Source organism: Artibeus jamaicensis, unplaced genomic scaffold (assembly GCF_021234435.1).
Source record: "Artibeus jamaicensis isolate MK-2021 breed Jamaican fruit bat unplaced genomic scaffold, CSHL_Jam_final contig_384, whole genome shotgun sequence".
Lineage (NCBI taxonomy): Eukaryota > Metazoa > Chordata > Mammalia > Chiroptera > Phyllostomidae > Artibeus > Artibeus jamaicensis.
This window is the reverse complement of record NW_026521810.1, coordinates 5,274,367-5,418,545: the sequence shown is the minus strand read 5'-3', so window position 1 is coordinate 5,418,545 and position 144,179 is coordinate 5,274,367. Positions and strand designations below refer to the sequence as shown.

At 39.3% G+C, this 144,179-nt stretch overlaps 1 protein-coding gene, 1 long non-coding RNA gene and 2 pseudogenes across 3 annotated transcripts; 1 reads left to right on the top strand and 3 right to left on the bottom strand.

Moving 5' to 3' along the window:
• Positions 1 to 27,651: 27,651 nt before the first annotated feature.
• On the bottom strand, positions 27,652 to 46,313 carry LOC128627322 (uncharacterized). The gene is made up of 4 exons (XR_008391485.1): positions 44,122 to 46,313; positions 39,497 to 39,591; positions 33,401 to 33,456; positions 27,652 to 27,905 (listed from the first exon to the last, which is right to left on the bottom strand). It is a non-coding gene; the product is annotated as an uncharacterized LOC128627322 (long non-coding RNA).
• A 6,085-nt stretch (positions 46,314 to 52,398) lies between these two features.
• Positions 52,399 to 114,724, bottom strand: MRPS9 (mitochondrial ribosomal protein S9). 2 transcript variants are annotated; one of them, XM_053664571.1, is made up of 12 exons: positions 114,545 to 114,724; positions 101,863 to 102,042; positions 79,728 to 79,790; positions 79,609 to 79,639; positions 75,668 to 75,747; positions 64,669 to 64,754; positions 62,976 to 63,051; positions 60,285 to 60,413; positions 60,043 to 60,211; positions 59,002 to 59,110; positions 54,621 to 54,790; positions 52,399 to 52,652 (listed from the first exon to the last, which is right to left on the bottom strand). In XM_053664571.1, exons 1-12 carry the CDS (start codon positions 114,677 to 114,679, stop codon positions 52,561 to 52,563), a joined length of 1,320 nt encoding a protein of 439 aa, XP_053520546.1. In that variant the 5' UTR covers positions 114,680 to 114,724; the 3' UTR covers positions 52,399 to 52,560. The 2 variants fall into 2 exon arrangements, with proteins under 2 accessions (XP_053520546.1, XP_037022300.2); XM_037166405.2 differs by lacking the exon at positions 60,285 to 60,413.
• A 2,974-nt stretch (positions 114,725 to 117,698) lies between these two features.
• On the bottom strand, positions 117,699 to 118,635 carry LOC119064620 (leucine carboxyl methyltransferase 1-like; annotated as a pseudogene).
• A 13,279-nt stretch (positions 118,636 to 131,914) lies between these two features.
• LOC119064622 (40S ribosomal protein S2-like) lies at positions 131,915 to 132,748 on the top strand (annotated as a pseudogene).
• Positions 132,749 to 144,179: the final 11,431 nt, after the last annotated feature.

Below are 144,179 nucleotides of genomic sequence, written 5' to 3'. Positions count from 1 at the left end.
GGGCTGTGAACCAAGGTTTCGCTGGTTTGATTCCCAGTCAGGGCACATGCCTGGGTTGCAGGCCAAGTCCCCACTTGAGGGCACCCAAGAGCAACCATACATTGATGTTTCTCTCCTTCCCTTCTTCTCTTTCTAAATAAAAAATAAAATTTAAATAGGTAAAATAAAAAGAAATATTCCAAGTAGAGAAACTCAAAGGCCTACAACCAAGACTTCTCTACCCTGCAAGGCTCTCAACTAAAATGGAAGGTGAAATAAAGAGTCAGACAAAACTAAGCTAGAAGCTTAGTTTTTCCAGACAAAACTAAGCTAGAAGAATATACCTCCGCTAAAACAAGCACTGCAAGATATGCTAAAGGGACTGCTTCCAGAAGAGGAAGAAAAAGAATGAAAGAGGATCACAGGTACAAAAGGGAAATGTGAATAAGTACCTATCAATAATAAACTTAAATGTAAATGGATTAAATGATCAACAGACATAGGGTAGCTGAATGGATAAGAACACATGATCTGTATAAATGTTACCTACAAAAGACCCCTCTCAGAAAAAAGTACCTCCACAGACTGAAAGTGAAGGGTTGAAAAAAAGATATTCCAGGCAAATGGAAAGGAAAAAACCCCAGGGTAGCGATACTTATATCAGACAAAATAGACTTTAAAACAAAGGCCATAAAAAGAAACAGAATTCACCAAGAAGACATAAACATTGTAAACATCTATGCATCCAACATAGGAGTACCCAAATATATGAGTAAAATCTTAGAGGTCTTCAAAAAAGATATAGACAGCAACACACTTATAGGAGAGGATTTTAACACCCCACAATAGACAGATCTTCCAAACAAAATATCAACAAGGATGTGGTGGCACTGAATGGTGCACTGGATCAAATAGACTTAATTGATATATATATAAAACCTTTCATTCCAAAGAAGCAAAATACACATTCTTTACAAATGTACATGAAATATTTTCAAAGATAGACCACATGATAAGACACAAAACAAGCTTCGACAAGTCAATAAAATTGAAATAATATCAAGCATTTTCTCAGACTACAAGGGTCTGAATCTAGAAACCAACCTCAAGGATAAAACTCAAAAACATTGAACTTCATGGAGATTGAATAGCATGCTATTAAACAATGAATGGGTCAAGAATGAGATCAAGGAAGAAAACAAAAAATTTCTGGAAACAATTGAAAATGAATGCACAATAGTACAAAACCTATGGGACACAGTGCAGGCATTCTTGAGAGAGAAGTTCATAGCAATACAGGCTTACCTAAAAAAGACAGAAATATTTCAAATTAACAACCTAACCAACATCTACACAAACTGGAGGAGCAACAAACAAAACCCAGAGCAAGAAGAGGGAAGAAAATAATCAAAATCAGTGCAGAATTAAATAACATAGAGATTAAAAGAACAATTCAAAGGATTAATAAATATAGGAGCTGGTTCTTTGAAAAGATAAATAAAATGGACAAGTCTTTAACCAGACTCATCAAAAAAAAAAAAAGAGAGAGAGAGAGAGAGAGACAAGACCCAAATAAAATAAGAAACGAAAGAGGAGAGATTACAACTGATATCACAGAAATACAAAGGATTATAAGAAATTACTATGAACAACTTTATGCCAAGAAATTTGAAAACCAAAGTGAAACAGACAAATTTCTAGAAACATGTAATCTTCCAAAACTGAATCAAGAAGAAGCAAAGAGCCTGAACATATTGATAACAGCTACTGAAGTTGAAATAGTAATAAAAAAACTCCCAGTACACAAAAGTCTGGACTGGACAGTTTCACAGGAAAATTTTAGAAAATATTTAAGGAATAGCTAACCCCTATTCTTCTCAGACTATTTCAAAAATCCAAGCATGGGGAAGGCTCCCAAACTCTTTTTATGAAGCCAGCATCATCCTAATCCCCAAACCAGATAAAGACATAACAAAGAAAGAAAACTTCAGGCTAATATCACTGATAAACACAGATGCCAAAATCCTCAATAAAATATTGGCAGACTGCATCCAGAAATACATTTAAAAAATCAAACACCATGATCAAATGGGATTCATCCCAGGCATGCAAGGATGGTATAATAGTTGCAAATTAGTAAATGTAATACATCATCTAAATAAAAGGAAAGACAAAAATCACATGATCATATCAATAGATGTGAAGAAAGCATTTGATAAGGTAAAGCACCCATTTATGATAAAAAAGTCAGTAAAGTGGGAGTAAAGGGAGCATTCCTCAACATAATAAAGGCCATATTTGAGAAACCTACAGCCCACATCATATTCAATGGGCAAAAACTAAAAGCTTTCCCTCCAAGATCAGGAACAAGACACAAGTATCCACTTTTACCACTTCTATTTAATGTAGCATTGGAAGTTAGTTCTAGCCACAGTAATCAGACAATAAAAAGAAATAAAGGGGATCCAAATTGGAAAGGAAGAAGTAAAACCGTCATTGTTTGCAGATGATATGATAGTCTACACAGAAAACACTATAGAGTGCACCAAAAAACTACTCGACCTAATCAGTGAATTTGCAAAATAGCAGGATACAAAATGCCTTTGGAAATTGAAGGCTTTTTTGTACACTAATGTTGTAGACTGCTCTGTCTGGTTCTAGGAATTGTATCTCGATCCCTTGTGGCTAAGGGCGAGGGAAGACCTTTGGAGTGCCAGCCGCAGGAGACAAAGCTTGCCTCTGGTAGCAAACACTGCCTCAGTTTCCTCTTCCTGCCCCCAAAGCTTAGTTGGAAGTCGATGATGGGTAAGACCCCTCACAGTGGGGGGCAACCCAAGCCAGACTTGATCACTTGGGAGGCCTTCATGGAAGGACTCCAGGGGCTGCAATAAACAGCAATGGACTCTCACCCCTCGGCTTTGCCAAAGCCCGAGTCCCATGTTCTCTGGGAGAAGCCCTTCTTGGCTTTAATCCCCTTAAGCCTGAATACCTGATGGGGAGAGGTGCAGCTCCTTGCCTTGCTAGAGCATGTCCTGGGGAAAAAATCTGGCATCACAAAGACTTCCTGATAAACCTGTGAAATCTGCTCTGCTAAGAGTGCTTTCATTCATATGTTAAGGGTTCCAGCAAGAAACCCTAAAACTCTGTTCCTGACAAGACTGACTCATAGTAAGCCCTCAGATTTCTTTTAAGTAAGCCCTCAGAAATGTTATCTACTGTGTGATCCTTGCTGCCCTGTATTCTTGTGTATTGGAACCCAATAAAAAGCCCTGGAAGAGGGCGCTCAAGGCCTTTTTCCCCTGAGAAACTGGCCACTGCCCACTTCTCCTCCCCAAACAGATGACATCATGTCTCCTAGGAAAATAATCCCATTTGTTACAGCAACTAGAAAAATAAAGTACCTGGGAATAAACTTAACCAAGGAGGCAAAAGACCTGAACTCAGAAAACTATACAAAACTGAAGAAAGAAATTAAGGAAGACACAAACAAATGGAAGCATGTACTGTGTTTTTTCTGAGACCTCTTGTTTTGGTTCATATATGGCCATCTTTCCGTGTCTTCATATTGTCTTCCCTGTGTATGTGTCTCTGTCCCAATTGCCTTTTCTTGTAAGAATGCCAGTCATTTTGGATTCAGGTTCAGCCTAATGACCTCATTTTAACTTAGTCATCTTTTTAAAGCCCCCATCTCCAAGTGTAGTCACATTCAGAGGTACTAGGGATCAGAGCTTCAACCTATGAATTGTTTGGGAGGGGGACACATTTCAGGCCATAAAAATCTCTGATGAGCACCTTGTGCCCCATCTCAGCATCTGTTTCTGGAAAATCCAGTCTGGTACACTGAGCCAACACATTAAGCCCTGATTCCCAATGTTAATAGGCTTTGCCTAATGGAGCTAGTATTTCTTCCCTTCAATCTACTGCTTCTGCCCCTGCCCCTCACTCTTTCAGTACAAAAACTGCCTCCTCCTAAAACAAACAACCATGGGTGAAGCCTACTGACTCAATATTAATATTAATATTTTAAACTTCTTTAATTTATCTCTTTTCTATTCTAGCACCACTGCCTTAGTTAAATCCATTTTCACCCTTTGCCTGGTGTTTTGCCACAGCATCCTAAATAGCCTCACTGTCTCCTGTCTTATCCTTGTTTAATTAATTTCCTGTGCTGCACTCTGGGGGGTCTTTCTGAAAAATTCTGCAGGCATAATATTTATATGATATTAACTGGTGTGTTTTTCCTCCCATTGAATTTGTGGCATTTAGAGCTTGAGAAGGAGGCTGAAAAATACCTAGGAAAAGGGATATCTACTTAGGTCTGCATGACAAATGAGAGATATCTTAAATCTGTGGCAGAAATGTACTATTATAAACCTGGCTGGAGTGAGAAGGAAAAGCATTTTTTATTATTTCCTTCTATGTTTCATAATTATTCCATGGTACATTATGAACCAAGTTGAGAGTTCTGAGCACACTTGTTGAGAACAGAGAGTAGTAACAATGCAGACACTGACATGGGAGATTCCCTGACGGGGGGCCCAGGGAAGCCTTTCTGGAATTGGGAGAGAGCAGAGCCGTTCAGATATGGGGATTCTCCTAAGCCTGGAGTTAGTCCCACCTGCCCCAACCCCACCGTCACTGGAAATGTCTAGACTGTTTTGGAGAAGACCAATGGACAGGCTGTGCAGGTGGGAGGTTGCTGCTGGCTTGGTATCAAGAGTGCAGACCGGGTGCTGGTGTCCAGCATCCTGTGCCACTGGAGTAAGAGACTCAGGAGACTTGCAGGGCTCACAGGGAAACATCTGAACCTAAGGATTCTCTTCTAGTCTGTGGGGGAAAGAGTTGAGCTTCTCTCTGAACCCAAACCCCATGTGAGGAGAAGAAGGGGTAAGGGAGCTGCTCTAAGAGGAGAAGCTGCTAGAAGGGCACTTTTCAACTTGGGCAAGTGTTTCCAACCTCCACCCCTGCCCCCCAGTAAGTCCATCAGGGGAAGCCAGAAGACAATGAATGGTCAGTTACAGAAAAGGCCTTTTCCAGTCCCTTCCTCTTTCTGATCTCTCCCTCCCACCCTTCACCCTCTGCCCACCCTCCCTCTTTCTCCTACCACCCTCCTCCCCTTTCCTCTTTCATCCTTTCTTTCCTTTTTGACCTTCAAATTATAATTTTGTGTGTTAAATTTGACCCCCTCTGATGCATGACTGATCATGTTCCTTTCCTGCCAACATCCTCTTGTGCTCTACTAGTGGTGAAACCCCAACATGTATCTTTGCTACAAAGAAAGCTAGGAAAGTGAGTATGGGCTCTGAAGCTTCTAGAATGGAAAGTGCAAGGGAGAAGGAAGCTGGGAAGGACTGTGGTGAGTGTCTGCCACAGAGATACTGGTTTATCAGGCAGGACCAGGGGCATAACATGGTTATGAAATAGAAATGGGCAGGTTCAGCTGCCTGCCACAACAAAAGCCAAACTCATGAGACAGGTGCTCATAGAAAAGAAAGGTTTATTCAGGTGCTGCCACCTGGGAGAATGGCGGACTCCCCATCTCAAAGACCATCTCTCCTTCTGCTCAAGGGCTTTTTGTTTTCCTACCCAGTCACCTTGCTAGGTTTTGGCATGCTCAGGGCCTATCCATTCATCTTTCTAGCCTTTGGCAGGCTGGGGTCCTGTTCATTTATCTTTGTAGCTTAAAAACCTCCCCCTGCACCATCTTGGTCAATGGGGGAGGCCACCCCCATGCTCCCTGTCTACACTATCAGGGTCAGTGGAGGGGGTGCTGCAGAGCCCAACATCAGGAAATGCCATGGCCCTTCCGATACTAGACACGGTGCTGGTGGTGCTGGGGCGGGGGCTGGTGCCAGCACATCTGATGGAGCTGGTTGCCCCCCACCTCTACATGTGCCCTCAGCCTGCCTCTCTGACTGACTGTCTATGGTACCAGACTCCCAGAGGGAAGATCCAGAGGTGCTGACTCAGAGCGGGCTGCCTCAAGCAGTTTTGACCACTTCTAGGTTTGTTTTATTGGATTTGCCCACCATGGAGAGGCTGGTTATAAATACAATCATTGTGGTGAACAGACTCTAGGGTGTTATTCCATGATCCCTACCTCCTGGTGTAATCTTCTCCCCTTAAGTGTAGGTGGGACTCATGTCAACAAGTGAAACTCAGGGTTGGCTAGGAAGGAAAGACTTGAAAAGGAATTACTGGTAGTTTTTTGGACCAGGGTAAAGCGATCTTCTCAGTGGCGAAGACCTCTTCCCAGTTATTATCAGCAAGTGTGACACTTCCTCTCAGATGACGAGCAGCACTTGGGGTGCACAGAGCTCTGATGCTGCCCTCAATGTGGGGAAGACAACAAGAAGTCCATGGGCTGGAGGGGTTCTATATCTGTCTTTCCGTCCGTCCGTAGTCATACTCCCTCTCCCCTGGGGTTAGATGTTGGGTAAGGAGGGGTCTCTGGACTGAGGGGAGCAGCTCACACTTTTTCCATTAGATTCTTATGCTGTGACTTGTTTGTTTTGCCTAAATTGAATCCCCACATTATTAAACGTAAGCATAATCAAATGTAAGTACAAGCCCACATTTGAAAGGCAAATATAAAAGGTTTCTGGATTTATATCATTTTGCATTATTCAGGCTTCTTTCTTCCACCAGAATGAATAAATAAGACTTGTCTGAGACCAAACTAATTTTCTGGACAAAGTGGAATAAATTTTCAAATGGAGGAAAAAATATTCTCTGAAGACAGGTTTTTACCCAAGATTGCGCTGGGAGAGATGGAATTTGCCTGTTATTTTCAATTGTTATCACCTGGCCTTTTGTTATCCAGGTAATGATAGGGGTGTACAAAACATGACAGGGGGGAGAAAAAGAAAGCAGAAGTGAACAATGGCGTTCATCACTTAGCCCCAGGCAGACGCTGCTGCAGTGCTACGTGAACCTCAGAATGAGTTAGACACTAATCAGTCCTCCTCAAGATCCTCGTCAAATTCCTTTTTTTGTGAAAATCAAATTTATTTTGATAACTTAGTTAACTTTTTTTTTCCAGAGGGAGCTTGAGAAAGCAACCCATTTCATACCCTAAGTTAGCCGGATATTAAATCAGACAAAGATGATTCTTTATTCCATTTTCCCTTCCCATTTCCAAAAAAGACAAGAAATTTTATAGCTTGAGGAATTTTTGATGCCTTCTAAAGAGAGGAGAGAGAAACTATTAAGCTATTTCTCTTCTGACAACTTGATTATTTGTCATCTTAGATGATCTGAGAAGCCCCATCTGCAGTTTAAAAAATGGTTTGATCAGTAACATTTATGTAAGAATTAGTTCTATTTTAAATTACATATATGTCTCTTCTTGTCAAATTTAATAGGCACGTTAATTAGAGAAATGGAATCCATGGACTGAAATAGTATCTTTAAATAGGCTACTTAGTTTTTTGCTGCTTCTCAGAACAGAGAAGGTATACTTTTCATTGTAAAATATAATATTCATTCAGACATATGCTGTTTAACAGGCAATTTGAAAGTGAATAGTAGATATAACCACTGCCTGAATCAAGAAACAGGACTTTATCTCCTCTTAAAAGGTCACTCCGGGCTTGCTCCCGCCCATGACCTTTGACTTCACCAGCAGTGATTTTCTGTTGAAAGGGTCAGAACAGACCTCTCCAAGATCTGTCAATTTGGCATGCGGATTATTTTGAGCTGAAGGCTATGGAGACTCTGCAGGCTCAGGAAAAGCTTCTTTTCTCTCTCTCTTAAATAATTTAAATCAGAGGCCTTGCCCATAATAAGTCATCACCAGAAATAACTTTTTACGATCTATCTATAGGTCAGGGCAAACATTTAATTACTGACATCTGTTCTTCTTATCATCCAGTGATGGCCTTCCTCCCCTCTGAAGCTCCCCTTCCCCATGCTGTACCTAAAGCTGAGCTCGGAATGTCATATAGACCTCATTTTCCCTTTCTGTCTCTAAACCTTTAATGTATGTGGGGTTCCCATGCATAGTTATAAAATTAAATGTGGTTATTTTCTCTCGTTAATCTGTCTCATATAGATTTCATTATTAAACCAGCCTACAGAACTTTGAAAGTAGAAGAAAGGTTCTCCCCACACACACATTTCCCTACTACACATGGATTTCTGAATAAAGACAATGCCCCCTCTATTTTTCTCTCTCCTTTAAATGTCAGTGGACCTTGGTTCTACACCTTTTCTTTTTCGATCAACATACTCTTATCTCTTAGTAGATATCATTCCCCCTCATGGCTTCAAAGATCACCTGTATGCCCCCAGACACATGTATCTGGCTCTAACCTTTCCCCTGGCCTACAGACCCTTCCTCTGCCTGTGTGTGAACAGCTCAGTGAGTGACCTCCACAAAAATACCGACACCCATCTTTGACTTCTCTTTCATTCCAATCTCCAATAAAATTACCATAATCATTGGATTCTCTCTCCCAAACCATCTCCCCAACCCATCCACTTCTTCTCAGAGTAGGTACTCTAATCTATGCCATTTCCTCCAGGATACACGTGACATAGTGATTTATAGTAAAAAAGGTATATTTGTGCCCTGGCTTGTGTAGCTCAGTGGATTGAGCGCGGGCCTGCAAATCAAAGGATCAAGGTTCGATTCCCAGTCAGGGCACATGCCTGGGTTGCAGGCCAGTTCCCATCAGGGGACACATGAGAGGCAACCATACATTGATATTTCTCTCCTTCTCTCCTTCCCTTCCCCTATAAAGATAAATAAATAAAATCTTTTGAAAAAAAAGGTATATTTGCTCTTCATTCCAATCTCTGGCACAGAGGTCCTAAAACCGTGGTATTTTCTAAGTGATGAGAGCCATGAAGGTGTCTTTTGTTATTCGTAAGGAGTCCCTTGTTGAGCACACCTGAGCTGTACTAATGAGGTTGTAACAGTGGGAAATTGTAACCCACCAAACTATTCTGACATTGTTTCTGTAAGTGCTGACCCTGAGTAATATGTAGCTTGCAGATGAACAACATCTTTATATAAGAATCCTAGGAACTAGCTTCAAATGATACAGACTTCAACCTTTAGGATCTGGGAGATTTGCTGACCTTCATCGCTGGAGCCAGGATGACTAAACCAGGATGATGCACACTGGACCATCACTTGCCTTATGAACTGTGCTAGTCTGTGTGCAGAGAATTTTCCAACCCCTGCTCTGGTTCTCTTTGTTTGTTCCTCTCTCCCTCCTTATAAAAACCTCTGTCTGCACTGAGAGGTGGAGATGGGCTTTAAGACATGAGTCCCCCATCTTCAACGTGGCCGGCATCTGCAAATAAACCACTTTCCTTTACATCAATACCTGTCTCTCAAGTATTGGCTTTTGTAGTGGCAGGCAGCCAGACCTACATTCAGTTACAAGGTTAATTAGGTTGGGGCTGGTCACCAGAAGGACCAAGTAATTTGAGGATTGGAACTTCCAGCCCCACCAACCAGTCCCTGGAAAAGGGCAGAAGGTAGAGGGACTGCAGATTAAGCTTTATAAAGACTCTCGAACAGTAAGATGTGATGAGCTTCTGGGTCAGTGTATCAACATACCTGGAAGGTGGTGGACCCCAGTTCCATGAGGAGAGAAACTCCTGTGCTTAGGACCCTTCCAAACCTCACTCTGTATATCCCTCCATCTGGCTGTTCATCTGTATTCTTGATAATAAACTGGTAAATGTAAGTTAATGTTTTCCTAGGCTTTGTTAGGCATCCTAGCAAATTATCAAACCCAAGAAAAAGGTTGTGGGAATTCCGATTTTAATCAGTCATTTGGAAGTACAGGTGACAACTTGGACTTTTGGCTGGCGTCTGAGGCAGAGGCACTCTGTGGAACTGAGTCCTTTACCTTTGGGATTTGATGCAATCTCCAGGTGGACACTGTCAGAATTGAGTTAAATTTGTGGGACACCCACTCTGTCTATTGAGAACAGGAGAATTTGGCGGTGTTGGATACACTTGAGAATATGCTAAATCTTCATAAAAGCTACTAATTATAGTAGTTATTATTTGCAATTACTGTATTTATTCACAAGTTCTTTTAATAAGTATTGATTGTTCATCTCCATTATTAAAATATAAGGTCTGTGGGATAGAGATCCTTCCTGGTTTATTGACATAGTCTTAGAGCCAAGCACACTGCCTGCCAAGGAAGGGAGGGAGGGAAGAAAGGACAAAAGGAGGAGGAAGCACAGAATGAAGAGTGATTGAATCTCTTAGGAAGAAGAAGAAAAACCAAAAGTTTCCTCCAGTACGATACAGAAGAATCTGGACAAGATCGAGGAAGTTAAGTGTAGAAACTGAGTGAAGGGCTTTGAGCAGCCAGGCCCTGGACACTAGATTTAAGCTACATTTACCTAAATCTTTGAATAACAGAGTAGGGAAATTATGTGCCCTCCATTACAGTGAGTATGTTCCCTGCCCCCACTCCACTAATTACACCCAAGTCAGTACCTACTCACCCCTCTGGTTTTAGTTTTCTCCACTTCCTCCAGGTGAGTTATTCCACGGCACTTAACTCTGTAGTAACTGTCTGCACACCATTAGCCTGTAAGCTTTCTTGTGAACAACAGATCACACTCCCTTGTGCTTCACAGTATCTGACTGCAGTTCCTGAACTTGGCACTGAGTAAATGCTAAATAAAGTTAGAGAAACTGGAGGTCCGAGATTAAAGTACTTTCCCAAGTCATAACAGCTGTAGGGATTTGGACTTTTATTTTACAAACTACACTCTTCTCTACGTGGCTACCAGCTTTGTGCATTAAATTTTAAATATTCACCCATTCACATTTTCATCAGCCCTATCTCCAATGGGCTCATTACTACCACCTGTTTTTAGTCCTGTCTTATGAATGAATGCTACTAGGGAAATCATGTAAAAACAGAATTTGCATTATTTGGAATTCTGTAACTCTTTTTCATACTTTGGTTCAAGATGTGAGATATCAGGGCAAAACTGAAGTTGTTACCCAGATTTCTCTGACAGACTGTTTATGGCTTTGTTGCTTTACTCTTTATGTTAGATTGTATTGTTTTTCAAAATGTTGGCCACCCCTTCCTGTGGGAGAGTTATACTTTCCCACCCTACTGAGGTCAGATTTGGCCAGGACCCTGTTTCAGCCCGTGAAACCTGAACAGAGTCGTGTGTCATATTTCTGAGCAGAAGCACAGCTATAGTGTGGTTCTGCCATTTTCTTTCCCTCTTCCACAAAACCAGCAAAAGCCTAGACAGGAGCTGCTCTGTCAACTGGGGTCTGAAGTAAAGAAGTCTTAGAGCAGAGCCATGGATGACACATTAATAATTCACAATGTGAGTTGCTATAAACCACTGTGATACATGTCTATAGGACACCTTTCCTCGTGGTATGGGAATGTAGCCCAGTCCCCACTTGGAAAGGTCAGTGGGGACTGAGGTCTGGCACACAGGACCCATGCCCACAAATAGGTTCTCCCATGGAGAATCAGGCCTGCATTGTACCTAGGCTGCTATGAGACTTGCTTTTGCTAAAACTCCCTCACCCTTACTTGAAGCAGAAAATGTTTACTCCATATCTTTAAAGTAACTTTCTAAAATCTATGCTAAACCTTCCAAGGACAAGTGTAACCAGTTAAACCACTTTTCCCTTTGCATTTGCAAATATCCTTCTTCTGTAATGTAATTAGCAACATCCTCTCCTTTGTCTTCTGTAAAAAGTAACCACCTAAAGCGAACCTATACATAGTAAATGAGGACCATCCTCAATGTCATGTGCCCAGAAAAGCAATAAAAACTTGTCTAGGCAAGGGATGGGGCTGGCCCTCTCTCACTCAGAGAGTGGCCATGCCATCCCTTTTTCTCCACAGGACTTCTGCAGTCTGTGTGAATTTGTCTTGTTTCATCCTAATGCCGTGGACACTGCAGCCAGTGTCTGCAACATATCTGTTACTGTAGCATAATTTAGTCTATTCTTACTGATAATCCTTTTACAATTCATCTTATTTGTAGTCAGCAAACACAAATTTTGTCAAATGTCCCTTGTCTCCTGTCTCAAAGCTTTTTACTGTTAGACAATGAGGTAGAAAGCCAAGTTGGCACCCATGACTTTCAACAGCATCAGTTAATTGGGTATTTTCCCTTTGTTGATGGCAATGGGTGCTGTGGTACAGAGGAAGGATTTGAGGTTCAGATTCAAAATGTTGCATTTAAAATATGGTGTGACTTTGAGCTTTCATGTCCGCATTTCCAGGGAAGGTGAGTGTAAAGGCTTCCAGCACACTATAATATACAGTAAGTCCTTAATAGATACTGGATATTCTTGAAGGTTGAGGTATCTTTAACTCTAGAAACTCCAACTGTTCACTTGGCTCATTCTATTATTAAATTAAAATTTCTTCAATTCAAAACTTTACCTCTTCCAAGCGAACTTCCTTGGTTCACATGAACTACATTTGAAACTTACCTTGTCCTCCACTATCTGTTAAGCCCTCTTATGATGTTTGTATAGCACTGACATAATTATTCTTATGAACTAGTAGGAGTTTGATAGAAATTTGTTGAATTAAATTAAGTTATATTTTATATATCCATGTGAATATTATGCATTTACGCATCATGTAAGACTGTGAATCAATGAGACTAATTGTCATGGAAATGAATTATTGTGTAGCATTTGCTTTATTAAAAAGAATTTGTGTAATGTTTATTTAAAAATGCCTGTGAACTTAGCACCCAGCTTCACCAGCACATTCCCAATGTCATCAAGCTTTGTATCTGCTCCTGGTCCACCCCATCCTTCTGGCCCTTCCCCAGAGATAACCACTATCTTGAGTTTTATATTAATTATTGAAATACTCTGTCAATGCCAGACATTGCATAAGCAATGAGGGTTCACCACTTCAAAGTAATCATCTTAGCTCCAGTTGGTGTTGCTAGTGGATTGAGTGCTGGCCTGCAAACCAAGGGGTTGCTGGTTCGATTCCCAGTCAGGGCACATACCTCAGTTGTGGGCCGGGTGTGTGAGAAGCAACCACACATTGATGTTTTTCTCCATCTCCCACTCTCTTCCTCTCTCTCTAAAAATGAACAAATAAAATATTTTTTTTAAAAGTAATCATCTTATACTGCTTAAAACATTTTGGTTGCCTTTTATAGATTACCTTAGGATTCTTAGACATGTTCTTTGAATGTTCTCACAAAGATTTACTTTTTCAAAACAATCTAAGACACTAACGATACTGGTTACCATTTATTAAATATTTATGTGTCAGGCACTGTACTATGCCCCCTGAGTTCATAGTTTCCTTAGTCCTCACTTTCTGAGTCCATTTTACAGCTAAGACAATGAGACTCAGCAAGGTAAACAGCTCATCCCAAAGCACCTGGTCAGTACGAAGCACAGCTGGGTAAGTCCTTCACTGTGAAGCACCCAAACCCTATCCTAATTACTGCACATGACCCTAGTGACTTGTGAAAGCCAGCTTGTGAATTAGGTGAAAGGTAGGGGATAATCAGGATAGGAAATACCATCTATGATTAAAAACAAAAGCAAGACTGCACTATGAATAGCAAAACTGATTTTCCTCAGTTGCCCTGGCTCTGAAAAAGTCCACAAGCAAGGTTTAGGGTTTGAGGAATGGTCCTAAGTGACTGCCTAGAAGGGTTCAGCAGGATTTGAAATGTTAGCATCAGCTTAGTTAAAACTATAATACCATCTATACAGACCTGTCCTGTCACATTGATAGGGGACTCCAGAGTTGGAAAATTTTAGTTTAAGATAAATAGTTAATAAGCCTAGTAGGTAATTCATGTTAAAGCTATGGTTTCAGGAACTGTGGGCAGGGCCTACCATGACCCCCTGGAGAGACAGCTGACCTCCCGGGGCACAGCTAAAGCCCACTGCCTGGGGCACAGCTGGAGACATCTGAGCCAGTATGTCCCAGGGAGAAACAGACAACCACCTGCCTGGGGAACAGCTAACACACAGGGTGAGAATGCTGCAGTTTTTAAATTTAATTTTCCCTGAATTTCAAAACCCGTCACCCATTTGTTCTGTTATAAAAAGGCTAGCTTGAAAGAAAATGTAAGATGGTCTGCAAGGGTACTATACCTACCATCTTCTCAGATCGCCAACCTTCTGAATAAAGTGCCCATAACAATTCAATCCCTGTCCCTATTTATTGGGTCTGGTAGGTGACAGACGGCATGAACACTGGGTTTTCCGGTTTCAACTTTTTGTGAATGTATACAGTGATTCAAGGGACGAAGATCATTTTTTAAACCAATGGTGCTGGAGAAATTTGATACCCGCAAGCCACAAAAATGAACATTCACTTAACATCACACCTTGAAAATTAATTCAAAATGGATCACAGACCTTAAAAATGTAAGTGTAAAGTTATAAAACTTTTAGGGGAAGGAAAGAATATGTTTGGGACCTAGGGCTAGGAGAAGTGTTCTTAGACTTGACACTGAAAACAGGATTCATATAAGGAAAACTTGACCTGATTGAAATGAGAAGCTTTTTTATCTATGAAAGATCTTTTAAAGAGAATAAAAAGACAAGCTACAGAGTAGGAGAAAATATGAACAAGCCACATATCTGATAAAGGACTTGTAACTGGAATATATCTTTATTCCAGTTAGTGTTGAATTGAACTTTCAACACTTTGTCACAGGTGGGCACAGGTAACCAGGTTCTTGGTGATCAGGACAAAGATGTGAATCAAACACCCAGAATTTATAGCAGAGAACATGGGAGCAGGCCAGCTCCAAGCAGAGATTGACCTCATGGGCTGGAGGGACTCTATTATAAGAGAGATCCTTCTTGACTAGTTTTGGCAGGTTATACTGTGACAAGTAATTGTAAAGCTACTGCACATGGGGTCTCCCATGGTTTTCCCAGATTGGCCACCAGGGAAGGGGTTCCACAATGTTACCTAGTTGACCCCCCTTTTACTGGGGTCCCCCTGTACTAGGTTTGCCTTTCCCTTCACCAGAGAATTATAGCTCTCCATGTCAGAGATTGGTGAAAAGGAAAGGAATTATTTATTCAAGTTATACAGACTTAAGAGTAATGACTTAATGTCTTCATCAAAATCCAAAAGTTCCTTAAAACACCGACAAACACATAGTCCTTCTTTCCCCCTTTGCCCAGTCCAAGGTACCATCTCAGGAATAGAAATAGAAATGTTCCCATTAGGGAAACACAAACTAAAGCCACAATAAGCTATCTCTATACACTTATCAGAATGACTAAAATAAAAAGTAGTGACAGCACCGAATGCTAGTGAGAACATGGTGGTTCTCTCCTAAAGCCAAGTGATGGTTCTCTGCTAAAGTTGCATGATGATTCTTCTCATGGCTGTGGGGGGGGGGGGCGGTCCCCCTACTCTGTCCAAAGCCATGTGGTTCTCTCTGCTGAAGCTACATGGTGATTCTCTCTCACATGGCCGTGGGAGTCCCTATTCTGGCCAAAAACACGTGGTTCTCCCCTCAATGGCTGCCACATCTGTGTTTAAATCCCCATGCCAATCTTCCTCTGTACCTCCATTTCCGACTCCTCCCACAATTGGCTATACCCACCAGGACTCCCATATCCTCCCAGCTTTACTGGGCTGCCATAGTGAGTCTGGGCAGGTATGGCCCCATAGCGTGGAGCCAATCATCCTCAAACTCTCACACAGGTGCTGTAACAGGGGCTGGGGAGTTACCTCCCAGTTACATCTTGAGTGGAAGTCACTTTCATCCCCTTGGCTCAAAGCATGGCCACAGCTATTTAACATATCTGTGAAACCAGTTAAAGGTTATAGATACATTAAATGACCATTCTAGAGGTTGTCTGCGAAATTGTTGCTATGCAAAACAACTCAATGGCCCTGCTCCTTGTATCCCATCCCCCCAGCTCAGACTTGTGGGGCTGAGGACACCCCATATTTTTAATATTTCCTGGACACCCTGAATTCTGGACCCTATTGCAAATTCTTCTTTTGGGGGCCCCCTGGCTGCACCCTCCTACAAATCAACCTTGAGAAGCACTCAATCCAGTTTAAAAATGGTCAAAAGACAAGAATAGAGACATGATGTGACTTCATAGAAGAGGGTACAGAGATGGCAAATAAACACAGGAAAAGATGTTCAATGCCATTTGCCATTAGGGAAATACAAACTAAAGCCACAATAAGCTATCTCTATACACTTATCAGAATGACTAAAATACAAAATAGTGACAGTGTTGCAGGAAAATGAAGCAACCAGACACAAGATTTATTAACGTGCTCGGGCTTAGAGGAGTCAGTCTCCAAATTCTGATCCCTGAACAAAGGATTCTTGAGTTTATATAGCTTTCAGGGTAGTAAAGCAAAATACAGAAGCAGAAATGCGGAAGTTAGTCCTAGCTACGAGGCGAAAGTAAAGTACAAAGGCTAAATTCGAAGGTTAGTTTTTAACAGCAGGAGTACTAATCTCAGCCCTAACTAATACACTGTTGTTTACTTATCCCAGACAGCCCCATCATTCTCCCCAGGGCGCCTGGGGCCTGAGCAAATAAAGGTTAAACAAAGGTTCTTCAAAGCTTCCCATATCAATAGCACCAAATGCTAGTGAGAATGTGGAAAAACTGGATCCCTCACACTTTGCTGGAAGGAATGTAAGCTGATCATCCTCTCTGGAAAACAGTTTTGACAATTTCTTACAAAATCAAACATATACCTGTTACTGACTGAGACCTGGTTCTTGCTGATGCTGTAAGAAATTACACATCAGCAAATATATTAATGTGCAAGCAGGGTTTATTGGCGATATGTTCTCATGGAAGAGAACAGGCCTTTTTGAGGTGAGGAAGGGGAAGGGCATAGGTTCAGGGCAACACAGGGTAAGGGTGGTGAAAAGAAGGGTGGTCAAAGGCTGAGAAGGCAAGTGATCACCCAGTCCTTTGTTCTGAGGACTTACATAGTTGGCGGATGGGGGTGAAGAAGTTACATACTGATTGACTGGTAAAGGTGGTGCCAGATTTTGGAGGGTGGTGAATACCCAAAGGTATTTATGGGCTTCTTTCTTTGGGCTCTGTGAGGGGAGGGTGTGAATACCCAGAGGTGTTAATCGGCTATTTCCCTTGTGTTTAGGCTCCTGTATTAAGTTCTTTGTTAGATTGCAATGGTGAGGGCCCAGCCTTTATTTCTAACACAACCACCAATACCACCCAACAAATGAACTCTGGGCATCTGTCCCAGACAAATGAAGACATGTTCACACAGAATATGCACTCGGTACTCACAGCAGCTTTACCTGACCTCAAATTGGAGTAAAAGACATTTTAAACTAGAGAAAAAATATTTTTAATTAGCCATATTCATCAGTGCTTTCAAAAATAACCCCCTACACACATAACAAATTAAAATCGGTAGCTAAAAATGCCTTTTATGAAATTCCTGCTTTGTAGATGATGCAAATTAGTGAATGATCAGAAAAAGGTTTTGTATTATAATAAAGAAAGATTTTTATTTAACTTACTAATATTCAGAGAAGATTTACTAACACTTAAAATGACATTTGAGAGATAGAAAATTCTCTGGTTGAAATGCAGAGGCTCTGTTGACCTTGACCAAAAGGAGCACACTTTCTCCCTGACGGCATACTTTTATCACTAGATGGATCATCAGAAATTACCACGTGGCTTTATTTCTTGCCTTTCTTGTTAGAAAAATTCATAAACTTCAAATTTTACTTATGTTCATATTTTTTAACTATCATATTTGCACAATGTCAAAATATTGTTTGAAATCTTACATTGCATTTATCTTAGTTCATTTCAAGCTCAGAGACACATGGGTACTAAGATGAACTGAAACCCTCTGTGACTCCAAAGCCCTCCCAGCTGAAACCTGGGCCTCTCTGCCTGTCATACAGACACGTTCATTATGGTTACCATTCATGATGCCAACAATGGTGGGAGATGAGCTCAAACTGACCAGCATGCACATTATTTGGAGGTATTTCTCTCTCAATTTATTGCTGAATCAAAGACTTGAACAACCTACTATATGCCAGGCACTGTTCTAAGCATTTTACATGTGTTAATTTATTTCTCATAATCATCCTATGAAGTAATATTGTTACCCTATTTTACAGATAAGGAAAGTGAGGCGTCGGGTGGCAAATAACCTGCTCATGATCACACATATAGGTGGCAGAGGCAAGATTCAGACCAAGCAATTGAGATGTAGACTCAGCTACACCACCTCCCCCTTAATGAAAGAGTGGATAAATACCATATGATCTCACCTTTAACAGGAAGCTAAACAACAAAACAAACAAGCAAGCAGAATAAAAACAAAGACACTGAAATAGAGAACAAGGGGCCAGTGACCAGAGGGGAGAGGAAAGGGAATTTAAGGGGGAAAAGGGGAGGGATTTGGAGGAACAAATATGAAGGACACAGGGACGAGAACTAAGGGCGGTGGAAATGGGAGGGAGGTGGGGAGCACGGGGCGGGGGGGGGCTGGGATGGGAGAAATAGACAAAAAACTGTACTTGAAAAATGACTAAATAAAATTATTTAAAAAAAAGAAAGAGTGGATGAGTAGATGGGTGGATGAATGGATGGATAGATATACGAAGGATTAAATGAACAAGTTTGTCTAATGTGGCCATATGTTGCAAATAAGATCTCTGTTGGCATGGGAGCTATGGTTCCCAGGGCCCGTCTGGCCTCTGTATGTCACTCTCTGGCCTTGTTCCCAGCCCAAGACTTGCTTTTTTGTAAATGCCGGGTTTGTTGAAGGACTTCAGTGTTAAGAGTCAGGAAATCTGAGTTCTTATTTTGGTTGCATCCCCAGCTTGTTGCATATTCTCAAGTAAATTGATGACCTATTTCCCCATTTGTAAATGAAAGCTCAACTAGAATAATTTCTTTAAAAATTATTTATTTTTTATTGAATTTATTGGGGTGACATTATTAATAAAATTAGGTGGGTTTCAGATGTACATTTCTACAATACATTATCTGTATGCTCTATTGTTTGTTTACCACCCATAGTCAAGTCTCCTTCCATCTCCATTTATTTCCCCTTTAGCTTCTTCTACCTCCCCCCACCTCACATTTCCCTCTGGTAATCACCAAACTTGTCTGTGCTTATGAGTTTTGTTTTTTCTTTTTTTTCTCTTCTTTTTTGTCCACCCTTCAATCTTTTCTACCCCTTTCCTCCCCCTTCCCTCTGGCAGTCACCATATCATTGTGTGTCCATGAGTCTTTCTTTTTGTTCTTTGCTTAATCCCATTACACTTCTCACTTAGCACCCAACCACCTTCCCTTGACAGCTGTCAGTCTGTTCTCTGGATCCATGAGTCTGTCTCCACTTTGTTAGTTTATTTTGCCCACTAGATTCCACACGTAAGTAAAATCACATGATATTTGTCTTTCTCTGGACTGACTTATTTCACTTAGCATAATACTCTTCAGGTACATCCATGCTGTCACAAAGGTAAGATTTCCTTCTTTTATATGGCTGAGTAGTATTCCATCACATTAATGTGCCACAGCTTCTTTATCTACTCATGTACTGATAAGCAGTTGGGCTGTTTCCAAATCATGGCTATTGTAAGTAATGCTGCAATGAACATAGGGGTGCATATAGTCTTTTGCATTGGGTTTCAGATTTTTTTAGATATATTACCAGGAGTGGAATCACTGGGTCCTAATGAAGTTCCATTTTTAATATTTTAAAAAACGATTTTATTTATTTATTTTTAGAGAGAGGGGAAGGGAACGGGAAAGAGGAGAGAAATATCAATGTGTGGTTGCCTCTCATGTGCCCCCTACTGGGAAGCTATCTGAAACGCAGGCATGTGCATTGACTGGGAATTGAACTGACAACACTTTGGTTGGCAGGCCCATGCAATTTAAATTTTGGGTGGTATGTTCATACTGTTCATACTGTTCTTCACAGTGGTTGCACTAGTCTGCATTCCCACCAACAGTGAATGAAGGTTCCCTTTTCTCCACATCCTCACCAACACTTTTCATTTGTGGATTTATTAATGATAGTCATTCTGACAAGTGTGAGGTGATATATAATTGTGGTTAATTTGCATTTCTCTGATGGTTAGTGATGTTGAGCACCTTTTCATATGTCTGTCTGCCATCTGTATGTTCTCTTTGGAGAAATGTCTATTCATATCCTTTGCCCATTTATTAATGGATTGTTTGGGCATTTTTGGTGTTGTGTTTTATAGGTTATTTATTAATTTTGGATATGAAACCCCTATCAGATGTATTGGTAAATGTGTTCTGCCATTCAGTGGATTGCCTTTCATTTAATTGATGGTTTCCTTTGCTGTGCAGAGACTTTTTAGTTTGATGTGGTCCCATTTTTAAAATTTTTTCTTTTGTTTCCCATGCCTGAGGAGATATATCAGAAAAAAATTGGTAAGAGAAATGTCTGAGATTTTAAGCCTATGTTTCCTGCTAAGATTTTTATGGTTTTGAGTCTACCATTAAAGTATTTAATCCATTTTGAATTTATTCTTGTGTATGGAATAAATAGGTGGTCTAGTTTCATTCTTTGGCTGTATCTGTCCAATTTTCCCAACACTACCTATTGAATAGGTTATCTTTACCCAATCGTATATGCTTTTCTCCTTTGTCAAATAGTAACTGTCAAACAGACCATAAAGGTGTGGGTTTATTTCTGGGCTCTCTATTCTGTTTTATTGCTGTAAATGTCTTTTTATGCAAGTACCATAAAAACAGAGTACCATACTGTCTTGATTATTATGGTGTTGTAGTACAATTTGGTATCAGGTAGTGTGATTCTGATACAGGGTGCAGCCAGGGGGGCCCCCAAAAAAGATTTGGAATGGTGTCCAGAATTCAAAGTGTATAGAAATATTGGAGAGACATATAAGATGTCCTCACCCCCCCCCCCAGGGGGAAGGGAAGAATGGAGCCAGGCCATTGAGAGCTGTTTTGCATAGCAACAGTTTTGCAACTAACCTCTGGAATGGTTATTTAACATATCTATAACCTTTAACTGGTTGCATAGATATGTTAAATAGCTGTGGCCAAGTTTGGGGCCAGAGAGAAGGAAGTAGCAGGGGACTGAGGATGGAACTAGGAGGACTCAGGATGGGAACTAAGGTCTGCTCTCCGGAGTGAGAAGGGCTTGGACTCAGAATGTAACAAGGGGCTGCGCTCCTGAGTGAGAGCGCCTAGATAAGAGCTTGGAAAAGACTGGCTCCAGGACATGAAGGGTCCCCGCTTGGCCAGATGGGGAGAGAGCCACGCGGTTTCAGCAGAGTGAGGACCCCCTGTTGGTGAGGTGATAGAGAGAGCCACGTGGTTTTGGCAGGGTGTGGACCCCCTGTTTCCCAGGTGAAAGGGAAAAACCACGCAGCTTTGCCTGAATGGAGATCCCTGCAGCCAGGTGAAGAAGAAAGACACATGGTTTTGGTGGAGTGCGGACTCCTGCAGCTTTGGTAGAAGAGGCCCACGCAGCTTTGGGGTGCCCCCTTTGGCTGCGGGGCCTGAAAAGCAACAGAGACTTTGACTGGAACTGGGTACAAAGGACTCTTGCCAGTGGACCATGAGAGGGTACCACAGTACTTTGGATTAACTGGAGATCCTGCCTGCACAGTGACACAGCTGACGGTGCCAGTGGCCTGCAACACAGATGTGTGCTCTTTTCCTGATTTACGGTACCCGGAGTTGGGACAGTGGGAGAAGGGAGCGCTGTGTGGGTGTAGGTGTATACCCTAAAGGACTTTGATATTTTAGTGGTGGCATTAGGCCTGAGTAGCATTAAATAAACATTTTGTTTCCTTTTCACAAATCTCTGGCATTAAGAGATGTCTTTCCAATTGGCGGCGGACAGAAGGGCCCAGTAGATTTTAGTATTTTGTTTTCGGGAGGGGCCCCTGTTGTATAGCAGTTTTGGGCATCCCTAGGTGGGCCAAATATTGTATTGCCCCTCCCTCAAACCACCTCCTCTTGTTCGGTAACAGTTTCTCCAACTCTGTTCTTCTTTCTCAAGATTGCTCTGGCTCTTTGAGAGTCTTTGTGGTTCCATATAAATTTTTGAAATATTTGCTCTAGTTCTGTGAAATATGCCATTAGTATCTGGATAGAAATTACATAGAATCTATAGATTGCTTTGGGTAGTATGGACATTTTAATGATATAAATTCTTCCTGTCCATGAACATGGTATGTGCATCTACTCATTTGTATTTTCTTCAACTTCTTTTTTCAGTGTCTTATAATTTTTGTAGCACTGGTCTTTACATCCTTGGTTAAATGTTTTCCTAGGTATTTTAAAAATAATTATAAATGGGATTGTTTTCTTTGTTTTCCTCTCTCATAGTTTATTACTGGTATATAAAAATGCAACTAATTTCTGGATATTTAATTTGTATCCTACTTTACTGAATTCAGTGATTAGTTCTAGTAGTTTTTTGGTGTAATCTTTAGGGTTCTCTATATACAGACCATGTCATCTGAAAATAATGACAGTTTTACTTCTTCCTTTACCAATGTGGATTGGTATCCACATTGTTTCCTCTTCTTGTCTGATTGCTGTGCCTAGGACTTTCAAGTACTCCTGAATAAGAGTGGTGAAAATGGACATCCCTGTCTTGTTCCCTGTCTTAAAGAAAATACTTCTAGTTTTTGTCTATTGAGTAGGATGTTGGCTGTGGGCTTGTCATATGTGGTCTTTATTATGTAGAGATATGTTCCCTCTATTTCCACTTTGCTCAGAGTTTTACACATAAATGGTGCTGGGTTTTATTAAATGTTTTTCTGCACTTATTGATATGATTACATGGTTTTTGTTTATGTGATGTATTACATTTATTGGTTTCTGGATATTGTATCAACCCTGCATCCCTGGAATAAATCCCCCTTGATCATGGTGTATGATCTTTTTAATATATTGCTAGATCAAGTTTGCTAATATTTTGTTGAGGATTTTAGCATCTATATTCATAAAAGATATTTACGTATTATTTTCTTTCTTTTTTTTTCCAGTGTCTTTATCTGGTTTTGGAATTAGGATAATACTGGCCTCATAAAATGAGCTTGGAAGTTGCTCCTCCTTTTGAATTATTTGGAATAGTTCAAAAGGAGAGAACTATTGAGAAGGAGAGCTATTAGTTTTTCTCTAAATATTTGTTAAAATTCACCAGTGAAGCCATTTGGTCCAGGATTTTTGTTTGTTGAGAGTTTTTAAATTATTGCTTCAATTTCACTAGTTGTAATCTGTCTATGCAGATCTATGATTCTTCCTGATTTAGTTTTGGAAGATGGTATGCTTCTAGGAATTTATCCATTTCATTCAGATTGTTCAATTTGTTGGCATATAGTTACCCATTATATTTTCTTACAATTCTTTATATTTCTTTGTTGTCAATTATTATTTCTACTCTTCCATTTCTGATTTTATTTATTTGGATTCTCTTTGTCTTTTCTTTTTTAAAATATTTACTTTATTTCTTAGAGAGAAGAAAAAAGAAGGAAAAATAAACAAAGGGAAACATTGATGTGTGAGACAAACATCTACTGGTTTCCTCTCACACACCCCCAACTGGGGACCTGGACCACAATCTAGGTATGTGCCCTGACTGTGGGTCGAACCAGCAACCTTTTGGTTCACAGGCTGGCATTCAACCTAGTGAGCCATGAGTCATAGCTTTTCTTTTTCTTTGATGAGTCTGATTACAGATTTATCAATCTTGTTTATCTTTTCAAAGAAACAGCTTTTAGATTTACTTTGTATTATTTTTATTTCTTTATTTTATTTATTTCAGCTCTGATCTTTATTATTTCCTTTCTTCTACTCACTTTGGACTTATTTGTTGTTCTTTTTCTAGTTCCTTTATGTATAAAATGAAATTTTTTATTTGAGATTTTTTTTTGTTTGTTTCTTGAGATAGGTTTGAAATGCTATGAATTTTCCTCTTAGGACTGCTTTCACTGTGTCCCATAGATTTTGGGGTTTTTTGGTTCTCATTTTCACTTGTTTTAAGGTATCTTTTGATTTCTTCCTTGACTTAATTGTTAATTCATTTATTGTTTAGTAACATGTTACTTAGCCTTCATGTCTTTGGGTGTTTTAATTTTTTTTCTTGTGATTCATTTCTAGCATTAAAGTCAGAGAATATGGTTGATTTGATTAAATCTATTTAAATTTATTGAGACTTGTTTTGTGTTTTAACATGTGGTCTACCCTAGAAAATGTTTCATGTGCACTTGAAAAAAATATATATTGTGCTGCTTTGGGATGAAATGCCTAAAGATATTAATTAAATCCTTTTAATCTACTGTGTTATGTAAGGCCACCATATCTTTGTTGATTTTCTGTCTGAAAAATCTATCCATGATGTCAGTAGAGTATTAAAATCCCCTGCTATGACTGTATAACTGTTCATTTCTTTTTATATCCATAAAGATTTTCTCTGCATATTTCAATGCTCCTACATTGAGTACATAAATGTTTACTAGGTTTATATCCTCTTGTTGATTGTCCCTTTTTTATTATGTAGTGTCCTTCTTAGTCACTTAGTATAAAACCTTTGTTTTAAAGTCTGTTTTGTGAGATATAAGTATTGTCACTCCAACCTTTTTCCTTTCCTTTTGCACAACATAATTTTTTCATTCTTTTTATTTTATTTATTTTTTAAAATTTTTATTATTTATTTTTCAGAGAGAGGGAGGGAGAAAGAGAGAGAGAGAGAGAGAGAGAGAGAGAAATATACACATGAGAGAAACATTGATCAGTTGCCTCTCATATATGCCTCATCTGGGGACTTAACCCTCAACCCAGGCATGTGTCCTGACTGGGAATAAAACCAGTAACCTTTTGCTTTGTGGAACGATGCCCAACCAACTGAGTCACATCAGTCAGGGCCATCCTTTACTTATATCTTTTTGTTCTGAGATGGGTCTCTTGTAGAAGCATATGTATGGGTTTTTCTTTCTTATCTATTCACTACCCTGTGTCTTTTGATGGGAACATTTAAGCTATTTACACTTAAAGTGATTATTGATAGGTACATACTTATTGCCATTTATTCTTTTAACTATGTTCCTGTGCTTCTTTTCCCTTCGTTTTCTCATTCTTAATGCAGGCCCTTTAACATTTTTTATAACACTGGTTTTGTGGTAAGAATCTCCTTTAGGTTTCTCTTGTTCAGGAAGCTCTTTGTTTTTCCTTGTTTTAAGTGATAGCTTTGCTGGGTAAAGCAGTTCTGGTTGTAGGTTCTTGCTTTTTATCACTTTGAATATTTCATGATGCTCTCTTCTGGACTGAAGTGTTTCTGTTGAGAAATCAGCAGACAGTCCAATTGGAGCTCCCTTGTAGATAACTGTCTTTCTCTTGTGGCTTTTAAGATTCTCTCTTTGCCTTTAACTCTTGCATTTTAGTTATGATGTGTCTTGGTGTGGGACTCTTTAGATTTATCTTGTTTGGGACTCTTTGTGCTTCTTGAACTTGTGAGTCTTTTACTGACACCAGGTTAGGAAATTTTTTGGTCATTATTTCATCAAATAGGTTCTTGCTCCCTTGCTCTCTGTTCTCCTTCTGTTATTCCTATGATGTGGATGTTGATATATTTCCTATTGTCCCCAAGGTCCTTTAACTATCTTCATTCTTTTTAATTTTTTTTTTGCTGCTCTAATTTTTCTACCTTGTTTTCCAAATCACTGATTTGATTTTCTGCCTCATCCAACCTACTGTTTATTTATTCCAGTGTATTATTGATGTCAGTTACTATATTCTTCATTTGTGACTGATTCTTTTTCATGGTTTCTGTTCTTTTTCATGCTATTGTAGTTCTCACTAAGTCTTTTTAGCATCCTTATAACCATTACTTCGAACTCAATATTTGATAAATTGCTTCTCTCCACTGTATTTAGCTGTTTTTCTGGAGAGTCTTCCTGTTCTTTCATGTAGGACTTTTTTTTTTGTCTCCCTATTTTGGCTTCCTTTTTGTGTTTGTTCCTATGTATTAGGTAGGTCTATTATGACTCCCGGTCTTTGTGGGGTGGCCTCATGTAGTAAATGTCCTGTGGGATCTAGTGGCACATTCTCTTTGATCACTTGAGCTAGGATGTTCCTTGTGTGAGTGATGTGGGCTGTTCTGTTGTGACTGAGTCTTGATTGCTATTTACCTATTTGTGCATGAGACCAACCCTCAAGCTGGCTGAATGTGAGGCTCAACACTGAGTGTAATGTGCAAGCTGCTGTGTAAATACTTACCACATAAAGTAGAATTCACCTCAGAGGGCTTTGTGCCTCCCAAGATCTCCATTTGGATATGTTGCTTGTGAAGCTTATTGGATCCTGCTCTGATGTTTTCTGAAGCTGGCCTCATGGTGTGTTAGTTTTGGGCCTCTTGGAAGGGACCCTGGAGCAGACCAATGTCAGACACTATCTGTGCCTAGCCCTTGGCAATCTGTCTGGAGTTACAAGTGGTGCACAGTTTGTGGCTGCCTCTGCTGGGTTTGGGTGCTTGTGGGAAGACCATGCTGTGCACCAAGGCTGGCTTTTTCCAGCTCCAAACACAGGAGCATGTCAAAGAAAGTCCCAAGTCACCCTAAGATCTACATCCACCTGCTGGCTGCCTGTTAGGTTCAGTCACTAACAGAACCTCTGTAGTTGGGTGGATAGGGCTAGTGGATCTCCCATGGGGGGGTGCTGGTCAAGCTTCAGGGAAGGTGGTAGGTGTGCTTCCCATCCCAGAGCCATAGGACTCTGTCCTGAATTTTGTCCTGACTTTGTCAGGGTGGAGCCAGTAGGGGTCAGGCAGGTAGGGCATCTGAGGCCCAGATGTTGGTGCTGCCAGAACCCAAGAAGATGGTTCTGTCAGATCTCTCACGAAGGGGAAGCACCAGTCAGGATCACAGGAAAGTGGAGGGAATGGCCCCACCTCAAAACCAGACAACTCAGTCACTGACAGCCCCTGAGTCTGCCCAGACCTCTACACCCAAGCCAAGGCAGCTGACTCCTCATCAGGGCTTAAGCTTTGCAAGGTGAGGTGAGAGGCATCCAGAGGGTGGGAAAATTGCTTTCCCCCAGATTACTGCTGCTTGGAGGGTCATTCTCCACCCAAGAAACATGGCACCTACAGTATGGAAGAGGGCCTCAGCAGAGGGATCCTAGCAGCTGTCCCCTCATCTCCCTTCCTAGAACCACAAACCCCAGACTCTCCTCATACAAATCTAGTCTTCTCCACCAGAGCCCAGGGTGAGTGACTACAAACAAAATGTTGTGCATTGGCCCTTTAAGAGGGTGTCTGTATCTGTAGAAAACTCCATCTCTCCCTAAGGGACAGAATCTCTCCTGATTTTCACAACCAGATATTATGTGGGCCCCTCCTCCTGGCTATGGCCCCATAGTTCTCAGGGGAAACCCCCACTGCTGAAATATCTCTCCCCAACATCAGCTGCTGCTGTGGGAGTGGGGCCAGCCCTTTTCACAGCTTTTTCCTTTCTACTAGTCTCAATGTGACTTCTTTTGTAAATCCTTGACTATAAAATTGCACTTCAGTTAGACTTCAGTTGGTTGGATATTCAGGGTGATTGTTCCTTAATTTAGGAACAATCCGGTCTAGTCCTGGGAGGGGGTAAATATAGCTTCCACCTACTTGCTGCCATGTTGAAAAACCTGTAGCATAATTTCTAATATTCCAGAATTATATATTTTTATTTATCCAAGTGAAAGTCCAGAAGTACAGGAAGTGGGTGTGAACCAACTCTCATAGATACAGAGGGCAAGGAGTTTGAGCCCCTTGCAGAGACTGAGTGTTGTCCAAGTTCATATCCCAGGAGAACACAGTGGTACTGTGTGGCTGCAGCTCAGGGAGAGGTAGAAGAAGAGGCCGGAACAGATGAACTGAGATAGATCCTCAGAGCCTGGACCACAGTCTTTGGTGTTGCAACTGTGTAGACGATGGGGACACACTGAAAGTTTTTTATTATTCTGGTAAAAATTACATAAAATTTACCCTTTTATTATTTTTACTTGTATAGTTTAATGACATTGAGCACATTCACACTGAATGCAACCCACACCACCATCCATCTCTGGAACTTATTCATCTTCCCAAAGTGAAACTCTGTCTCTATTAAGCACTAACTCCCTATTCTCTTCTCCCCAACCCCTGGCAACTTCCATTCTGCTTTCTGACTCATGAATTTGACTACCCTAGTTGCCTCATATAAGTGACATCAAACAGTATTTGTCTTTTGTGACTGGCTTACTTTACTTCATATAATGTCCTCAAGTCTCATCCATGCTGTAGCAATGTCAGAATTTCCTGAATAATATTTCATTGTAGGTATAGACCACATTTTGTTTATCCACTCTTTTGTCAATGGACACTTGTGTTGTTTTTACATTTTGGCTGTCAAGAATAACACTGCTATGGACATGGGCATACAAAGTATCTGTTTGAATGGAATGGTTTTGAGTAAACTCCTGGTTAGACCAGCTTTTTCCTTTAGAAAGATCCTCTAGTAGTGCAGAAAATGATGATGATGATGACGACAATAAGTAACATTTAATAGGTACTTAATAAGTGCCAGTACTGTCCCAAGAACTTGACCTATATTGATTCCTATAATCCTCACCCCACCCTCACACTTAATTTTCTGAGGTAGATGCTCTTATGGTCTCCATTTTATGTATGAACAAATGGAGAGCAGTTAAAGAACCTCCCCAAAGTTGCACAGACAGCTGAAGACATAGTGTAATTGGACCCAGAAAGTATGCCTGCAGTGCCTACCCACTCATACTGCACCCCTTTACCTCTGACTATAGAGTGGGAAAGACAAGCTATGCAATGGAGACCATTTGCAGGGCAGCTGGAAAATCCGGGCAGGGGCTGATGAGAGCTGTGAGGTGAACTCAGGAAGCAGTAAAGGATGAACATGAGGGAAGAAATTGGAGGGGGTGGGTAAATAAGCTCCACAGAGTGAGTGACCATAGAGGTGAAGACGGTGAAGGAGTGTGAAGTGATGAACAGCTTTTGAACTTGATATTGAAGAGTGGTGCCATTCACTAGGAGAACATGGGTAAATCAGAAGGTTAAAGGGAAAATAATGCTTTTATTTGGTATCTGCTGAATCTGAGTCACCTGTAGGACATTCATATAGAGGTATCCAATAGGCAGTCCAATTCCATTCAATTTGAGGCACATATTGGGAAGTCATTAGCTTGTCCATGGATCATGTGTATCAAATGAAAGGAAGGTGGAAACTGAAACCAAGGGACTGGGGAGCCACAAAGCCAGGGCAGAGGGCACCCCTTTGACATGACAGCATGGAGAGGGGGGATGAGTCTCATTGTGTTGCCCCATGTGCCATTTAACACCATGTTCCTGTTTGGGGCAACAGCAATGATTGGGGGCTGGGTTAAAAAGAGGAGTCAGCAGACACTTGGAGAGGAGTGCCAGAAGGTTAGGACATGGAAGAAGAAGCAAGGCAGGAGACAGTTTCTGGAAGGATGGTGTCGAATGCCTCACAGAGATTGGAAAAGCTGGGGGGGGGGGTGTGGCACCTGAAGGATATCCACTGACTTTTGCATCTTGTAAAGAGCCATTCCATAGAAGCAGGAGTCAGGTTGCCTCACACTGAGGCATGACAGAGAGGTGCAGAGTGAACATGGGACAGAGTATGGAGAAGCACACTGGGAGGAGATGGAACAGAAAGTATCCTGTGGGGCCCAGGGCCTTTGGTAGGCCAGTGGAAAATGCAGAATACATTCACCACCAAGCACAAGGAACTGGTGCTGAGGGCAACCAGGCCAGCCATCAGCACCAGGCCTGGGAGGTCTGGGAATGTGACAGTGAGATGTAGGGAAGAAGCATGAGCCTTCAGTGGTAAGACACACTGAGACAGAAGAGCCAAGAAGCATGGCCTTGCATCCACTGGGCAGAGACAGTGGGGAAGCTGGAGCTTTGTGAAGTGAAAATGCTCTGTGCTAATGTAGACACAGTGAAGCTGGTACACTCACACCTTGGAAATAATAGCAAATTGCTTTTGGAAGTCATTTGACAATAGGTATAAAGTCATAGTTCATGCCCATTGATTTAGTGGAGTTAGTTCTGGGGATTTACCTTCAGGATAAATGAATGAAAAAGCATGCATACATACCATGTGCTTGTGGCACATTATTTACAATATTATTTTTAAATGCACATGTGGCTAATGGTATGGAAACTAGTTAAGTAAATTATGGAACGTTTGTTCAGTGGATGGGATAATATGAGGCCATTAAAATTATAATTATGAACCTTATAGCTACACAGAAAACTGATTATGATAGTGCATAAATATTTTCAAATTGTACACACACTCTAATTACAATGATGTGAAACATGCTTTTCCATAAAAATATACTACAATAGAATTCCTAAAAATGACACTAGCTATTGGTTGGGGTAAATGGTAAGATTATGAGTAACTTTTTTCTTTCTCCATTTGTAAAACTCCTTTTGATTCCTGACAGTGCCATTCTGATTAGAACAACAAACAAGCAGACGTATATATTACTAATTATTGTCCTACTGTAAAAAGAACATAATGAATTTTTCCCTTGGTGCTGAAGTCCATTAAGATGGATTTTATGTGATGCAGTGATTCCACCGGAAGTCCCTCCCATATGATGTGGACATTGAGTGTTGACAGTACTGGGTGCCTCCTCCTGGCCAGTGTCTCCCACACTGCAGCTCTCCTTCCCTGGGCACATCCCCAGCAGAGCCCAGCAGCACACCCTCATTCGACCTCACAGCCTTCTCATCCAAGCCTCAGCATGGAACACGGTCCTGAACGTACTGTATGTGAGTCTATCTCTTAATATTTGTCATCTTCTATTTTGAGTTAAATTCTCTTTTTTCAGATAATAACATTTAGGGAGTTTATTATTGGTTGTCAAACAAAATACTCTCATGGCTGAAAGCTTTTCTGTAAAAAAGAAAGAAAAGGGTTTTTTGAGCCGTATGCTAGCCAGAGAAGGGGCAGGTTCTGGGGCGTGCAGCCTAAAACCCTGGCAGCAGGGCTAATGGAGAAGACATGTCTTCTGTTCTGGGGCTGATGGGCTCTTTTAAGGATACCGTTTGGGGACAAAAGAAGTAAGCCATTTTGAAAGAAATTACACGGGTTTAGATACAGGAGTGGAAGGAGAAGGGGTGCTAGTTCTGGGATAGGTGCAGGGTCTGTGAGGAAGAAGGGTCTGCTCCTTTGGAGTGGTTGTGAGCAACAGTCCAGAAAGTTCATTTGTAACCAGGAAGTGGAGGCACCTGGTGGTTGGTGGCACCTGGGTATTCTCTTTAGTTAATTGCAAAAATAACCTCCATAAAGCTGATTCAAAGTTCTGGACTACACTCAGAAATGTGAGTGGTCTTGATCGTTCTGCCCTGCAGTTGTTAACTGATTAACCCCTCTTGTCTCTTCCTTTCACCCTCTGGCCTGCCATAATTTTATTTAGAGCGTTTTGGAATTTTTTCATGGTTAGGGTTCACAACAATGATATAAGTGCCCATTCTGAAATGGTAACAAGAAGTCAGATGATATCCAATCTATATTGGGGGCAGAGCAGCTTGAGATATAAGCCGTAGATACTGTACTTTTGTTTGCAAGAATTTCCCTTCATTACAGGAAGCTGTTGCTAAGTAAGGGTGTATTACAACTTTGGTTTCTAGTCTCAGAAAATTTACCTTTGATTAAAAAGAACCAATTTAACATGGAAGATAATGGATAATAAGTTGAAATGTACATTAAAAAAATAAATTGGAATTCAGAGATTTGCTCCAATAGATTAATTTAAAGGTATAGTCAACACACCAGGTGTTTTCAAGATGTATCATAATGTACAGAAATCACCTAGACTGAATCCAGGAAAGGGGCAGGGATCTTACCCCCTTCAGCCTTTTTGGTATTTAGTTGCTGATTCGGTTGTAAACTGCTCCATCTTGTGGTTAAACAGAAAATTAGTAACTAGAAATCTGGATGCTCTTATTTTCACAGCAAAAACATTGTATTCTCTCCTCTGTTATAAAAAATTATGAATGAGTTTTAAGCAATTCAAGCCACAAATCAAAGAAGAAAGTAAAAAATTATCAATAATTTCATTGTCTAGAGAGATCTATGTATACATAAATTTTAAAAGGCAAACATAGGCACATCTTACATGCATTTCTTTTATATAAAAGAAATAGTTACCATTTGCCTTTTTTCACTTCAAATGAATCACTGTCTCAACACATTGCAGGAGTGAGGGCCACTCAGCTTCACGTTATGTTAGCAGCTTAGAATAGAAGCTCAAAATGTTTTCATAGAAATTAGGGTAACCACAACCTCCTTGGGCATCGACTTCCTAATCTGTTCAAGGGGGCGGGTGTCAGAGGTGGATGCACACCAGTGGGACCCTGAACTCCGCTACCAGACCTTCCTGCATCCGTGGTCTTATGCTGTTGCACATTTTATGTGGCCTCCCTGGGGAAGCATTTGGTTTGCAGTTTGATTAGATGTTCCCTAAGTTCTCCACTTGAGACAGTCTGATTCGGTTCTGGTCCTGAGAACTCTTCAAAAACCCTGTCAGTGTTTTTCTAAGTGTGGTTCTGGACCAGCCAACACTGACTGTGGGCTGCTAGGCTATGAGCATCCTCAAGCCTCCTCCCAGACCTCCGGAGACAGAAACTCAGCGGGTGGGCCCCTGGCTGTCACACTGGCTGTCACCTTGAACAAGCTTTCCAGGTGACTAAGTTTGAGAATCACTGAGCTAGAACATGAATAAAAACATTCCATTCTTTCTTACCCACTTATCTTTTGCCTTCACATGATTAATTTCCAAGATTTTACCTCCACTCAGGATTAGACAGTTATAGTTCAACTGATCACAAAGATAGGTTTTAATATCAGTGGATCAGGCAGTTATGGGCAATCTTGTTAAATTAACAGGATGGGGTCACATGAACTTAAGATAAATCAAGAATGGCCTGATTTGGAGCTTGGCTTTCAGAACCTGGTGTCAGACCCCTTTCTCTGCTTCCACTGCCAGCACCCCAGCCCCAGCCACCCCCACCGGTCACCTGACTCCCTGTAGAAGCCTTGTATCTAGCCTCCCTGCATTCCCCAACTGCCTCCGCTACCTCGTGCAGTTGCTCCTCACACCCTGTGTTGTACCAAACTGCTCCAAACACACAGTGACTCCCCTCTCTCCAAAAAATCCTACTGTCTTAAATAACTTAAATAGGTGCTGCTACCATCTCTCTGACTACTTCCTGATACTCCGCCCCCCCACTCCGCACACTTTCTCTCTGCTGTTGTTATCGAACAGAGGTCAGGGGGGACAATATTTGGCCCACCCAGGGATGCCAAAATAAAAAACTGCTACAGAACAACAGGGGCCCCCCCAAGGACAGTATACTAATACCTGCTGGGTTCGTCTGTCCGCTGCCAATTGGAAAGACATCTCTCAATGCCAGAGATCTATGAAAAGGAAACAAAATGTTTATTTAATGCTATGCAGGCCTAATGCCTACATTAAAATATCAAAGTCCTTTAGGGTATACACCTGCACCCACACAGCGCTCCCTTCTCCCACTGTCCCAACTCCAGGTACCGTAAATCAAGAAAGGAGCACACATCCGTTTTTCTAGGCCACTGGTATCGTCAGCTGTGTTGACCATCCAGTCAGGATCTCCAAGTTAATCCAAAGTACTGTGGTACCCTCCCATGGTCCACTGGCAAGAGTTCTTTGTACCCAGTTCCAGTCAAAGTCTCTCCTGCTTTCCAGGCCACTCGGCCAAAGGGGGCACCCCAAAGCCGCGTGGGCCTCTTCTACCAAAGCTGCAGGGGTTCGCGCTCAACCAAAAGCATGTGTCTTTCTTCTTCACCTGGCTGCAGGGATCTCCATTCTGGCAAAGCTGCATGGTTTTTCCTTTCACCTGGGAAAGGGGGGGGTCTGCACTCCGCCAAAACCACAATTCTCTCTCACTTCGCCAAGAGGGGATCCTTACTCTGCTGAAACTGCATGGCTCTCCCTCAATGGCTGCCATGTCTGGGTTTAAATCCCCACGCCAATCTTCCTCTGTGCCCCTAATCCAACTCCTCCCACAATTGGTTACACCTGCCAGTATTTCTGTATTATTACAAGTTTACTGGGCTGCCATCATTAGTCTGGGCAGGTATGGCCCCATGGCATGGAGCCAATCAACTCCAAGCTCTCACGCAGGCACTGCAACTCGGGGGAACTGCCCCCTAGTTATGTCTTGGGTGGAAGTCACTTCCATCCCCCTGGCTCAGACCATGGCCACAGCTTTTTAACATATCTATGAAACCAGTTAAAGGTTATAGATATGTTAAATGACCATTCCAGAGGTTAGCTGCAAAACTGTTGCTATGCAAAGCAGCTCTCAATGGCCCTGCTCCATCTGTCCCTTCTTCCTAGGGGGCAGGTGGTAAGGACATCTTAATATTTTATGGACACCCTGAGCTCTGGACCCCATCCCAAATCCTTTTCTGGGGGCCCCCACCTGGCTGCACCCTGTTACACTGTAACCACACCTGCCTCCTCCTCTTCTTGGTCCCACCTTGGGGCCTTTGCATTAGTTCATCCCTTTGCCCAAGGCCCTCTGGCTAAGAGCACTTGTTGCCTGCTCTCTCACTGCCTTCATGTCTCTGCTTAAATGAACCTCCATGACCTGCCTATTTGAGTTGTAGCCTCTCAGCCCACTCTTCCCTTCCTCATTCCACCCCCCCTTCCCTACTTCATGACACGTTCCATGTTTAATGCCAGGGAGACTTGTTCCTCTGCTGAAATATGAACCCAGTGAGATCTAGGATTTTCTCACTGCTTACTGGAACATCCTCACACAGTTAACCAGGCTTCAGGTAGTAGTGATCATGTAGCTAAGTTGGTTAGAGCATTGTCATGATATGCTTAGGTTTTAAGTTCAATCCCTGGTCAAGACACAGGAAATCAACTAGTGAATGCATCAATAAGTGGAACAACATATTGATCTCTCTCTCAAATCAATAACTAAAAATTAAAGAAAAAACAAAGTACTTGTTGGATGAATAAAAGAGCATAGGGGAAGCACTGAGTGGAATCTGTCCTCACTCAGGGTGGGTGTCAGCCTGTGGAAGGTATGACTGCACTGGACTAGGGACAAGAAATGCTATTGTTATAGAACAGAGGTCCAAGGGGGGCAATATTCGGCCCACCCAGGAATGCCAAAAACTGTTACTGAACCCACACATACCCATACTTGGCCAAGGGGGTTATGATATACTATTACCTAAAGGACCCCCTACTGGGCTCAGTTGTCTGCTCCCAGATAGGAAAGACGTCTCTCAATGCCAGAGGTTTGTGAAAAGGAAAGGAGGCAATGTTTATTTAAAGCCATACAGACTTAAAGTAGTGACCCAATGTCCCCATTAAAATATCAAAGTACTTTAGGATACCCACAGATGCCCACAGCACTTCCTTCTCCCCCTGCCCTAATTCAGGGTACCGTATCTCAGGAAAAGAAACACATGTACGTGTTTCAGGTTGCTGGCACTGTCAGCTGTGTCACCGTCCAGGCAGGATCTCTAATTACTCCAAAGTCATGTGGCACCTTCTCAAGGTCCACTGGCAGAGTTCTTTCACCCTTTTTCCAGGCCAAGTCTCTCCTGCTTCCCAGGCCCTGCAGCCAAAGGGAGCACCCCAAAGCTGTGTGGTCCTCTTTTACCAGAGCTGCAGGGGTCCCTACTCTGGCCAAAACTGCATGGTTCTTCTCTCCACCAGAGCTGCAGGGTTCTGCACTCTGGCCAAACTGTGTGGTTTCCTCTTCACCTAAGCTGTGGGGAGTGGGGGTGGTCGCCACTTTGGCCAAAAGCCAAGTGGCAGTTCTCTGCTAAAGCCTCATGGTGACTCTCTCTACCCCAGCTGTGGGGGTCCCCACTCTGCCCGAAGTGTAGCTTTCTCTCACCTAAGCTGCAGAGATCTGCCCTAGGGTGGAGCCATGTGGATCTCTCTCAATGCCTGCCAAGTGTGGGTTTAAATCCCCACACCAATCTTCCTCTGTATCCCCATTTCCAACTCCTACAATCAGCCATACTTTCCAGCACTCCCATATCTTTCCAAGTTTACAAGGCTGCCATTGTGAGTCTGGGCAGGTGTGGCCCCATGTCATGGAGCCGATCATCTCCCAACTGTCACGCAGGTGCTGCAACCTGGGGGACCTGCCCCCAGTTACATCTTGGGGAGGAAGTCCCTTCCATCTCCCTGGCTCAGAGCATGGCCACAGCTATTTAACATATCTATGCAACCAATTAAAGGTTATAGATATGTTAAATCACCATGCCAGAGGTTAGCTGCAAAGCTGTTGCTATACAAGACAGCTCTCAATGGCCCTGCTCTATTTTTCCCTTCCCCCAACTCACACCTGTGTTGGGGGGAGGAGGGAGGACATCCTATATATATTTCCAATATTTCCTGGACACCCTGAATTCTGGACCCCATTCCAAGTCCCCATTTGGGGCCCTCCTCTTGGCTGCACCCTATAACACTATGTGGCCTCAGTTGGGGCAGTTATCTCAGATCCAACAGCCAGCCCTGCGTGGACTGAAAGCCTCCCAGTGCAGAGCTACTGGCAGTCGCCACACCAAGTCCATTCATCTGTGAGCCAGGCTACAGACTTAGCTGAGAGGGGCTAATAAAGTAATATGTGTGAGGGAAAAACTTTCATTTTTTGTTTTAACATTTACGCATCACAGAATCCCTCTCTGAAAAAAAGTCTTACAGGATAAATCTACTCATAAAGAGTATGTGGTTATATTTACATCTGCTAAAACAGTATGTGACCCTATAAAACACTGAGCTTATTCATTGTTTGAAAGTAAAAACGTATTGACAAAGTGTGGAGTTGAGTAATATACTGCAATCTTTTTAAAAATATATTTTATTGATTATGCCGTTACACTTGTCCCATTTCCCCCCTTCACTCCCCTCCACCCTGCACACTGCCCCCCTACATTTCCCCCCATTTAGTTCATGTCCATGTGTCATAAGTTCTTTAGCTTCTACATTTTCCAAACTACCCTTGCCCTCCCCCTATTTTCTACCTATCGTCTATGCTACTTATTCTCTGTACCTTCTCCCCCCTTCTCCTCCTCCCACCTCCCTGTTGCTAACCCTCCATGTGATCTTCATTTCTATGCTTCTGCTCCTGATCTAGCTGTCTGCTTAGTTTGCTTTTGTTTTAGGTGTGGTTGTTAATAACTATGAGTTTGTTGTCCTTTCACTGTTCACATTTTTATTTTTTTTCTTGGATCAGTCCCTTTAATATTTCATATAATAAGGGCTTAGTGATGATGAATTCCTTGAACTTGACATTATCTGAGAAGCACTTTATCTGCCCTTCCATTCTAAATGAAAGCTTTGCTGGATAGAGCAATCTTGGATGTAGGTCTTTGGATTTCATGACTTGGAATACTTCTTTCCAGCCCTTTCTTGCCTGTAAGGTCTCTTTTGAGAAATCAGCTGACAGTTTTATGGGAACTCCTTTATAGGTAACTGTCCCCTTATCTCTTGCTGCTTCTAGAATTCTCTCCTTCATTTTAATCTTGGCTAATGTAATTATGATGTGCCTTGGTGTGTTCCTTCTTGGGTCCCCCTTCTTTGGGACTCTCTGAGCTTCCTGGATTTCCTGGAAGTCTATTTCCTTTGCCAGATTGGGGAAATTCTTTTATTATTTGTTCATAATAATAAACTCATTATGTTTTCCACTTTTGCTCTTCCTCTTCCCCTTTTGGTACCCCTATAAGTCAGATGTTGGAACATTTAAAGATGTCCTGGAGGTTCCTAAGACTCTCCTCATTTTTTTGAATTCTTGTTTCTTTATTCTTTTTTGTGTGGTTGTTTCTTTCTTCCTTCTGGTCCACTCCACTGATGAGTGTCAGTTTTCTTTCCATCACTCTGGATTCCCTTTGCATTTTGGTTCATTTCACTTAGTGTAGCCATCATTTTTTCATCTAATTTGTGACCAAAATCAACCAGTTCTGTGAGCATCCTGATCATCAGTGTTTTAAACTGTGCACCTGATAGGTTGGCTATCTCTTAGTTGCTTAGAAGTATTGGCTCTGGGGCTTTGATCTGTTCTGCTTGAGCCATAATGTTTTGGTCTGTTTGCACCTGTTATGTATGAGGGGCGGATCCTTAGGTGTTCATCGGGGGGGTCAACCCAGTCACTGGGTTGTGATGCTGTAAGTGGGGCCAGGGTCAGAGAGGGAGCAATTGCGCTTGTTCCGCTCTCTCGGATTTCAGTCCCCTCTTCCGCTTCCCACAAGCAAATTGGGCCCTTCTGGCCTGGTACCTGGGTGGGTGGGCTTGTATATGTTCAAGGACCCTGTGGGTCTCTCCAATGAACTCTCCTGTGATGCTGGGAGCCTCTCCTGGCACCTCGACCCCTGAAAGTTTTTCCATTCGGTGCTTTTAGGCTTTAGAGCCCGTCGCTGGGACCCTGGCTTGTGCAGTCTGTCTCACTGCCCTTTTTTTTGCCTGGTTTATCTGTACACAAATGTGTGTCCTTGGTCTGCCGACCGCCTTGCATTCCTCATCCCCCCCACCCCCGCCCCGGCCCCGCCCTGCACCGGGTTCTGTTAACCACTGCCTCTTTCTGCCAGCCGCTGACTCTTCCCCTCTTACTGGTCTGGATGAATGGTTTGTTGTTGTGGGACTCTGGTACAGTTCAATTTTCTGTCTGTTCTGGTTGTGTTTTTGTTTCTAAATCTTTGTTGTCCTTAAATTTGGTTGTGGGAGGAGGTACAGTATTTTCACCTATGCCTCCATCTTGGCCGGCAAAAATTATAGTAGATTTCAATCTTATATAAATAAAATTATTTACAGAGGATGCGGTCTGCCAATTATGCCAGTGAAGTATAATGTTATACATGTGATTTATAAATGAGTTCCTTTTGTAAGATTTTTAAATTACTTAAAAAAAAAATCTCAAACTTAGAGTATGTCCAAAAAATAGTACAAAAAACCTCTTCTCTCCTAGAATCACTTGAGAGTAAGTTGTCAACATAATGCCTCATCATCCCATAATATTTTGGGTCAACAAGCAAGAACATTCTCTTATGTAAGCACAGTATAATCATTATACCGTATTGTTCAGACTATAATATGCATCTCCCCCTGAAAAATTTGGCAGGAATAATGGTTGTTAATGCTGCTGTTGCATTCCGATTACATTTACATTGGCAAAATATATTATTAAATGTTTTACCACATTTTTTGCTTCAGTTTTTTTCTATTTCCTTTCTCTAAAACCTAGGTGTGTCTTATGATCCCCCAAATAGGGTAGTTAAAATTTAACAGGGCTGCCCTGCCTGGTATGGCTCAGGGGTTGGAGTGTAATCCTGTAACCGAAAGCTTGTGGGTCCAGTTCCTGGTCGGGGCACATAGCTAGGCTGTGGGTTCATCCCGATCTGGGCACAGATGCATGTAACCCCCAGTCCAGAAGTGGACTAGGCACGATACCTGGTCCAGGCACAATCCTCCATCTGGGTGCGTACAGAGGCAACCCATCAATGCTTCTCTCATACTGGTGTTTCTCTCTCCCTTCTTCTCTGTCTCTAAAAAAGCAAGTGGAAATGCTCTCAGGTAAGAATAAAGAATAAATAAAGTTTAATAGGGCTAAGGTATGATGGACCAGTTACAGAATAATGCCATGACACACCATGTTACAAAGACTGCAGCATTATCTTTATTTTTGTTATTATTATTATTACCAATATAGTTTTATGTTTTGGTACATGTTAATTTGTAACTTCTTTTTTGACTGTTTTTATAAACAAATATTATATTTCAAATATCTTTCTGTTCTGTTAAATTCATATGGTCTACAAAGAGAATGTAAGAAAAAAAGAGAAAAGTCTTTATGGTTGAACCATTGGGAGGTATAAAATTAGCCACACAAGCTCTTCCTTGGCCACTTGACCACAGATATGCCCTAAGAGAAGGCTGTCTGCCTGAGTTGCATTTGGCAAATCAATATACAGTACACAGATCTTTCCCAGAAGTCCCTGCCTCCTGATGCATTTGGAACAGCAGCCTCTGCCAGCACCTCATTCTTCCATTATCCTGATCTCATCCTTTCTGACTGATATAAAAGTAGCAATAATGTTTACTCTGTACATACCTGTATTAGTTTTCTGTGGTTGCTGTGACAAATTACCACCAGCTTCATGGCTGAAAGCGGTGTAAATGTATTACCTTAAAGTGCTGTGGGTCAGAAGTACAACCCGGAAGGTTTAGTCTCACAGGGATAAAATGGTGGTGGGCAGGCTGAGCTCCCTCCTGAGGGTCACTCCACCTTAATAGTAAGGCTAGGGGCTCATTTTGCTGTCTGGATTAAAAAATATGGAATGATATATATTATCCAATGTTTAAATTTTTTAATTTACTTTTTCTAATTTCAAGAAAGTAAATAGATTTATTGAGCCACAGCAAGTTATTGTTACTCTGCTAACTGAGCTCAGGACTTAGGCAGATGGTTTAATCATATCCTAAGACTTTATGGAATGAGTAGTAATAGCCATATACAAGGTATGTTAGAAATAAAAAGTGCCCATCAGTTTATCCCCCAGATAGTCTTGTCTTGTCACTCCTCAGATCCCACTAGGCACTGCATCATGCTCCCTGCACAATACGAGATCTCAGCTTCCATGAAGCTGAGCATATTCCAACTGGCCTCTGAATTCTCCCTTCAGATTCCGCGGGATGCAAGATTTCCGCCAGTAAGCCAGACAGTCTCAGAGAAGCAGTGTGTGGAGACTAGGGTAAGGCACCGGTGGGGGGCTGCCCCTTTGTCCAATGCACCACCCATCTTCCGCTTGGATCCCAAGTGAAGGAAGTGGGCTGGCGGGGAGGGAAGTGAAGGGAGAGAGTTCTGGTATTTTGTGACTGCAAAGTGGAGGTGCCCACAGATGGTGGTATCTCACAGGCAGCTAGGAATACCATGTAGTGATATCTGGGGCTTATACAATAAGTCCTTAAATGTTAATGTCCAAGTAATTCCATTATAATATCGATGCTATAGGAATTTAATTCTTGTTAATATCAGTTATGGTAACATTGGTTTTGTGATATGTCATTTTGCTTCAAGTCGTAGAACCTATTGATGATGTTAAGTGAGGATTTACTGTATTTAGGGAGCTTGTGTATAAAGACCAAAACTAATCCACTAAAATACTTGGTTTTTAAACAAGTATTTTTAAAGATAGGAACAAGAAAATAAGAAATTATGTTGACTATGGAACTCTGAATTTGTCCCATTGTAGCAATCAACTGAATGAAGAGTCCTTCACTCGATGGTGTGTAGAACCCCGAGTCTATGGGTAGACTTCAGGGGTGCTGTGAACCCATCAACATTTTTGTTTGTATATACCGTATTTTTTTAAACTATAAGACACACTTCCCCCGCCCGCACCAAATTTGGGAGAAATAATGGTTGTTGATGCTGCTGTTGAGTTCTGTTTACATTTACATTGGTGAAACATTGTTATTTATGTTATTAAATATTTTACCACATTTTCCCTTCAAAATTTTGTTTCCTGTTTTCCTCTAAAACCTAGGTGCATCTTATGGCCTGAAAAATACAATAATATCTATCCAGGGCAAGAGTCCCTTGCTTTCGTCTGATTCTATGACACCACCTAATTCTATGGATTAGTAGAGTTTTTCTGTATTTTAAATTCGTATCTTTTTGAAAAAAACAAGCGTTGATGACTGACTGCTTGATGGCCTCTAGCTTGGACAACATTTGTCTGCAAAGATGTCTCTAGAGAAAGCCTCCAACACCTGTGTGTCAGGCTGCAGCTGACTAACCCCTTGTCACAGTCTGTGAGATCAGTCAAGGTGAAGAGAAGCAAGATCAAGGAGAAGCCATAGAGAGAACATCAACAAATTTCAACCAAGGTAAGCCAAGTGACAGGTGAAGAAATAATCGCAGCAGAGTATTCCAAGGCCTAGCGAAATATTGTGGGGTAACTAACTCAGGACGTGGTCCCTCTGCAACATCAGGGAACAAATGGCTGACTGGCCAGCAGCCATAAGGAATGAGGGAAACAGTGTGTATCTGGATGTCCCAGCCCTCTCAAGGGAGCTGTGTCTCAAGGCTCCTGTGTTCATCACAAAAGTGTAGAGTTTTCACATGCCCTGCTGTTCCCTTTACTGTGGCTAATCCCCTCCCCAGCCCTGTAAGTAGCACTGAGGCCAGAGGCGGCATGTGGTTGGCTGCCCTATCCTCTGCCCTTGGGGCACTCCCCTGTAACCTGAATAATAAAGGGCATGTAATCTGCTGGTCCTCCAGGTGTTTTTTTGGAATATCATGAACACAAGTGCAGCCACCTGGCTTGAATTGTGTTGTAGTTGGCATCATGAACAGGATATTCCAGAAAGTACCCCTGTTGATTGCTGAATGACAACATGCTGGATGGGAGAGGCGGGGTTAGGAGAGGGGAAATTTTGGGGTGACTGGGGGCAATCCCAGGGAGATTAGCTGGAGGAATCCTGGGGTGGTCCACTGTTTCAATGTGGAATGAGGTGGCAAGCCAGGATTAGGGGGATGTTCCTAACACTCCCAGAGGACTTGTAGAACTTTTAAAAAAGATTTCTTTAAAGATTTCTTTCTTTCTTTATTTATTTAGAAGGCAAGAGAGGGAAAAAGAGAGGGAAACGTCAATGTGTGGTTGCTTCTTGCACGTCCCCTACTGGGGACCCGGCCTGCAAACCAGGCATGTGCCCTGACTGGGAAGACAATAAAAACGTGAGTGCACTTGCCAATGGAAAAAACTGTTTCTGAAAGTTATGAAATGTATTCATAAATTTGTCAGTCTAAAGAATGCTAATTACTTTTTTCAGTAAAAATTGAATTAAGTTGGGGAAAAATGATTTTGGTTATAAAAGCTGTAAATTATGGCAATATATTTTGAAAGAAATGGAGTTAAAAGTAAACTGTCCTAATTTCTAGATGAGTAAGAGAGGACACTAAAAGGGACTAGGAGAGGTGCAGAGGATCTGTGCAAATTGAAGAAAGATTGTGTAAAGCACAGGCGGCAAACACAAGGCCCCGGGCCGAATCCGGCCCTCCACCTTGTTTCTACCCGGCGGCAGCGCCGAGCTCCTTGCCCCTAGTTAGGGAGCAGTTACATTTACACAGTCCTAAACTTACCTTTGGCCCTTTGAAGGCAACAGCGAGGCTGATGTGGCCCCCGGCGAAAATGAGTTTGACACCCCTGGTGCAGAGGGAGGAAATAGATGAGAAAATCCTGTACTTTTGCTATAAAAATTAGTAATTAAAATGATATGCATAGGCCTTTTGTGTTCAGTTTGTGTGTGTGTGGTCTTTATGTGACATGTCTTTTGTCTCTGTGTCACATGTGGTGCATTTTCTGCCTCCGGATGGCATAACTAGGGTGTGATAATCTACTGGCTTAAAGAAAGTAAGCACATATAAATTAAGCAGGATCTGTGGTCTGGACACATTATTTGATCTCAAAACTGGTTTTAATTAATGCCTTTTAATATTATTAGCATAAAAATGTGTTGTATTTTTAAAAGTTTGTTATATCTTTTGGTTAAGTTTATTTGACAGCCTCCCAGGGTCTAAATTTTAAGAGACTTTTTCTTAACCTAGAAATGGCTTTGAGATATTTCAGTAGGTCCCTGGAATATCTCAAGAATTTGTTCTTTCTCCTTATTAAGAAGAAATTTTGAACTAATTAGGCCTATTTAATATGCTTGAAGTATATGGGAAGCTTTGTCAGATAAATATAAGTATATTCTATTTGTATACATACATTTTTACTAAGGTAGTTGTTCTAAAGATTATATAAAAATCTCCAAGATTCTGCAAAGTTCTGATATAATTTCCCTTGTAATTTTAGTTATCTTAAATTGTTGATGCAAAAGAAGCAAATTCCTTTGCAGTGTCAATTGCATTATGATCAGGTCTATAACCATGTCATTTTAGGCTTTTATAAACAGCCACTGTTTACTCTAATACATTTGCAACAATATATAATGTCTTTGGAGGGGTTCATGAAGAGGACTCTGACTTGTTTTGGATTGTATATTTCTGAGAATGGATTTTTCGATCATACCTTTGAACTATGTAGAGACTGCTGGAGCTCCATAAAGTAAGTGGATTTATCGAGGTGCTTGCAGATGATCAGAGTAACAGAAACTAATTATGGGACACAATAAATTGAAGATAATTGTGAGTTTTATAACTTTTTGTTGAAAAATACTGTTAACTTTTAATTTTTTGTTTTCTAGACATAAGAAAGCCTTTTTTGACACATGGACAAAAAACCAAGGGGGAGGGTGGAAGCAAGGGAGGAAAGTGGGTTTGGAGAGGGTTGGGGGGAGGGGTGGGGAGAAAATACAGACAACTGTAACTGAACAATAAAATAATTTAAATTTAAAAAAAGAAAATATTTTTTCTCTTAAAACTACACTTTCATAAGCAATTTTGAAGCAATTGTATTTTTCTCCCTACCAGATCCCTCTGGAATTTGGAAGTCTTAATTAAGTGTGCTGTTACTCTTTCCATATGTTTGTTTGCATGAATCCAGTAAGAATCTGATTTCTTTATAAAATGTCACATAAAGCCAATTTCCAATTGTGGTTTTATTAACCAAGTCTTTGTCTGGAATGTCATGATTAAAAGAGTCATGCCTGGGCTCTGGGTGTCACCCGAAAACCTAAAGGAATTGAGATTGACTTTTGAAGCCAATAAGAGCCCTTGGAGAAACAGCCGGGTACCTTGCTTGGTCACGTGGTTCATGGCACTCTTTCCAGGTAAGGAGCGAAAGTTGCTTTCCTGTAAGATGGCAAGGAAGGAACCTCAAGACATTTTGGGGACCTCGAGAACTTGAGGGGCTAAAGCTCTACCTAGGAATTCTTTGTACTGTTCCAGCAAAGTAGATTTAAGAAAGCTTGTATGATCAGTTCCTAGTCCTGTTACGTTTCTGCAAATAATCGAGCCAAACTGAAACTAGACTTAATGCAGTAAATAAATTGGTCTTGATTTGGCTCTAATAAAAATGACAGTGATTTTAGAGAAAATACCTTTCAATAAAAGCTATTATATACAATTATGGAAATTAGACTTAATACAGTGAATGTCTGTAAAATTTTATTTAACTATTAACTAGACTGGATCCTGAATTTTTCTAGTTTTCTTTCAAACTAGAATTTTATTTTTCTTTCATCCTTTGCTTTAGAATTATGAGAAGTACTTATGCAGTAGCTGCCATACAGAATTTGCCTGAGTACCTGATGACATCAGCAGAGACATTTAAAGTGCAAAGAGGATCTATCAGATTGTCACTGCTTAATTTCATTTCAGCAAAAGACCTGCGTTTGGAAGTCTTCTCATCTGACATTCTTGCAGACTCAGAAGCTAGTTTTTGATCTGCTGTGTTCATTAACCTTTACATTCTTTCTGTTTTCACACCTGGTTGCTTGTTTACATAGCATAGGCCTCATTTTAGAAGCCCGTCTGCACTGCCACCTCCTGAAACGAGACTCAAAGGTTTGGCTGAATGGACTTGTTGCCAGGACTAGATGGTTGAATTGGATATAACAATCCCATATCAAGATGGTGATACTTCAGGGATTCCATCTAACCCTGCTTTAGAAGAATCAGCCAACAGCCTCTCTGTTCCAGCCTCAGATCCCACTCCCTCGTCTCCCTTAGATCAGGTGGGAAGAGACTTCCATATCCCCACACAAGCAGGGTCCTGGCTTCTTTGTCAGATTCTTAGGACTTGTCTGGTCAGGTAAGATGAGTCATGTCTTCCTTGGCCTTCACTTTATTCTGTTCTTCTGGAGGAGTAGTAGCCTGTACTGTATTTGCAGCATATGGATGCAACGTGCCAGGATCACCCAGGGACTCCCTGACCAGGAGGACTAATGCAAAGATTGTAAGGTGGAGGAGCAATGTCAGTGTGGAGTGTCAGGTAACTCAGGACGTGGTCCCTCTGCAACATCAGGGAACAAATGGCTGACTGGCCAGCAGCCATAAGGAATGAGGGAAACAGTCTGTATCTGCATGTCCCAGCCCTCTCAAGGTCCCTGTGTCTCAAGGCTCCTGCGTTTATCACAAAGGTGTAGAGTTTTCACATGCCCCGCTGTTCCCTTTACTGTTGCTACCCCCTCTCCAGCTCTGTAAGTAGCACCAAGGCCAGGGGCTAGGTGCAGTTTCCTGCCCTATCCACTGCCACTGGGGCACTCCCCTGTCACCTGAGTGATAAACAGCATATCCACATCGGCTGGTCCTCCAGGTGGGTTTTTTTGTTTTTTTTTTTTAATATCATGAACACAAGTGCGGCCCCTTGGTTTGGAGCTCCTGCATTACAAATATCAAGTTAGCATTGTTTTCCTGCTGATGCTTTTATCGGAATGCAAGGACCTGATTAAACAAGAGGGCAGGTGGAATGATGTGCCTCTCTAAACACTACCTGTGAGTCAGGGTTCACTTTCTCCTCCAAGCAGTTTTGACTTTGTGTGTCAACACTAGTAAGACCTATTTACCAAAGACCTATCCCTTTCAGAAATCCTGCTAGGTGTATCACATAAGTTTTCTAAGTGATCCACAGAACTCAGCAAAGTAGGGATACTGTCTCCATTTTTCAGACTAGAAAGCAGAGGCTTGGTGAAAGCAGTCATGCTTTCCTGAGCACCTATTATGTGCCAGGCCTCCCAACCTAAGAGCCCTGTGAGATGTGAGCCAGAAGGTTCTCCTGGCCAAGTTTTGGCTTCAAGCCCAAACTCACAGGTGAAGTTGCTGCATTTACCCAGGTCGTGCCCTCAGCTTTGAGTCATTATCACACTCAGTCACTTTCCAGCTGGACTTAATTGCCTTCTAATTGTTTTCTGTGTTTGTTATATTTCTCTATTTAGACTCTTAAGCTTTATGGTCAAAAACTGTATTTTGTAACCCCTTATGCTAGACCCATGGAGCCCCGACTGCATCAGGCAGATGGGCAGGCATACCACCACCTTCTAAATTACCTGAACAAATGTTTACTCCTGTGCTGTGAGCCAGTCAGTCCCTGGGGCAGAAAGATGAGCAGGACATTCTTCCTGCCTCTGTTGAGCTTATAGCCTGATAGGAGAAAACATATACCGATAACTCTGCTTCACAATGAGCACTGCAGCAGATGCACAGAGCTCACGCTGTAGATGCAGAGGTGGAGGCAGGAGGTTGTGTGCAGAGGGGCCAGGCCTCACGATGGGTCTGAGGTTCATGGACAGAGGGACAGTGAAGGTGGGTGGCAGCCCTGCTGGAGAGGAGGTGCCAAGCTGTAATAGTGGCTGGCATGTTTGAGGTCAGCCATCTGGTTTCAGTGGAAGCTTCTGGAATCCACTGTGATCCCAGCTGTCAAGAGCCAGTTCAAGACAGACTGAGGAGAGAGTTCCTACCATGTTTTGTAAGATCCCTGAGAAACAGAGTGAGTCGAGAGGTGGGGCTGATGGGGAGTGCTTCCTGCGGGGCAGAGGGCGGAGGCAGCAGGCCTGCACAGACGGGAAGAACGCAGAGGGCACTGAGAGTCGGGAGCATCTCATCCTTGAAACCCGAGGTGCTGCTGCTTTCCTCCAGGATGGCTGTTCACCTCCCGGTTGCAGGTTAGGTGCTCACCCAAGAAACTCCCTTTTTCATTTTAAAAATAATGCAAGTTTTGAGCTTTTGCAACCAGCAACCAAGAGAGTTTTCTTATGATTTAATATAACCACTGACATGAAATACTCAGCTTCCTTTACTTTATGTATTAAATACCACTATGAAAAAAAATATCTTCCCTTCACCATTTTCTTCCCTCACTTCCAAGAAGCAATATTCTGAAGTTATGAAAAAGAAGTTCAACTTAATAGTGGCGACACTGCGAGGGAACAGTTTGCTGCACAAAAGTAATGACGGTATCCTCAGTGGAGAGGTGTGAGGTGCTCTTATTTAGGAAGTTTGGTATTAACCTTTCCTTCTGGGCAAGGAGACCTCGCACTGCCCTGGGGGAGATTCTGATCTTGTTTACAAGTACAATTAAGTCTTAGAAAAATGAAAAAGGAATAAATTTGGAGTTTTCATGAACAGTTTTCATAGAAAACCCAAAAGTGGTCCTGACTTTTGTTAAAGTTTAAGTACCAAGGAATTAATGAAAAGTAGTATGCAAACTTACCACTTTAACAAAAGGGTATCCTCTCTTCCTTGAAAAATTTCCTAGAAGGAACTTGTCTGGTCTGTCACCTTGGTAAATGCTTCATGACTAAAAATCAAATAACAAAAGGCACTAACATAGCAAGGTTACATTATGATCTCTCTGTGTTTTATTTTAGTAACAGTGCCTGTCTGGTGAGGCCTTGATTAAAATGCCGGTTTTATCACAGTATTATTCAGGTGTGGTGTGGCCGACAGATCAGGATGCAATTGCCACTGAAGAGATGCTCTGTACAGTGGAGCATACCACATGGAGGCAGAGGGAGCAGAGGGAGTCAGGAGGCAGAGGGAGCACGTGGAAAACTCAGGTGAGAGCATTTACTGTGGGTTCCAAGGAGGCCAGGGACACACAGGTGGAGCATGCAGGCTTCGAACAGCTAGTGTGCATCATTTCAGTGGGCTCTGGGGCATTCCTGAGTTGTCTGGAACCAGCCTTGAGGTGATTAGAGCATATGGATGCTGGCCCAGAGTGTGAAAGCCTGATAAAGGAAAGTAGTCTGGGGTGTGGACACTGCATTGGTTGGTTTGCACAAGAAAGACACGCCAGCAGCCATCTCTAGGAAGTGAGCAACCCTGGGCGGGGAACTCCCTCACGAGTCAGCAAGGTCCCAGATGTCAAAGCATCAGAAACACACGGTTAATACAGGCCTGCACTCCATAAATCATGACCTTTGTCTTCTAATTCTAACGAAATACTTAATGCTACCTATGGTTCTTTTATTTTTGATGTAACATTAATTTTATTATTTAGTTTTAAAAGCTAATGGTATGTGTTGAAGAAAAAGTAATAGCAGTATGACGTAAATTCTTTTAACAATCTTGCCACATTTTACACCTCAGTAGTTTATTTATATTTTTTGCTGTGAAATGCTAGAAAAAATTCTTTGGTAATATTTTGCTCACAGTGTTGAGGTTGAGTAGTTTTTACAGCTTGGTGTTCAAAGATTTCTTTTGATTTTTAGGATGAGTTTATTGTGTTTTAACCAAAGGCTTATTTAGACTAAGAAAAAGTTCTGTAGCCCACAAGTTGTTCACTAAAAAAGGTGACAATAATTGTTGTGAGATGATTTCATAATGGTAATTTTTATTTTTATGGTTCCTTACCTGTTAATCTCATGGAATGTGTTACAGCCGTTCTGTTAGTGGCACCTGGCTTCAATTTTTGTAACATACAACATACTGATCCTTCCTTATATTTTCAAGTTCTGCACTGGCTGCTACCTACTATAGTTCCAGTAGGTTTGTGAGAGTCTGACTGAATTCAATGTCTGTGGGGCTTCCTGATTTGAGCCTAGCCTACATAATTTACTAGATATGGAAATACTTGGTCTACAACATTAAATTACATGAACATTTTATGTCATGTTTTGTTTTTTCTGTAGTCAAGTCAATGAACTCAGTGCTAAAAGAGGAAGAAAAACATGAGACAACTGTCATTCATTTTCAAGGAAACTACCTTTAACCATAACTTCTGTTCCTTCCCTTTCTTACTCTTGGATCACTGTCCACTTTAGTTTAACAAAATGACAGACGTCAAGCAGAGATTTTTGATGAGAATCAAAACCAGCACTTACAGAGTACTTCCTATGGGCTCCATTGCTTGCTTGAACTTATTGAATCTCATCATCCTTGGAGAGGCACTGCCATTGTGACTTCACATGCACAATCAAGATGTAAGGAGGTCAGCTTGCCCAAGGTCACACACAGACTGCAGAGACTGTGTTCTGAAACCTACACATGGTCTTCAAGATGGCCTTTTATTTACTTTTATCATGTAATAGAGTAAAAGTCTTATGTACCACATTTGGAAGGTATAATAGACACTTGTTGTTGGGAACCACTCTGCCTGGTTTCAGGAGTAGTAACTGCCCCCCATGGCTAAGGCTGAGTGAGTGACCTCCGGAATAAGAGCCACAAGGAGACAAAGCTTGTCTCTAGTAGCAAACGCTGCCTCTGCTTCCTCCCCCTGCCCCCAAAGCTTGGTCGGTTAGTCCATGATGGGTAAGACTCCTTAGAGAGGGCGAACCTAAGCCAGACACAATCACTTGGGAGGCCATAATGGAAGGACTGGGTGGGGGGTGCTGCAACAAAGAGGAGTGATGGACCCTCACCCCCCCCCCCCCCCAGCTATTCTGACATAGCCCAAGTCCCCATTTCCATCTGGGAGAAGTGCTTCCTGGCTCTAAACCACTTCAGCCTGAAAACCTGTGATGGGGGAGGAGGTGCAGTCTCTTGCCCAGCTAGAGTGGGACTGGGGGTGATTGGGCATGGGAATGGATTCCTAAACATCCTGTGAAGCCTGCTTTGCTAAGAGTGCTTTCATTCATATGTTAAGGATCCAAGCAGGAAATGAGTATGTCTCCCAAAGTTTCTACAAACCCCTTTCCTGACACTGACTCAGACTAAGCCCTCAGATGTCTTTGAAATGTTATCTACTGTTTGATCCTTGCCACCTGTATTCCTGTGTATAACAACCCAATAAAAGCCTCTGAGGAAGGGGCTCTTGGCATTTCTCCTCTGAGAGATTGGCTACCTCTCTTCCCCAAGCAGATCATGTCTTGGTAGTGTTATTTCATCCATGGTGGACGGGGGGACTTGCTGGCAAAGTTGCCCCCATAACTCATTACCCACCTGTGAACTTAACTACCTGCTCCCACCTGGTGCAGACCCTTTCACCAGAGTGTCCTACCAACACCTCTTCTGCTTCACTTGCTGGATTCAGTGTTGCACACAAAGGCCAGGCTTATTTCCCTTAAGAAAAAGCAAAAACACCCTCCTTGTGCCAGGGTTCTTAATTATCATCAGGATGGACCCTTTTGGGCATCTGTGAGAGCAATGCATCAATGAAGCCCAGAAAGAAAATAACACATATGTAAGAATTTTGGGCCCTGGCTGGTATAGCTAAGTGGATTGAGCATGAGCTAAAAATGAAAAGGTTGCTGGTTTGATTCCCAGTCAGGGCACGTGCCTGGGCTGCGGGCCAGGTCCCCAGTGCGGGGGCGGTGAGAGGCAACCACAAACTGATGTTTCTCTTTCTCCCTCCCTTCCCCTCTCTCTAAAATAAATAAATAAAAATTTTTTTAAAAGAAAGGTTTTGGGAAGTATTTCAATGTTTCACAAATCTCCTAAATCTACAAGTGACCATATAAGTTACACTCCAACCAGGACAACAGGAGAGGCAAAGGGGGAACTCTGCAGTAGCTACACTGAGGTACAGGTGGAAGCTGTGGCCATGTGGCCATGCGGCAGTGTCATCACCTCACTCTGACTTCCTCACTGGACTCCCACAGCTGTTCCTACCTCACCCAGAAGCTTCTGCTCCAGTATATGGTTCTCAACTTGTCATAATGATCCCACCTTGATGCTGTGACTTGCTGTCTTTTTTTCCCAGTCTCACTGAAATATAATTGACAAATGAAATTGTAATATATTTAAAATATAGAATGTGATAATTTGACACACACACAAATTATGAAAGAAGTCTCACCATCAAGTTAATTAACACACCCATCATTCCATAGTTATTTAACTTTTTTTGGTTGAGAATGCTTAAAGACTTATCTTCTTGACAAATTTCAATGATACAATATAGTATTATCAACCATCACTACTCTGTATATTTGATCCTTACAACTAATTTACCTTATAACTGAAACTATGTACCCAACTCGGAGGGCATGATGTTAAGTAAAATAAGTGAAGACAGAGGAAGACAAATACCATATGGCATCAATTACATGTAGGAAAAAATTAGAAATGGAGAGGAGAATGGCAGCTGCCAAGGGTGGAGGGTGGGGGAAGCTGGCTTGTCGTGGTAATCAGCTCTGGCAGCTCAGCCCTCTCCAGCTCTGCTGAGCTCCCGACAATGGCACTCAACTTATTTCCCCCTTTTAAGCAAGCACTCTCAGCTCTCAGTGGTGAAAACAGTGTTGTAACAATTGCCATGTGGGCAAACAACAGAATCAAGACGAGTTCAAGTCTAGCTCAATCATTAAATTAGCAATATGGCTTAAACTTAAAAACTTTGGGGTTTGTCTACAAAATGGGGTTACCTGACTGGGTTTGGCTCAATGTTCTCTTAAGGTCTACTATGCCAAGATTCTATGAATTATTCTTCTAAAACTAGCTTCTGAAATAACTAAAAAAATAAAGCAGCAGATTGAAGCTAAACATTTAAAAAATTATTTTTATAAAGTAACCTTTACAAAGTAGCATTAAAAATAAATACTCTCACAACTCAAGTGTCTGATAACGTTGCCCTCACACTGTGTGCCTGCCACATGCAGGCACACATGCAGCACGCCCTCTCCTGAGCAAACACTCAGCGCTTCTTCCAGGTGAACTTCCTGCGGGCTCCTTCTTGGCCTGGCTTCTTCCGTTCTCTGATGCGTGGATCAACAGTAAGTAGTCCGGCTGCAGCATAAAGAGAGAAGCCGTTACAAAATGTGGAAAATGTATGGTGCCAGGTAGAAAAGGAGTAAACCACGTGAATTTATAGGTACTGTTAGAAGAGAAAAAACTACAGGAAAGCAAGCAGACCTACAAGGATTCACCACCCTGGTATAAATCTCATGACAACAGTTTGCTTTTACTCTTCTAGGATATTTTTCCATTTCTGGGACAAATGCCAGCTACATTATAGTCTGCTTTCCTTATCCCGTGAGGACCAATTCCTTTTTGGTTTTTAAAGCTGTTTAACTTCAGATAAAGCTGCTCTTGTGTGGGCAGTCACTATTCACTGCAATAGAACTTACTCTGCATACTCATCATTACGCACATGAAAGTTTTAATGAAGACAAGAGGCAGAGAAGAAACACTTGTGTGGTAAAGTATAAGGAGATAACAGGTACCATATATTAATAGTATATATGAATATACATATACTTAAAGTATGACTTACTGAACATATTTGAGAACAAAATCTATTATTCTAATTTGTGGGATAATAATATCCCTGGTATTTTGTTTCAGAAATCTAAAAAGTAAGTTTTAGGGCTGTATTCTCAGCATAAGCTGTTTATTCTAGAAGAATAAACTTGGTTTAAAATAGAAGCTCCCATTCTACTAATCAATCACCAGGAGCAATTACAATTCCTGGGCAATTAAGGCATTACTTTCAGTGTATGGCTCACATGAAGCACCACAGTTGTGGATGGAGTCACAGTGCATTATTAGAAAACACCACGGATTTCAAAAATACCAGTGAGGAGAAAGCTCTTAAACTGCTTTATAAATATGTAAGTAGACCACAGTTTTTTACTGCTTTTTAAAAATTTTTACTCTTCCAACACTAGCACATCTTTTCCCTGTATACAAAGCTACAGTATTTCACCAGGGGGGGTCACAGAAGCAAAGGAAAACTTTAAGTGCTTATTATGTAGCCATAGCTTTTGCAATTTATTTGCACTTAAATGACATGGGGAAAAACGAATCATATTTTGAGAAAAATAGAGACGAGACCTGTCTAAATTCTGCTTTAAATTATAAGTAATTATGCTTTATTACTTTTCAATAGGCACAGTAACTCAAGCTAGCAAACTTGTTAAGATCCTATCAGATTATTTTAATGATGAGGTATGAATGCCACAAAATGGCAAACTGTTTATAAACAAAAGGATTAAGAGGCTTAAAAATTAACCATCCTAAGCCACAGGCAGCACCTGTTTCGACTCAGTATCAGACTCAGTGGCTGGGGGGATGGGCAGAGGAGCAGGGAGGAGCAGGGAGGAGCTGTGGCCACCATGTAAGGGGCAGGCCCAGGCCACAGCACTGTCTTTCCTTCATAAATATCAGTGTAAAGAACATCTTTAGCTAGAACTGCCCCCGATTTATTGTAAATGCTGAAGCACTGCCCTAATGAGCAAGCTGACTGCATATTCCTTCTCACACTTGTATCCAGGACCGAGTCATGGGGGCACACAAAGCAAGACAACATAAAATTGGAATTAACATCACAGTGGAAAAATGGAAAGCTCCAATAATTCTAAAAAGAAATACCTTAAAGGCTTCACCATTAAATACAATAATTATTATAACTTTTCATGATAAAACAAAAACAATCTATCTGTTAAACACAATTGAGCAATGTTTAAAGTGCTGTTAAACTGGTTCTTGTTAAAATAGTTTTGCCACAAGATCAAAATAAATATCCCCTGATGCTGACAGTGTCTCCCTTTTCTTTCTGTAATTCAAGTGCACTTTGTAGAAATCAAAACTGAAAAATAATGTTATGGTTCTAGAGTATGAAGAGAGGCCAGCAAACTGCAACACTGGATATTTAAGTGAGTGTTTTCTCACTAATTTCCGGTGAGTAGCATAAGAATAAAAGAAATACTTATAGACAGTATGGGACAACTGGACCCCTCCCCCCACAATTCATACCTTGTCTCATCCACTCAACCTCTTCCTCGGTGACAAAGCTGCACAAAGCTCTGGCCATCGCCAAGCGTATCGCTCCAGCTTGCGCAGACCTCCCACCCCCTGAGACTGTGCAGGTCACATCGTGTTTTCCAAGTCGGTCCAGGAAGTGGAAAGGGAACATCAACTGTTCTCTACAGCACATCACCAGAAATATGGTTAAGTTTATTATAAAATAGTTGGTTCTATAAATGGTTCACATTTTGAGCATTTAGAATGGTTTGCTGAGAGCAAGGTTTATTTCCCCAGGATATGGCAATATACTGTGTAAACTACTGCTGATTCCTTTTATCTTCGTAAGAACTTTTGAGGCTTGGAAATAACCTTGTAAAGAAATCTGAAATTTGGGAGTCTCCATTACTCAAATGAATCTAACTCTCTGTGGAGTCAATGATCAGGTATGATATCAACAGGCTTTCCCATGCAGTTATCTACTGTTATCGGGACTCACTAAATAGAGTATACTATAATGCATTTGTATAATGCAGGGGTGTCAAACTCACTTTCACCGGGGGCCACATCAGCTTCATGGTTGCCTTCAAAGGGCCAAATATAATTTTAGGACTGTTAAATGTAACTACTGCTTAACTGGGGGCAAGGAGCTGGCACTGCCACCGGGTAGAAACAAGGTGCTGGGCGGGATAAAACAAGGTGGAGGGCGGGATTCAGCCCATGGGCCTTGTGTTTGCCACTTGTGGTATAATGCATATATAATGCTCATCCTCACACAGTTGGTTTTTAAAGTTCCTAAAATTATATTCAACTTTTTTCTCCCCAATGAAACATATATTGCTATCAATAGTTTTCTAAGTGGCAGGGCCCTGCTACCTGCCTGATGCCAGGTGGCACTGTACAGCCTTAGTCGGGCCCGCTTCCCTCAATAGTGAGTGCCCATGTGGCCTCAGGCAGGCCCCACAGGATCAGAGAATGGAACACAGAACACAGCCCTGGACCTTCTCTTGCTCAAATGAACAAGTATTTACTGAATACTACTTAAGTGCCAGGTGCAGTGTTTACTACCACCTTTGTCAAGCATTTTGATTTTGCTACTTTAATATCTCTGCTGAGTTTTTATTTAGAAAAGTCAATTAATATTGCATTTTGCTTGCTTTGTTTGACACTGTAGCTTTCTAGACCCCAAACAGAGCTTATAACACAGTGAAGCCGACAGATGGATAGTCAGAACATTCAAGTATCACTTCTTGGACTACATTAGAAAAATAATCACATGCAGCAAGATGCATCAAACAGGACTTTCAAGGGCATAGTTCATGGGAATGTGTAATAATATTGTTTCAATAGAAATGTTGTTTTAAAAGGGAAACAATATAAACCTATACTGTTTTTTTGGACAAATGTTTCAAGGCAACCAAATAAAAAATAAGAATGTTATAAAAATAGTACAGTTATCAGTAATAGCCAATTATCATAATAACTGAAGAGGATTTAGAGACTGATAATCTATCCAATTCCACCATTTCATTTATTTCAACGAGGAAACAGCGGCCAAGAGAAAATCTGTGGACTGTCACGTGCACGTGTCACAGGAGGTCTCTGCCTACACAGCTAAATGAGTTACGGGCACGGTGTCCCCAGAAACAGAAGCTCCGGTCACCCACTGGTTTGGGAGTTTAAACATTCGTCTGTCTTAAGTCCTAAAATTTTAAGATTGCTCAATACGTGCTTATTAAAGAAACTTAGACTAAAACTAAAAAAAAAAAATCTCTATAATTTACTCACAATATATCACTACAGTAGTCAGGGTTAAGAAAGAATCAGGGTAAAGAAAGAACCATTTTGAAAAAGAAAAGAAAGAACCATTAGAAAGAGTCTAGATAGTTGAGAAGTTGGTATATACTGAAGTATACACCACCACTCAGTATATATAGATGAGAAAATACCCAAAGGGTATTAATAAAAATAATTATATTGTTATTGATTTTAATTAATCTGACTACAAACTGGTATATGCAAAGTGTTACATGGCTTGAAAATATTTCAAATTCATCTTTTCTGCTTGCAGGGATCCCAGATGAAATCCTGAGTTAAAAGAATCAAATTTATTTTGTTCCTTATTATATAATAAAAGTTACTTTGAAAAAAATAAACAATCAATTTTCTCATTCTATCTTCTCTGATTGCTACTCCCAGGGCAGTGATTCTATTAATATTAGCATATAACTTAAAATACATATCATTACATAGCCTCTTTTAATTTTCTATAGTTGCTTAAAATGCTACCCATATCTCTTCTGCTACATGGTTAGTGCTGTGTGAGTAATGTATTTCATTAATACAGATGATCAGTCAGAGTTGCTTTATTGGTTGACTGATAAGAACACAGGCCTTTCCAAATCAGAAAGATTATTAATCTTTGTATTCCATAGTACCAGGCACATAGTAATAAATGGTTAAGTGAGTAAATGAATAAAAAATTCCTAAAGATGTTGGGAAAGCAACATAGTCAACATTTCCAACCTCTGTTGCTGTTTATGTAAAAGCAGCCTAAAGAAGGTCCCTGAAAAGGTAAGTAAGCAGTTCAATTGACTCAGACAAGTGTCTTACAGAGATCAAGTTCAATCCCTCCTACCAATTAGAAGTGACCTTTAGGCAACTTGGCTATGGTCACACAGCTAAGAAACAGAGCTAGAACCACGATCACTTGACTTTTGGTTCAGCAGTCTTCCTACTGGTCAGCATCACCTTTCTAGTGAATCTGTAAGCTCCTGAGCTGCTTTGCTCCTGCAAGAGGAAAGGCAGCCCACGGCCAGCATGGCTGCCCTGAATGCCTGCAGCTTCTTGAAGGGGATGAGATGGTTTAGCCGCCCATTCCCATGAAGGCTAGTCTTAGGGTTCCCAATCAGGTAGAAAGCTTTTTGATCATAACAGCTGTGTTACCTTCGCAATACCAAAAATCAGATCATAACAGCTGTGGTATCTTCATAATACCGAGAAAAAGACTGGATCATAGACAATCTCTGTTAAATGTCTGTTTAATTCAAAATGAAGAATAAGTTCTAAGAATATATTTAATTGTGAAATCAAGCCAAAATTGAGACTGTGCGTTAAATCATCAGAGTTGTATCCAAAAACAAATCACTACATTTTTCGGACTATAAGATGCACGCCCCACCCATCTGGGAGGAATAATGGTTGTTAATGCTGCTGTTGAATTCTGTTTACATTTACATTGGTGAAATATTATGTTATTTATGCTATTAAATATTTCACCACATTTTTTGCTTCAAAAACTTTTTTTCCTATTTCCCTCCTCTAAAACCTAGGTGCATCTTATAATCCAAAAAATACGGTAACAGGCAAGTACTGGTCAAATGCCATTCCTCCTAGCAGTCCCCAATGTTGAAGCTATGAGCCTCTCTGGCTTTTCTTAAAAGAAATGAGAACTTCCTCCATTTGTTCCCTATGAAGATGATGGCACAATTACTTTAATTCATATTGAATGGAGTTAGAGTGCACTACTTCTTGACACAAACAGTCCTTTTCTGAAGTCATCTTTCTGTCCAGGAGCTTACATAACACTCGTTGGGCCCCCTTTCCTTTACATAAGCACTGGGAACATAAGCATAATGACAGTAAATACTGAAAAAATAATAACTGTTTCAAGAACAGGCCTTTGTACAGGACTCACAAAGAGACCTAACATGAGTATATGTAGAGGATTTGAATTATAACACCCATTTATGATTCATGTGATTCCTCTCTCTTTCCCCATGGGATACACAGTTCAAAAAAATAAAACTGTCCATATTTAGCACTGGGAACCAAGCAAAGCCTGATGAGTTCTTATTTTAAGGCATAAATGGCAGGTTTCTTTGATAGATCACACACACACACACACACACACACACACACACACACACACACACAATCTATTTCCTCTGAATAGGAAAACATCCAAAGTGATAGACCAGACTTTTTCTAATATTTGTGATGGCCAAGGCTGGTTTCTGTTGTTTTGTTTGGTGCATGACAACCCTTAGAAATCTACTTTTCTTACATTTTGGCACAATCTGAATTTCGGAATGTAAGATATATCTAAAATACCCAAATTCCAGTAGCAGCTAATGAAAAGAAGAGGAAGATTCAGTTAAGGAGGAATTTTTAAGATTTTTTTTTTTAAATATGGAAAACCACATAAAAAAGAATGATAGTTTCACTCCAGCTAGTTTGATAAATTATATTGGAAAAGAGAAATACATTTGTCTTTATATTGGTAAAGACAAATACAATCGGAAAAATCACAAGCCTTAATGAACTGATCATAATGTATAATGAAGTATACTTTCTTTAAAAACTAAAAGCAAAAGCAAAACCAGACACTGACCTGTCCTGTGTCACAGGGAAGTAAAGCAGGTAATCGATTCCATTAACTTTTATTCTTCCACTTCCATGTTCATAAACAACTGCCTCTGCTTTTGCACTCTTTCTCTTACCTTTGAAAATATAAAACTTCTATTAGTAAAAATCTGATAAACCAGGGCTCTGAGACGATAAAACTACATGAAAAGTTTTTTCTTCTGAATAACAGTATACAGCGGCATATACAGAAAGTGCTAGGACTTCTACAAGTCAAATAAAAATAAAGCAGGTAAACTACACCATAATCAATGTAATAAAGCTTATTATGAGGTAATTTTGTTCTGCAATTCCGTCTGAATAAAACTGTAATAATTTTAAGTTAGTTGTTCACAAGCAACAAAGTAATTCACATTTATATAACTTAAAAAAGTCAACTGATTAAATGTCCTTTTATAGTCAATAAAAATACTGTATTCAATAAAATATGTGTAACCATAATTTTTAAATATTTGAGAAATATGATAAAATGTAATTGATAGAAATGAAAGTAATACCCAGAAAAGGTTACATTTTTCTGGAAACATTAGTTAAAATGGCAAAGCAATGATATTAAGTTTTTAAGAGCTGCAGATCTATCACTTAATGCATTAATTTTTAAGTTACACCATGTGAAATGTCTCCACACACCTACCAGAGAAATGTGAGGATCTTAAGTTTTCACGTGTTTCATAGTGTCAGCATCTGACATGCAGACTCACTGAGCATTTTCATTTTATAAGAAAACTTAATTATAAATATTTTTCCATCAGTTGAAATGTGAAAATAAGATTTAACATAAGTATGTAAAAATAAAAACGGTGCAGATGACTGTGTAGGAAAAGTGTCCAGATTTTTTTCTTGGGACATTGTAAGGTTCGATTTTTAAAAACTTCCAATAGAATCTTTAAAATGAGGAAATCCAATGTCACAGTAGCAAAAATAAACAAATAAACCAATCAAATGGAGAGGATAATTGTAGTTTCTCAATCATCATGGAATTTATTTTTCCTCCATGAAATGTCATTACCTTCACTTGTGCTGAAGGCCATTCCCTGCTCGTCATACTGCACAGGCTCAATCAGCTGTTTTTTTGATTGAATAGTTACACTCCTACGAAAGCTCTGCAAAAATTCTTTTTCAGTAGCACCACACTGCAGTGTCAATAACCTTTCCAGCAGCCGAATGAACTGTGCATACTGCAGACAATAAAAATTCATTAGAAGATGCAAGTGTAATTGCATTTGCTAAATTTCTTCTATTTTTATAGACCTGATCTTTCCAATGTTGTTTTTCTTGATGAATTTTGACAGGATGACACTTTGGCACCTTCATGCTGCTTTTAGAAAACTGTGTAGATGCAGCACTTGTCCTGTGGATCTTTAGTGCTCTCAGTCTTTTCTTTTGAGAAATAAAGAGATTTATCATTTAAAGAAAAGTCAACTTCTCCATATTTTGATGACATGAAATTGAGAGTTAATTTCATTTCCCAAAAAATATTTAGATGATCTTCAAGTGTAATTTCTACTCTTTTATCTAGAGAAGCTTCATAAGTAATTTCCAGTAAGTTATGTATAGCAAAATGGGGAGAGTTTGATTTTGAGAAAATGTACCTCTTAAATTATATCTCATAATACATTTGGCAAATATATCTTTAGCTGTTCAAGCTGTGTTACTTTAATGTTTATGATTTCCTTTAAAACCGAACAATCAAGCTATTTAAAAATTCAAGAGATACTTGACTTAAAGGGCAACCTCTTGAAATAAATTATCCTTGCTACTCCATGCATTTTTTAAATAGTTCTTGAACATGTGATTAGAAAGTAAACAACTTGGTATTAACCCCTTAAAATTAGAAGCCAGAATAATCATTCTAAAGTGTTTATACAGAAGGAAACAACTAATACTTGAAATCCTTAGTTAATATGAAGAGTGAAGCCTAATTTTGATAACCTTATTTGTGTTTTTGCCAACCCTAAAAGTCACATTCACCTTGTTACCATTGCCTTTAGTGTGAAAATCTGCCATTAATATATAAAAATCTCACCAATAAGATTAAGAGGGCTATTTTGATTACTATTTCCTGTGATGTTACAATAAAAGAGAAGGAAATTGCTCTGACTAGTGTGGCTCAGTGGGGTGGGTGTTGTCTCACAAACTGAAAGGCTGCTGGTATGATTCTAGGTCAGGGCACAGGCCTGGGTTGCAGGCCAAGTCCCGGGTCGGGGGCATGTGTGAGGCAACTGGTCAATGTTTCTCTTGCACATTGATGTCTCTCTCCCTCTCTTTCCCCTCTCTCTAAAAATAAATAAATATAATCTTAAAAAGTGAGAGAGAGGGAGAGAGATAGAAGACAATTTTCTAAGCAAGGGAGGAATACTTAGCCACCTATGGTACCAGCCTGACAAAACTCCAATCTTCCCCTCCCTTTCAGGCCTATGTCCTTTGTCCTCAGCTATTCTCTCAATTCCATCACACAGTGTGACTACTGGTGAACCTACCAAGGGGAAACTACAGATACAACACAGCCTTGCTCATGAGCTAAGAAGTTTAAGAAGTCACTGCCGCTCTGCCTCCCACATCTTGATACCAGACTTCAACTTCAGGATTTCTTCTGATGGCCACTACCCCAAATGTACAGAAGACATATACATTCATATGCACACCTGTGATAATGTCTTTGGGATGTTTTCAGAATGAAAACAAATAAACACACCTGCATTATAAAAATCAAAGCAGCCAGAAAACAGTAAACAATAGAATGATGTACGTTTTCAATGACAAAGCAAAGGGAGACTTTTTTCAGTTAGACCCTAATGCAGTGATACTGATTTCACGGTTAGTATATTAGAAACTAACTCCAGACCAGGGGTGTCAAACTCATTTTCACCAGGGGCTACATCAGCTTCGAGGTTGCCTTCAAAGGGCCGAAGGTAATTTTAGGACTGTATAAGTGTAACTACTCAACTAGGGGCAAGGAGCTCAGCACTGCTGCCAGGTAGAACAAGGTGGAGGGCCAGATTCAGCCCGCGGGCCTTGTATTTACTACCTGTGCTCTAGGCCTACCACTCACTCACCAAATGCTTGACACCTTGTGTTTAAGCGAACTACAACTTTACCATATCATTAATTTATCCAATATGTTAAACAAGAAAAAGGGCAATTTCGGTACAAGACTTAAAATCCACAGGGTGGCAAGGTACTAACGATGGCAGCCATTGCCAAGGGGAAAAAAAACAACTCCTCTTGGGACAATTTTGAAATTAATCTACACTGAAATCTTAAAAAAATAATCTACATTTAGAGCATCAAGATATTTAAAACATCAATTTCCCTCTGATGATACTGGCATATATTATAACATTTAGCAAAATAAAAATCTGAGACCTAAGTGGGATATCACACTTATCTGAAGAGTTCGTTAAAAATACTGATTCCTATATGACATCCCTAGAAACTCTGAGCTATTCCTGATCCTTAAAATTACATTTTGTAACCAGCATTCCAAGTGATTCTGACACAGGTGGCTCTACAGATTCCAAGATAAAAAACAGTGGCCTCAGAGATACTTCACATGAGTAAGCCAAAAAAGCAGTAAACTGTGTGAAGGTAACCAGGTGCTTTACTCCTTTTCTACTTAACCTATAATAGCGCCTTACACTTATCATCAGCTTGTAAAGTTAGCCATCCCCTTTACTGAAAGAGATGAAAAAAGGCCTCTATTATGCTTCCCTAGAACAACTAGCAGAGGACACCAGGGCACTTAGATAAGGAGGGTCTGGAGACCAGGCATGTAACCTTCCTCCTTCCATGGCAGAAATCAAGTACAAATATGTTATAAAAAGGAAAATTATCTTAGAAACAATTGCCTCCAAGGAACATTACGATTAGGGTCCTAAAACAGCAATTGTCTGCATTGTTATGGTACAGGTCCCCTTAAATCTGAAAAGATTAATTACTCACATCTTGATCTGACAGTTTTTCCACTAACATTTCTTCTAGTTCCTCCTTAATCAGCCATCTGCTACCAATCAGGTCTCTGTTAAAATATCACATAGATTCTCTTTTAAATTAACCATGCAATTAGAGTTATATCACAAAAGATCTCAGATGTAGTAGCAATTCTTGATTGGAAAAGAAACTTTTCTACTATATAGCTGTAAAATTTCATTGAAGTGAACTATTTTCCCAATAGAATTAATATTTCATGTCCTCAATCTATTCTAGAAAAGGTATCGAATCTAGCAAATGTTTTATTTGAAGAGTTAATATACCATTGTGGAAATTAATTGGTATTAAAAGCCACCAGATTTCTTAAAAATTAACCTTTCACTTGTTTTTCATAATTTATTTCAAAGGAGATGTTATGGATGCAAAGTTAATCTGTCAATGGACTAAAGTAGTAGTAAAGTCCAAATACAGGGCCAGGGGTAGTATTTACAAGCTAAGCAAGATATGTTCAAAGATGTGTGTTTGTGTAAGAAAACACACATGAAGCACCAGGCCAAAATGTAAAACTGGCTGCTTAAGACAGTGGATCTAATCTGTCACTATTGGCTAAATGAAAGACTAAAATACTAAACAAAATACTAAACAAAGTATTTGTTTGAAATACTAAACAAAAACACAAATAAACCCCCCCCCCCCAAACTACAACCATGTAGAAGTAAGTAAATATGTAGCTAGCTATATAGCTATACAAGGCCTGTCCAGAAAGTATCCAGACATGTGATATGAAAAATAGAGACATTCATTGAAGAAGATACAAGAAACATTGTACACAGGACAATGACGCCTCTGTCCCCTTCAAAGTAGCACCTTGGGACCTCATACAGTTCTTCTAATTGCTATCAACTGCCCCATTGTATTTCCTTGAATTTCACTGATGTCTGAAATCTCTTCCCTTTCAAAGGTGACTTTAGTTTTAGGAAAAACCAAAAGTTGCAGGGCCCCAAATCTGGGTTTGGAGGGGGCCGCAGCCCTGGGTGAGGGCACCTCACCTGGGTGATTTGATGTTTTACCAAAACACTCTGCACGAGATGTGATGCAAGAATGGGTGTGTTGTTGTGTGAAACTGCAAATCACCAGTTGCCCATAGCTGTGGCTTTCTGAATCATCAGAATAGTTTTTGTAGAGGAATGTTAAAGTTTAATGCAAAATTCGATGCAGATTCATTGTTCTACTCACTCATTTCGAATGTGACAGCCACATAGTACACATGTTTATTCAAAGGCATCTACCACCCCCAATGACTAGTACAGTAAAGTCGTCATTGTTCACACATGTGAATTCCAGTCCACTCTCCTTGGCTGCCGGGTTACAATGATGTTGCTCAAACTGTTTTAGTTATACTAAGAGTGGCTGGACTTTTTCTGGACAGACCTTGTATACACAAGGTATATACTAAAATAAAAATTTGAGGATATCATACTCAAATATAGTTATTACATACCATTTAGCACATAAATATGAAGTGAAGTAACATAAATATAATAACCATAATATTTACTTCCTCTATTATTTTGACCTCTAACTTTAATGATTAATGCTGAAATATAGAACCAATTTCTAGGCTTAAGCTGTGCTTGAAAAACATTAATAATAACTTGCTTGTTTTTAGTCCAAATTTTTCATATATCTTAATGCAAGAACTTACTTGGTTTTAGCTTCTTCTGAAAATAGACCTTTGGCTTGCAACTCATTTTTATGTTTTTCTAAATTGAGTAGCTTTCCATAAGCATCCTATAGCAAACAAAATATACATAATAAAGTGAGAGATGATACATTATTACTTCTACTTTATATTTTCCTTGAACACCCCTTACTTTGAAAGTGACCTCCTCAAATTATGTAGCTGCATAGCAAGTAATACTGAAAATACTTTTTAATATTATTTTGCATTCAAACTAAAAATGGGAGAGTAATTTCAGTGAGATTTTAGTATAATGCATACCTTAACTGATTTTCAAGTATCTCTGTAAGAAACAACTCCAGTGAGGTTGGTAAAAACAAAACAAAGCTACAAACTATTTTCCTTAGTTCCACAACCAGGAACAAAAATTTTCCTTAGAAAATAACCTTAATTTATATAGCAATATGCACTTTAAACTCAGAGACTTAATCAGTAAAAGTTATGGTATTTATAGCTGAACTACTTATCTTATTTACATAATATTTAAATCTTCGCTATGTAGTGTCTTACAGTTTTTAATTTATTTTTCATTATCTAATTTATTGTGTTAATATATTTTTTAACAAAGTCTGTGAATGTATGACACTTGTTAAACTGTAACGCAAGTAGGGGAAAATTTTTGCCATTTTGTTACAACTTGGCAATAAAGATTATCAATGAAATACATTTTTCAGAAAATGGGTTTATAACAAATAGGATGTAACTGTTTCCCATTTTTTGGTTTGAACAAACTTAAGTATTTGAAGACTCACATCCAATATGTGAGTATTCATTTATAATTTCCACGTAACTTCCCATAATAATACCTAATGAACATAGGTATTTTCATAGAATGAGTTAGACATGATATAAATGATATTTTTTCTAATCATGACACTTTCCAATGTCATTAGCTAATGTCAGAAGACAAAACTTATTACACATACAGATGTCCATCCATATCTCCAATAGTTTTAATTAATCATTTCAAACTTGAGGGGTGGTTTCTTATGGGCTCTGATTAGACTGCTATATCATGTCTATGATGCTAACAAAGAGTTTGTTCTAAGAGAAGTGTCCCTTTGCCACTATCTTTTATTTACTAGTGCTTGCATTTTATTATCTTCATTCCATAACCTCTGATTGGTACTGGAATTGATTGGTGAGTAAAGACAAAGAAAAAAAGCAGAAAAAAGAAGAGAAGCAGCTAGTCAGAAGCTGTAAAACTGAGGCTAAGCTACAGATTCTAACATGGACATGAGTATTTTAAACAAAGTGAAGCAATCACAGTTTAGGAATCAATAATGCAATTTCCTAGGGCACCAGAGGAGAAGCAGCATCCAAGCCTAAATCTGGTTAGATGTGTAAATTTGCAGATCCCACACCAGACTTTCAGAAAAGGACCCTTTGTGGGAGGGGCCCAGTGATCCATTTCAATGATGCCTCCAAGAGATGTGCACTAAAGTTTGGATTTGCACACTAGGACTATGGAGAGCTGAGTTCAATGCAATAGTGAAGGACAAATTAAGTCAATTTGATTCTACTGTTCTAATTAAGAATAACTATCTCTACAACTACATTCAAGGTACAAATCCATCAGCTATAGCAGTAGATGGTATGTGACAATTTGAAATAAACAACTGTCTACCCTAAAGAAAGCAAGAACTAATATGAACAATACATGTAAAATTTATAGCTCCTATTCATCTTAAAATTTTACAACTTGCCTCCCATGAACTGGTAAGCCTCATTTGACTGGTTGTGGTTAGGATACTTTTGACTCATTTCTAAAGGCGCAGATAGTAGTTTGTCACCCCCAACTGAATAGAACATCTGAAAAATGTCTATGCACCTCTGTTTTGAGAAAGAAATTCTCAAGTGCTCTGAATAAGCAAAATAAAGAAAAAAACACACAAAATGGGCCCTGATAGGAAATGGACAGACACAGTGCAAACAGCATCTGCTGTGCACCAGACTCTGCCAGACCGTTGCGCCTGGGGACTCTGGTAAAAGGGCGACGCCAGTGAGCCTGAGTGCATAACTCAGAGATGCGGTGTCTCTCAGATCTAGCTAAGAAAATATAAATCCAAGAGAACATCAACAGTAATAAGATACCCTCCCCTGCTTGTAAGGATCTATTTAATATTCTGGAATAACAAGGCAACTTAAATAAAAATAACTAACCTGCCTCACAGGGAAGTTTCAAGCCAAAGTTTGGGCCACTAACTTCGTCATCACTTTCCGGTGACATTTGAGCAATTTTACCTTAAGTCCATGTTTTTCTTAAAATTTTCTCTCACTATGCTAGTACCATCCAGTGTTATATTTAGCTCCATAATAATTTATAAATAGTATAAAATAATCAGAAAAAGTGCAGGATATGAGAAAACAACTGAAAAGTACATGTCAAATTTCAAACATGATAAATTCTGTTCATTTGTGACAAATGTTAACACTTTGATGGTTGTAATTCATCAAATTAAATAATGCTCATTAAGCCACCCCTTATACTTCTTTAAATAGGAAAATATACACAAACTACTTAGCACAGTGCCTGACCTATGCTAACAGTCAAGAAATGACAGCAGGGGTTAGGGATGGCATTCAAGAGTCTAATAACTGAGAAGCAATTTTATTGGTGCATCATTTCTATTTTTCTTTCTTTTCTACATAATAAAACCACTCTTCAGATTCTATCTTGGTTAGAAACAACAGTTCTCTGGAAAGCGGATTCTATAGCTTCAATTCCCCGAAGACATGTGTACTAATTTACATCAAAAAATCCTGAAGGGTATAAAATATGCCAGGAACTGTCAACAACACAGGTTATCACTGGTAGCTTTTGGTATATTGGTATATTGTTAAATTTCCACTTAAATTTTAAGGGACACTAGAGAATTGGTATGACCCACCTATATTGAGTTTATATACTATATTTAATAGTGTAATTTTCACATATGACAGGATAACCCAGATGTGAAATGCTGAATCATTAATCACAGTTATGATTAATATTTCATAAAATCAAAGCGAGCCTATCCACCCTTGTGTCATCAGATTTCCATAATGTATGAGTCAAATTTAGAAGGTGCCTAATTTGAAAATACCAGATGCTCAGGTTGCAGAAGTGTTTAAACTGAACCCTTCCAAGAATGTGAGCAACATGATTTTTCATCTAAAAATCTGATTTTAGTCTTCTAAAATCTGTTTTGGTTATTTTAATCATGTAGAAATTCCATTTTAGGATGGGTAAATGAATGACATTTCTTGGGAGAGTGGTACAGAAAAGGCAACTGTATTCTGATATACAATTATACATATCACACTAATAATAACTATCTTAGGTACTAGATCAAAAACAGAAAAGTAACACACTTAAATATGTATTTGTTTTTTTAAAAGAAGAATCACAGAAAGTCAATTTCCTAAACAACAATCTTCTTAAATTTTTGGCTTTCGGCACATACAGAATCAAATGAAATAAATATAATTTATTTATCATGGCTTCTGTTATTTATCCAAAGTTCCAAGGAACATATTTCTACTGCAGACCCTTGCCATCAGTCTGTGAAAACAATATGCTATATAGTTGACACATCATGTAGTGCTATTCAACATCAAAAGGGAAACAGCCTCATACATGGGTCACATAGAAAAGTACTGTGGGAGAGTACAGATCTAGGAGGATTATATAAAAATGTCTGTAACTCATATACCATACATTTTTACTACTCAAAGCAACATCCCACCATATATTATAACAATTATACCATCATAAAAATAACCTGATTATAACAACAGAGGCCGTAAGTTGAATTAGCCTTTAAAAATTTTTTAAAAAATTGTTACTGCACGATATACAATGGTAATTATTCCTATGTGAGGAAAATGTATATCAAAGATACTTCTGTAACAGTGGTTTCTACTGCTGAATTAATTCCTGTTGTCAAGAAAAGTCTTAAAATAGCACATACATATGTCAGCATTAGTCTGTAGCACATTAAAAACTAAGCACATTACATAGTTGTAGTTATTTTACAATATCTGTGAGAAGGGTCACTATGTTAATTCCATTTTGACAGCTAAAAGCACTACATCAGGAGTTTTAAATGTTCACCACAGGTTACTGAGAAGATGTGAAGGAAGGGAGACCTCTGTGGCTCCAAGTCCCGGACTTGCAGACGTGCCCTTCACCAGGTCTGAGTTCTCCACCTAAGGAGCCCAATGATTCCCCTGGGGCTTCTCTACTCTGTAAGTCATTTAAAACAAACTGCAGAGCAGCCAGCTCCAGGAGGAAGAACGGAAGAGGGGAGTAGAGCCAATGGGTAGAAGATTGCATCACGATCTACGCAAAGACATTTGAAGCCGTAGCCAAGCTACAATCTTTCCAAGAACTTTGAACTCCCTCCTGCCCTCAACTCTGGGAAGATTCCTCCAGTAGGAACTCAATCGAGGATGCTGCATGGCTGCCTCATCTACTTCCTCTGCCTCTAGACTATCATTTCAGAATGACCTCTCCACCTCAATGAGCATGCCAAGAGCCCAGTTAATTCTGATTCCCAAGTACCTGGAAGAAGGCCAGGCAGGCCAGCATGTCAGCCACATAGCCCCCCAGGGCCTTCAGCGATGGGTAGGACTTGACCATCCACATGGATGGCACTTTACCCATAAGCATGCTATTGAAGACATCCTCTAGCTCTGAGGACATCAGGCCCTGCCCTTTGATGGCTCGGCCAAGATTGATGAGACTTCTACGAACCACATTGGTCAACCTGTAAGAACAAAGAAGCCACTCAGCCCACTGCACTTCACCAGTGGGCTAATTCTACCTGAGGATACTGACTCTTAGTCTCCTTTTACTTTTCCCTCCTTCAGCAGGACTTCCGCCAAGATGGAGGCGTAGGAGGAAGCACTGTACCTCCTCCCACAACCCAGCAACAAAACACAGCCAAAACCACAGAAAACTGAACTTCACGGAAGTCTGACAACAGCGAACCCTTCAGCCAAACCTGTGAGAGGGGCAGAGCCAGGAGCAGAGCGGGGTCGGGCAGGAAAGATCCACTGGACCCACCCGGGCCGCCACCCAGGTGCGCCGGCAGCCATAGGCGGATCCCAAGTGTGGAGTAGCGGGTGGACCCACTGAGGGCACAAGGCGGTGGATTCACTGAAGACTGACCACGGTTCACACCTTTGCGTGCAGATAAACCAATGAAGGAGGGAGTGGTGAGACAGACCGTGCAGGCCCCAGTGGCCGGAAGCAGCAGAGGGAACCGCCATTGTCCCTCTCTGACCCCGCCCCCACCTACAGCCACAACCCAGCGACCTTGGGTGGCCTCGTCCTGGTGAACAACTAAGGCTCCGCTCCTCATACCTAACAGGCACGAACAGATCAAAACAGGGCTCAAGAAGAACTTAGAGCCCCAGAGCTGATAAATCTAAGCAATGAAGAAATAGCCAAGCTTTCAGATGCACAGTTCAAAACACTGGTGATCAGGATGCTCACAGAACTGGTTGATTTTAGTCACAAATTAGAGGAACATATGAAGGTTAAACTAATTGAAATAAATGGAATTCCACAGGAAACCAATAGTAATGGAAAGGAAACTAGGACTCAAATCAAAGGAGTGGACCAGAAAGAGGAAAAAAATGACCAAACAGAAAAGAATGTGCAAACAAGAATTCAAAAAAAATGAGGAGAGGCTTAGGAACCTCCAGGACATCTTTAAATGTTCCAACACATCACAATTATAGGGGTGCCAGAAGGGGAAGAGGAACAGCCACGAGTGGAAAACTTATTTGAACAAATAATAAAAGAGAATTTCCCCAATCTGGCAAAGGAAATAGACTTCCAGGAAATCCAGGAAGCTCAGAGAGTCCCAAAGAAGTTGGACCCAAGAAGGAACACACCAAGGAACATCATCATTACATTAGCCAAGATTAAAATGAAGGAGAGAATCCTAGAAGCAGCAAGAGATAAGAGGACAGTCACCTACAAAGGAGTTCCCATCAGACTGTCAGCTTATTTCTCAAAAGAAACCTTATAGGCAAGAAGGGGCTGGAAAGAAGTATTCCAAGTCATGAAAACCAAAGACCTACAACCAAGATTGCTCTATCCAGCAAAGCTTTCATTTAGAATGGAAGGGCAGATAAAGTGCTTCTCAGATAAGATCAAATTCAAGGAGTTCATCATCACCAAGCCCTTATTATATGAAATGTTAAAGGGACTTACCTAAGAAAAAGAAGATAAAAAAAAGATGAACAGTGAAAGGACAGCAAACTCACAGTTATTAACAACCACACCTAAAACAAAAGCAAACTAAGAGGACAGCTAGATTAGGAGTGAACCATAGAAATGAAGATCACATGGAGGGTTAGCAACAGGGGAGTGGGAGAAGGAGAAGGGGGGAGAAGGTACAGAAAATAAGTAGCATAGACAGTAGATAGAAAATAGATGGGGGGCAAGAATAGTGTGGGAAACATAGAATCTAAAGAACTTGAAACACGTGGTCATAAACTAAAGGGGGGGAATGGTGGGGGAGGCGTGTGCAGGGTGGAGGGGAATGAAGGGGGGAATAGAACAACTGTAATGGCATAATCAATAAAATATATTTAAAAACAAATAAAACAAACTGCAGAATTTCTAAATAAGCCAGGAGCTTCTTTCAAAAGGCAAATTAATCCTGTTTATGCATAAGTTATTAGAATTAGAATTACTTGGTTGTGTTTCTTATTTACTTTAATTCAGTAGAGTACTTTAAGTAAATAATGATTTTCATTCCCTAATTTTATACATATTTTTTGTGAAAATTTCATCTGTGGCCATGTTATTCTTTCAATTTATAAAAATACTCTGAAAACACCCCACTGTTCACTGTAAAACTTGTCCTAAAATAGAAATGAGATTTCTATAAGATGCTAAATTATTCCCACTGCAGTTTTTAGAGCTAACTTTTCTTAAAGATTGGGGAGGGGGAGCTTGTGTAAAATTCAACGAACACTTATTTGACAATCTAGTGTTTTCAATATGCTACACAGCCTTTCCCACCCACTAGTTTCATGGGATTTTTAAAAAGGTGTTCTGGGTAGAAAGGGCTCTATGATCTAGTATGTTTGAGCAGCAGTGGGTTAATGCAACAGGTTTCTTTACTGAGGAATTTTGCAGAGCTTTTTCACGCTAATAAGTATCTCCATATTCGAGTTTTCTAGGCCACAATAAGCAGCATTCCCAAACTAAGTAATTCCAGAGATCCTTTCTTGAAGAATATTTTATAACCTGTGCTCCTCAGAAAGCACTATGGGAAAAGGTGCATTATAGACATGCCCTGACTTAATGAGTAATATTTTACAAAAGGATTCCCCACTTCAGAGTGAAAAAATCACCTCCCGTAATGAGTTTTAAATAGTTTTCAACTAATTTTTCATGAAGGAATTTAAAAACTTTCAGAAATGTATAAATTAATGAGTCAACCTAAATATTTTTCTAAAAATTAAAGGACCTGCACAAACTCAACTGTGACTACCCAGATTGCCAATGTCTTGCTCATGAATACAGGCCACTCTCCCCTTCACCACCAGCTTTGTTGGCCTGGACAGCTGCAACTGCTGTGGACAAGGGGTATGCCTGGCAGGCTGGAGGACCGAAGGGCACACCCTCTGGCCTATCGCTGCCCCGCCCCTCGTGGAGAGCTAGGCATGTTCTTTACTGCACACGTATTCCTGTTCTAAAAAGTCTTCCCTTTCCTTTATGCTTCTGCTCAAGTGTTTCAGAAAATTTCTTTTATTCTTTATTTCTTTATTCTGCTCCTGAAACCCTAAACTGAAGCTAAAAATTGTGTCTGAAAAGTACACAATTTCTACTGGTTAAGTACCTATTAAAGAAATGAAAAGCCATCCATTTCAGGTGAAAAATGCCAGATTAGACAGTGCCATCCAGAGGAGTTCCCTTTCCAGTACTCAACTAACTATCCTTTGAGAAACTCAAAGTCTCTTATTCTCACTTAAATTACTTTTCACTGCTTAAGAAATTAGTTGTTAGCACTGTTTTATGCTCTTTTCATTACATATGTACATCATATTCACTGTAAGTTTGTTACTGACTTTCCCAGGAACTTGAAGGAGCAGTGTCCACAGGAAAATGTTCTAACTCCCCTGCAGAGTTATTCTAATGAACCTGCAGAATGTAACACATTTACAAAGTCTGAGACCCCATGGATCAGCACATTTTTCTTCACTTTATCTTTCTTATCACATTTCATTTCTGGGCAGAAACAAATTACTTCTTCCTTCTCATGTTCATCTTGTCTCAAAAATCTCCCTGCTTCTCCATAGAAATTAGATGGGCCCAATGGAAAGTGTTCACTGAAGCATTATACATTATCTGAAACTATAAGCTGCAACAGTACTATCTTTTATTAGTTGCTATAATGTAATACCTAAGGTCAATATGAAAAGTGGCCAAATACTAAAAAGAAGACTTGGCATAGGAGACAAAAAGGGTAACTGACATTAGAAAGATTTCCTGGCAGAAATGCCCACATATTAGGTCCATCAGTCAAAACACTTGGCTGATGACTGCCACATCTCAATTAGTTTCTCAATGACATGGGGAAAACTGATTTGGCTCAGTGTCTTTTACCCTGTCATATGGGAAGAAACTTCATCAACAAAAAGAAATGATAACAACAATCATTCACTTCCAAGTATTTAAAGCCCACCAGTATTTGGGGGCCAACTGCCTTGCTGCAGTGTAAGAACAGTAGTGGACTCACTGTCACCCAGACAATGGAACGGCAACCCCCACCACCAAGAGAAGGGAGAACAAAGAAGAGAACAAACACATAAAGCAGTTTCAATTTTTACCATTTTACTTTATGTCCAATGTTTGACTTCACTACAAAACCACTTTTGTAAGCCCAACAGTGAGTATTGAGTCTCATACTATTTCAAAGTAACAAACTGAATCCAGGATGATGTTGGTTTACATGACCTAGAAAATGAGACTGGTATGACTGACTATAGTTATAACTGATAACAAGTACAAATATGAGGCTAAAGTCTTTGGCATATATTTAGGAAAACATTTATCCTTTCCCCCATACATACATTTTTGAAAATATAAGGTTTTATTAATTATCTGAATTAAAATATCCAAATGAACCCCAAATATCTGTAATTCCTATGTGTAAAACTGTTCTGATGAGCAAAAAAACAAATGCTAAATAAACTCCGTATAGTCTGGGGAGTTAAAACACCCAGCAAAACAAACTGACCTAAATTTCAGCTAAAACATAAAGGCCCAAAGAACACTCCCATATGTAACAGAAACTATATTACTCAAAAAGAAAGAGTATTTATTAATCAGATACAGTTTGGTTTATCAGTCAGAGTATGCTAGTATTTTATCCACTGAGAAACCAACCATTTTCTTGAGCAATACCTTTTAAAAGATAGAAACAAACTAAAAACAAAATCAGGCCTCTCCTGCAATGTGTAGTTTCTTCATTATGATGCAATGCAACAAAACATCCTGCCCTTGGGTTGCTCAGTTTCAGCCAAAACAAATGCAAATGGCCTGTCAGATGACAGCTGTTTGATAAGGCTCCTCCACAAGACCTGCATGCTTTCCTTTTTCCGTGAAACTTGGGATGAAAAGCAGAAGGCAGGAAGGGAATTAATGTAGCATACAGTCTAAAGGCAATGCTACAACCGTGATTAAGTAGAAAAGTTAACAGGCACAGATTTTCCATGGCTTTGCTGCGTGCAACCCATCCGTGTAACAAGTTGACAGGCCTAGTGCGTCAGCTCCATCATCCCTTCCGACAGCTAAAACGCAGCACTGCATCCCTTTTCAGAGAAAATTTGCGTCTGCACCATGAAGCGTTGTACATTATTTCTTAGCACTGCAGGGGGCTTAGGTCCATATGGAACCTTCACAAATATTACCACAGATCAAACCGGCAGCTTCTGCAGGCAGATTTGACATACCTATTTAAATGAACAGCAGGGGTCCTTGGGCAGCCTCGGGCTGTGCAGAGACAACCTCAGTGGAAAGCTTGAGCTGCAGCTCCATTACTCAGCAAAGACGCACTCTACATTTATCATTCATTTCATTTCTGCCAGGGCAAGAAGCTCATTTGCCCAAGGTCAACAAAAACCGAAAAAAGGGCTCTCTGTTTCCCCCCGCCGCCAAGAAATAGATGTACCTGACAAGTGGGGGTTTTGTCATTTCGGGTTTGTGGAGCTCCAACAAACATAAGACATTCTAAAAAGCAGAGGAAAGCGCACACGGGATTCGAGCAACCTGAAATCTGACTCTGGATGGGGAAACCCACTGAATACTTAAAAAATCATGCAATGAATAAAACTTGACACATTTTGAGAATAAAATGGTTCTGCTGTTTAAAACTGGATATTAGCATCCAGGTTTTTCACCCTTGTCACAATAGGGAACGCCCATATCTGCACACTGTCAAACATTCAAGAGTTCTGAAAACAAAAACTTCCCAGCACTCCCAAAGGCAGTTGGAAGTAGGTCTTTTTTCTAGGCTTTCTAGACTCATACATTGCATTAGCCTACAAAACGCAGCAACTGTATCTGCATAACAAGTACAGTTAACTATCTGACTCCCTCCCAAGGTGCCTTAGAGACCCTGAGAGGATATGTACCTGCCCCTACCTGCTTCATGTTTTACCTGGATTGCACATACATGCACTACAACTGAGTATCTATCTGCTAACACGATCTCAATTTGTAAGAAAAAGCACCTTAAGGACAAACCATTCTGTTATAAATCCTGTGTTTACCTTTAGAAATATGGATTAATAAAATACAAAGCCTTTCAACATATTGTCTCACCTCCAGAAGTCCTATTTTTGTTCCTTATGAAACATACTAGGTCAATTGTGAAGTTTAGAAAAATCTCTGGTAAAATCAGTTATTTACCTTACAGCTCATGTTATTTATCATAAAATATAATATACTTACATGCATTAATGAATAATATGACTGTTTGCCAGTATAAAAGAGAAAATGAAATGGACGACCATCTTCTCCCCACTGGGTTGCTAATAAAAAGCCAGATAAAAACAAATAAACAAAAATAAAATATACAGAGAGAGACCAAACAGATGTATTTAACTACAGTCATGAGACATGTTTATAATTCTGATTGACTTTTAAAACAACAAAAAGCATAATATTTAGAATTTTAATATTTAGTTTAGCATGTAACTATTTAGGGTATTTAACAGTCACTGACATAAAACAATGTTTGTATTTGAGAAAATATTCCTAAATATCTTACCATGAGAATTTCTATAACTTGTTTTAAATAAACGGCCATAAAACAGACAAAATCAACTTGTTAGGACAAAAAATATTAGGTTTGGCCATAAATATAATGCACTCCTATATTCTTAAAAACAAAAACTGATAAAGTCAATAATGTAGTTCATTCAGAAAATGAGAAACAGGCGTAATATAATAAAGAAAAACACGAGATGGATTTTCCCATGACACATTATTTGTTTCAACTCTGTGAGGACATATTTCAGAGTTTAGAAACATCTAAAACAAAAGGGGCCCCCAAAAGTGTTACATGTAATTCCTTGTGAAATACAGATGATCATTCACATCTAATAAACACCAAACAAACTGAGAAATGGAATCTCTAGTAAGTAAACCAAACCACTAACTCCATGCCCTTTGCTGGTATTTCTGAGTTGTTTCTCTGTTAACAATCTGTAGGAACTCTAACATGTTAAAAGATTACACTCCTTTGTCTATTACATAAATTGTAAACACTTTTCTCCCAATCTTTCACTTGCTTTTTAAATTTTGTTTATGGTGTCTTTCATAATCAAGAATTTAACATATATGTTTTTGTAGAATCTGTCACTTTTCCTCCATGGCAGTGTTTCTCAACTGTTTTCTTTCTTTCATTATCTACATTACTAAGGAGCCTTTTTAGACATTTTGTTTTTCCTAATATCCTCCTTCCCATGAGATTTTAATACCAGACATACTGCATATGGGTTGAGAGCTGAAACACTGTAACTGTTGAGATTTTTTCTTTTCTTCTAAATCAATTTATGCCCCCTTGGGCCCAACATCACTGCACTGAGAAAGCATGCTTTAAGACTGGATGCTTCCTAAAAATTATTTTCCTACATTTTCTACTGAAATTTTTGTTTTCATGTTCAGAAATTTAATATAGCTGGAATTTATATTTGTGAGGCAGAAATCCCAGTGTTTTCTCCAGCAGAGTGAGTCGTTACTCATTCGTTTTTTAAGTACTACACTCTTTCTGTTGAAATACCACCTACACAATACGCAGGTAATCTTTTCCTTCTGAGGATAATTGGCATCAGCCATGGGCCACTTTAAGTGAATATACTTAAAAACAAAAAAAGACCAAAATTTCATAGTAAATGGTAAAAAAAACACAAAAAGTGCGCTGGGATGGGAGAAATAGAAAAATGTAATTGAAAAATAATTAGATAAAAAAAACCCAAGAAAAACAAACGAACAAAAAACCTGATAGGAAGTTTAGCTTGAAAAAAATAAAGCAAGATTCTTATTTGCCAATGGCTTATGGATGAATTAAATACTTCTCCAACATCATTTTCCTAGACTTCATGAAACCCTACATATTTTCTGATATTTACAAGTTTACTATGCAATCAATTTTCACTGTATTATTAAAGCAGTCAGTCAGAAAGTAACCAAGAAAGACAAACATCATGGTTCCAGATGAGAGTTTACTAAAAAGCTTAGAGGAATTTCTGAATTTGGTCTCATTTCATGTGATTGTGTGCTTGTGTATACTTGATTTCTGAAGTATGTATGTATATGCATATATACACACATGCACATACATATGTATGTATGTGTATATATATACACATATATATACACATATGTATATATATATACACACATTCTTGACTTCACTCAATCTAGATGTCAGACTTTAAGATGCCCCATCATGCATCTTTTGCAAAGAAAAAAAGCTGACAGCATGCTTCATAGTTGGCATTAACTGTATAATGAAACCTATTGTTAAAAATGTTAAAATTTGAAAAACTATGTCGTAGAACCTACAAAATATGACATAAACAAATATTGACACTGAATACTCTAATTTGATCTCTTCTGCACCACTACTGCTATTTAATTAAAATGAGCTTTATGCTGCATTTTGATATTTAATAGGCTAAGTAAGCTTCCTTCATTATTCTTATTTCTTTAAAAAAATTCTTTCAAATAAACTTGACAAATTTCTCCCAAAAGTCCTACCAAGACTTTTACTGAAATTATATTAAAGTAGTTTTCAATCTTTCCTCATACAAACATGAAATCACTTTCCAGCTATTTAGATTTTTACTTATGATAAGTTTTATAATTTTCTACAAAAATTTCTTACATACTTTGGTAAGTTTTATATGTACTTTAGCTTTTGTTTCTCTTGATACTACCTCCTCGGTCATCTATGTTTTCTATAACATTAATTACACTAGTAATAGATTCTTTTACTATTTCTTAAACAGACTTTCTTTTTTAGAGTAATTTAAGGTTCACAGTAAAATTGAGAGGAAGATACACAGATTTACCATACACCTCCTGCTCCCTCACATGCAGAGCCTCCCCCATTATCAACACCCTCCACCGAAGTAATACATTTGTTACAACTGATGAGCCTACAGTGACATATCATGATTATCCAAAACTCGTGGTTTACATATGGTTCACTCTTGGTGTTGTACATTCTTGGGTTTGGACAAATGTATAGACATGTATCCACCATTACAGAGTATCAGAGAGTAGTTTCACTGCCCTAAAAATCCTCTGTGCTCCACCTATTCATCCCTCCCTCCCCACCTAACTCCTGGTGACCAGTGACTTTTTACTGTCAGCACAGTTTTGTCTTTTTCAGAAAGTCGTATGGTTGGAATCATATATGTAACCTTTTCAGATTAGATTTTTTCATTTAGTAACATGCATTCAAGTTTCCTCCATGTCTTTTTGTGGCTTGATAGCTCATTAGTGAACAATCTTCCATTATCTAGATATACCAGTTTAATTTTCCACACACCAACTAAAGGACATCTTCCAAGTTTTGACAATTATGAGTAAAGCTGCTATAAACATCTGTGTGCAAGTTTCTGTGTAGATACTAAGTTTTCAACTCCTCTGGGTAAATGCCAAGGAGCACAACTGCTGGATTATATGGTAAAAATATGTTTAGTTTTATGAAACTGCCAAACTGTCTTCTAAAGCGGCTGCACCATTTTGCATTTCCACCAGAATGTATTCCTGTTGTTACATAACCTTGCAAGAATTGGTGTTGTCAGTGTTCTGAATTTTGGCCACTCTAACAGGTATCTCACGGTTGCTTTAATTTGGATTTCCCTGATGTGGAACATCTTTCCATATGTATATAAGCTCTCTAATGAGGTGTTTGTTAAGGTCTTTGGCCCATTTTTAAATCGGGTTGTTTTCTATTGTTGAATTTTAAGAGTCCTTTATATATTTCAGATAATGGTCCTTTATCAGATGGTTCTTTTCCAAATATTTTCTACCACTCTGTGGCTTGTTTTTTTCATTCTCTTGACAGTGTCTTTTGCAGAACAGAAATGTTTAATTCTCTCCAGCAGATTTGTACCAAACTCTTCCCCACAAAGGCATATTCGAATGCAAATAAATTAGTGTGATATTAGTGAAAGCATAAACTCTACCCTTATTAATTTTAGTATTTTTTAATTAAAAAGAAATTAGTCATAAATTCCATTATTGGTTATAAAAACTTTTACCTACTATACGACCACCATGGTATGGGAGTTCATCTGTATAATATGTAAGTAACTGCTAGTATGTAACACTATAACAAAAAAAAAATAGTTTATTTCATTCTTGAGCAAACTTACCTTTTTGTTTTGGAAAAATCTGTTCAGGATGCTGTAAAATAAATTAAAAGTGCATGAGATACTTACTGTAACATATAAAACTAAGTGAAATTTAAAAAAATATTACTTAAGATAATTACCTTCATTATTGGCCTGGCTCGCTTCTCAAATAAACCACTGGGAAAAAGATAAGCAATAGCTCTCTGAAAATACACATAAAGGTTAATTAACAATTCTTATAAAAACCAGTTAATGTTCTGATTAACAGTTATTGAGTGCTTACTATGTGCCAGGCATCACACTAACAGTTTCATATACATTATTTCACTTCAAAATTTTCTAAATAAAAAAATAACTTACCACATACACATACCCCCCGAGGCCACTGTTAGTACCCAACCCTACATGTGTCATGTTTTTCCTTATACATATGTACCAGTGGTGAAGTTTACAGCTTCTGTTTGGCATACCTGAACTGCTAGAATCACACTACTCTTGTGTGAGGGGCCATTACCAACTAAAATAAAGTTACTTGAATACAAGCACTGTGATACCTCAACAACGGATCTGATACTAAGTGACTAATGAGCAGGAGCGAATATAGCATGGAGAAAGGGATGATGCATATTCTGGATGAGATGGAGAAGGAGAGCAATTTCTAGAATTTTCCATTTAATATTTTTGGACTGAGACAGTCTGCAGGTAATGGAAACTGTGAAAAGCAAAACTGGTAAGGGGGAACTACTGTATTAAATTACTATAGTTACAACAATTTTCAAGTGTCCCTTGAAACGTGAAAGTGATACCACACACAATCAATCTCATTTTCTTTTTTTAAAGGAACACTAGAGCTGCTCCTATACAACTTCTGTGGTATGTATTCAAGAGCAATCAATCATTCTAACTCCCATCTGGTAGTACAAATATTAAAGACAGAATAGCAAACAGAGCAGCTCTAAATCTTATCCACAGTGACGTCCACTGATTTTTTGGCTACTCTGAAATTTTCCTCAAGTTGTGAGAGGTTTTTAAACTAGTTTCCCAAACAGTTCTCATAAGTGTCTATTTCTCAGTGGGGACACTATTGGCACTCTGAGTGTGACAGCTCCATTGTAGGAAACTTTCCCCTATATTGCAGGTCATTAAACATCCCTGGCTCTTTTCTACAATACAAATCTGTGCCAGTGATATCCTGTGCTTGTGACAAACCTCTCTCTCTCTCTCTCTCTCTCTCTCTCTCTCTCTCTCTCTCACACACACACACACACACACACACACACACACACGTGCATGGGCACACTTCCAAATGTCCTTCCTTCACTTAAGGCTCAGCACTGCTGCAAACCTCAGCCCTGCTTTAGCCATCTGTCTTTTCCAGTGGCCCTTCTCACAATTAAAAGCAAAAAACCAAAACAACACCCACCCATCCAAACTAACTAAATGCTCACTTTTGTTGAACGATGTCAGATGAAAAGGCTTCGCATTCTATCTGAACTCTAATGAACTGGCATCTCAGGTGAACACTGCTGCTCTTCTGGAGAGCCTGTTCTCAGCATGCTCTCTCCTTCACACAGTACGTGTGCTAGACCCAGGTCTGCTCCTTAAAGTTGGAGGCAGGGCTACAAATTCAATGATATGGAGCCCAATTGTGTCTCTGGGTCAAGCACTGGCCAATAAAACTGAAATTAAAAAACTTAAATATCAGAGTGTTAATATTGTGAACTTTTTGTTTCAAAAACCAGGGACAGCTCTCCCTTCTAATCTGGAGAAAAGGTGGACTTTTTAATAAGTGATGTGAGTTAACTACCATGGCAAAATGACAAAACTGGACCTAAACCTTATACCATACACGAGAATAAACTCTACGTGAGTCAGAGGACTAAACATAGAAAAGGGAAACAAAATAAAACAAGTACTAGAAGACAACATAGTGAATTCCTTTATAATGTAGATATGCAAAGTCTTTCTTAACCATGACTTAAAATTCAGAAGCAAAAAATAGTTGAGTGGCTCAGTGGATTGAGCGTGGGCCTGTGAACCAAAGCGTAGCCAGTTCGATTCTCAGTCAGGCACATGCCTGGGTTGTAGGCCACGTCCCTAGTAAGGTGCATGTGAGAGGCAACCACACATCAATGTTTCTCTCCCACTCCTTCTCCCTCCCTTTCCCCCTGTCTATACATACATACATACATACACATGTACATATATAAATAAAACATTTTTTAAAAAGTCAACCAATTAAGCTACATTAAAATGAAAAAATATGGCTCAAATACATATATAATAAGAAAAGTACAAATGAAAACCATTGAGATACCACTATTCATCCAACAGAACTAGCAAAAATTCAAAAGCTTGACAGCACACTGTTGGAGCTGCTACGAGACAACGGTAGTGCCACGCTGGTGGGCGTGTCGAATGGCACCACCGTAGGGTTGGAAGTTTGACACTATCTATCAAAACTACATTTTCCCCCAGCAATCCCACTTCTGTGAGTTTATTCTGAAGACACACCCCCTCAGAAACACAAAACAACACAAGCACAGGTTATTTATAGATTCATAAGAGCAAAATATTAGAATCAACCAAATCCCCATACACAAGAGTTTGGTTGAATAAACCCCATATACTTATGTGATCCAGTATTTTATACCCATAAAAAGATCTGAGAAGGGCAAGATACAAAAGAAATTTACTTAGAATGAGAACCACTGGTATGAGAGAGAATAAAATAGAAAATGATAAAAATCATTGCCGATTAAGGGTGGGTGGGAGCAGGGTGAAAGCCCAGGGATGACAGTGTACTTTTTCGTATGCTTGAACTTTGAAGCAGGTCAATGTCTTAGATATTAAAGACTAAAATTTTCAAAAGAAAACTCTAAAACTTAATACAAAGAGAAACAAATAAACCTAATTTCTAAATTTTATTTAGTTATTTTTCAAGTACAGTTTTTTGTCTATCATGCCCTTGCCCCCACCTCCCTCCCATTTCCTCCCCCCCCTTAGTATAAACCTAATTTCTAACAACAAAAATAACTGCAAATAAATCTTCAGCTTTCCTTGGTGGGCCCACTGTTAGTAATAATATTAATATTATAATTCTGAAACATTCTGTTTATATTGAAGCATAAAGAAAAAAAGTAAATATATAAATTTTATAATTACCAAAATTTTATTGTAGAAGATACACAAATATAATGTGAAGTAAAGGTAAGTTTGAATTAGACAAATCAGTATAAATGCATGATCCTCAAACATTATTTCTTTTATCATTTCTGTAATACTTTTAAAATATTGTTTTTTAACTTCTGTCCCCTGAATGAGCACAGTAGCAATGGAATTCCAAGAGCAAAGGGTGATCCAACCATCTAAATCTTGGTTTCTAATAGTTTCCTCTTATAAGGAACAGAGTACCTTGGAGAAATGACTGGTTCTAGAACTAAGGCAGAGAAAGTAAGAGCCTGAGACATGGCATGTATCTTCTTCCTAAGCCAGAAAACAAGCTCGTCCTCAAAAGGTCACAGAGGTTGACTTCAAGGGTCTCCCAATGGCCAAAGTTGGGATAATTTGAAAATGACAGTGCCTTATGGCATTAATATGTGAGTATGTGTATGTTCAACAGTGTTGACAGATACCCTCTGAAGGGTGTGGGGGGAGGGGGAGGAAGGAAAGGAAAGCCTCTTTATAAAATAATACCATTAATAAAAGTAGAAGGAATGATGGAAATAGCAAATCATTGTTTTACAACTTCCAAGGCAATCATTACTTTCTGGCAAGAATCATCAATGAATGCTAAAGTCATTTGATGAAAAGTTAATGGGGAATAAAATATTCACATGAACTCAAAATATCCTACAGATTACTAGTTACAGAAGGAAAAAGCTCCTTTCATAATAAAGAGGTCACCATCTTCACCAAGGGATAGGGCATATTGTACAGTCCATACTGGGACAAACTAACTGTTCTTACTGGTGTGAGGCAATGAGAAGGCTACAATATCATGTAAGGAGTATCATTTACACATTCTAAATCTGATCATGAGGAAGCAATTAGAATGCAAGAATGCCGGACAACTGCACAAAACACATAGTCTGAATTCTACAAAAGCCCAAGCTAGCTATAAAGACATTTTGGGGAAAACTGTGAAAATCTACATATAGACTATATATGACATTATAGAATTATAAATGCATTAGATGTGACAGTGGTACTGTAGGAGACAATAATATAAAGGGTTTTTATGCATTTAGTGTTTAAATAAATGCTGATGTATTTAGGAGTTAAGTGTTACGATATCCACATTCTGAATGATATCTTACAAAACTTTACTCACAAAACTTTATTATATTCATACAATTTTACATTACATATCCATGGTAGGTAACCATTATATTCATGTATAATGTGCACCCTTATTTTTCCCTCAAAAATTCAGGGAAAAGTGAACATCATACATGGTGAAATATGTTAAGTTCAACTCTTCAACTTGGAGTGAGATCACCATAATTACCAGGAGGAAAATCCAAACCACTTTTAAATCAGTGTCAAACCATCAGTGGCATCTCTTTCAAATATGAAAATGACTCCTACCTTAAGTGTCCACCCGACAGTATCCTAGAAGGAAATAAAAATGTGAAGAATTCTATCCCATGGTTAAATTTCTAATGAAAATGAAGACTTAGGAAAGTCACTAAGAAGTTAACTGGTAGAACCTGAAAATAAGCCATAAATTCCAAAAGACAGAATTACAGGCAAAGTGTGTCCCCCCTCCCAAATGAAAACAATTAAACAAGGGTTTTGCTAGAAGTACTCTGAGATTCCACTGAAAGGATCAAGAAGTGTGGCTTTGCCTTAAAAAAAAAAACCCTCAGCTAAAAGTATATTTACACATATTTACTAATTTATTTCTTCACTATATTAGGTTGTAATAACCATACAGCAACTCACCTATTTTATTTTACACCACACTAATCAGTAATTAGTAATGGGGTACCTAAAATCTACTACGGTATACTGTACCAACTACATTATATTACATTTGTACCTAACTGTATTAGGTTCTGTACCAAGTACTATGGAGAAGATCCACAGAGCAAAAGATACCATGTCAGATAAAAAGCAAAATCACAAGCTCAGTAAAAACAAAAGATCTAAGAAAAAGAAACAAGAGACGGAACAGTAAACAATATAAACCAGTTCTTTTTCAATAAAGTAAAACATACAAAATAGAAAGATGCCTCCCCAGCACACTGTAGTGTGCATGGAGCAGCGCTAACATGACCTACACCATTGTTTCTGTTGATCTCCTATGGGCATTCTAAACAACAAATTCTGAAGCAAAAAAAGGACTATCTGGATTTTATGGAAAAAATAGTAATTTTGTTGCTTTCTATATGTTCTTAACTCCCAGTTAACACACACAGCTGTTAAAACTCCAGTCAGTGACTACTCTTTTGAAATAAATAGTAAATATTTCTTGGAACAGGAAAATTTTGAGTGTTGGGATTAAGTTGAAGAGCCCACAGACATGCTTTGGGCAGAGTGTTCCACGGTATAAACGCCCACTTTCACTGCCTCTCACAATTCTGAAGCAAGGGAGTGGTGAACGTGAAAACCAGATGAACATGTAAACATAATCTTTACTGTGTCTTATAACCATCAAAATATTTTTCAAGTACAATCAATATTAAATACTTGAATTTATGTGAAATGCAACCTGGCAAAGTTCTTAAATATTTTAAACTAATCTTACATTTGAAAAAAAGCATTATATACATGGCTTCAGTTCAAGGCTGGTTGTCGCAAAAAGAAAAAACCTTGTTTCTCTTGGAAAATAAAAAGGTTGAAGTATAGATAGTCCCCAATTTTTGATGGTTCAACTTAAATTTCAACTTTACAATGGTGCAAAAGCAACCATACTTTGAATTTTAACCTTTTCCCAGGCTAACCATATGTGGAACCATACTCTCTCCTAATGCTGGGCAGTGGCAGTGCCCACAGCTCCCAGTCAGTAGCATGAACACAAGGGTAAAGGACCAACACACTCTACACAGCGTGTTCCTGTTGTGAGATGATTTTGCCCATCTGAAGCCTAAGGTAAGTGTTCTGAGCACCTTTACGGCTGACTAACTGAAGGCTGGCTGAGCTATGATGTTTGGTGGGTTAGGTGTGGTAAATGTGTTTTTTTAAAAAAACATACTATTTCTGACTTTTATGATATTTTCAACTTAATAACAGGATCATTAAGATGTAACATTATCGTAAGTCAAGAAGCATCTGTATACATTTAAGGATAAGTATAGACAGAATCCTACTTACTTATCCGGTATACATTTAAGAATAAGTACAGTTAGGTATTCATTAGACTATAGCAAAACTTATCTGAATTCAAAACAAAAAAAATACTGACAAAAATAAAGAATGCAAATTAAAAAAAAATTAATCCAAATGAGTCATGGAGTAAAGTAATGCTCAATTATAAACATGTTTCTTACTTTTTTAAATTTTAACTAGAATACTGGCATTGAAGAGTTGCCTGAAATGAGGGCAAAGTACTTTTGACTATATTCTTAGGTTTATGTCAAGTACAAAAAGACTGCAGACTCAACTCAGGAGAAGCACTGGGTCAGGAATGCAATCTCAATTAATTAGGTATCCCAGCTGGGCAGTGGGTTTGCAGCTGTTAACTTGATCAATGACTTACCTAAATGTCATCTCTACTGATTCGCTTATAAATTACCAGCAAGTGAGACTAATGTACAGGTGCTAATTTATTTAAACTGTTCTCTACATTTCTACATAGCTTTATAAACTGCATCTGGCACCTAATGTTAGCTGTCAGTTGTACTTAGACATGCCTGTCCTAACGACTCTGTTCATTAGAAGTGAGCACAAATTATGAAATATTGTGAAAAATGATACATCAAATGGAATAGGCACAGCAAATCAATTAGAGAAACTTCATACAGCATATTCACACTTAGGAGAATAAAACATTCTGGTTTCAGAATGAAGTCTATAATACCAATTAAAAAGTAATTGGTAGACTTCAGCAGTGTTATATATCAATTTGCTGGCTTTTTTCCTGAAATTCTATAGTAATGAAGAACTTAACTTTTAATTCCCAAATAAAGACATTAGTAAATGCAAGTGTAATTCTCTATTCATATTATTTAATATGATGTTTCCAAAAATTTTATAACTGATACTGCTTAATTCAAAAAGGAAAATGCAAATTATCAGTGGTTCTCAACTTTTTTGTGCTTACAGCATGAGTTTGAGAAAAATAGTTTTTGATGGTACATGTGAAATGATTTAAAAACCCAACAATACTAAACACACTGGCAATAACTGTAACCCAGTGTCCACTCCAGCATGACAGTGAGTTATCATGTCTATTAAGTTATATGGGCACTGACTGTACTATTCATCTGCCAGCCGTTAGCCTTGGGTCACTACTTGAGGACAATTGTTTTCTGCCCTGCCTCTACTACAAGACTCTGGAGCTTATTTCTTTATAGTTTCCACCCATAAGATCTTCTTTTGACCAGTGTGTAACTGCTTTACATTGAATTACAAAACCCACTCAGCTCAATACTCAGCTGACAGGTTCCTCCTCGCTGCAACATACATTGTTACAGCCAAAAATACTTCTTATGTGTACACTGATCACCATTTGGCCATCACCAGTGAATGGTTTATGGCATAGGAGTTGAGAACCACAGCCTTAAGACTATTTTCAAAATTCTTAGCATGCATTTTAAGTACTTTGAGCAAGATACCTATATACTACTGATTGTTAGAGGGACCCGTTTTTCCTATTACATATTCTGAAGGTAATTGGTAGCACCACAGCTGTTCAGTAGTAAAGAGCTATAAGTGATTTCTTTCTTTTAGATATACTTAAAAGATCAGGCAAAAATTAAACCGTTTTGAAGTGAAGAAAATCTATACCTGTCAATGACTGATTTCTTTGTAGTTAACTTGGTATTTTACCAACTAAAAATAATTTTCATATAAATTTAATAGCAAAATTGAGCACTAAATACAGCAAAGTAATTTTGCAAAAAAAAATTCTAGCAGGTAGACAGTCTGTGCTTTAAAAATTAAAAGGTTTCTAAGTAATTTACCTTTAAAGTATCAACAGTTACAAACAGAATTTTTATTCATAAAATTTTATTAAAAAATTTACCAACCCACATCTGAACACTTCTTAAGCTTTATTAAAGTAAGAAAACACTAGCATATAAGATTAGCTAAGTGTAATTCTCAGACATAAATTACATATGCTATACTCAGTGAGGCCGGAGACCAGATTTCTATTCAAGCTCAACCCTGAAATGAAGTTGTAAACCTGGAAAAAAAAAGGACTATAAAGAGGAAAAATAGCCGCCATATTAATAAATGTATGATTTTCCTTAGTAGGAAGGGTACACAGGTTCTCATACTGAGTCCAATGGCCCTTCATTTTAATTCACATGCCTAGTAAGTTTAGTTACACCGGAAGGTGGGAAGTCATGAGAGAGAGGCCAGGGGCAGACACATGTGCACAGACATTGTGATAGGAAAGGAGATGGCAGGAATCGGAATAAAGCACAGCCAGGCCATTCAATACAAGGACAAATATTCACTAGGAGCCACAGCTGGGAATCACAGTTTTACAGCCATAATAAAAAGGAAAATACTGAGGCACTGTAACGTTAAGTTATACTCATTATATTCTACTGTGCAAGGTTGGGGAAACAACTTATTTTAGAAAACATTACCCTCCAAAATAATCTTTGAAAGTATAGAAAAACATACTTTGGGTACAGAAAGACCTTGTACAGCCGTGGTTTCTTCAACAATAAAAACTACCCCATAAGGTTTCTATAAACATTAGCTGTAGTCATGTGTACCAGGTTCCCCGAGAGCGTCCTGCACATATATATAAAAGAGGTATTTAGTAAGTGGTGGTATTTTTCATTACAAATAATTGAAAATAAGCTTCCTTATCTGGAAAATTCCCTTTTATGGAATATCTAAATTCCTGATCATATTAAATGAAATCACTGTAGCTCATTTTAATTTATATACTAAAAAAATATAAAAAAGAATAACTTCTAAATATAAAATAACAATCATAATGTTCTTCCACAGATTATCTGGAAGGTTAAAATATTTTCCTGATTTTGGATGTCAAATGATTTTTTTTGGTCTTTAGAAATAATTAAGCATTTTGTCAGTACGGAAATGCTAGATAAGACCCATCAGCTATGCCTCTTTCAAATTATACACACAGCTGAAACTCTTACAAAAATAATATTTAAAAAAATGAAAACAAGGACCATAACAGGTGAGTTATTTTAATGCCTTGATAATGGTTATCACTGTCCTCTTTGTTTTTATATCTACTCAGATGCCAAAGGGAGCCCACTAAATTTAATAAAAATGCCGAAAGACTCTATTGATACGTGAAACAGTGAAGCAGATCAATCATCTGCAGGGAAGTCTAGCACAGCAGAATTCCATCACTGGTGTCAGGCAAATGGCTAACACTCCCTCCCACACAGGCTTTTAGAGGGTGAGACAAAACACCAACCTACTACACAATGCAACCCCCAGTTTAAATCACTCAGTGATAAATCAATGTATTTCAACAGTATTTCAGATTATTCTCCCCAACGCACAGTCTCAGGTGGCATGAAAGATTTGTGTGACAAAGGCAATTAGAAAACTAGTAAGTGATTCAAGCTATGGTAGATTTTATTTATTATAATTAATTATATGAGAATAACACAGTGCATTAAACTCCTGTTCTTTAGTTATACTCTTAGATAGGCAAGCAGCTGTTACTACTTTAGAGACAAGAAAATCAAGTGACAGTGCCGTGACTTGCTCAACATTACAATGTTAGTTAGTGACACTGCAAAATTTCTTATCCCAAGTTCTGCATCTTCCTATGTCACTTCAACTATAATACATTTATTTTTATCAAAAAGACCCATTTAACAACCAAATTCTAAACGTTCTGCATCTATATTCCTCACAACACAAGAAATTCAGCTTCATTTTAGAAGGTTCCACATACTTTAATCAAGAGGTTGGAGACTTTTTTAAATGTTAATTGATGATTTCATTACTTTTTTTTTTGTTAAGTCTAAGAAAGACTTTTTATTATATTCAGTTAGTACAATAACACGAAATAACATCACCTTACTTTCTCCATACATACACAGTTTTAACAGTACAGAAAAACACCCTGACTGGTGTGGCTCGGTTGGCTGGGCCTGGACATGCGAGGTGAAAGGTCACCAGTTTCCCAGTCAGGATGCTGTCTGGGTTGCGGTGCATGAAAGAGGCAACCTATTGATGTTTTTCTCACACATCGATATTTCTTTCTCCCTCCCTTCCCCTCTCTCTAAAAATAAATAAATAAACTCCTTAAAAAGAAAGTACAGAAAAGCTGTCACTTCTTACATTTACTTACTGATATCAATTTATACATATCTTGTCTAGAAAACAATTCTATATTTTAAAAACCAAAACTAAACATAGTATTTCTGATTGAATGATAAGAGCCTCTAAGACTTCTCTAAATAATATAAAAAGGATACTCTAGATGGAGACACCAATGTGTGTCTGTTGTAAACACCTTAAAAACTTTAAAGGTATTTTAATATATGAAAATAAGTATTTTAAATCTTATAAATCTTTACTTAAATACATTCCAAGATGGTTTTGGCTATTATTATTCTAGCAATTGGTTAATAAGCAGTATAAATGGACAGTTTCTAATATATAAAATATAAATAGTTTAATCTAAACCCAATGGCACCTTATTTACTTATGTAAAAATTATACAGTAAGTCTAGACTTTTAACTATATAGGTAACCACATTGTTATAGGTCATGCCTATTCTGTAGAAATTAAATTCTCGTAAAAATACACTTTAACATCCCAAACTAATACTTTGATTAAAAATCCAAGCAATGAACTAACCATTCCAAACAACATAGCTCATTTTTAATACTTATGTTGTGAAAATACTTATCCCTTTAGATGGAATTACAAAACTGCTGACTGATTCTATTTCTCTCTGTGAGCTGAATATGCAGCATGTACTGGTACATCCCAGAAGGCTGTAAAGAAATCCTTAAAGATGCTGTAAGGGTAAACTCAGCTGGATAGTGGGATCTTCTTACTGAGAACTCAGGAACGCACAGGTCACAGGAGAGAGGGAATGTCCATTTTTAAAAGCAAATGGTAATAAAAATAAATATTCTCCTTGCAACATGCCAGACCCAGATGGCTTCACTGATGAATCAATAAAACATTTGAAGAATAATTAACACCAATTCTTTCAAAAATAAAGAGGAGAGAACATTTCCCAACTTATTGTATGAGGCCAGTATTATCCTGAGGTGACAAAGACATTATAAGAAAATTGCAGATGACAATTAATTAGAAGCAAAAATCCTTAGCCAAATGCTAGCAAGTCTACTCCAGAAACACATAGAAAATGATTATCCACACTGACAAAGTGGGGTTTGTTCTAGAAACACAAAGTTAGTTTAACACCCAAGTCGATTAATGTAAAAAAATAAACAAATAATTTGTATCCTTTAAAGCAGTGATTTTCAACCTTTTCATCTCACAGAACACAAACTAATTACTAAAATTCCGTGGCACATCAAACATTATATTTTTGCCAATCAGACAAAAAAAAAGTATAACTTTGACTAATTCACACCTGATGGTTATTGTTGTTAGCTGTTGTCATTTTTTAAATTTGACAATCTAAGGGAAAAGAGGTCAGTACCTATGACTAATAGGTATCACATGCTTTAAAAATTCTGTTCCATGGTAAATCAGTTTGAAATCACTGTTTTCAAGTATTAAGTTTGACAACAGAATAAAATCTGATTCTTGTGAATCTTAATTGACATCCTACATTTGTGTTAGCTCAAGATCCTATTAAAAGTTTAACTATTAATAGTAATGTTTCAATGAACAATGTTTAAAAGCTTTATTCATTATTTTATTTTTAGAGAGAGAGGACAGGAAGGAGAAAGAGAGGAAGAGAAGTATTAATGTGAGAGAGAAACATCAATCAGTTGTCTCTCATAGAGCCCCAATCAGGAACTGAACCCCAAGACCAGGCGAATGTCCTGACTGGGAATGGAACCAGTGATCTTTTGCATGCCTGGGTTGCGGGTTCAGTCCCCGGTCAGGGTGTGTACAAGAGGCAAGTGACTGATATTTAGCTCTCACATCACCATTTCTTTATCTTTCTTTCTCCCTAAATAAAATCTGTAAAAAAAGAAAAACAATTTTTAAATAAAGGAAACAATTCTACCAAAAAAATTTTAAAAGAAATTAATGCTTTTAATTTAAGCATTAGGAAAATTATTTTTAAGAAATAAACTTTAAAAAATGACAAACTTAAACTCTGAAAACTATAAAATATCATTGAAAGAAATTAAAGATCTAAATAAATAAAAAGACATCCCAAGTTCACAGATCAGAGGACAAAATTAGGCTGGTGATACTCCCAAAATTGACCTAGAGATTCAACACGATCTCTATGAAAGTGCTAGCCAGCTCTTTGCAGAAACTGAGAAACTCATCCTAAAATTTGTAAGGAAATTCAAAGGGCACATAATAGCCAAAATGATCTTGAAACAGAAGAACAAAGTAGGAGTACTTCCCCATTTCAAAACTGATTATAAAACTATAGTAATGAAGACAGTATAATACTGACATAGGATAAACATACAGGTCAATGAAATGTAATTGAGAGTCTAGAAATAAACCCTCACATCTACAGCCAACTGATTTTCAGGTGATGAAACAAGTCAATGGGGAAACTACTCTGTTTAACAAATGCTGGTGGGACAGTTGGGTATCCTCAAGTAAAAGAATGAAGCTTGAACCCTATCTCACACTACATACAAAAACTGCCCCGAAATGAATCAAAGACTTAGGAAAGGGATCAAAACTTAGGAAAGAACTAAAATTATAAAATTCTCTAAAGAAAACGTAAGAGTAAATCTTCATGACTTTGGATTAGCAATGGTTTCTTAGGTACATATACAAGAGAAGTGAAAACATGACTACACAAAAACTTTTACAAATGTTTATAGCAGCATTATTCATGACAGTCAGATAGAAACAATCTAAATGCCCATCAACTAATTAATGAATGGATTAAAAAGAAATGTAGTATATCCATACAATGGAAAATTACTTGCCAATAAACAGGAATGAGCTGACACAGGTTAACACATGGATAAGTCTTAAAAACAATATACTAAGCAAAAGAAGCCAGTCACAAAAGCTCATGTCTTATATGATGCTGCTTATATAAAATGTCCAGAGTAGGCAAATCTATAGAGACAAAAAATACAAGGTAGTTGTCTAGAGCTTGGGGGACTAGAGAAGTTTCACAGTGGCTGCTAAAGGGTAAAAAGTTTTGTTATGGAGTGATGAAAATGGTCTACAACTAGATTGAGGGAATGGCTGTAAAACTCTGTGGACAGACTAAAAACCAGTGAAGTATACTCTTTAGATAGTATGTGAAGGTATGTTTCAATAATGCAGCCCCCCAAAACAAACAAAAAAAGTAAACAACTTTAGGGGACTTCTGGCTAAGATGGAGGCATAGGTAGACATACTGAGCCTCCTCACAAAACCAAAACAAGTACCATAACAAATAAAAAAAAATAACCAGAACTGCCAGACAATCAAACTGCATGGAAGTCCCACAACCAAGGAGTTAAAGAAGAAACATTCATCCACATCGGTAGGAGGGGAGGAGATGGACAGCTGGGGTGGAGAGAACTCAAGGCAAAGCAGCAGCTGGAGGACTGGGTGGTCCCACGTTTGCACGTAGATAAAACCAGGAGGAATAACTGGAGAGTGAGACAGACTATGCAACCCAGGGTTCCAGCGTGGAAAAATAAAGGGTCAGATCTTCTGATTGAAAAAACTGTGGGGGCTGAGGTAGAGGGATAAACTCCAAGCTTCTCAGAAGAATTTGTTGGAGAGACCCATAGGGTCCTCGAATGTACACAAACCCATCACCTGGGGAATCAGCACAAGAAGGGCCCAATTTGCTTGTCAGTAGTAGAGGAAGTGACTGAAAGCTGGTTGGGAGCTGAACAAGGGTCATTGTTCCCTCTTGGACCTCTCCCCCACATACAGTGCCACAACATAGTTATAAGGGTTGCCTTGCCCTGGAGAACACCTAAGGCTCTGCCCTTTACTATGTAACAGGCATGCCAAGACAAAAAAAAAATGGCCCAAATGAAAGAAACAATTAAAGCTCCAGAAAAAAATACAACTAAGCAATCAAGAGATACCCAACCTATCAGATCCAGAGTTGAAAGCACTGGTAATCAGGATGCTCACAGAAATGGTCGAGTATGGTCACCAAATAGAGAAAAAAGTGAAGGCTATGAAAAGGAAAATGTACAGGGAACCAACACTGAGGGGAAGGAAACTGGGACTCAGATCAATCAATGGTTTGGAGCAGAAGGAATAAATAAACATTCAGCCAGAACAGAGTGAAGCAGCAAAAATTCAAAAAATGAAGAGAGGCTTAGGAACCTCAGAGAAAACCTGATATGTCCCAACATCTGAATCACAGGGGTGCCAGAAGGAGAAGAGGAAGAGCAACAAATTGAAAACTTATTTGAAAACATAATGAAAGACAACTTCCCTAATCTGGCAAAGGAAATAGACTTCCAGGAAACTCAGAATGCCAAAGAGGCTGGAGCCAAGGAAACACACACTAATGCACATCACAATTTCATTACACAAGATTAAAGATAAGACAGGATTCTTAAAAGCAGCAAGAGAAAAGGAGACTGTTATGTATAAAGGAGTTCCCATCAGACTATCAGCTGATTTCTCAAAGAAACTGTGCAGGCAAAAGGGGCTGGAAAGAAGTATTACAAGTCATGAAAAGCAAGGACCTACACCCAAGATTATTCTATCCAGAAAAGCTATCATTTAGAATGGAAGGACAGATAAAGTGCTTCTCCGATAAGGTAAAGTTCAAGGAGTTCATTGTCACCAAGCCCTTATTATATGAAATGTTAAAGGGACTTATCTAAGAAAAAGGAGGTAAAAATATTAACAGTGAAATGACAGCAAACTCACAACTATCAACAACTGATCCTAAAAAAACAAAAACTAAAACTAAGCAAGCAAGTAGAACAGGAACAGAATCACAGAAATAGAGGATCACATGGAAGGTTATCAGCAGGGAGGGGGAGTGAGGAGTATGGGGGAAAAGGTACAGGGAATAAGTAGCATAAATGGTAGGAAGAAAATAGACAGGAGGAGATTAAGAATAGTGTAGGAAATGGAGAAGCCAAAGAACTTATATATACAATCCATGGACATGAACTAAGAGGGGATGATGCAGGTGGGTGGTGGGGTGCTGGGCAGAGGGGAATGAAGGGGAAAAAGGGGACAACTGCAATAGCATAATCAATAAAAATATTTTTAAAAAAGTAAACAGCAAAAGAAGTTGTCTCAGGAGAGAAGATTTAGGGGCACACAGATACAGAGATTGTATTTCTCTCAGCAAAACACATCCATAGTATAAATGCCCCACCAAGATGCCTATTATACCTGTATTTTTTAAAGGATACATATTATTAATACATATACTTAAATGGGGAAGGAGAGCTTATTTAGTTTTTGGTCCTTTTCTTCAATTCTTCTTTAAAATATAAAAAATTTTTGAGTGTGCAAATACTAGTTACGTTTTATTGTCTTCTTCTTGAAAATCACAACATTTTGAGTATATGGCTAAAAATTATGTAATACATTCTGGATATTATCAGATGTTTACATCTATGAAATAAAACATATGAAGAAAGAACACTAGGTTCAGAGTTTAAAGTTTTATAGCTTTTTTCTTTACCCATATTTACATCTTCAAACATGATGTTTATTCTTTCTATCTTCAGTCTCCTCTTCTAAAAATGGAGCAATACTTACACAACCTTTCATAAAATTAATGTTATAAAAATACAGGTTTCTTAACATCCCTAATACTGTCCCAATTATCATAAAATTTAAAAAAAGGACAGAAGCTATGAGGTCCATAATTACAAATCACCTAGACCTACAAGGGCAATCCTTTCAGCTCAGACAAAAAAATGCTGGTTTGGTGCCTTAAAGAGATACTGAAGTACCATTTACAAATAATTAGGAAAGGTATACAAAAACATGGGAAATAAAGTAAAATGCCTAGAACACAAAATGATTAAAGTAATGATATATTTAAAAATCATATAAAATGTTAAATCTATAAAGCTGTTCTGCAGTTAATTATAAACCTCCATTGGATGTCTCTGTTACTTTCTTAAAAATTAGAAAAAGCTTCAAAATTGTTAATTTGTTAAGTTCTTTTGCTAGCTATTCTAATATGCCTAGCAAAAAACTAATACTGATTGGCCAAAATGTTTGTTTGGTTTATTTTTGTAAGATGGCTCTAGCAGCACTTGGTTGTCTTTAACTTCATTTGAAACAATTTTGTTAAATTGTATTGTGACAGCTGCCATATCAGTGTGCATTTAAAAAACAACCTATCAAAACTGGTTAATTTTTGTGTGGTCATTTTAATATTGAAGATGGAAGTATGCAACATTTTTAGCATATTAGGCTTTATTATTTCAGGAAAGATAAAAACACAACTGAGACAAAAAAAGATTTGTGCAGTGTATGGAGAAGGTGCTGTGACTTATCAAACATGTCAAAAGTGGTTTTCAAAGTTTTGTCCTGGAGATTTCTTGCTGGATGGTGCTCCATGGCTGGGTAGACCAGTTGAAGTTTATAGTGATCAAATCAAAATATTGAGAACAATCAACGTTATACCACGTGGGAGACAGCCAACATACTCAAAATATCCAGATCAATAAAGTTGTTGGTGAAAATGAAAAATGTGTATTTTATTTTACATGAAAAACTAAACAGACTCGTCGGCCAACCCAATACTTTTACTGGGATTATAATTCAAAAGTGGTACAAGAATAGCATTGCAACCTATTTTTTTAATTAATAATTTTAATATATTTTATTGCTTATGCTATTACAGTTGTCCCTTTTCCCCCTTTCATTCCCCTCCCACCCCTCATTCCCCGCCTTTAGTTCATGTCCATGTATCATAAGTTCTTTGGCTTCTACATTTTCCCATACTATTCTTACCCTCCCTGTCTATTTTCTATCTACCATCTATGCTACTTATTTTCTGTACCTTTTCCCTCCTCTCCCGCCTCCCACTCCCCTGTTGATAACCCTCCAGGTGATCTCCATTTCTGTGGTTCTGTCCCTGTTCTACTTGTTTGCTTAGTTTGTTTTTTTTGCTTTTGTTTTAGGTGTGATTAACAATTTTGAGTTTGCTGTCACTTTACTGCACATATGTTTTATCTTCTTTCCCTTAGATAAATCCCTTTAATGTTTCATATGATAAGGGCTTGGTGATGATGAACTCCTCTAACTTGACCTTATCTGAGAAGCACTTTATCTGCCTTTCCATTATAATGAAAGCTTTGCTGGATAGAGCAATCTTGGATGTAGGTCCTTGCATTTCATGACTTGGAATACTTCCTTCCAGCCCTTTCTTGCCTGGAAGGTCTCTTTTGAGAAATCAGTTGACGGTCTTATGGGCACTCCTTTGTAGGTGACTGTCCCCTTATTTCTTGCTGCTTCTAGGATTCTCTCCTTCATTTTAATCTTGGCTAATGTAATTATGATGTGCCTTGGTGTGTTCCTTCTTGGGTCCAACTTCTTTGGGACTCTCTGAGCTTCCTGGATTTCCTGGAAGTCTATTTCCTTTGCCGGATTGGGGAAGTTCTCCTTAATTACTTGCTTAAATAAGTTTTCCACTTGTTGCTCTTCCTCTTCTCCTTCTGGTACCCCTATAATTTGGATGTTAGAATGTTTAAAGATGTCCTGGAGGTTCCTAAGCCTCTCTTAATTTTTTGGATTCTTGTTTCTTCATTCTGTGCTGGTTGAATATTTCTTTCTCCCTTCTGGTCCACTCCATTGATTTGAGTCCCAGTTTCCTTCCCATTACTATTGGTTCTCTGTACATTTTCCTTCATTTCACTTAGTGTAGCTTTCATTTTTTTCATCTAATTTGAGACCGAATTCAACCAATTCTGTAAGCATCCTGATTACCAATGTTTTGAACTGTGTATCTGATAGGTTGGCTATCTCTTCATTGCTTTGATCTGTTCTTTTATTTTGGCCATTTTTTGTCTTGATGTGCCTGTTATGTAGTGAGGGGTGGAGCCTTAGGTATTCAGGGGGCAGGGTAACCCACATTGCTGGGTTGTGAGGCTGTATGTGGGGCAGGGATCTGAGACGGAACAATGGCCCTTGCCCCACTCTATGCCAGATTTCAATCACTTCCCCCACTTCCCACCAGCAAATTGGGCCGTTCTGGTGCTGATTCCCATGTGGATGGGTTTGTGTATGTTGTAGGACCCTGCGGGTCTCTCCAACAAACTCTCCTATGAGGCTAGGAGTTTCTCCCGGCACCTTAACCACCACAGGTATTTTTTTTTAAATTTTTTATTGATTATGCTGTTACAGTTGTTCTATTCCCCCTTTCATTCCCCTCCACCCTACCCCCCCATCCCCACCATTACCCCCCCTTTAGTTTATGACCATGTGTCTCAAGTTCTTTAGATTCTACATTTCCCATACTATTCTTGCCCCCACACCTATTTTCTATCTACTGTCTATGCTACTTATTTTCTGTACCTTCTCCCCCCTTTTCCTTCTCCCACTCCCCTGTTGCTAACCCTCCTTGAGATCTTCATTTCTATGTTTCCACTCCTGATCTAGCTGTCCTTTTAGTTTGCTTTCATTTTAGGTGTGGTTGTTAATAACTGTGAGTTTGTTGTCCTTTCACTGTTCATGTTTCTTTAACTTCTTTTTCTTAGATAAGTCCCTTTAACATTTCATATAATAAGGGCTTGGTGATGATGAACTCCTTCAATTTGATCTTATCTGAGAAGCACTTTATCTGCCCTTCCATTCTAAATGCAAGTTTTGCTGGATAGAGCAATCTTGGTTGTAGGTCTTTGAATTTCATGACTTGGAATACCTCTTTCCAGCCCCTTCTTGCCTGTAAGGTCTCTTTTGAGAAATACGCTGACAGTCTGATGGGGACTCCTTTGTAGGTGACTGTCCCCTTAGCTCTTGCTGCTTCTAGGATTCTCTCCTTCATTTTAATTTTGGCTAATGTAATGATGATGTGCCTTGGTGTGTTCCTTCTTGGGTCCAACTTCTTTGGGACTCTCTGAGCTTCCTGGATTTCCTGGAAGTCTATTTCCTTTGCCAGGTTGAGGAAATTCACCTTTATTATTTGTTCAAATAAGTTTTCCACTGGTGGCTGTGCCTTTCCCCCTTCTGGTACCCCTATAATTCGGATGTTGGAGCATTTAAAGATGTCCTGGAGGTTCCTAAGACTCTCCTCACTTTTTTGAATTCTTGCTTCTTGACTCTTTTCTGTTTGGCCATTAGTTGCTTTCTTCTGGTCCACTCCATTGATTTGAGTCCCAGTTTCCTTTTCATTGCTATTTGTTTCCTGTGCAATTCCATTCATTTCAATTAGTTTCGCCTTCATATATTTGTCTAATTTGTCAGTATAATCAACCAGTTCTGTGAGGATCCTGATGACCAGTGTTTTAAACTGTGCATCTGAGAGTTTTGCTATTTCTTCATTGCTTAGATCTATGGGCTCTGGGGCTTTGAGATTCTTGCGCCATTTTTGATCTGTTCGTGCCCGTTAAGTATGAGGAGCGTAGCCTTGGACTCCCAGCTCGCTGGGTTGTGACGCTGTGGCGTGGTCAGAGCGGGGAAATGGCGACTCCCTCTGCTGTTTCTCACAGCTGGGTGAGGATCAGCACCTCAGGTGGTTCACCTGGGCTGGGCCACTCAGAGTTGCTGGGTTATGACGCTGTATGTGGAGGTGGGGTCAGAGCAGGGAAATGGCAGCGCCCTCCACTGCCGCTTGCCGCGGGGACCTGCCGGCCTGGTCCAACCGCCCACTCCCTCGCCCGTCCGCCCGCGCACAAATGCGCGACCACAGTCAACACGCAGCACCGCTCCCCGCTGTCTCCCCCGCGGTCGCTGGCTCGGTTGCTCACTAGGTCCAACCCTGCACCTGGATTCCGCGCCTGAGGTCATCTGACCGAGACCTCCTGTGCAACCCCGCTTCACCAGCCGCTGGTTTTGCCCCTTACCGGTCAGGCTGAAGAATTTGTTGTTAACGGACTTCCGAAAAGTTCAATTTTCCGTGTTCTGGCTGTGTTTTTTGTTGCTAATATTTAGTTGTCTCTAAACTTGGTTGTGTGAGAAGGCACGGCACATCCACCTATGCCTCCATCTTGGCGGAAGTCCCACAGGTATTTTCAATCAGTGGTTTGAAGCTTTAGTTCCCTGAGCTGGAACTCTGGGTTGTGTGGTCTGTCCCACTCCCCAGTTTTGCCTGGTTTATCTGCAGTCGAATGTGGGACCACCCTGTCCACCAGCTGCCTTGCATTCTAGACCCTGTTCCACAATCCGCTGCCTTGCTGGGCCAAGCAGCAGCCACCGCCTTGCCGCGAGCCCCCTCTGCTCCAGCTGCCCATCTCTGCCCCTCCTACCATTCTAGATAAATATTTCTTCTTACCTCCTTGGTGGTGGGACTTCCTCACAGTTAGATTTTTCTGTCAGTTCTGGTTATTTTTTGTTTTTAAATTTGTTGTAGTCCTTCTTTTGGTTGTGTGAGGAGGCCCAGTGTGTCTATCTACGCCTCCATCTTGGCTAGAAGTCAGTATTCTAACCTATTCTTGAGGCAGGAGAGTAACAAGAACGTAGGAAAATTCCCTGGCGAGTAGAATGGGAAAACTGAGACACATGGCTGAAGAAATTGGCCAAGCAATTTACAGCCAGATACAGAAAGATACTTCTCTAGATATAACATCTAGGCCTCAGTTCTATTCAGATCCAGCCCCAGAAAAGCAGTAAAATGAGGTGGGTGATGGCAGGAATAGTCTGGCTGCAACATCTAATGTCCCCCCTGACCCAGCATCGACCAATCAGTGAAGATCATGACCTCAAAGAGCACACCTGGAAACCTGATGAATTTTCTGCTAAATCCCTCCCGAGACCTCCACTAAGATTCCCACCTGTAAGAAAAAAATAAACACCTTAAGACAAAGGACTCAGCTTGGACTTGCCCTTTGGGGAACAGTCTGCACCACTCCCTTCCCTCTCTTATTCTGCCACAGGCACACATCTCCTAAATTCCAAGGGTCCCCAGGAGAATTGCAACCAGGGAAATGATGGGCAGTGGCAGCTCGCCCTAGTCCAACCCCGGCATAAACTTGTCCCCAAGGCCCTCTTTTCTCCGCCTTCCCAGTGAGCTAAGGCAACCCAGCCTGTTGTTTCTTGTACACTAAGTCCTTCCTTGTTTACTGTCTCCAGCTTTAAGAAATATATTCTCATAGTCCCCTGGGCTGGTGTTGTGAAATCTTTCCCACACAAAGCCCAAAACCCACAAACTACCAGCTGGTCTTATGCAGACCCACTCCGGGACAGGTTTCCTGTCCATAACATTCTTAAATCACTTAGAATATGCCCTCACTTAAAAAATGTAAATATATAGTTGGTAAAAACTCTGGGGTTAGGTTTACTTATAGAATCTCCTATAAACTTAAGTATATTTCCATTACCATTTGTTTTATCATTCTGCAAGAAAGCCAAATTTAAGTCTATACTACTGTATAAATATTTCCAAATTGTGTATAAGCATTCACAGTGGCTCCTATGACCTTAAATCAAAGAAAGTATCCATTTCAAATAAAAGTCTAAAACTCATTATACTTTATTATGCCTCAAATACAGAGTAGCATCTGTCTTTGAAACCACAGTTTCAACTTGCAAAGTATAGTGGCATTTTTAAAATTTTGTCAGTTTCATTAAAGTTTACAAAGAGATAAAGAGCTCAAGCTGGAAAACAGTGCTTATGATATATCTAAAACTTTATCGGGGTGTCCAACCTATAGCCCACGGGCCATATGCAGCCCAGGATGGCTGTGAATGCAGCCCATCACAAAATCGTAAATTCACTTAAAACGTTATGAGTTTTATTTGTGATCATGTGTCACAATGTATTTACTGTGTGGCCCAAGACAACTCTTCTTCTTCTAGTGTGGCACAGAGATGCCAAAAGGCTGGACACCTTTGTAGCAATCACTTTTCAACAGAGGAGCTGTACTCACATCAATATCCTCTTGTGTAAAAGTTTCTGGATCTTCTCCCATCATGTTGGCTAAATGTCTCTTTCCTAGGTTGAACTCCTCAATCTGCTTTTTAATAAAATCCACTGTGTAGGTTTCACGTCTTAAGGCAGCCAAATTTTTCTTTGTTGTTACAACTGTAGTATGTCTCAGCCTTAATATCTAGCAGAAAACATAAAAGAAAAAATTTACATTAAGCAATTAATGATCTTATAGACAACTGTTTCTAAAAGAAAACAGGATATTCAAACAGTTGTCCTTTTTATGGTACTGAGATGGAAGAAGTCTGCAAACAAAGTAAAAGCCTGTTAAGAAAGCTGTTAGAATGGTCCCCAACTCAAAAGCTTGCTTTTTAAAACCTGTGCTTACAAAGTAGTTTAAACTACTAGCATTTTAACACATTAAAAACAAAAATATTTGTAAGAGATATGCCATTTCCTCATCTACTACGAACACCCATATTCCATATCCACTTGTCCATCTCAGCTAGTTGTGACATCTGAAACACGCGGGATGAAGAGTGACTGTGCCACTCCCTTAAAAGGAGACAGGCACCTGCAGACTGAAACCAGCAAGCAGAAGTGAGAGTAAAGGGACATGTACTTGGAAACAGCACCTTTAGACTATAAGGCACTTACCTTGTTTCGGCTACAAAAGCAGCCTATCTTTAAATGCCTTAAAATAAAAGGTGTTGCTTAGTTTGAAACTTTATTACATATTATATGGTCCTTATTTTAAGCTGGCACAATGAAGAAACTATTTCACTCAATATCGAGACAATTTCTTAGTATTAATTTGGTTCAATATGCTATGTAGAAATAAGAGCTTTCACATCCTTTTAAGTTATCAGTAATGATACCACATTTGCTGCTGTGGATCCTTTTTATGCTGTGGCACTAGGAATATCCCTCCAAGGCACTAATATTTCACCTGCAATAAAAGAAAAAAACCGGAAAAATGTTTCCAAATAACCATTCAGTTGCATTCAGTAGGTGGAGAGAACTAGAACAGATCTTTCTGGTCCTGGCTTTTCTCAAAATTTTAAATCTTGGGGTTCTTAACCTGGTCCCTGCCTCAACAATTTTAAAACTCTTAAGCAATATTCAGACTTAGTAACTCATCCACTTCCCTTTCATAAACGTAAATATCTCTCTCATACATACCACCATAGCACCTTCCCTCCCTCATGCATTCCCTACTCCTTTGACAATCAAGACACTCAAATAACTCTATAGTAATTTGTCACCACAGTTACAATAGAAAATGAAAAAAATACAGGACAAATATTAAAATATCCAGTTAATAGCAAAAATTATGTTGTCAAACTCTTTTAAAATAGTGATAAAGCAGTTTCTTGCTACTCTTCTAAAGAAAGGGCAATTTAAAAGTCCATGAAACTTTATAGTTCACTTTTCCTCAGGAAAGTACAGAGGAGTTTCTCTTTGTACTGTGATTCAACAATTGTCAACGAGTAGATAACTGACCAGAACTGGCTTATGTACATAGTCAGCCTGCCTTTGCATAGACAGAGCCTCCTGTTTTTACTCCTGCTACCTCTTTCCACAGCCAAGTGCCATTAGTACCAATTCACCATGTTGATAGTTTTACCATCTCGTTTTCCAGGAAACCTTTTCCAGGCTTTCCTTTATATATTTTTATGATTCCATGTCTTCTTTGAACAATGGAGAAAGTTACTTCCCATATTCAAAGTGAAAATGCCAAAGAAATGCCCTAAGAAACATGGCAAAGGTATGAACTTGGGGAAGAAAAAAGCAGCAGTCATAGAGTACAGGTAATTCTCCTAAACGTTCCATTGCCAAAACAATGATTACACTACTTGTTTTGTAAATAATATGACAAACATTTCTGTACATAGCTAAAACAATCCATTCATAGTACAGGTAAATCTCCTATGCCTCCCATTAATCACGAGCTATGGCTCCGACAAGGTGAAAATGAGTACTCTAGTGATCATGGCTCTATTCACTGAAGTAATGAATTCTAGAGAAAGCTACATCAGGGACAAAAGTGATGCGTTCAATTTTAGCATGATGAGTTTGAGATGCCTTACGGGCATCTCAGGAGAGTGGTGTAGGAGAGATCTGAGCTAGAGATATAGTCTGTTAATCTCAGAGGACACGATATTGACACCAGAAGAAGAGGGGAAATGGTAAACTCAGTGTTAGAATGAGAAACATCTCTTCTATGCAAAGAGCAAAACAGTTTGTAAGGAAGAGTGGGTGGATGAGTAAGGTTACTTAGGTCTTTTGGCCACTATTTTGTGAAATAGGACATTAGATAATCTGCGGGGTAAAGAGGGACAGGTTTGACAGACTGCACACGTCATATCCACAGTGGTTGTAAAGGGCAGACAAAATAAAGAGAAAAAATGTAAACATTTTAAGTAGTTATTTATCTGGATGTGAGCAAAGAGAATAATAACAAAGAAACAGCAATCTGTTATCTATATACTATTCTTAATATTTTCTTTGTCAATTATCTTTTTGTTTCCTGTATATTTCCTGTTTCAGTGGTATGCTGAATGTACTGTTTAGTTCAGGAGAGTTCTATCTGAAAACAGACTATACCTTCAGCATTATAAAGTGTTCCATTTATGTGCAATACTTGTTATCCAGAACCCATTCTGTTGGATAATAACATTGCAACACTTTTAAACTTCCATTCGCATATCACTGCCCATTTTTAAATATAATTGAATCATTTTTAGGTTTTGTTCTTTTGATCCAATCTGAGTTTTTAAAAAAAATAAATACATGGAAATATCCCACATAAATGGGCTTTAATATATATTGTCTTATTTTTAATGGTATTTATCTTTATATATTTTAATGCTTCCTTCCTGTTTTCTTTCTTTTGCTATATGGTCTGTACTTTAAAAAATTTATCTTTTGCCTCTCAAAGCAATCAGACAAAAGACATGGAAGAAACTCTCAGGGGAAACTGGATCCTAATCAAGGGAACATTCCTTATACCTAAAAAACAGTGAGACATCATGGCATGTTCCCAGTGTAATTTCAGATTTTCTAGAACAATGGCATGAGCCTCTTAAATCTCTCCTCTCCAAATGGAAGTTTATAGTGCTTCCCTATCACAGATCAACATGGTTGTCTAAAGTGTAGAGTGGAGCAGATAGCTTCTGTTTTCAGTTCCTAGGTCTCCAGAGCAAGGCCTTATGTTGATTGTGAAATATCCTAGACTTTGTGTCTGGTGCCATTAATATTTAAGACAGCTAAGGGATGGTATGAGTAAGATTTATTCAGTATGTTTTAAAACTAAAACAGTCACCTACCTATGTAGCTAACTTAATTAACTACATAGTAGCTATAGTAGTTAAAAATATATTGTAATTTTGTGCCACTATATTTTAAAGTTTTGTCTTTGTCTAAATATACATATTTTCTGGGAAAGTTTTGACCCAGAAAAGCCAACATAGGAGAGAAAAATCTGATTATTTTGTTGATAACTAAAAGTAGTTATCATTCCAAAATTCTTTAAAACTTTAAATTTACATTACAAAAAAATTTAGCATCATTTTTAACTTAGTTATCCTGGAAGAGCTAAAGATTTGTGGGGTATCGCTTCAAGAACATTTTGTCTAGAATTTCCTTAAGCATACTGTGTTGCCCATATTCCCTATAACAGATTTTACCTGCATTATCTATCTTTACATCAAAAGAGGTTTTCCCATAATTTTTAGGAAAACAGAAGAACAATATCCTGTAAAATAAAAACAGTAAAAATGAAAAAAATTATCTTTTGATCTGGCAATTTAGAAAATACACAATCTGCTTTTACTTTACCAGTGATTATTCATATGTCTCTGATAAAATGTTTCCATGTATTTCTCCTACCAGCTTCAGCAATAAAGTCATACCCACTGAATTCTTGCCTATTCTCTTTTTTCAATCACAGTAATTATCTATTATTCTGTCCTCCATATATGTATCAGCCTCTCTTAAGTCTTATTTCTTTTTAAAGAGATTGAATTTTCTTGTTTTATTTATTTTTAAAGTCTTATTTCTTAACCCTTTTTTCCTGCTGTATATGATTTTTTTTCTTTTTCCACAGTCAATTTCTGCACTCACTCTGGATTTTTAGCTTTTTATACCATCGATCTTCAAAATTCTTTCCTTAACAGTTTCTTTTAATCATATCTTCTTGTCTTATCACATTTCACAGAACGTTCCCTCATCCAGCCTTTTTTAAGTGTTCCTGATAGTGGAACGTAGTTAAAATTATTCCATTTTGTTGAGTAAATTTATTTTCTCAACTCCCTTTTCCTCATCTCTCTTACACACTGCTCCTTTTCTTTTGTTCCTACAACATTTTGGCATCATCTCAAATAAAAGTTGATTATTGGCTTGAAAACTTATTTCTTCACTTGATTAAAATTACTTATCTGTCTATATTCTCTGGAGTTGGTGACGTGATGTGGCAGCTTCTGTACTTTTAACATAAATGAGACTTGGGTTCTAGGTTTGATTCCCGTTCAGGGCACACACATGGGTTGCAGGCCAGGTCCCCAGGAGGGAGTATGTGAGAGTCAACTACACATTAATGTTTCTCTCCCTCTTTTTCTCACTTCCCCTCTCTAAAAATAAATAAATAAATAATCTTTTCAAATATATCTGTAAAATGTTTATTGTTCATAAAGGGTTTAAAAAAACATGTTCCTAATTTGCTGGTTTCCAGACAATATCTTTATGATCTTTAGAATCTTTCCAAAGACATTTGTACATACTGTGGAATATGACATTCTAGAAATTCATAATTCATTACAGTTACGAAGCCATCAAAGCATCGGTATCAGACTACTGAATATACTTATTAAATGTTATGAATTATTCCTGAAGTGAATTTGTAGTGGCCTGCCCCGAAGGGGAGCTAGCCGCTGAATCAATAGGATGAATGTAATGGCTAATAGCCTGCCCAGGAGGGGGCTCGCAGCTGAGTCAGCAGGATCAGGGAGAGCAAGTAACAGTAACTGAGGAGTAAGAACAAAGAAATTCGTATTAACTTTTTAAAAAAATACTTTATTTATTTATTTTCAGAGAGAGGGGAAGGGAAGGAGAAAGAGTAGGAGAGAAACATCAATGTGTGGTTGCCCCCTCTGGGGACCTGGCCCACAACCCAGGCATGTGCCCTGACTGGGAATTGAACAGGCGACCCTTTTCTTCTCAGGCCCGTGATCAATCCACTGAGCTAATCCATCCAGGGCCGTATTAACTCTTATCAGCAGTTCCGCTTTCTTGCTTTCTCGCCAGAAGCAATGGTCTGAGTGGCAGACCGCCCCTCACCCTATATAGACAATTGTTCTCCACTGATTGGGGCCCAGAATTTGGAGACTGACTCCTCTGGGTCCATGCACGTAAAATAAAGTTCCACTCCATACACACGAAAGCGGCTGAGTTGTTTTCTGTAACAAATTCACACAAAAATATTTACATTCAAAGGAGTCCATTATTCATTACTGCAAACCACTAAGATGAGGCTGCATGTGACACAACCAGACCCCTATCTGAGAACGGCAAGAACTATTGGAGAGAATCTGCTTTGCCACTGTTAAGTACAATTCCCACGAAAATTTCCTGCAGGTTCTATTTCCCACTGAGAAGCTATGGCAGAGAATTTTCTTCAGACTTTGTTTTTATGGAACTGTATAGCTATAACTTGACAGATAGGTTTCTTTTCAAAGATAATCAGTGGGTCAGACAACTGTGATTTCAAGCAAGCAGGTTGCCAAAGAAGCAGACACATCTTGACAAAGCAGTGATATCCCAAATTTGGCCAAATGCCAGTGCTACACATGACTTTACAGGCATTAACAGAAGTATCAAGGAGTTTCCTTTGGTAAAAGGAACAAACTGGATAAAAATGGAACAAAAAGAATATGCTGCTAATTTGAATTAAAAGGAAAAAATAGTTTGAGTAATAAAAGGTTAAGACAGATATGAGATTAGAGAAAATGTAGATAAATACACAACAATACAGCCTCCAGGAGCCCATATGATGAGAGATGAGAACCACAATGTTTTTACAATAAAACCAAAATATACAAGGGCTAAGCCACCAAACGTCATTGATCATTTTTCTCTGGCAGACAGCCCAATTCAACAAGGGCATATTGGCTCAGTAAAAATGGGAAGTACTTAGTAGCAAATAAAGTTAAGAGGATGTATTATCAAGATGTTGTTGCAATACCTTTCAAAATAGAAGTTGGTCTACTGCTTTTCCTTATCATAAGTCATAAATATTGTAGAAAGCTAAATTAGCATTCCTACATTAAATATATTGATATATGATTTAAGAATTCATGGGTAACCTTAATAGTACACTGTGATTATAAACTGTTAATAATACATATAATAATCTAACTTGTGTGAGATAAAAAATTCAAGTTCCTTAGCATAGCAAAACAGACCATAACCTGAATCCTGTCAAACTTTCCAATTCCAAACACAATCAGAAATGAAAGAGGAGAGATTACAACTGATACCACAGAAATAGAAAGGATTGTAAGAAATTACTATGAAGAACTCTATGCCAAGAAATTTGAGAACCTAGGGGAAATGGACACATTTCTAGAAAAATATAATCACCCAAAATTCAATGAAAAAGAAGTAGAACACCTGAATAGACCAATAACAGCAAAAGAAATTGAAGCAGTAATCAAAAAACTCCCATCACACAAAAGCCCCGGACCAGATGGGTTCACAGGAGAATTCTACAAAGCATTTAAGGAAGAGCTAACCCTCATTCTTCACAGACTATTGCAAAAAATCCAAAAGGATGGAAAACTCCCAAACTCCTTTTATGAAGCCGGCATCATCCTAATTCCAAAACCAGATAGAGATACAACAAAGAAAGAAAACTTCAGGCCAATATTGCTGATGAACATAGATGCTAAAATCCTCAACAAAATATTGGCAAATCACATCCAACAATATATCCAAAAGATTATACATCATGACCAAGTGGGATTCATCCCTGGGATGCAAGGATGGTTCAACATTCGCAAATCAGTAAATGTAATTCATCACATAAACAAAAGCAAAGACAAAAACCACATGATCATATCAATAGATGCGGAAAAAGCTTTTCATAAGGTACAGCACCCATTTATGATAAAAACACTCAGCAAAGTGGGAACAGAGGGAGCATTCCTCAATATAATAAAGGCCATTTATGAGAGACCTACAGCCAATATCATACTCAATGGGCAAAAACTAAAAGCTTTTCCACTAAGATCAGGAACAAGACAAGGATGTCCACTTTCACCACTTCTATTCAATATAGTATTAGAAGTTTTGGCCACAGTGATCAGGCAGGAAAAGGAAATAAAAGGCATCCAAATCAGAAAGGAGGAAACAAAACTGTCACTGTTGGCAGATGACATGATAGTGTACATGGAAAATCCTATAGACTCTACCCAAAAACTGCTCAAAATAATTAATGAATTTGGCAAAACAGCAGGATACAAAGTCAATATCCAGAAATCAAAGGCATTTTTGTATACAAACAATGAATCAGCAGAAGCAGAAATCAAGGAAAAAATCCCATTCAATATAGCAAAAAGAAAAATAAAATATCTGGGAATAAACCTAACCAAGGAGGTAAAAGACCTGTATGCAGAAAACTACACAGCACTGAAGAAAGAAATTGGGGAAGACACAAACAAATGGAAACATATACCTTGTTCATGAATTGGAAGAATTAACATCATCAAAATGTCCATACTACCCAAAGCAATACACAGGTTCAATGCAATACCTATTAAAGTAACAATGGCATATTTCACAGACATAGAACAAACACTTAAAAAATTTATATGGAATCATAAATGAGCCCGAATAGCAGCTGCTCTTTTGAGAAAGAAGAACAAATTAGGAGGGATCACAATACCTGATATCAAACTGTATTACAAACCCACTGTAATCAAAACAGCATGGTACTGGCATAAAAACAGGCACATAGACCAATGGAACAGAACAGAGAGCCCAGAAATCAATCCAACTCTCTATAGTCAATTAATATTTGACAAAGGGGGCAGTAACATAAAATGGAGTAAAGATAGCCTCTTCAGCAAATGGTGTTGGGAGAACTGGACAGCTACGTGCAAAAAAATGAAACTTGAGCACCAACTTACACCATACACCAAAATAAATTCAAGGTGGATAAAAGACTTAAATGTAAGCCGTGACACCATTAAAGTCCTAGAGGAGAACATTGGCAAGAAAATCTCAGATATTCCACGCAGCAACATTTTTACCGATATGTCCCCTAGAGCAAGGAATATAAAGGAAAGAATAAACAAATGGGATCTCACCAAAATAAAAACCTTCTGCATGACTAAAGAAACAGTATTAAATTAAAAAGACAACCAACTGTATGGGAAAACATATTTGCCAATGATACCTCAGACAAAGGTTTAATCTCCAAAATATACAAAGAACTTACATGACTCCACTCTAGGAAGACATCTAACCCAATTAAAAAATGGGCAAAGGACTTGAACAGACACTTCTCCAAAGAGGACATACAGAATATCCAGAGACACATGAAGAGATGCTCAATATCGTTAGCTATCAGAGAGATGCAAATTAAAACCACAATGAGATACCACTTTACACCAGTCAGGATGGCTATCATAAACAAAGCAACAAACAACAAATGTTGGAGAGGTTGTGAGGAAAAGGGGACCTTAGTTCACTGTTGGTGGGATTGCAGACTGGTACAACCATTATGGAAAACAGTATGAAATTTTCTCAGAAAAATAAAAATCAACCTGCCTTTCGACCCAGCAATTCCACTGCTAGGATTATGTCCCAAGAATCCTAAAACATCAATTTCAAAGAAACTATGCACCACAATGTTCATAGCAGCACAATTTACAATAGCCAAGAGTTGGAAGCAACCTAGGTGCCCGTCAGTTAATGAATGGATAAAAAAATTGTGGTACATATACACAATGGAATTCTATGTTGCAGAGAGAAAGAAGGTGCTACTACCCTTTGCAACAACATGGATGGAACTGGAAAGCATTATGCTGAGTGAAATAGGCCAGGCACTGAAGGACAAACACCATATGATCTCACCTTTGACAGGAAGCTAAAGAATAAAACAAACAAGCAAACAGAATAAAAACAAAGACACTGAAATAGAGAACAAGTGGGCAGTGACCAGAGGGGAGAGGGAAGGGAATTTAAGGGGAAAAAGGGGGAGGGATTTTGAGGAACAAGTATGAAAGACACAGGGATGAGGACTGGGGGGGGGGGTTGGAAATGGGAGGGAGGTGGGGAGACGGGGCGGGGGGGGGGGCTGGGATCGGAGAAATACACAAAAAAATGTACTTGAAAAAAATAATTAAATAAAAATAAAAAAAAGAAAGCGAGGACTTGACTAAAGGTAGTAAATGCACAATAAAATGTAAAGATGTTGTAAAATTATGCACCAAAAACCTGAGTCATTTTGTTAACCAGTGTCAACCCAATAAATTTAATACAAAGCAAAAAAAAAAAAACCTTTCCAATTCCATCTCTTGCCAATTACCAGTGATTAGAACTGCTATAACCAATTACTTGTTGTTACTAGAACTCACGGACTCTATACATTTCTGTCCCCTGCGTACCTATTGTATCTTCCTAGAAGAAAATACCTCTCTTTTTTTTTTTCACATAACTCCTAATTGCTCCTACAGACTCTGCCATCACTTCCTCTGAAAAGCTGCCCACCACTCCACACATTACAACTCCTCTAAATTACCCACTGCGCTTCTGTGCTCTTCTGTATTTACCAGTTAATCTCACAGTCCAGTGTATACAGATCCCTCGCTGATAGTTACGGGTTTATAATCTGAAAAGTTGGCCATTCACAAGCAAAGTGCCTGCTTGCACTCAAATTTGGGACACTCAGATACTTGCAATTAAATTTCAGTATTAATATGAAACATGTGCCATAGACTGGTATGCAAGAGGAGATCTGCTATGGAGGGTCCCAGCTGAGCACCCAAAAGTTATTGCCTAACAAAACTTGTTTCTTTTTCCTTGTTGCATCAGTGTTTCTCACTGTGACCCACAGTAACATTTACTGTTTATGTCACCACCTAGTACTCTTACACATACGAACAAAATGCAAAAATACTCTGTATGAGATGCACTTTATTATTATTCTAATTCTCTAATGCTCCCTTCATTAAGTTGTCTATAACTGCTGAAGGAATTTCATAAATAATGGGTTTTGACCACCCCCCTGGCAAAAATGGGCGTGTTTTAGCCACTCATAAAAATGTTGGTTTTTGCCATAAACATGGCCCTCGAGAGAAATATAACTATGTATTAAGGTTGGGGATGGAAGTGAAGAAGCATTAATATTTAAGAATCATTAAGGGCCCTGACTGCTGTAGCTCAGTGGATTGAGCGTGGACTTGAACCAAAGGGTCGCTAGCTAGTTTGATTCCCAGTCAGGGCACATGCCTGGGTTGCAGATTAGGTCCCTAGTGGGAGCCATATGAGAGGCAACCACACATTGATGTTTCTCTCCCTCTCTGTCTCTCTCCTTTCCCCTTTCTCTAAAAAAAATAAATAAATAAAATATTTTTTAAAAAAGAATTATTAAGGATCTGATTGGGTCACTTAAGACTTTCACTTATAATCCGAACTGTATCTTATTTGGTTAAACATGTACTGGGGTGGTATTCAGAAATTTGGGATTGCTAAGGATTGATACTGCCTGATAATTATTTATTTGACTATGATTTGTTTGCTTCACAGTGTCTGGCTCAAGTAAATTGTTCAGTAAACATTTGCCATATGGATTAAAAAAACTTTATTTCAAGAATGGTAAGGGAGATGAAAATTATAGTAACAAGAAAAATTGTTTTTCACTCATCTGACTGGAAAAAATAATATTATCTAATACAGGTAGAAAAAGGGGCATACTCATACATCATACATACATACTCATACATACTCATTCACATACATGCAATGTGAACTGCTACCACCTTTTTGGAAAGCTGTAGAAATATCAATTAAAATTTAAGATGTACACAACATCCTTTGCAGCAATAACCTAAAAATAGGTACTCCTACAGAAATAAAAATGTCACTACCTAAGAACTATGGCAGGATGTTTACCAAGTACTTCATTAGTGGGAAGAAAATGGAAACAAAGAAAAAGCCCATTACTGTTAGATTAACTTTGATATATAGTCACACCACAGAATATTAGACAACAGTCATACATAATAGGTGATTTGAAGGGATTTCTACCAAACATGTAAGTTAAAGAAATAAAAAATACAATGGGGTCCATTTTTTTAAAAATTGTGCATATGCATGTATGTTTGTGTATGACTAAAAGAAGACAGAGAAAGACATAGAGGACACATAGGTTCAGGAGTTCTGGGGAGGAAAAGTTAGCAAATCCCTACACAGGCACATACTTAAAAATATTGTGAACAAATAAAAATATTTGAATATTCTGTATGCAAGAGTCCCTTTTATAGACAATTGTGTGTATACAGGAAAGACACACTCAAAAGAAAAGAAAAATAATTTCTAGAATATTTTCCAATGAGAAATAATGAAGACAAAAGTTTGATAGATAAATGAAAGGACAGATTGGTTGATTTAAGTTAAAACATTAAAAAAATAGAAACGTAGTGTTCTCTTCTTTCAACACAGTTTTTAGATCATAGTATTTGACTTCACAATATTTGGTAATGCTGATCACTTTCTTTCCTTGAACATTTTCCTGTTTTCCATGACCCATACTGTCTGTTCCCTTCTGCTCATTCTCAGTCTGTTGGGGGCTCTTCTTCCTTGATGTTTGTCCTTCAGGGCCCTGTCCCTCTGCTTATTCCTCACTCGGTACCCCCTCCCCTACGTGATCGAATTTATTTCCATGGCCTCAAACACCACCTACAAAGGTAACACAGGATTTGTAAATCAGTTATCTTCTTAAACTAGACATCCATGGGCCTACTGGAAACCTCCACTTGGACGTCCCACAGATGCCTGAAATACAATTATACCCAAAACTAAACTCGTTTTCTTTTCTCTCAAATAGTGTCCTCCTTTTGAGATCCCATGTCAGAGAACGGCATCACCCTATCATCAGTGAAGGCAGCTTCCCACTACCTCCAGGATTAAATGAAATGTTCAGTGTCTGGTCCCCATTGCTCCACAAAGTTTTGGGGAAATTAAAACACAAACTGCACAGATGGAAGACACTTTAAAAAGTCACTGTCTATCTTCTCCACTGTGTGACTTTCTCCGCTAAGTCTCCAGGCCACTGCAAAAGTCCAGGTCTCGTTCACCTCCTGTGGCGCGGCCCAGCTCGCTCCTGGACCGCGGCGCCGTCGGGTAGGCTTGGACTTGAACACCACACCTACGCAGGGACTCCTGACAGCCAGTGAAAAAAAACGGCCGTTCTAGTGCCTCCTGCACTCTGCGAAGCCCCGAAACAACCTCCGGAGTGACCGCTAAAAAACAATGCCCACTTCTCCTCTCTCAACCTCACAAAACTCTAAGTACCTAACACCCTAAGGGTCCCTTATCTGAGGACAGGCGAGACAGCAGGGAAGGTGGGGGGCCTGCTCCATATCCTTGCTCTACAGGGACCAGCACTTCCCAGGCCTTACCTGGGATCCGGAAACTGTTTGCAACTCTGCAGCTGCGGCTTTCCAGAGGACAGGACTACAAGCTACGTTAATCCTGCCCCCGAGAAAGAGCCGATAGGAAAGTGCAGCGCGAGATCTCACACAGGAGGCCGCCATCTTGGTTATGGGAAGCCAGAGCAGGAGGGCGGAGAGGCGGGGCCTGGAGACTGTGGCTGCTCTAGTGGGCCGGGCTCCCGAGGTCCGGAAGCTCTAGCAAGAAATTTGAAACAGGGGGCGGGTACAATGGTCCGAGGCCGCTGATAGGGCGTGTGAGCCTGTGGGGCGTGTCCGACTCCACCCTCTGGCCCTCATTGGCAGCCTGCTGGAGGGGTGGTGGGTCATCCATGCATCTGGACTACATTTCTCCTCTTCGCCTTTTGAGTTGAGTCGCTCTTCAGTTCCCGGTGTTACTGACTTCCACATGACTCTTTAACCAACCCATCCTTCCCTTGACTTCTGCTGCACCTTCTTCACCTGGCTCTCCCTGGACAAGGGAATCTGCGCAGCCCACCTGCACCTCCCTCTCCATTCTGTCTGCCTTACTCTGGGAGCACTCCTCTCTTCCTCACACAAGGCTACCTGTCTGCTTTTCTGTCGCGGGGTTTTCCTCTTCCTTTCCACATTTTTCAGGGTCCAGGGTCTCCACCGACGTCCACTAACCGCCAAACCTCTAACTTCCAAGCATTCATTATTGTTTTGTTTTGTTTTCTAAATTTTATTTATTTTAGGGGGGTGCAAGGGAGGGAGAAAAAGAGAAACATCCACGTGAGAGAGAAGCATCCATAGACCGGTGGCCTCTCTCCTGTGCCTAACTGGGAACCGAACCAGCAACCCAGGCATGTGCCCTGACTGAGAATCCAGAATGACTCCCAACCAACTGAGCCACACTGGTTAGGGTTCCTAGGATATTTTATAACTGTACAATGCTAACAGGCTAAACCAAAAACCCTGTGTGGGCAAAATGCTGTCTTAACTTATCTTTGCACATCACTCCCCATAGTGTTAGTACTAAGCCTTACTTGAAACCCAGTCAGAACTAAATAAATATGTGTTAAACAGAGATGAGTATGCTTTGCTTTCTGAGACTTGTGTCCTTCTGACAGTAACTCCCAGGTTGCTTCACACAGGATACACATTAAATGAAGTGGTAAACAGCTCTGATAGGATTTCCGAACATTTAGATTTGAAGGATCAGTAAAATTAAAACACAAGCATACTCACAGAAAATCTGAGCTTGTACAAAGTTTTCAAACAAATAAATACCATGTACTATCACCATCATTTCTTAAAACACAGACCATTTTAACATTAAAAAGGTAAGACTAATGTAACAGGGTGCAGGCAGGAGGGGCCCCCTCAAAAAAAAGAACTTGGGATGGGGTCCAGAGCTCAGGGTGTCCAGGATATATTAAGATATCCTCACCACCCCCCCAGGGGGGAGGGTCAAATGGAGCAGGGCCATTGAGAGCTGTTTTGCATAGCAACAGTTTTGCAGCTAATCTCTGGAATGATTATTTAACATATCTATAACCTTTAACTGGTTTCATAGATATGTTAAATAGCTGTGGCCATGCTTTGAGCCAGGGAGAAAGGAGTGACTTCTACCCAGGATATAACTGGGGACAGGTCCCCCAGAGTTACAGTGCCTGCGTGAGAGCTTAGAGTTGATTGGCTCCACACCATGGAGCCACACTTGCCCAGACTCACTATGGTAGCCCAGTAAACTTGCAATAGTATGGGAGTCCTGGCAGGTGTAACCAGTTGTGGGAGGAGTTGGAAATGGGTCTGGAAAGGAGGACTGAAGTGGGGGTGAGGTGGGGATTTAAACCCAGACACCAGCAACCATTGAAAGGGGAGAGTTATGCGGTTTCAGCAGAGTAACGATACCCTCTTGGCCAGGTGAAAAAAAAGCCATGTGGTTTTGGGCAGAGTGAGGACCCCGTCTTGGTGAGGTCAATGGGAGAGCCATGCTGTTTTTGGAAGAGTGCAGACCCCTGCAGCCAGAAAGGGAGAAGCACGTGGTTTTAGCAGAGTGAGGACCTCCTTTCATCAAGATGGAAGAGAGAGCCACGCAGCTTTGCCAGAATGGAGATCCCTGCAGCCAGGTGAAGACAGACACATGCTTTGGGCAGAGTGCGGACCCCTGCAGCTTTGGTAGAAGAGGCCCACTAGGCTTTGGGATGCTCCCTTTGGCCATGTGGCCTGGGAAGCAGAAGAGACTTTGCCTGGAACTTGATACAAAGAACTCTTTGCCAGTGGACCATGAGAAGGTGCCACATGACTTTGGATTAACTGGAGATCCTGGATAGTCAACACAGCTGATAATACCAGCAGCCTGAAAAAACGAACTTGTGCTCTTTTGCTGATTTGCAGTACCCAGAGTTGGGACAGTGGGAGGAGGGAGCACTGTCAGTGTAGGTGTATACCCTAAAGGACTTTGATATTTTAATGGAGGCATTAGGCCTGAATAGCATTAAATAAACATTTCATTTCCTTTTCACAGATCTCTGGCATTGAGAGATGTCTTTCCAATTGGCAGCGAACAGATGAGCCCAGCAGGTATTAGTATACTGTCCTTGGGAGGGGCCCCTGTTGTTCTGTAGCAGTTTTTTTGGCATCCCTGGGTGGGCCAAATATTGCCCCCCCTTGGACCTCTGTTCGGTAACACTAATATAATCTCAGAATAAAGAGCATTACTTTAAATGGATGTATTTAGTTATATAAAAAGTTTACTCTGTCTTCTGCTATTGCCTTTTAGGCTAGTGAAGCTTTCATCAGAAATTGGCAGAGGTCCATGAGCTAGCATTTGAGAACCAAATTTTATAGGTTATTAAAAATAGCTCCTATATATTGTAAAAAATTATTTTAACTTAATTGTGGAAATTTAACCAAGCAAAAACCCAATCGAATAAGTATGTAAAGCAGAATTTATATTATTTTTATTCAACTGAAAACTAAGATTTATTTAAACAATAAATCAACAGGAACAAGAAGCGGTTCGACAGCCATAGTAACAGGTTTCTCAAGTGTAGGACGGGCAGGTAGAGGAACCTGGCCATCACTCAGGAAACTGAGCATATTAGCTCTGAGAAGATCACTGACTGCACCTTTTGGCTCAGCAGGATCCTTGAACAGATTAGCAAGTGATCTCCTTCAAACTTAGCTCCCTTCCTCCTTTAGTTGTCCAGCAGAGGTAATAATGCTTCATTCACTCCTCCAGAATCTCCATTTTGTCCAGGAACTCAAGGAGCTTGATTCTCCTGTACAAATCCATCATATTCATGACAGGTGCTGCTTCCCACCCATTCAATGGGAACCATATTTTCTGAGGTTTCCACCCCCATCAGGGTCACATTGTCATCTCTGCTGGTTTTCCGTCGTGATCTGCTCAAACCAATCGTCCATGTTCATGTGTTTGTAGTTATGAAAGTGGCAGTCCTCAAACTGTTGGCTGCCCACCTGATTAGGTTTGCAGACTACTCTGGAGTCTCATAGACCAGCACACAATCAGTTATCACAGGTGTTGCATTGTGTATTCATGTTATTTTTCTTTAGTTTCCCTTCTAGTTAAGTTAAATCTTGAAGATCTCCATTTAAGGCAGATCTCTTTGAATCTTGGTGTCCATCAATTTGAAATGTGTCCTCAGAATGTAATTCTAAAACGGGTTTTGATAGAGAGGCTTAAATTTGATGGTGTACAGCTTTCTTGTGACTATCAATAGAAAGTTAATTTCAAATTATTTAGTTGGGAGAAGATCTTGATTCTTAAATATTCAGAATGTGGTACCCATCCCAGCCCCAAGTTTTAAAATGTGACAGTCACATTTTATCTTCTGTAAAAATGCCTTTTTAAGTTACTGATGCCATGAACTTGAGCAAAATATCCTCTGTTAATTTCTGGGGTCTTTCTCTTCTAGACAGGCTCACAAGATACTGGATGTAAGGGTCATCCCAGTAGCCAATGCTCACTGCAAACCTGTTGCATGTAGAAACATCTTCACAGGTGCTGGCACCCCTTCTTTATTTGTTTTGATCAAGGAAGAAGAACAGGAGTTGAAAATGGGCCTCCCCATGTTTGTGGCTATGGGTGTGCAGGTTCTGGGGCTGCTGTGCCCACTTGAAACATAGGAGTAAGGTTGACATCTACTGGGAGAATGCTATACCATTTTAAAAATAAGTATGTTGGAACATATAGGAACTATGTAAGTACTGAAATTAGGTTAGGAATTGTGGAGGTTTTATTTTATTTTTGCCTCTAAAATTCATCTTACAGACTTTTATTGTATTACAGAAAAGCAAATGTGATACATTTTCTACTTCTAGGGACACCACCTGGACTGCTGCATTAAATTTTTTGTGTAGCTTGAGTTTGGGAACAAATAAACCACTATAAGTTGACATTGGGTTCATAATTTGTAGACAGAGGGAATGATTAGAATCAAGAATAAAAATGATAAAAATTTAAACATGAAAGATCTGTAATTTTACCAAACACCTACAGCTTAGATTCATTTCATTTTTCTCTCATAAACTGAGCACCTATTATGGCATAAGCATCAAGTACCCTAGGTATCATGGTCATCAAGTCCCTCATCAAGTCCTAAAAGTCCAATATGGTAGAGTCACATCTAATGTAAGGGTCTGCTTGCAAAGTCAAATTGTAACATAAACATAAGAGACAAAATGTTGGGCTAACAAGTGTTGTTAAAATGTGAGATAGCAGGACCTATTGGATGCTGCTGGTGGGAGTGTATGTTGGCACAGTCCTTTTGAAATCAACCTAATCAATGACGTAAAGTTAAGATGAGTACATCCTACAATGCATCGATTATATTCCTAGGTATATGCCCTGTGGAAATTTTTGCACAGTGTACATGGAGACATATAGAAGACTGTGGGGGCAACTTTGCCTGCAAAGTCCCGCCCCCACCTATGCCCCCGCCTGCCTTGGATAAAAGTGAAACTACCAAGACATGATGTGCTTGGGGAGGAAAGGTGGCTGATCCCTCAAAGGGGAAGGGCCAAGAGCCCCTTCCTCAAGGGGCTTTTATTGTGTTCATTTGCACAAGAACACAGGTAAGGACAAACAATAGATAGCATTCAAAGAACTGTGAGGGCTTATTCTCAGTCAGGGTCAGATAGCTAAAGAGACATAAAACTTTGAGGAACAAACTTGCTTGGACCCTTATCATTTACATGAGAGCATCCTACACAAATCAGTTTTCACAGGACCTTAAATATTCTTTCTTAGGCCTGATCATCCCGGAGTACCCACACTTTCCAGCACAGGGCTGCACTGCTTTCCCCATCATAGGTTTTCAGGCTTATGTGCATTAGAGGCAGGAAGCACTTCTCCCAGACGGAAATGGGGACGAGGGGTCATCACTCTCTCTTTGTTGCAGCGCCCCCCCCCCGCCCAAGTCCTTACATGATGGCCTCCCAAGTGATTGTGTGTCTGGCTTAGGTTGCTCCTCTGAGGGGCCATACCCATCATAGACTAACCAACCAAACGTTGGGGGCAGGGGACAAGCTCTGTCTCCTTAGTGGCTTGCATTCTGGAGGTCGCTCCCTCAGCCCTAGCTGTGGGGGGCAACCACAACTCCTGAAACCAGGTAGAGAAGTTCCCAACAAAAGACTTTTTGTAACAGCATTTATCTATTTGGTGAGAGGATGGATTGATAGGGGCACCATAAAGAAACAACAATGAATGAACCAAAATTACTTGTGCAAATACGGATGAGTTTCACCAAGAGGAGGGAAAACAGTCACATATATTTACATAGCAAGATTAGATTTACATAATGTACAAACTAATGTACAAACAAGATATTGTTTAAGGGTTTATTTATAAGGTAAAACAATAAAGAAAAGAGAATGAGAACCCCAAACTTCAGGATTCTTAATATCCAGGGAGGCAGGTGTTTATAGCTATGAGCAAGGCACAAAGAAGCAGCATCAATCTCTCTGCCAGTGCTGCTATCTTTAGATGACCAGTGAACATAGAGGTGCACATTTTATTGTTATTATGGAATTTCTAAACAAATGTTATAGATACATATAACAGGTAGAGTTGCTTTCACCTTCCATCCCACCGACTCCCATTGAAATATGTGGCAAGCTATGGCTGTGGTGTAAAGTGGTACAATTGTTATTTCTTTTTCCCGTGTTTCTCACTTCTTATTTTCTCCTATATTCTTTATTATCTTTTATTCATCCCCTACTCTCTCTTTTCCTACCAGTTCAGTAGCTTAAATGCTGAATGATGTGGTCCCCATAAAATAAACACACACACACACACACACACACACACACACACACACACACCCCTTTAAAGGTTTCCTAGAAAACATCTATCTGCAGAGCTTTGTGGATCAATATGAAGAACCTTAGCTGAGAAAAACCAAAAAGGCTTAATGGACTTCACAGGTAACTGAGATTCTCAGAGAAATTTGATCAAAGATGACCCAACACTGTGTCATTCATGCAAAATGCAACAAATATGGATTAAAAAAAAAACGGTGTTATCTGAGCCCTGCCATAAATGCACTCTTTGACACTTGATGGTTCCTTTAGTTGATGGAAAGCTTACATTTCTCATCAGTGTAAGGGTTCCAGGAGTGGGGGTTAGACCGGAGGTTTTCAAAAGTGTTATTCCTGCAGTAGGGGCATCAGCATTATCTGACTGAATTGTGGGTTGAATTGTGTCCCCCAAATATGTTGAAATCCTCCCAGTACCTCATAATGTGACCTTATTTGGCATAAGGTCTTTACAGAAGTAGTTGTATTAAAATGAGGTCATTAGGGCTGGTCCTAATTCTATATGACAATAGTACTTGGAATAAAGGGAAATTTGCGTGTAGGCACAGACATGTACAGAGGGAAACAATGTAAAGACACAGAAGATGGGCATCTACAAGCCATGGACCACCTGAGGTCACCAGAAGCAAAGAAAGAGAGCTGAAACAAATTCTGCCTCATAAGCCTCAGGAGATATCAACTCTACTGGTAAGTTGATCAACCTTCCAGCCCCTAGAACTGTGGAACAATAAGTTTCTGTTGTTTAAGCCCTCTTAAACAACAGTGGCTTATGGGATTTTTCTTATAGTAGTACTAGGAATCCATGCAGTGTATTGGCTGTAAAATGTACTCATTTGATACTCCTTCCTTCAAGAGGTGGATTCCTAGTACTCACTCTTCCCTTAAGGGTGAGCTGGATATGTTGACCTACCTTCGAGGAGTCAAATAAAGTGGAAGTCATGGTGTACACCCGTGAGTCTTCATCACAAAAGGTACCCTGGTTCCCTGTTTGCTCTCTCTTGAAGTGCCCACTCTGGGGCACTCAGGTGTCCTATCACATGACAGCCCTATGCAGAAGTCTGTTGAGTGAGAAAGTAAAGCCTCTTGCTAACAGCCCTGGAAGTGCACCTACAGGAAGTCTTCAAATGACTGCAGCTTCCATCAACATCTTGACTATCACCTCATGAGAGATTCTGATCTGAGACTCCTGAGCCACGAAAACATGGGGGAATTTGTTATGCTGCAATAGACAGCTACTACACCTGGAAATTTGTTAGACATGCAAATTCTTGGGTCACAATCCAGACCTATTACATCTGCAGGTGAGGTCCAGCATAAAGATCTTTAAATAATTCAGAATTGTCATTTTGTTTGGTTTTAGTATTTGAGTTTACAATCTGTTATTTCATAGTAGGTCAGACAGCATTACATTCAATCCACTGGCAATGCCCTTTCCGTCCTGATAATCTGGCAGATTTCCTACACATTTTGTGTGTGGGTGTGTGTTAAAAATACATAACAAAATTTACTGTTTTAACTTTTTATAAGTGTACAGTTCAGTGGCATTAAGAACATTCACTGTGTTGTACAACCATCACTGCCCTCCATCTCCAGAACTTGCTCATCTCCCTGAAGTGAAACTCTGAACACATAAAACAAGAAGTCTTATTTTTCCTTTCCCACAACCCCTGGTAATCACCATTCTACTTTCTGTCTTTGTGAATTTGACTATATAGGAATTTCATGTAAGTGAAATTTCATGTAAGTGGAATCATCAGTATTTGTCCTTTTTGTGCCTGGCTTATTTTACTTAGCATGTTTTCAAGGTTCATCCACATAATAGTAGCATGTATTAGAATTTCATTCCTTTTTAAAGCTAAATAATTATTTCATTGTTGCTGCATCCTTGTATGTATATACCACATTTTGTTTATCCATCTGTCTACAGATACATGATTTGTTTTCACATTTGGGCTATTGTGAACAATGCTGCTATGGACATGGGTGTTGTACACATATCTGTTCAAGTCTCTGCATTCAATTATTTTGGCTCTATGCCTACAAGTAGCATTTCAGAATTCTTATTTTTATTGTGACAAGATTTTTAACTTAATTTACACAGGTAGATGCCCACAGAAGATAACTTGAATGGAATTTAAATCTGCAACTTGAAAAGTCTTTAATTATCTATACCACTCCCAGCCAAATAAATGTATACATGGTGCATGAAAAAGAGCAATGTAAATCTCAGTGGATTTGAAAATATTTATGAGAAGTAATTTTGGTGCGTAATTGGGATACATCAAGCTTCCATAATAGAAAGACTGAATCTGTCTCAGCCTACAAACTAAATCTATTCTCCCGAAATGCATATACCTTACTATATTAATTGAATTTTAATAAATAAAAAATGGAATAAACATTTTCTTTGTCTTTTCCCCAGTATGGACCCAATCTATCTACATATGCTCTTTACCTATGAGCTGTCAGTTATGTATGCTGGGCCAGAGACAGCACTTAGGGAGCTGTCAGCCAGTGAAGTTATGATGCTTCAAGAATCATTTCTCCAGGCTTCCTTATCAAAAATAAAACAAATTTACATGGAACATAAAGATGAATTGATCACACCATTTGCTGTGCATGTAAAATGACTTTAAACATGCACGAGTTCAGGAGCACTGTGCTTAGGGCCACTGTCTTCCTCACCATGTTTATAATTGCTTTCCATAGATGCTGTCATTTAAAAAAAGTGCATGTAGACAATGAAAGTAGTTATTTCAATAGGGTGGTTGGAATATGAGTGGCTCCACTATTTGAAATAATAGTGTGTGGAAAATATTCTGTGACATTATAGCTGTTTCTTTCACCCACACGCTGAGCATGGATTTGGACTACTCAATACAGGACTCCTGGTAATAGATGCTGAGTGGAAGTAAAGAAGATCTAGAAAAGGGAACTCAATGCTCAAAATTATAGACTGGATATAGTCAATACACTAGATCTTTCAGAATGAAAAAAACATGCGATGGAAATATATCACGAAGAGTACAGCTAAAATAAACACAGGCTTAATGATCAAATTCCATAAACTTCACCGAAACTGAACTTCTGGAGGCATGAAAGAGACTATTTTAGGACAGAGGAATTACCACTTTACAGAGCAGGGGAGTAAACTATAAAGTGCTTTGCACTTAAGAAGTTGATGCAGGGGGACTTCCACCAAGATGGAGGCATAGGTGGAGACACCGTGCTTTCTCACACAACCAAGTTTATAGACAACTGAATATTAGCAATAGAAAACACAGCCAGAACACAGAAAATTGAACTTTTCAGAAGTCTGATAACAACAAATTCTTCAGCCAGACTGGTAAGAGGGGTGAAACCAGCAGCTGGCGGAGCAGGGTTGCACAGGAAAACTCAGTCAGATGGACTCAGGCGTGCAGAACCCAGGCACAGGGTTGGACATAGTGAGAGACCCAGCGAGCGACCTCTGGGAACCAGCGAGGGAGCAGGGCTGAGATTTGACTGTGGTCGCGCATTCCAGAGCAGATAGACCAGCAAGGGAGTGGGCGATTAGATGGGACCCAGCAGGCCCCAGCGGCTAGTGGCAGCAGAGGGCATCGCCATTTCTCCGCTCTGACCCCGCCTCCACATATAGCATCATAACCCAGCGACCTGAGTGGCCCTGCCCTGGTGAACCACCTAAGGCTCTACTCCTCACCCAGTGGCGAGAAACAGCAGAGGGGATCGCCGTTTCCCTGCTCTGACCATGCCCTCACATACAGCATCACAACCCAGCGACCTGGGAGTCCAAGGCTACGCTCCTCATACTTAATGGGCATGAGCAGACCAAAAATGGCTCAAGAAGATCTTAAAGCCCCAGAGCCTGTAAATCTAAGCGATGAAGAAATAGCAAAACTCTCAGATGCACAGTTTAAAACATTAGTGATCAGGATCCTCACAGAACTGGTTGATTATAGCCACAAATTAGACAAATATATGAAGGCGAAACTAATTGAAATGAATGGAATTGCACAGGACACCAATGGCAATGAAAAGGAAACTGGGACTCAAATCAATGGAGTGGACCAGAAGAAAGCAAATAATGGCCAAACAGAAAAGAGTCAAGAAGCAAGAATTCAAAGAAATGAGGAGAGGCTTAGGAACCTCCAGGACATCTTTAAACGTTCCAACATCCAAATTATAGGGGTACCAGAAGGGGGAAAGGAACAGCCACCAGTGGAAAACTTATTTGAACAAATAATAAAGGAGAATTTCCCCAATCTGGCAAAGGAAATAGACTTCCAGGAAATCCAGGAAGCTCAGAGAGTCCCAAAGAAGTTGGACCCAAGAAGGAACACACCAAGGCACATCATAATTATATTAGCCAAAATTAAAATGAAGGAGAGAATCCTAGAAGCAGCAAGAGATAAGGGGACAGTCACCTACAAAGGAGTTCCCATCAGGCTGTCAGCAGATTTCTCAAAAGAGACCTTACAGGCAAGAAGGGGCTGGAAAGAAGTATTCCAAGTCATTAAATCCAAAGACCTACAACCAAGACTGCTCTATCCAGCAAAGCTTTCATTTAGAATGGAAGGGCAGATAAAGTGCTTCTCAGATAAGATCAAATTCAAGGAGTTCATCATCACCAAGCCCTTATTGTATGAAATGTTAACGGGACTTATCTAAGAAAAAGAAGTTAAAAAAACATGAACAGTGAAAGGACAGCAAACTCACAGTTATTAACAACCACACCTGAAACAAAAGCAAACTAAGAGGACAGCTAGATCAGGAGTGGAAACATAGAAATGAAGATCTCAAGGAGGGTTAGCAACAGGGGAGTGGGAGGAGAAGAAGGGGGGAGAAGGTACAGAAAATAAGTAGCATAGACAGTAGATAGAAAATAGGTGGGGGGGGCAAGAATAGTATGGGAAATGTAGAATTAAAGAACTTGAGACACATGGTCATAAACTAAAGGGGAGTAATGGTGGGACTAGGGGGTAGGGTGGAGGGGAATGAAGGGGGAATAGAACAACTGTAATGGCATAATCAATAAAAAATAAATAAAAAAAGAAGTTGATGCAGCCTGAAAATGTAAGTAAATTAAAAAAAGACTGTGATACAGACCTGAAAAAAGAGAAATGTTTTGAAGTATAATTTTCATTCTTATTCTTTTGAATAAGAATGAAAGGTTCTTACCTTTCCTTTCAACAGGTAAGATTTGTTGCTCTTGCAACAAATCTCCAGTGTCCCTATTAGAGAAAGAGTATGAATTTAGATGGACCATGGGGTACAAGTCTGAGAAATATAAAAGAGAATTATATAAATTCTACATGCATATACATATAAACATACATGTATAAACAATAAAATTTTTAAAAGAATTATATAATATTATATGGCATTAATTGAGCACTGTTCTAAATTTAATCCCATTTAATCATAGGAACCCTTTGAGGAAGACACTATTGTTGGAAGCTGCAGGCATAGAGATGTTAAATAACTTACTAAGGTCCCACACTAGGAAGGGATGGAGCCAGACAACAGGACTCAGGAGCATGTACAGAATGCCCCTACTCTATATTATGTCCAGTCTTACACAGGATTGCTAGTTAGGCAGGGATATATGAAGAGCCTTCCATCTTGTCTGTGTCCATGGCATCTGCTCACTGTTACCATTCACTTCAGGAACCTAGGTCACTTGTTTTCTTGCTTCAGCACCAAACCCCACTTAACTCTGCTGCTCTCACTCAAAGGACATGAGATTACATCTGTCTAGGTTACTTTTCAGAGGGCAAAAAAATGTCCTTCAGATGTTTTCCTTGGCCCGTACTGTGTGTATGTATGTGTGAAATTTAAATATGCATGTGATAGGGGAGCTCAAGAGTTAAAGATTTTAGCTGTAGTTATTATAGTTGATAGGCTTAAGTGATTAATGCATGTAGAAAGCTGTTATTCCATGAACCGGAATATATGACTCCAGGAGATCGACAAGCAAATTCAACCTTTACGCTCCAGGGGGTGTGCTAGTCCGGAGATGGTATCTGAGCCATTGTGTTTCAAGAAAGGAAGTCTGTGATGCAGATAAGGAAATGTTGATCAAAAGATAAAGAAATGTTAGGAAAATTGCTGCTCAACTGCAGTCCTTATCTGAATAACCCTTTCCCAAACCCCCAGCCTACCCTTTTCTCCTCATTATCAAAAGGTTGACTTGAGATGAGATGTTAAGACTTTTTAGAGTACATAACCTGCCATCTTCTCAGAACACCGGCATCTGAATAAAGGTGCCCATAAAAATTCAACCCTTATCTGTATTATAGATAAGGATCTGGTAGTAAAAGGCAGCACGAACACCAACGTTCTGGTTTTAAATGCTTTAGGTTGTTTACACCTTTATCACATCCCCACCACTCTTGGGGTGTCCTACCTCTGGCTGTTCCCAGGTTTGTGTTAATCCCAGGTTTCTACGGTGCCCACTCTGAGTGCTACACATATATGCATTAGACAAATGCTTTCTGATACAAACAGGAGCCCCAAAACTATTCTTCAGATCTTGCCTGCTCAAAGATGGGTAGAGATGCTGGGGCTCTAGAACCTGAGAGATTCTTCCAGAAAGGCCAATCAGGGAACTGGATATTTCATGATTCGGTGACATGGATAAACCTACCTAACAACTCTGTTGACTTCACTGCCCAGCTAGTAAGTGGAATTTTGATACTTTAGGAAACAAAGAACTTAATTTACACAAAGACTGTTTTATCTTTGTCACCTAATATTTATTGATATCTACTTGGCAAGGCTCTGTGATAGGAAATTTAGGCATAAAGATGGTATTATCTTTCAACAGCTTATAATCTTATGGGAGAAAAAGATATTTATACAAATATGATTATTCTAGAAAGACTGTGATATAGTCACAAAACAATTATAAAGTGATTTGGGAATTTGAAAAGGAAAAAAATTACTGCCAAATGGATCAAGATTTCCTAATGTTTTATAGAACTGCAAATCAAAATAAGGAAACCATGTAACTCATTTCTTTACATTATTTACATTATGCAGAACCACTTCTAAACTTGGTCTGGAAGCAATTAACCTACCACATTTTATAATACCTACAAAGTAGAATATTTTTATCTCAATTTATCGAATCAGGAGATTAAGAATTATTCTTAAACATTCTTAAATGACTCTTAAGCATTTGCATGCCACCTTTCCTATTTTCACTGGAGAAACTTTCCTGGCCCATTTTCCAAGTGTTTTCTAAAATCAAGTGTCTTATCTGAAATCTGAAATTGTGTCCAATTTCATCAAGCATGTTACAGCTTAGTGTGTGACTAAAATATCTTATTTCTTTATAAATTAAGTTTGCTTTCATTAGATTATAAACATTTGCATAGATTTATTTTAACTTTAGATTCAAAGGAACATTTTACCCTGTGAAATACAGATTTCTGAAATAAGAATATCAGTTTTCAAATGAAGCTACATTCTTAATGACCTTTGAAATTTAGAAACATTTATGTTTATATGGTAAATTCATGATTTCTTGCCGTTTTATTGATATATCCAGCACTCTTTAAAAAAAATCCTCACTTGAAAATATATTTACTGATTTTGAGAGAGAGAGAGAGAGGAAGGAAGAGGGAGACAGAAACATGGATGGGTTGCCTCCCATATACACCCCAACTGGGGATTGAACCCACAGCCCAGGTATGTGCCCTGACGTGGAACCCACAACCTTTTGGTGTATGGGACAGTGCTCCAACCAACTGAGCCACCTTCTGGGGCTCCAGCACTCTTTAGATATAGGTTGCTTACCTCAGGGCATACACTTGTCAGATATTCATATTCTTTATAATGTTTTATCTAATCAGAGCAATGTGTTTCTTTATGTCAGAAACAAGAGCTCAGTTTAAGAATTCAACTATTCATGAAGTTGATAACTGGGAAGATAAAATTGATAGTATGAGTTAGCATAACTTCCAAATTTGTAATATACACTTGGCCAGTGTTAGAAAGAAAGAACCTAAGAAACAAATGGGAATTTAGTCTTCATCTTTTATTTTTGTTATGCAAGTAATCAGACTTACAGGCTCACACCTTCCTAACAGCAGGGCACAAACATTTGTTGGTAACATTGTATTCATTTGTCCTCAATTGCAGGTGGGATTTTTTTTTAACTGGGTATTAACTAACTAACAAAATGATTGAAAGGGAAGGTGGATCAAGCTGTACTGAACTTGGGAGAACAAATGGATGCCTCATGCTCTATCCATCTAACCCACTTAATCCAGTTACAAATTTAAGTCTCAGGTGAGTGCCTCTGATTGGCAGAAACTAAGTCATATATGGAACTCTAGCTGCAAGGAAATCATTTAACTTTCCAGCACTAGCATTCAGGAGGGAAGTGACTTTTTTCCTGCTCTATTCCCATCAGTTTTCTGAACAGTACCCATTACCTAAAAGCTGGGCCATAAACGTTTATTGAAAGAAAAAAATTAGAAGGGATGTTGAGTAAGCTAATCCATGGTTTTTGCAACAACCACTTAATAGGGATGTTGCTTTAAAGGGGGCTTAAGTGTCTAGTAGAAGCTTAGAACAAATAAATTTAAAGTCCTTTTCAAATCCCATGAGGGCAAGATCCATGTCTGTATTATTCATATTATTCATATTGTATCCCCAGCTCAACTGTGCCTGGCACAAGACTAGGCTATCAATGAACCCTTGTTGGTTGCATGAATTATTACATAAAATGTAAGTTGTCTTTTTCTCCTATCTCTACCTTTCTTCAGTGGTCAAGATTCAAATACTGATTGTTATGTAATTTATGATATTATATAGCTATTATATTTGGTCATTATATCATTTGATTTCCCTTTCCTAAATTGACAATGAGTCAGTTGTGTACAAATGAGGATTTGTGTGTTTTTTTGCACATTCTTTCTATACTGATAGCTAAATTTATTTTAATGCTTAGTCAACTCACTGTAAAGCTGGTCATTATACCAACAGCATAGTTATCTAATGGAAAATGCAAAATTATTAATCAGATAATAATGAATGTCAAATCAGTTTTCCAAACAGCATGTTCTTGATGTGTCTTTGTTTCCATGATTTGGGGTGAAGGAAAATCTTAATAGTGTTTTAGCAAATGCCTCCTTCTCTTGTTTTCGTATTCATAATAGGTTTTTCTACTTATTTTTTATTCCTTATTTTTTAAACTCTGAGTTTTCCTTTCCTAAAATAAAACATTGATATTTCATTTTCTGCACAGAATTTGTGGGAACTTCAATTTTTTGAATGGAGGAAACCACTTATTTACCCAAAATATTTACATACGATTTCATTAAATTCTCCTTATTTTATGTGCAGACCCAACATCTGCATGTTTCTATAAATAAATTATTGTAATGATTATTTAATTGAAGTACCCAGAGTTCAGCATCATATAAAGGTAATTTATTGCACATTATATACAACTCCATATTTTATTTTACAAATATGCGCTATGTAAGACTTGTTTTTTTCCCAAATGACACTTATAACCATATGTAGAGCTAAATGTATACTGTATATTTATTCAATAGTTTATGTTTTTCAAACTGTTTTTACATGTTTTACCATTTTTGATTCTCATAACAACCTAATTAGATTTTAACCATACTAGAAACTATGTCAAGTTTGGATACACTGGCTTGCATATTCTAAATACTAAAAGCACATATTAACAATGAAATGATGTTATTTCATCTTTACAAAGAAGAAATCTATTAATACCATAAAAATAAAGCACTTCAAGGTAAAAATAAAACAATAAAAGCATGGTTTTGAAAACAGAATAACCTCTTAAATTTCTTAAGTGTTCTTAATTCCTTCACACATGCATGCACAAACATATACACCATAAACAAAATTACCCTGAATAACATGAAACAAAGATCCCTTAATGATTTTTCAAATAATCTGAGCACCACAACCGCTTATTTACTCTTAATTTTTACATAAGATTTCATGAAATTTTCCTTTCACTGGGGCTCTAGTTTATTCTCCAAATTCTAAGAAACAGAGACTTCCGGTCAAGATGGAAGCAAAGGTAAACACACCTCACACCTTCACACAACACTAGCATAAATTGCAACCAGACTACAAAACAAATATTACCCAGAATTATTAGAAAATTGAGCTGTATGGAAGTCTGAAAACCAGTGACTTATAGAAGCCACATTCATCCGGATGGATACCCAGGGCTGAGACATGGAGATGCGCAGAGAGGTGTGGAAAGGTTCAAAGACACAGAATGGACAGTCCAAAATCCCCATGTAGTGTATAAAAATTTGAAGGAATATTTAGGGAGTGAGGGATCCAAGTCTTGCACCAGACCACACAGCTCAGGGTTCCAACACTAGGAAGGAAAGTCCCCATAAATTCTGGCTGTGAAAACCAGTGGGGTTTAGGGTGGTGGAAGAAACTGGGATGAGACTACTCTTAAAGGGCCCACAACGAACTTAGGACTCATGAAGACCCACACCTCTAGGATTCAGAACCAGAGCAACAGCAGAAAGGGCACCAGTGGCATGTGGGAAGAAAGTGAAATGACTGGCAACAGGTGAGTGCTGAGAGACAACTACCTCCTAGTCAAAGCTCCAAAGGCTAGAGAGTAGCATTCTCCCCTCTCTGAGACCTCCCCCACAGAAAGCCACAGAGCAGTGACACGGGTTGCCACATATGGGTGATTACCTAAGCCTCCACTGCATACAACTTACAGGTGCACTTTTCTACAATAAGCCATGCTACTAAGACAGAGAATCAAAGCAGCTTTTCTTAATACACAGAAACAAACACAGGAAGGCTGCCAAAATGAAGAGACAAGAAAACATGGTCCAAATGAAAGAACAGAAAAAAACTCAAGAAAAAGAACTAAAGAAAATGGAGATAAGCAACCTATCAGAGGAAGAGTTCCAAACACTGGTTATCAGGATGCGAGGAACTCATTGGGTACTTCAACAGCATGAGAAAGACTTAGGCAACTTTTTTCCCCCCAAGGAACACCAAATGGCAGATGACACCGGTGCTGCAGAAGGGCTGGGAGGCCCCAGAGGCCCTGGAATGGGAGGCCGAGGAGGCTTCCAAGGAGGATTTGGCAGTGGCATCCGGGGCCAGGGTTGGGGTCGAGGTTGAGGCGGTGGAGTGGATCCACTCCTCGGAGGCAAGGCCGAGGATAAGGAGTGGATCCCCGTCACCAAGTTGGGCCACCTGGTCAAGGACATGAAAATCAAGTCCCTGGAGGAAATTTATCTCTTTTCTCTGCCCATCAAGGAATTTGAGATCATTGACTTTTTCTTGGGGGCATCCCTCAAGGAAAAGGTTTTGAAGATTATGCCCATGCAAAAGCAGACACGTGCAGGCCGGAGGACCCAATTCAAGGCATTTGTCGCCATTGGGGACTACAATGGACACGTTGGTCTGGGTGTTAAGTGCTCAAAGGAAGTAGCCACTGCCATCTGTGGGGCCATAATCTTGGCCAAGCTCTCCATTGTCGCTGTGTGTCAAGGCTACTGGGGGAACAAGATCGGCAAACCCCACACCGTCCCTTGTAAGGTGACTGGGTGCTGTGGCTCCGTGCTGGTGCACTTCAGCCCTGCACCCAGGGGCACTGGCATTGTCTTGGCCCCTGTGCCCAAAAAGCTGCTGATGATGGCTGGTATTGAAAACTGCTACGCCTCAGCCAGGGGCTGCACTGCTACCCTGGGCAACTTTGCCAAGGCCACCTTTGATGCTATCTCTAAGACCTACAGCTATCTCACCCCTGACCGCTGGAAAGAGACTGTGTTCACCAAGCTCCAGCTGTGGCCACCACATAATTTTTGTACAAGGAAAATAAAGTGAATTAAGCCTGTTAAAAAAAAAGACTTAGGCAAAAATGAAGGTTACAGTAAGTGAAATAAAGAAAACTCTGTCCTGGCTAGTGTGGCTCAGTGAACTGAGTGCCAACCTGTGAACCAAAGGTACACAAGTTCAATTCCCAGTCAGGGCACATGCCAGGTCCCCAGTAGGGGGCAACCACACATTGATGTTTCTCTCCCTCTCTTATTCTTTCCCTTCCCCTTGCTTTAAAAATAAATGAAGTCTTTAAAAAGAGAGAGAAAGAAAAAGAAAAATCTACAGGGAATCAAAAGTGGAGAGGATAAAGCCGAGAATCAAATCAACAATTTGGAACACAAGGAAGAAAAAAACATTCAATGAGGAGAGAAAGAGGAAAAAAAGAATTATAAAAAAAAAACAAGGAGAGAATAAGAGGTCTCTGGGAAATCTTAAACATACCAACATCTGAATCATAGGGGTGTCAGAAGGAGAAGAGGAAGAGCAAGAAATCAAAAACTTATTTGAGAAAACAATAAAACAAAACTTCCCTAATTTGGTGAAGGAAATAGACATGCAAGCCCAGGAAGCACAGAGAGTTCCAAACAAGGTGGACCCAAAGAGGATTGCACCAAGACACATCATAATTAAAATACCTAAAGTTACAGAAAAAGAGAAAATCTTAAAAGCAGCAAGAGAAAAGGAGATAGTTATCTACAAAGGAGTTCCCCTAAGATTGCCAGCTAATTTCTCAAAAGAAACTTTGGAGGCTAGAAGGGAATGGTAAGAAGTATTCCAAGTCATGAAAAGCAAGGACCTACATCCAAGTGACTCTATCCAGCAAAGCTATCATTTAGAATGGAAGGGCAGATAAAGTGCTCCCAGACAAGGTAAAGGTAAAGGAGTGCATTATCACCAAGCCATTATTACATGAAATGATAAAGGGAATTATATAAGAAAAAGAAGATCAAACTACGAATATTAAAATGGCAATAAATTTACAACTCTGAATAATTGAATCTAATAACAAACTAAACAAATAAGCAGAACAGGTACAGAATCATAGATGTGGAGATCATTTGGACGATTATCAGTCCATAGAGTGAATAGGGAGAATGGGGGGAAAGGCACAGGGAATGAAAAGCATAAATGATAGATACAGAATAGACAGGGGGAAGTTAAGAATGATATAGGAAAGGGAGTAGCCAAGGAACTTACATGCATGACCCATGGACATGAACCAAGGGAAAAGGAATTGATGGAGGCAATGGGGGCACTGGGTGGAGGGGGTCAAAGAGGGAAAAACTGGGACAACTGTAAAAGCAAAATCAATAAAATAGATTAAAGAAATAAATTCCAAGTAAGAGTGACTAAAAATAAAGACTTAAAAAATTGGCTAAGATATCTCTTCTATCAGATTCTTGCCATTTTCCTCCATTGACTTTATACTCCCCACATAAACCTTTACTTTCTTAACTTTATAGGTATGTCTGTATTTTTCCTTATTTTGGTAAAATGAACATTACATAAAATTGGTCACCTTAAATATTTTAAGTCACAGCTCAGTGGCATCAAATACATTCAAACTGTTGTCCAACCATCACCACCGTCTATGTCCAGAACTCTTCTGAAATTCTGAAACTGAAACTCTAAACTCACCAAAAAATAGCTCTCTATGCTTCTCTCCTCCAACCCCAGAAACCCACCATTCTATTTTCTTTATGAATCTGACCATTTCAGAAACCAAATATAAGAAGAACTATATTGCTATATTATGTGTCTTTTTGTGATTGGTTTGTTTCACATAGTACAATATCCTCAATGGTACAACATGAGGTACGACAGTATCCTCATGTTGTAGCATATGTCAGAATTTTCTTCCTTTTAAAGGCTGAATAACATTCTATTGTATGAATATACCATATACTGCTTACCCATTCATTTCTCAGTGGATTCTTGGGCTGCTTCCACATTTTAACTATTATAAATAATACTGGTACATAGTTACTACGTGAATGGAATATCTTTTTCCATCTTTTAATTTTCAAGATATTTGTATCTGATCAAAAGTGAGTCCTTTGTAGACAGCATATAGTTGGGTCATATTTTTAAAAATTCATTCTGCCAATCTCTGTCTTTTGAGTGAAGAGTATAATTCATTTATACTTAATTAGTGATAATTTGGACTTACTTGCCTCATATTGCTATTTGTTTTCTCTATGCCTTATTGCTTTTTGTCCCTTATTTCCCATATTATTATCTTTCTTGTGTTTTGTTTATATTTTTCCAGTAAAATGTTTTAATTCCTTTTACATTTCCTATGGTGTGTATTCTATAGATATTTTCTTTGTGGTTACCCTGAAGATTACATTTAACATCCTAAAATTATAACACTCTAATTTTAAATTATACTAACTTAAATTAAGTAACATACAAAAGCTCTGCTCCTATATAGCTCCATCCCAACTCCCCTCTATATTTCACAAAATTACATTTTTATACATTATGTCCAAAAACATAAACTAATAATTTTTATGCATTAGTTCTTAAAATTACATAGAAAACAAAAAATGTAGAATTACAAACCAAAGTTAAGAAAATTATAGCTTTTGGACTAATAATTTTTGAGGCATTAGTCTCTTAAAGTCATGTAGAAAACAAAAAGTAGGATTACAAACTGCAGTTACAATAGTATTAGCTTTTATAATTGCCTATGCATTTAACTTCATTGAATTTTTTATTTTTTTCCGATGGCTTTAAGTTATTGTCTACTGTTCTTCATTTGAACCTATAGGATCCCATTTACCATTTTTTTTGCAGGACATTTTTTTAAAGTATATTTTATTGATAATGGTATTATAGTTGATTCATTTTTTTCTCCCCTTTTTTCCCCTCCACTCTGTACCTGACCTCCCATCAGCATTCACCAGCCTTAGTGCATGCCCATGGCATACATATAAGTTCTTTGGCTTCTCCATTTCGTATACTATTTTTAACCTCCCCTATTTTGTACTTACCATTTGTGCTTCTTATTCCCTGTACCTGTTCCTCCATTTGTTCCCCTCCACCTCCCCACTGATAACCTTCCATGTGATCTCCATTTCTGTGATTCTATTCCTGTTCTAGTTTGCTTAGTTAGTTTGTTTGTTGTTGTTTTAGGTTCAGTTGTTCATAGTTGTGAATTTCTCGTTGTTTTACTGTTCATATTTTTGGTCATCTTCTTTTTCTTAAATAAATGCCTTTACATTTGATGTAATAAGGGCTTGGTGATTATGAACTCCTTTAACTTGACCTTATGTGGGAAGCACTTTTTCTGCCCTTCCATTCTGAATGAAAGCTTTGCTGGTTAGGGTAATCTTGGATGTAGGTCCTTGCCTTTCATGATTTTGGAGACTTCTTTCCAGCCCCTTCTTGCCTGTAAGGTTTATTTTGAGAAATCAGCTGATAGTCTTATGGAAACTCTTATGTAGGTAACTGTCTCCTTTTCTCTTGCTGCTTTCAAGAATCCCTTCTTATCTTTCATCTTGGGTAATGTCATTATGATGTGCCTTGGTGTGTTCCTCTTTGGGTCCAACTTCTTTGAGACTCTCTGAGCTTCCTGGACTTCCTGGAAGTCTATTTCCTTTACCAGATTGGGGAGGTTCTCCTTCACTATTTTTTTCAAATAAATTTTCAATTTCTTGCTCTTCCTCTTCTCCTTCTGGCACCCCTATGATTTGGATGTTGGAACATTTAAAGTTGTCCCAAAGGTTCCTAAGCCTCTCCAATTTTTAAAAAAATTCTTGTTTCTTCATTCTGTCTGGTTGAATGTTTTTTTTCTTCCTTCCGCTATAAATTGTTGATTTAAGTCCCAGTTTCCTTCCCTTCACTGTTGGTTCCCTGTATATTTTTCTTTATTTCACTTTGCATAGCCTTCACTTTTTCTTCTATTTTGTGACCATACTCAGCCATTCCTGTGAGCATCCTGATTACCAGTGTTTAAAACTCTGCATCTGATAGGTTGGCTATCTCTTTGTTGCTTAGTTGTATTGTTTTCTAGAGCTTTGATCTGTTCTTTCATTTTGGCCATATTTCTTTGTCTCAGTGCACGTGTTATGTTGTTGTAAGGGGCAGAGTCTTAGGTATTCTCTAGGGCAGGCCAACCAACATCACTGTATGTGGAAGAGGGTTCAGAGAAAGAACAATGCCTCCTGCTTGGCTCTCAGCTGGCTTTCTGTTACTCCCCCCACTACCCACAAGCAACTTGGAGCCTTCTGGTGCTGGATGGGTTTGTGCGTTTTTTAGGACCCTGTGGCTCTCTCCAATGAATTCTCCTGTGAGGCTGGGGGTTTCTCCCAGTGCTGCAACCCACACAGATTTTTACAAGCAAAGCTTTTGAGGCTTTTTTTCTCATGGTGGATCCCTGGATTGCTTGGTCTGTCTTGCTCTCCAGTTGTTCCTCCCGGTTTATCCACATGCAAATGTGGGACTTCCCAGGCTGCTAGCTGCTGCTTTGCCCAACTGGTCTTTCAGCCACTGCCTTGCCGTGTGTCTTCTATGCCCCAGTGGCCTGTCTCCTCCCTTCCTATCAGTCTGGATGATTGTTTCTTCTCTAAGTCCTTGGTTGATAGACTTCTATACAGTTCAATTTTCTGGCAGCTCTGGTTATTTTTTGTTTTATATTTGTTGTTGTCCTTATTTTGTTTGCATGAGGGGGCAAACTGTATTTACCTACTCCTCCATCTTGGCCAGAAGTTCTTTTTACAGGACAGTTCTAACATGGCAAACCTCCTTGGCTTTTGTTCATTTAGAAATGTCATAATTTTCCCTTACTTTTGAAGTAGAATCTTGCCAAGTATAAGACTTGATGGACATTTTTTTCTTTAAGCATTTTCAATATACTAGCCTACTGCCTTTGCTTCAAAATTTCTGATGAGAAATCTACTGATTACTTTACTGAGGATCATTGTTTATGAAGCGTCACTTCTCTCTTGCTACTTTCAAAATTTTCTCTTTGTCTTAATTATAATGTGTCTAAATGTGAATATCTTTGAGTTCATTTTGCTTGGATTTTATTGAACTTCTTGGATGTTTATAATCCTGTCTTTTATCAAATTTAGGAAGCTACTGGCATTAATTCCTTAAATTATATGTCTCTTTCTCCTTCTCCTTCTGTGATTCCCACATGCATATGTTGATCTGCTTTATGGTGTCCCTCTAGTCCCTTAGATTGTTCACATTTCTTCAATTTTTTGTAGGGTAAATGGAGGCAATCTGGCTTTCTCACATAGGTGTATGGGCAAGTAAGAGAAGCAGTTTTCCATTTGAGAATGGCCTGATAATTAGAGTTCTCATAGCCTTGAGACTGGGTCCGATAAACTGTTCCAATAGACTTGAGTGGGCTTGTATGAGTAGTATGAAGCCCTGTTGCATAATATCTGTTGGCATTCTGTTGGCGTTGTCTGTGTTCTCATGTTTAAGGGAGTAGGGTGCCATGCTGGGTGCCACCCTGAAGGCCAGGAGACAAGCAGGGACATGCAGGGGGACGTGCAGCTTGCAGTGAGCATGGATTGCCCACTCTTGAATAAAAGCATGTCAGACATCCCACTGGCTCCATGAATATTCTGCCATATGCCCAAATTTCATGGACATGTCTTGCCTTGAATAGTCACAACAAATTTTTCTTTCCTCAGACTAAATATTTTTAATAGCCCCATATTTAAGTTTACTGGTTCTTTCTCCTGTTTGTTCAAAACTGCCTTTAAAACACTGTAGTGAGCTAAATAACAAAATAAACAAGCAAATAGAATAAAAACAAAGACACTAAAATAGAGAACAAGTGGGCAGCGACCAAAGGGGAGAGGGAAGGGAATTTAAGGGGAAAAACAAGGAGGGATTTTGAAGAACAAGTATGAAAGACACAGGGATGAGGACTGTGGGGGGGATGGGAGGGAGGTGGGGAGATGGGGTGGAGGGGGGGCTGGGATGGGAGAAATTGACAAAAGAAAACTGTACTTGAAAAATAACTAAATAAATTGAAAAAAAACACTGTAGTGAAATTTTTGTTTTAGTTATTGTAATTTACAGTTCCAGGGTTTATCTTCCATTTTCTTTGGGGTTTCTATCTCTTCTTTGTTATTTTCATTTTGCTTATGCACAATATTCTTGATTCTCTCCATATCCTCCTTCAATTCTTTCAGCATCTTTAAAACAAATGTTTAAAACTATTTGTTTAGAATTCTTCCAAGTGATCTTTCTCATGGATAGCTTTGTTCCCCCCACCCCACTTTCAGCGAGTCATAGTTTTCTGTTTCATCGTATGTACTGCAAAGTTTTTTGTTGAAAACTGGACATTTGGAACTAATAATGGTAACTCTGGAAATCAGACTCTTCGTCCTCCCTAAATTTGCTAATTTTTGTGTTTGTTGTTTTTTTATTTTTTGATTGTTGCAGACTGTCCTTGGGTTGGGGATGCAATCAGCCTAAGGTGTAAACTCAAGGTCATCTCAGGTCTTTTCTGAGCCTGTGGTTTTACCTGGATATGCATGATGATTTTCTAAATTCCTCCACATATGTGTTTGTTTTTTAATATCCTAGACCTGAAATGACAGGCTTCCAAAAGAGAAAGAAAGGGAGAAATAAAAGAATTAAAAAAAATAAAAGAATAAAAAAGGAGAGGGAAATAAAACCAAAAAGTTTAAAAAGATATTAGACCTTTTTAAAAAACTTCATTTACTTATTTTTAGAGAGAGGGGAAGGAAAGGAGAAAGAGCGGGAGAGAAACACCAATGTGTGGTTGCCTCTCACACACCCCCTACTGGGGAACAGGCCCACAATCCAGGTATGTGCCCCAGACTGGGAATTCAACCAGTGACCTTTTGATTCACACAGCCCATACTCAGTCCGCTGAGCTATACCAGCCAGGGTGACATTGGTCCTTTAAAACCTGTGGAAGACTTTTCAGCCTGAAGAGGAAAGGCTTGTAATGGTAAAGGGAGTGCAACAATGACTTTGTGTCATACCTTGTGTCTATACCTGTGTGATCAGAAGTAGCAATCAGAGACCTGAGGACAGATCCCTGATATTTGGAAGCAGTGTCCTTATTATCCATCCTGGCTTCCTCAAGGTGTGGGCAAGACACTTTTGAAACATGTGCACAGCTGCCTGTCATGGGGTCTTGGATGGAAGATGGATAGTTGCTACCATGAAACTGATGGGAATTATGGGCAATTTCAGTCTTCCCCTGGAAGTTGCTAGCCTTCCATTGACTCCAGAGTTACAAAATTGTTAGAATCAGACAGATTCTGACAGTGCAATGCTTTCTAGGTGGGGACATAGATTCCTACTGCTTTCTATCCTGTCATCTTTCAACAATCCCCTCTTTATAAGATAAAAGGGAGCTTATTATTTCTTGAAATAATCCTCTTTATTTTGTATTTAAGAACAATAAAAAATTTCCCTGTAGATTTTAGCAAATTTCTTAATAGCTTGTCCCTGCGCCTGTCAAACATTTAAAATAAATGCTAAATAATATATTAATGAAAAAAAGACTGATGGTTTTTGCCCAAAGCAATATATTTTCCCATTAACATGTTAGCATATCAAGGAGCAGAATGTTTTGTTTACAAACAAAACCTGTTTTAAGAAAGGCAGCCCCAGCCTTTTGGGAATGTCATCAATTTTGGGTTTGTATTCTATGCCAAAGGTTGTTAACATTGGATACATATTGAAAAAACACTGATTCCAGGCACAGGAATTCTGATCAAATGGTCAGGAGTATTGAATAAACTGGGCTTTGGTAGTTCTAAACAGTCCCCAGGTGATTCTAATGAGCATGGGAATCTCTGCTCTAAGCCTTCATTCTCTCAAGGCAATGAACATGCTATCAAAATATGATTGCTCAGACATTTCATTCTCTTCTAGGACAGATTTCATGATTTTTGAGTGAGTCTTTATCCTTACTTTACAATTCCAGACATATTGTCTAACATTCCTGCACATACTGAACATTGTTGGGGGTTGGCCAAATTCAGCTGGGTCACTTTTATTTTTATGTACCCTTCCCCTGGTTTCTGTATGCTTTTGCTCCTGTACCACACCTGTGTCTTTCTTTGGAGGTCTACTCAAGGGTCTGAGGCCACTGTGGGCACAGTTCAGAAAGCTGTAAATGCCTAGGAGTTCAGGTCTCCTCACAGAGGCCCTTAGCCAATGGCTGACTAGTACAGCCAATGAAAGCCCAGCTCACTTACCTCCAGTTGGGATAAACTGAGGAAAAATGAAATAATCTAGTTCCCATGCCAGGTCAGGTTAGTTCTTCTCTCCAATGAACTTTGTCTGAGGTCATACCCTTGTTTCCCTTTTACCCTTCCTTGTTTTGCTTCCCCCTGTCCCTCATTGATTTCTCCTACAAGCACTTGTGAAAAAGTCATTTGCACACCTGTCTTTGTCTCAGGATCTACTACTGGGGAACCCAAAATGGTCCATGGCTCTATGGTAGACCGACTGAGTAAGTAACTCTAGGACTCAGTTAGTTAAGGGAGGGAAGAGAAAATAATAAAGAATGAAACTTCAACTGGAAACAAACTTATTCAGAAGCTAACAAAGAGGGCTTTATATTTTTAATCTTCGTTTAAAAGTTAAAAGATTATTTTTGTGTGTTTTTTTTAAATACTGCACAGGGATATATATCATGTCATGGCTACTGATGTTTCCATCTATTAGGGAACAACACCAACATCAGAATGTTTTCATTTACTTGATTATCAGTATCAAATTTGCAGAGATAAGTACATATATTCTGCCAGCATGACTTAATCAGGCAGACTTTTCCAAACTACACTCACTAATTAAGTTCTTTGGTTACTGGAGTAGACTTTGATAAAGAAGGTAGTTACTAAGAAAGGCTCCTCACGGCTTGTGGGGGCAACTTTGCCCACAAAGTCCCCCCATCTGCCACGGATGAAAGTGAAACCACCAAGACATGATCTGCTTCGGGAGGAGAGGTGGTCGATCTCTCAGAAGAGAAAGGCCAGGAGCCCCTTCCTCAATGGCTTTTATTGGGTTATAATACTCAGGAATACAGGCAGCAAGGATCAAACAGTAGATAACATTTCAAAGAAATCTGAGGGCTTAGTCTTTCAGGAAAGGGGGTTGCAGAAACTTTGGGAGACATACTCATTTCCTGCTCGAATCCTTAACATATGAATGAAAGCACTCTTAGCAAAGCAGGCTTCACAGGACTTTAGGAATTCTCTCCTATGCCCCATCACCCCGGAACCCACTCTAGCTGGCAAGGGGCTGCATTGCCTCCCCCATCATAGGTTTTCAGGCTTAAGTGAATTAGAGCCAGGAAGCACTTCTCCCAGAGAACATGGGGACTCAGGCTATGTCAGAATAGCAGGGGAATGAGGGTCAATCACTCCCTCTTTGTTGCAGTCCCCCAAGTCCTTCTATGATGGCCTCCCAAATGATCGTTTCTGGCTTAGGTTGCCCCTCCTCTGAGAGGTCTTACCCATCTCTGACTAACCACCCAAGCATTGGGGACAGGGGAGGAAGCAGAAGCAGCTCTGCTGCCAGAGACAAGCTTTGTCTCCTTAGTGGCTCCCGGTCTGGAGGTCGCTCACTCAGCCTTAGCCATGGGGGGCAGTTACAACTCTTGAAACCAGGTAGAGCAGTTCCCAACAGTGGCTAACGGCTCAAATAAAAAAAAAAGCCTAGCAGCCATTTCTATGTTCATGCAAATTGCTCTTCAGGAAGAAGCCTACACTGAACTACCTGCCTCTGCACTGAACTGCCTGCCTGAACTAGGTTTCTGCCATCTGAGCCATTCCTTATAAAAAACATTTCTCTATGACAAAAGCTTTCTACATTCAGAGTTGTGCAGCTATATCCCCATCGACATCTTCACTGACCAGTCACAGCAGTTCATTTCTGACCAATCAGGACAGTACCTTTTGGACCTATCAAACTGCAAAGATTTGAAATTTTTATTTGAATGAGCATGTCCCAATCAGGGTAGGGTGGGGATTTCTGTCTATATAAGCCAGCTCTACTTTAGCTTCAGGAAGGCACTTTCCTTTGAAGACTGCATTTCCGAAGGTTGAAACAGTGAAGTTGTCTTGTGAAAGCAGGTTGGTACTGGAGCAGAAAGTCAAACTGGCACAGAATGAAGCAGAGCAGAGCTTCCTGGTTGAAGAGGGACCTGGCCCCAGGGCTGCCTCAGAGCTGCAGTGATGATTGTGTTCCATAGCTGTGCTGTGTTACAATTGAGCTGTTTTGCACTGAATAAAGTTTTCTTCTTCACTGTCCCCCAAACTGAGGATTTCTGTTGGTATCGATACCACCAACAACCATTGCTTGACATTGGCACAAAACAAATTATGATAGGCCCATTCAGGGACACGGTGACATGTAAAGTCAGAGGAGGCAAGGGTTTTCCTCCATTCTCACAAAGGAAATGTCAGGTTACTTTTAAGAAAGTCATGGTAGTTCAAGAGTCATTCTTGGGCCACTTGCAGACAGAAAGGCATTGTGGGTTCAATCTAAATTCTGATACACGAGGATCCAGAAAGCACTACTGTAAGAGTTGCATGTTTTTACACTTAAGACTACAACCTCAGCAAAGAAGCAAATGCTAGATTAAGGTTAAAAGTGACCTTTTCTTAAGAAGTTGTCTCTCTAGTGCAAAATTGAGGGTAATAGTAGTGTGAAGGCAGTTCGTTTCTGAACACACAGATTATGGACTGAATAAAAGGCTTCATTTTCCAGAACTGTCAGTTTGATGCCTTTCTCAACAATTAGATTTACTAAAGAATTTTATAGAGAAAAAATGAGAGAAATTAAGCAAAATGTCCAGATGTCATCTGTTAAACATGTTTTATTAAGACAATAAACAAATAACATCAAGTACTAAAATTTTAATTAAAATATGATTTACAATGTTGTTATACACCACAAAAGCATTCTTATTGGTGGGAAATAAGATTGCACCACTTGTATCCTCAGGACACTCGAATGTCCCATTTGGCTTTGTGGCCTTTCCTGCCAGCAGTGTGCTCTTATAATGTCTTTTCCATGCCCATGAGCATGAAAATTTTCAACACTTTAATACACAATGGCAATATCAAGCATAGCATTTCATTGCTGGCTATATCACTAAATAGATGTATGTTATGTTTTCTTGCCTTCTGCTCAGAAAAAATATAAGTATTGCATTTCTGTCAATTCATTGATTGAAGAGCTTCTGCCTCAGAATGTTAACAGCTGTTTCAGATGTTTATAAAATAACTTTGCTAACAGCTGAAAATGGATTGGCTAAATAAGATTTGGAGCCATGTAATTAGCATTCATCATATGCACACATTTCCTTTGAAAAATCTCTTCAACCCAAAAGTTGACTATCAGGAAGCTGATAATTCTTGTTAAGTCTCAAAACAGGCATTGCTAATGTTTAATTCTCCATTAGCTGATTTAAAATGGA

Coding starts and splice junctions, on each gene's coding strand:
- MRPS9 (XM_053664571.1), bottom strand. CDS start 114,679: ATGGCGGCCTCCTGTGTGAGATCTCGCGCTGCACTTTCCTATCGGCTC. Junction 79,791..101,862: donor TTACACAAGAGGATATTGAT/GTGAGTACAGCT, acceptor GTGTATTTTCAG/AGAGCTATTGCTTATCTTTT. Junction 79,640..79,727: donor GAGCCAGGCCAATAATGAAG/GTAATTATCTTA, acceptor TTTATTTTACAG/CATCCTGAACAGATTTTTCC.